Below are 124428 nucleotides of genomic sequence, written 5' to 3'. Positions count from 1 at the left end.
TTCAGATATATTAATTTCAGGCTTACTTAATGATGATTATCTGCGAAAATTTCATGTTGATCAAAGTAGAAATCGATTCAGTAGCTCCCTATTATTGTATCTAAATCACATGTGAGATCTATGAATGCCAAATTGTACCGAATAATACGTGATGGTGTTACAAAGTTAACTTTTTTTTATTTTGAAACATAAGTATTTTTAATCCTTCATATTGAAGATCGAAACAGATTCGTCTTTTCATGACAATGAAACATGGACTAAAAATACACACGCACAACGAGGAGCAGCACTCAAGGAAGCCCGAAGTGCGCATGTCCGCGCGTGGCAGGAATAACAGATTCCGCCCCAGATCCGTACTGGAACGGCTGCCGTTTGTCGACATTCAACGACGACACCAACGAACGGACACGACTGTTATTTCAATCATCGTGCAGGTACACCCTCGCACTCCTTGGATGGATGAATTAAAAGATGGAGGAACTGTTGCTGATGCTGTTGGGGGATCCAGAAATGATTTCACAGCTGGTTTGTGTAAGTGGCCGCCGATTACCGACGGTGGATTTACCACCATCAAAATATAGTGCACACTGAATGGAGGAGGATGGCCCGTGGAGATGATTCTCTCTGATGGACTGAACTCAACCAACGCACTGCGGCTCCAAAATACGCAGCCTGGCGAAAATATCTTGTCGGGATTTCGGATACGCGAGATGAGGACTTATTCAAAAAAAAAACAAAAAGCTGGCGTGGGTTCAGGCCAAGGAATGGAAGAAGATGGTTAACTCATTGTCAAGTGCGTAGGTGATTTTTTAGGTAGGAAATATGCTCAAGTATGCTTGGAAGCTTGAATGGCGTGAGATTCGAATTTATACGTTATTCAGTTTTGAGAGTTCATCGCGAAATATTTTTATTAAGAGATGAAAAGCTTTAAATTCCTGATTTTTAATTAGGAAGTGAAGCTATTTTTTTTTTCTAATCTATTTCTAGATCTTCCATTTAACTTCTTGCCCAACTTGTTTACAATAAAATAAAAGCAATTGCCCTCATGCAACACTTTCTGTTCTGTCTGATAAAAAGGGAAATGGCATTTCCCAAAAGGCTCAATGACAATCCACTGATGTGTGAACAGTTAATTTCTATAAAAGTAGAGTGGCAAGGTATGGTGGCATTGAAGCTACCGTGAAGTGTCTGGCTGTAACAGTAGAGAGGTCTAGAAACGGCCATTCGGCTTCGCTGCTGGAGCTGGAGCTGGAACTGGAAGTGAGCAAACCGGGGGCCATCAGCCTGGTGGTGCGGTTTGTCGATGATGATGAGCACGCGGACCTACTACAGACAGACATGAAAAAAGTCAACCAACCGGCGAGTGCTCTTTGCTGGTGTACAATTTCCCGTTATCAGCAGTTTTGTTGTCCTAGTTTTATACGGACATGTTTTGCCACATTGGCCTGGCGAGGGCCCTGTGGGTTGTTCCTAGAGGTGTATCGTCGGGTGGTTTGTTTTTCTGCTTCTTCTCTTTTAAGTTTGCTGTTGCCCTTTTCGGTATAAAAATTGTCACTTCTTATCCGAGGCCGGGTACGACCGAACGATGAGGGTTGGTTTTTCCTTTTGGATGTTTTTCCTCCGATAGAAAGCCAGCTGGAAAATTTCCATAAAAGTGCAGCAGTTTTTTTTTTTGCTGAGGGTAGGCGTCAACGGGATATGGTTACATACGTGCTGTTATCAGTTCCAGTGGGCGTATGGTTTTGGGGCACTCCAGGATATGAAATGTTGACATTATCTAGGCGAATGGTTTATCGGAAAATGCTAGACAGGTCTTAATTTGAAAACAGACATATAGGTACAGGATATTTGAGGGTGGATTTTTTTTGATGCTTTTTTGTCGTTTTCGCTCGAGTCTTCATTTTCAGTTCAAAAAAATAATCTTCCATAATAATTGTAAATTATTGGCTCCAGAAAGGTGTTTCAAAATAAGTACTGACAAACATGTTAAAAAATTTGCCAGCCAAGACATTTAATTCAACAATTAAAGATTATGTTGAGTACAATAACCAACTTTGATTGGTAAATATGAATTGAAATTTCATTAAAATATTGAATCAAACACACTCCGCCTTTAAAAGGTGGCAGTTCAAAAATTATAATCAGACAACCCACTGTCGTCTAACACGCATTGCATACAAAGCATAAGATGACGTTTAAGAATTTTATGGAAACTTTTAAATGCAAAAACTTTCTTTTTACAACTCCAAGCATGATGCGGACTTCTGATGACTATTTGTCTTGATTGGTGCTTTATGAAAATCGAGCAGTATAGAAGAAAGTTATGAATGAAAATCCAATACGGTATGGATTTTTGAAAAGGGCCAATACTTAAAGACCTCTGTTTTGAGAAAAATGCATTTGAAGTTCTAGAAAATATAATCAATTGCCTATTTCGCTGTATCTAATCATATTCCTGACTGAGTACCTAAACTCCTTAAAAATAAGCATAATTTCATTCCACGATAGGTAAATACAAGTTTTCCTTTATTTTTACGTGAAAAATGGATAAATTGGATTTCGGCCCGTTACAATTGGCGAGTAGGCTCTTTTTATAAATCGATACCGAATATTTTTTCCTTCTTTTGAGCGAAATATCACAAAATGCCTCCATTGAAGCAAGCATTATTGTTACAGTTAAAAATCATAACTTCTACAAGTTTCAACCGATTTCGATAAATGACCTCTCTAAGGAACCTCCATAGAATTTAAAATTCAAAAAACTAGTCTCAATCGGTCGATTAAATTAATTTTTTCCTAAAAAAATGCTTTTGTTATTGTTTTCTCGATCACAAATTGACAAATATCAGCAATGCTGTTTGCACTCGCCAGCAGAGATGCGTAAACTCGCCTCGGAAAGAATCATTCGGCTGATTTCTTCCGAGTTTAACTTGCTATTTGCAGATTGATTTCATCTTCGTTCCAATCATCACATCAATGTGCACAAAACGAAGAAAACAGTTTTGCATTGATGTTTTCCATGCCTCGCAGGAATAAAATCACAACAACGAAACAACAGAACGAAGCTGACCGTACACGAATGCACACGAGCGATCGTTGCCCGACGGACCGACTTAACATTCCTCGCACCCTTCTCTCGCTCGTTTCCCGTTCCCTTGTATCTATCACTTTTAGCCACGCCCCTATGCGTTGTCCGATTGATGTGTTCGGCTGCCGAACGAAAACGATTTTTTCAGAACTGTACGTTCGTTTCGCTGATGTTTCCCCCGCCCGATTGCTGTTTACTCCTGCCGAGTTTACCCGAAGCTTCCTTCCTGATGCTTTCCGAATTGAACTATCGATAGCATCATTGCAGTTTGAGTTTAACGAAATAAAATCGTTCTGCAAAGAAGGGCAAAGTGCGAGTATGAAGACTCGCGATTTTAACATCTCTGTTCGCCAGTTGCATAGAAGTTGCTCTGCAGTTTCTTCTTCGAACCCGCAGAACTGACAGTCATCGTTTTGAATTATGTTTATCCTTTTGAGATGCTTATTGTACAGTACATTTTACTCATTGTGTTTCATATGAAAATTTGCGACCAAAACGCATATTTTGAACCGCCATAACTTTTTTGTTTAAAGTCCAATCGAGTTGCAGTCGTCAGATGAAATGTTAATCTTGGTTGAAATTTTTATAAAATCAACATAAATAAGCAATCGATTGGTAATAAAAGTATTTGATGAAAACCCAGTATTTTATGCTTTTTTAGAACACAATGTCTCAGAAACCCTTTCATTCTTGAGATTCATCAGATTCAGCTCAAATTTTGACTATGGCCTTCATATAACTCCCTTAAAACATCTAAGTCTTTTCTTTGTAAGTAGTGTGATTTTCAAAAAGGTATTTATTGAGACGATTTTGATAAATTAAAAATAAAATATCCTCAAATGTGATTTTTAATAAGGGTTGAACCGTAAATATCTCTTCACACAATGATACAGACAACATACTTTGTTCAGTAAAGTTTAAGTGCACAAAAATCCGCATCTTCATGGCAATTGATTTATAAAAAAAATTACGCTAGGTACACATTTTGTTCAGTTGAATACAAAAATTTTTGACAAAAAAAATTTGGTTCTGGAAAATAGATTGCTGATTTCAAATTTTGATGCAAATTTGGTTAATTTTTTATTTTTTACGTGTAGTATTTAATCCAAACAAAATTTATAACATATAAAATATATAAATTTTGTGAGAAGTCTTAGACTTTTTTCAAAGATCGCGTTTGCGGAATCTCTAAACATGTTTTTTTTTTAGTTGGCCTCATACAAAAGTTCGTTCTCCTCACCCTTATCTACCATTTGGGGGGTGAGCCCCCAGATTTCCAGATATTATGCAATTTTGGGACACCCTACTGCCACAGCCTGATAACACTATTGAGGAGGTATTTATTGCTTTGAGTAAGCTCGATCCGTCGAAAGGACCCGTTCCTAATGGGATTCCATCTTCGTTGGTATAAAAAATCGCAGCATCTTTTGCCGTGCCGCTACTTATAATTTTCAACAGATCGATTTCTGAATGTGCTTTTTCCAGCCACTGGAAATCTACTTCAGTATCTCCAATTCTTAAATCTGGAAACTCTCACCGTGTAGAGAACTACCGGCCCACATCAATCCTGTGCTGGTTTTGCAAAGTGCTCGAGTCTCTGATATACGAAAAACTGTATTCAGCAGCTAAACCGATCCTCACCGAATACCAGCACGGATTTTGAAGAAAAAAAATCGACGCTGGCCAACCTGATTTGCTATGTAAATGAATTGCACACCGAAACAAATAAAAAAATGCAAGTGGATTCAATATATATCGATTTTGCCATAGCAATAACAATGCTCTAACGCTACAGTTTTCCTTCATTGATAATAAAATGGCTGCATTCCTACCTGGTAGAACGCCAAAGTTACATAAACATCCGAGGAACACACTCTATAGAAATCGACATGCCAGCTGGTGTTCCACAAGGTAGTAACCTAGGGCCGCTTAACTTTGTACTATTCATATACGACATAACTACCTACCACAACTCGACTAAACTACCGTACGCCGATGACCTTAAAATTTACAGAGTCATTGACTCGATAGTGGACTGCATTGCGCTTCAAGAGGATATGCACAAATTATTCTTATGGTGTGGTACGCATGGGATGGAAGTGAACGTTGGAAAGTGTAAATGCAAAGTTTTTTTGGGACTAGAGCATCAATTGTATTCGACTATTCGCTCAGGGGCTCCACCTTAGAAAGAGTTTCAACGATAAAAGATCTCGGACTTACTTTCGATCAAAAGCTCTCGTTCGCACAGCATATCTCGACAACCACAACAAAAGCGTTTGCCTTATTCGGATTTCTTCGTCGAGTTTTGAAGATCCCCAGGCCCTTAACCCTCATCCGCATTAGATTTCATTACCCTAATCAGCACTAGGAGTGTCAATTTGACACTCCAAGCTAAAATCGTCATAACTCTTTTTATATCTAACCGATTACAATAAAACTTATATCACTAAAAACCGTGTAATGTCAGTAAAATATGTTTAGAACATTATATATAGCTAAAGCTTCTAGTTTTCTCGTTATTCGGCATGAAAGAAAAAAAATCCGAAAAAACATGCCTCAGGAAAACTGCTGTAGTTCGTATATTACACGTCCAAAAAAATATTTGTCTGATACATATGAAAGCTGAAGTTAATGTCTACATCATGGAACAAAGAAATTTTTTTTTAATTTTTTTTGATGAAATGTTCACAAAAAGTTCAAAAAAGTGGCTGAAAAACCTACTTTTCATTCGATTGCTAGTAAACACTGTTTAAGCGATGGTAGAGTTTTTTAAAAAATATGACTACAAACTTTATTAAAATTCTAACATTTTGCTGTCTTTAGATTTTCGATGCAACAAAAATTGAATTTACTGGAATTTTTCAAAGTTGACTCCTTTGCGCGATTTTTTCACTAATTGAAATTTTATCTGTTTTTGTGGTCCACCGTCAGGTTGTACCCGAATTTTAAGTGCTTTCTCGCCGTTTGAAGCAATCAAAACTATATCCATTGAAAAGGGAATTTAATCTACACAGTAAACGAAAATTACCGAGTTCGGTAATTTTTTTACCGAAATCCTAACATGTGTAAATCGTTAAACTGTTCGGTAATTTTTTCGGTAAAAAATAAACGAACTTCGGTAAATCGATTCTTTATTTTGTGAAATCTCACAGCGTAAATTGTTGCACCTCACTAGAATGTAGATTAAATTCCCTTTTCAATGGATATAGTTTTGATTGCTTCAAACCGCGAGAAAGCGCTGAAAATCCGGGTACAACCTGACGGAGGACCACAAAAACAGATAAAATTTCAATTAGTGAAAAAATCGCGCAAAATAGTCAACTTTGAAAAATTCCAGTAAATTCAATTTTTGTTGCATCGAAAATCTAAAGACAGCAAAACGTTAGATTTTTGATAAAGTTTGTAGTCATATTTTTTAAAAGACTCTACCATCGCTCAATCAGTATTTACTAGCAATCGAATGAAAAGTAGGTTTTTCAGACCACTTTTTTGAACTTTTTGTGACCATTTCATCAAAAAAAATTAAAAAAAATATTTCTTTGTTCCATGATGTAAACATTAACTTCAGCTTTCATATGTATCAGGCAAATATTTTTTTGGACGTGTAATATATGAACTACAACAGTTTTCCTGAGACATGTTTTTTCGGATTTTTTTTCTTTCATGCTGAATAACGAGAAAGCTAGAAGCTGTAGCTATATATAATGTTCTAAACATATTTTACTGACATTACAAGGTTTTTAGTGATATAAGTTTTATATGAAGTTCATAATAATTCAAACGACTTAAATGGATTTTACTTTTGGAGTGTCAAATTGACACTCTAAGTCGGAAAAGGGAGTTTTTTTGTCCAGGCTTCCAGGGTTCGTCCATAAATAAAGTAAAGATGCAAAATTAAAGAACTTTTGAATTCATTTAGGGTCCCCGAAGAAATTTTTGTTTTTTGAAGCTTCTGAAAAAAGTTACAAGCATTCAAACTTGAAATAGTGTCAAAATGACACTCTAATGCGGATGAGGGTTAAAACAGTATTTTGCTCGTTAGTACGAAGTGTACTGGAATAAGCTGCACCTGTTTGTGCCCCTTACCAATCCTTTCACATCGAAAAGATGGAGAGGGTCCTGAAAAAATTCCTCCGCTATGCATTACGAAAATTGCCCTGGCGAGGTTCTGTACGTTTACCACCTTATTCCGAGAGCTGTGGTCTTTTGTCACTGACGTTTTTGAGTCAAAGGAGTACGTACTTGCAACGGATATTCGTGTATGACATCTCAACAAACGTTATTGATTGCCCGCAATTGCTGCATTCTCTCAATCTGCACGCTCCAGCTCGACAACTGCGCAATCAAAATTTCCTCTGGCTATAAAGAAGCAGAACGAGTTTTGGCCAAAATCATCCACTACATCGATGCTTTCATGCTTTCAACGAGGTTCCCCGCCTTTTCAACTTTAACGTATCAAATTCAATGTTTAAACGTTCGATCCGTGATTTAACTGTATTTGAAAATGATACATTGTTTGTTACTTAGGTTAATTTTTAATTGTAAGATTTTAAGTCTGTATGACTTCAACACACACACATTCTAGAATTGCTTGAATTTTAGCTTGGAATACTGTTAGCCAGTTTCCCATAGGAATTCAGATCCTGAGTTCAGGTCCAAAAATCCCTGCCCCAGTTCTATTATCCATTTGATCGATCTGGGAGGAACCGCTGGTCCACCTGACTCCCACACGTCCCAATCATTTATAGTTACATTGTATGGTATGTTTAGGTTAAAAATGAGCTCCATCCAGTCTTCATTTTTCACAATAAGTGAGTTTAATTTAAATTTCTTTAGGATTTTGAGGTGCCCTGTAAGATCTCCTTCATAGAGAGTTTTGTGTTTGGAGAGTCTCAAGGCACTACGTTCCGCCTCTAACTCAATGAATTGATTTAGAGGCAGAATATTTAGTAGTGCATTTAGAGCCTTATTCGGTGTGCTTCGCTTTGCGTCAGTTATAGCGCAGACACCAGATACCCAGACTGATCAGTGGCGCTTGAATCCATACAACTACAAGTCGCCCAGAATCATACGCCATCTATCGGGGCATCGTGAAACTACTTTGCTTCATCAAGAAAAAAAAACTAAACTTGATAATTAACAAGCCAAATGAAAACCGTCTTGATTGAATCACCCATTAGTATTTGAAATTCTATCTCAAATATTTTCATTATCGTTTTTGTCTTCAATGTTAATTGTTTACTTCAACTTACTGTATCATAATTAGAGATGAATGTTATACAAACAATGACTATTGATCGATTGAGATGAAAAAAAAAATACAAACTCAGCGGTGTTATAGCGGTCCTTTGTTCAGAGCCAATTAATTTTGAGATTCAGTTTTGATTTCAAAATTAATTCATCCGGCTGAGTAACAGTATGAAAATTATAATGCCTGTTATAAAATTATTCATTGAGTTCGGAATTGTTCGTCCTAATCTGAAAGGTTGACTGCGACCAAAAAGACAAACTATATATAACTCTTTTAAAAACTTGAATTTTAATTTATCTTAACTGTTTCTTGGCACGTACCTAGATAGGTTTGAGGAGTGAAATAAGTTATTGACATATATTGAATAATATTTAAATGTGATGAATGTTTTGATAAGATTTTTAATCCTATTTGCCGCTGGAAGTGTTCGTGATATAATGCTGGTAGTTTCACTAAAGCTTATAAATTTTGGAAAAATAAACTCAGAAACGACCGTGTTTGTCGACCGGGTATTTTTCCTTGCTCAAATGTGCGTGAGAAATGTCAAAAAACAACTGTAATGACCATCTCGCGTGAGCTTTCATTACATCGTATGAAACATCTTGAAAATTCACAGAAAATTGCTTCAAAAGATATCAAAACAACTTTAAAATTTGTATTTCACATATAGAATATGTTGTCTAGGCTATAAATATTCTAAATGGAAAGAAGTTGCTACTAGTTTAAGTCAATTTTTGTTTTTTTTTCGCAATAAAACTGTTTGTTTAAATTTTGTTTCATATAACGTAATGAAAGCTCACGCGAGATTCTGGAATAATTCTGAACTGTAATGGAAAATTAACCTTAAAAACGACCATGTTTTAAGACTTTTTTCTCCTTCTTAATCCGTACACGAGAGCAAGTGCGCGTGAGAAATGTCAACTTAAAAATCTTTCATTCGAAAAAAATTGTTGAAAAACTGCACTGAATTTGGAATATTTCAAAATGTATGTTTCAAATCCATTTCTCTTAGCTTCCGAATTTTTTTTCCCTTTGATATTCAACCCAATTCTTTGATTCAAAGTTTTGTTAAAACCATATTTCGAAAGTAATTAGTTTACTAAATGAAACCATTCTTCAAAAAACTATAATTATGAATAAGGGTGATTTCAATGTTTTTTAACCGATGCCCAGTAAATAAAAAAAAAATTTCGCTGTAACCAAACTAATATATCGATTTCAATGCTTTTTCACACCACCAAAACGAATTTTGAATGGTAAAAGAACAGTAGCATCTTGATGCAAACAAAAGTAATTTTTATTTTCTTGTCTTTTTATGGAATGTCAAATATCGTATGTCTGTGTGAGTGAATTCATTTAATGTTTTGATTTTGTTGGTACGAATTCACGTTTGTTTTATTTTACCCATGGATAAAATCAATTACACGTGCGATGTTCAAAAAATGATTCGAATTTTTACCAACAAAATAATAATGAAAAATAACTTAACAACAGAACAGGAAAAGCTTAGCTATTCTTACTAAACAGACTCGGATAATTGAGATTATTTGTCAAGAATCATCATTATGTCAACCAACGCACTTTGTTAGAAATTGTACTAAATTTGCAGAAAAATGCATCATCTCGAAGCCAAAAATATTTTTTTCACAACTGCCGCTTTCAGTGGGCGGTAAAAGGGCTAGTTTGATATCCAAGTTTAGTTAGATATATTGAAAAGAAGACATTTCTCGAATGTGACTAATTTTTTCATAGAAAAGGAAGTTTTAAGATTTTTTGGAGAAAAACGTAAATAAAAATCTGACACCGGTTTTTTGTTGTAGATGGTGACTTAATGGTATATTTCGTTGTTGAAATTTTCATTAAGCTTCTTCTGTTACATTGCTTTACAAATTTTGTAAATATCACCTTTACTTTTGTTTTATTCAGTTTTTGTAAACCTCTATAAATGCGACTATTTGGTTAGGTGAAGGGTTTGGAGAAACTTTAACTGGAACAGATTGTTCAACAAATTTTTTTTAGAATCTCGTCCATTCAACTGATTTAACAGTTCTAAACAGTAATATAATTTAAAGCCACATTCAATATACTGTAGTTTTACAATATACAATCAGTGGAATGTTTTTACGATGTTATTTGTTGTTTTCTCAACAAGTCCAAGATCGTTTTATAACTATTTACAAATAATTTGGTTCATCACAATATTTTTCAATACGGGAAACTTGAACTTACCCTTGACGGAGGTTTCGGGGTTAACGAAATCTTGCAGTTGAAAGTGATTTTCACAAATGAAGCCAAGGATGTCATGAAATGGTTATTTTTCAACCACAACGCAGTAAGGAAGTTGTGCAGAAAATCTCAAGTTTTCATTCAATTTTCATTTCTGTTGAAGTCGATGAATTTTTTATAAGCTTTATGGTTGAATTCTAATCACATTTGGTTAATGCGCTCCAATTCAAAAACGGTTCTTTAGTGGCTTTCGAAATAAATCGTGTTATTTTTTTCTATCAAAAGTAGGTTATCAAAAACGACCGTGTTCATCGCTAGATGTAAAAAATCAAATAGCACAATGCAAGTGTGTGTGTGATATATCGAGAATTTTCCTTTTGTGTATGTGGCTGTTAGTTTCACGATAACCCGTAGATAGCGCTGCGGAACAAGCGCCAAAATCAGCCTTCAGTGGTCAGTCTGGGTATCTGGTGTCTGCGGTTATAGCTAGCGTTGCTAGTCTTTAGAGCTTCGCTAGTTTTTTCTGGACCGTAATTTCCATAGTTTTGGTCCACCATACTAAGGAGGCATAAGAGATTTTGAGTCTTATAATAGCTGTAAATATCCAGTAGATAATTTTCGGCAGTAGTCCCCATTTTTTCCCTACTCCTTTGAGGCAGACCCATAGAGCTGTTATAGCCTTAGCGATTACATGCTCTATCTGTGAGTTTCATGATAGTTTTGAGTCTAGTAGTATGCCTAAATGTTTCTCTTGTGATTCGAGGTTTAACACTTCCCCATCTAATGTTAGAGGTTTTAGTGTAATTTTTCGTCTCATAGTGAAGGAAAATAACTTGCTAGAACGTAATACAATTAAAGAAAAAAATATTAAAAATCATCCTGGTGTTTAGGTTGATTTTGGCTGATCCTATGGTAAAATATTGAAGTTGAAAAACATTAGACAAACTCATTCCTGAAGGGTAGCAAAAGATTCACAAGCTTCTTACGACAGTTGATGTTGATGACTTTCCCGGAAACAATTCTCTTCCACGATCGTGGTGCATTTTTCCTCCCATCATATACATTTTGACATCGCACTACAAACATCCCCTTTGGCCTCATAATCAAAAACTGCTCCAGCGCGGATTGTTTTTCCCCTGCCGAGCCGCATGTGAAAAACTGTACATCCATAATACTCTCCTCGTTCGTACACACAAGGCAAGCACGCAGGGAGGCGAAAGTCCAACGAATCCATTTTTCCTTCAACTTTAACTAAAGGCCCAGTACGACGACTACGGACGTCAGCTATATGAAAAACGCTACAACAACAACAACAATCGATACTAACAAAAGGCATGTTATCCGTGGGGTATCGCGTGAGAAAACCTTTTTTCAAAATCACCACCAACTCACACATACTTCTGCATAGGACTTGACGATGCCTTCACACAGTCACTTGACGATCGCGCGCACTTGATCTGGAGCGGACCTTTTTCCATGGAACCCCCCTAACTCGACTTCTCCTTCCAGTTATTGTTGCAGGCAGTCAGTGTCTGAATCTCCCAGCCATGCGATTGCGATGCTAATTTATTCCCCCTTTTCGGATTGTTATTGCTGGTGCTGCTGTTAGTGTGGTTTCCCAGTTTTATATTCCTAGTGCGCTTATAGGAGGTATCTAGGTGTACCCCCACGTTTTTGGTGGCGTGTCGATCGCCCCAATCGGACTGGGACCGGGTATAGGGATTTCTATTCTACGAAGTGAATCCCGAGGGAGAACCTGTTCGTCAGATCCAAAGTGATGCAATGGTGTGTGATCCTCGCTATCTGTTCGTTCATTTTTATATTGGTACCTACCTATATACAGATTGGGTGGCTTCCTATCATTTCTAGTTGCCTTGTGATAGGTGCATTTCATAACAGGCAATCGAAATTACATGACTTTAGGCTCCCCACCTGGAAAGGTTTAATATCTACAGAGGAAATTAGGTATATTACAATTATAGTATCGTTACTTTCGCAATCACGTTTTGGAACCATATGTAAAAAATATTATGGACAACTAGCTGATCCTGCAAACTTTGTTGAGCCTTTTTTTTAATTTCATTATTTGAAACGGTCCATACCTTGTGGCTTTAAGGAGCCAAACTTCAGCATTTCAGCCAGCTTCCGATTTTTGACTTTAATGAATTTTGATTTTCTAAGTGGTAGGAGCTAAATAATTAGGTAAAATTTATCCTGAATATAGAAAAAACTCCAATATTACGATATACCAATAAACAGTACACTGAGGTTTTTTTTACGCGTTTTTTTTTACACGCTATTTTTTACGCGGCTTTTTTTACGCGGCTTTTTTTACGCGGATTTTCGAATTAACGCGGTTTGTGAGAGAAAATATTCTAAGACTTTTTCAAAGAAAAACACTTAGAATCTTTTTGTAATTGAGAAAATCTTAGCTCTGAGACTAAGAACGTGATACATGAGATCTGAGACCTGAGACCTGAGACTTGAGACCTGAGACCTGAGACATGAGACCTGAGATTTGAGACCTGAAATATGAGACTCGAGATCTGAGACACGAGACATGAGACATGAGACCTGAGACTTGAGACCTGAAACATGAGACATGAGGCATGAGAACGGAGACATGAGTCCTTAGACATGAGACATAAGACCTAAGACATGAGACATGAGACCTGAGACATGAGACATGAGACATGAGACATGAGACCTGAGACATGAGACATGAGACATGAGGCATGAGACCTGAGATATGAGACCAGAGACATGAGACATGAGACCTGAAACATGAGACATTAGACATGAGACCTGCGACCTGAGACATGAGACATGAGACCTGAGACAAAAGCTTTCGTCCTATTAGTCTAAGTTCATTTCATTAACTCTTCTGCACAACGTAGTACATAATATTGAAAATAGTTTTTCACAGAAAGATCATGTCTAGGAGCATTTCTAGACATAGAAGGAGCATTTGATAATGTCTCGTTTACATCAATAATGGACGGGGCACTACTTCATGGAGTGCCTATTGTTATAACTAATTGGATTAGCGCTATGCTAAGTAACAGGAATCTTCATTCGTCTTTAAGACAGGCTTCAATTACAAAAGTTAGCACACGTGGTTGCCCACAGGGAGTTGTACTATCACCTCTTTTGTGGAACCTAGTTGCAGACGGCTCGTTGAGAAAACTCAATGACCGTGGAATACCAACCTATGGATTCGCAGATGATTATCTTCTGCTGGTAAGAGGTTTGTGCATAAGCACATTATTTGATATAATGCAACAAGCTCTGCGCTCTGTTGAACGATGGTGTTCTCATGTAGAACTGTCAAAACTAATATTGTATTATTTACTAAAAAACGTATCACCCGCGGGGTGCGCCCTCTGCTGTTTTATGGTTCCGAAATCACCGTGTCTGATCAAGTTAAATATTTGGGTGTCATTCTTGACTCCAAATTAAACTGGTCAGATCACATCGAATTCAGAATCAAAAAAGCATGCATGGCCTTCGGACAATGCCGACGTGCAATCGGGAAAAACTGGGGACTCAAACCCAAACATATTCACTGGATTTACTCCACAATAGTAAAACCAATTCTGGCATATGGGTGTCTAGTGTGGTGGCAGAATGGAGAAGTTGCAACAGTTCGGACCAAACTAAATCACCTTCAAAGAATGTGTCTCTTAGGGATGTCCGGATCGTTCACAACAACTCCTACTGCTTCACTAGAAGCTCTGTTTTCTATCAAACCTCTACACTTGTTCCTAAAACAGGAAGCCTTCTCATGTGCTTTTCGTCTACAGGCAGTTGGTCTCTGGCTGTCAGGAAATATCGAGAGATCATCGAGTCATGCAAATGTGTGGCCTGAATTAGTTAGATTAAACAAGTTTAATTAAGCGCCAAACGATTTAACACTCTCGAGTAGTTTTCCCTATATGAGGTTTAAAGTCAAATTTCCTTCTCCTCAAGAATGGTTATCAGGTTTCGTAGAGGACCAAATGTCCTCTCATATTGTATTCTATACTGACGGTTCATTATCAAACGGCCGTGCAGGTGCAGGAATTTACTGTCACGAGTTGAACATAGAACATCAACCTTTAGGAAAATACAGTCTTTCAGGCTGAGCTGTTATGTATGGAGTGCAAATTGCACTTCAAAGAAAATGATGTTCAGAACAATTTATTTCTGTTCAGATAGCCAAGCAGCTATCAAATCACTTAGTGCTTCCAGTTCTAGATCAAAACTGGTAATCGCATGCCGGAAAGCAATCGAAGAACTTGCTGAAAGCAATGGATTAAACCTTCTATGGGTACCCGGACATAAGGGAATTTTTGGGAACGAATCCGCCGACGAACTCGCTAGAGCTGGATCGGAAAAGGAATTTTACGGACCAGAGCCGGCTGTCCCAATATCGCCATGGTGGTTCGAAACCAAATTCAAATTTGGTACTCTAACCAGCATAAACACTTGTCGCCAAACTAAATTATTTTTAGAAAAACCATCTCCAATCATATCGAGTTACTAGTTAACTTTAAGTAAATCTCAATGCAGCATCCTGACCAGAGCACTCTCCGGTCATTGTAAACTCAACTATCACATGCACAACATTCAGCGTGCTGAATCTCCAGTATGTGGTAGTTGTTAATCAGATGTGGAAGATCCCTTCCATCTTATATGTAACTGTCCCTCATTTGCCAGTCTACGTTTTCGTACTCTGGGATCTTACGCTATTAGCGAATCTGAGTTTAAGAAATTAAACTTAAAAGACATTCTATCATTCCTTACCGAATGTAGAAAAGAGCTTTAATGCTAATAATCCGTGGTGGATAGGCTTTATGCCATCTTAAATAGATTGAATTTATTTCTTCCTTTTATAGGTTTTTCAGGTTTCTCAGGTAAATGATGAAATATTGGATAAAAAAAAAAGGCTAGGCACAATTTTCTCGTATGTTTGGATAACGTGCCGCTATTAAGCCTACCGCCATTCTGATACCTGATGATATTGTTTTTTAAACTATCATTGTACGCAAATTTTTAAATAATCATGGTTCTTACGCGTTTTTTAAGTAACGTGCTTTTTTGCGCGAATTATTTTTAATTAAAATGGATTTTTACGTGGATTTTCGAACTTCGGGGTTTTTTTTACGCGGATTTTCGTATTAACGAGTTTTTTTTTACACGGATTTTCGAATTAACGCGGTATTTTTTACGAGGATTTTCGAATTAAGGCTGTTTTTTTACGCGGATTTTCGAATTAACGCGGTTTTTTTTTACGCGGATTATTTTTACGTGGTACGAAATACCGCGTTAAAAAACCTCAGTGTATAACAATTTTTTCTTACGTCATATACGATGATTGTTGTCGACATACAGTTGCGTTCAAAAAAGAATGAAATCGTGTGAAGCTGCGCACTCTCTTTCAACTTTGACAAGCTGCCATTTTTCTCTCGATTGATATTTTTCCAATGATCTTTACAATGATCGGAAACAAAGATACTGCTTTTCCCGTAAAAAAGGGAACTTTGGAATTGCTTTACTAAATTTGCTGTATCTTTAAAAAATTTCATTGAAAAATATTGAAATTTGGTCCAAATATGTAAAAATGTTTTATCTTGTAACAGGCCAAGTTTCATCAAAATCGATGATGGTTATCAAAATGGTGCCGGATTGAAAATGAGGTTCATTTCCGCCCAACAGACGATTTCATTCTTATTTGGACGGATGTTTTTATGGAAAACATCGTAATAAACCGATGTTTTCTTGGATTTTTTTTTCACAAAATCAATATCTATCACAAGAATCTTGTTAATTGATACGAACTTCATTCTTGCTTTGTTTAGAAATAGATTTTTTTCCCATAGAGCTGGTATTTAAACACAAAAGCGAATATATTACTCGCTTTAACTGTGTATCAAATTTGATTATCAGTATATTTAGCAGGTCGTTTCTGAAACTCTGTTCTTCTTGTTTTGAACTCTGATGAAACACTTTTGTTTCCTCAACAAAGCACGTGTGAAGTTTTTATCAATTTACATCATTCTTTGTGATAAATTTTGATTTTTTTAATGAAAAAAAACCAAGAAAACATTGATTACGATGCTTTCCATACAAACTTCCGTCCAAAAAAGAATGAAATGTCTGTTGGGCGATAATGAACCTATTTCTATCCGGCACCATTTTTGATCACGTTCATCGATTTTGACGAAACTTGGTCGGGTACTAGATCAAACATTTTCACATCTTTGGACCAATTTTCAAGATTTTGCAATAAAAATTGTCAAAGATACAGCCAATTTAGTGAAGCAATACCAAATTTCCCTTTTTTACGGGAATAGCTGTACCTTTGTTTCCAGTCATTGTAAAGACTTAGAATTTTGTAGAGCGTTAGTTGGATAATTGAACTAGATCGTGTGAAAATTTCATGAAACAATATGAACTGAGAGAGAAATGACAGCTTGTCAAAGTTGAAAGTGGGTGCGCAGCTTCACGTGATTCCATTCTTTTTTGAACGCAACTGTAGATGTGCGTATATCTTTTGATATACCTACCAAATTGTTGGAGACAATTGTCTCTTCCTATATTCCCGATCGAAGAATGGAGGAGTCTCAATCATACACTGTTGGCCATAAATTTGGAATCAGCCCCCCCCCCCCCCCCCCTCCCTAACTTTAAATCATATAAAGTGAACATATGCATTTTACCGAATGCATCCGAGGAAGGTTCAGCTCACGATCATTCGAATGAGATCAAAAGATATGCAATATGTCATATGATGATTGAGATATGGCCGATTAAAATTTGCATGATTTTAAGGGGGTGATCCCAAACTTATGGCCGGCAGTGTTCAACCATTTTTTGTAACATATTTGGTTCCATTTACTTGATAAGCTCTCAAAAGATGGAAAAAAAATTATAAGAGAGCCTCCTCCATTTTGCTATATCGCTACAGAAAAGATAGAACGGTACCAAATATCAATAGATTTTTTTTTTTTCTTACTCAAAACCTCTCACGCCAAATTTTGTTCCATTTACTTGAATAGTTCTCGAGTGTTGCAATATAAAATTGAATGGGAGCCGCATTTCTCACTTTCTTTCTTCCCAATAGAAGAAGGGCGGGGTCTCAAATAATCATGGAAAAATTGCTCGGATTAAAATGCCCTTCCATGCCAAATTTGTTTCCATTTGCTTGAACAGTTTACGAATTATGTAAAAAATTGTGAAGGCTCAGTCACACTCCCCTCATTCTTCTTATGACCCCACTGAAAGAAGGGATGGCTAACAAAGATTCATAAAAACATTTATCGTGTCTAATGCCCTCCGAAGCCAATTTTCTGATTTTTCTGATTTCCCCTTTGGATGAAGATAAATAATCATGAAAACTTTTTTCATATCCTAATACCTTCCTATGTTAAATTTGATTCGTTTTGCTCGATTAGTTTTTCAGCTATGCAAAACAAAATGTGAGAGAGGGTGCCTTCCCACTTCCTATCCCCCCACTGGAAGAAAAGAGTAGTGCCAAATATTTATTAAAACCTTTTTTGTATCCTAATACTATCCCATGCCAAATTTATTCCATTTGCTTGATTAGCTCTTGGGTTATGTGAAAAATTGTAAAGAAGCCATCTTCCTCCCTTTCAATTTTCCTAATTAAAGAAGGGTTTGGGGTTTCAAATACTCATAGACATTCCTCGTACCCAAATTCCCTCCCATGCCAAATGTTCCGGCGAACCTGGCAACCTGGCCAACTAAATAATAAATCAGGCACACCCCTCGTTGTCATCGATGGTGACAGCCACTCCAGTCGCAGGGATTCGAACAGCTAGCCCGAGGCCGGCATCCACGCGGCCGGAAAGCACATTTTTGCCTGGTCATCGCTGCGGAAAGTTGGATTGGAGAAGATAGCTAGAGTTTATTGAAAGAAGTTTAACGAGTGAAAGATTGAAGAATTAGGTGAAAGAAGTAGAGAAAGCTGGAGTATTTGAAAGAAAGTTAAATAGTATATTGATTGAAGTGAAAGTAGAAATTATCAAGGTATGAATTATATGAGAAAATTACATTACCGTAAAATTAACATTATAACCTCAAATAGGTACTTACCTGAATCCCATACTTACCTGAACCAGATACTCACCTGCTCCGGATACTTACCTGACCCACTTGGGTAGCGAAACACGTTCCTGAAAAGAGAAAAGTAACCTAAAAGTAAGCAGTGATAGAATTAGAAAGAAACAATTAACTGATCATTATCATTAGGTTGCAGACAACGAAACTATAGGTCCACAAAACCGGAAGCTAATTGGGTGTTGAAGAGAGAGTGTCAGACTATTAAGTATGTTAAATTTAATTCAAATTATAATTAAAACTAATAAAATTTTCTCCAGTTTTGAAGCTGGTTCTATTGTAGACTTGCTGATCAAAATCGTTCTGTTCACTACCCCGAAAATTAGCGACAATCTTCAAAATTAATATCATGACTGGACGAAATGTTGCTGCTCAGATTGAAGAACCGGAAGATGTGAACTGTGTTTCGTGCCCAAGACCCGATTCTGAGGAAGATATGGTACAATGCGATTCCTGCGACCAATGGCAACACTACACCTGCGCCGGCGTAGACGAGGCTATTGCGAGTGTACCATGGCTATGCGGAAAGTGCTCGGCCAAACGAAATGATGACGCGGTATCGGTGCGGAGCCAAGCAAGCTCAACATTTTCGGTGAGCCTGAGCCAAATGGTGGAGCGACAAAAAATTGAAAGGGAGAGAGCTGATTTGGAAATCCAAAGGGGTCATCTGGAGGAACAACAGCGATTGCTAGCCAACGCGGTTGCTCAATTTGATAGTGTGAGCGGTCCCACCGCAGCAGGGCCGAGAAATTCTGCGTATTCAATTTCTCCACAACGTTCTGCGGAAACGAGCGTACCCGTTGCCACCGGTAATGCCCCGCCTCTTTTACAATTGCCAATTCCAGCCGGTGGGGTTGAAAATCTGATATCTCCGGCCCTTCAAGAAGCGCCTCGTCTCGTTCCTATCCCCCTCACACTGCTGAGCCCTGTCATACCGCCGACGTCCACAGCAACCACATCGCGAGGAACGGATCAACATCATCGAGCACTAATCGCGCTGAAACGATGTGTGGAACAATGCGAAGCTGAGAAGGATCTAACACAAGAACAACTCGAAGCTCTTCAGATCCAGTTAGAAAATTGTCGCCGCCTGTTTGAAAGGAAAAAAGCAGTAACAGAAACTATTCCTCCGAAGCCTCGGAAACCAACCGGTACAATCCCAAAAGTGTCCTATATCCCGACGGTCGTACCCCAAACACGTGATGCTGGTCCACCAGTCGCACGTAATGACGATGCTTTCTTTGTACCACACCAGAGACATAAGCAATTGGTAGGTCAAACTGATCCACCGCGGGTAAGTGACCAATCACAGGAGCTGTTATCAGGTAAGCGTCACGCCACCAAAAACAATAACCATATTCGTACCGACGCAACATATCCAACGATGAACGCCTCCAAAAATGACAATACCTCCACTATCAATTTGAACCGTCAGCAGCAGCGAAATTACGCGCGCTCGACAGAAAATTCAAATCTCCGCGAGCAGGTGCAAGAATTTTACGCACGCCCGGAAGAATCTAATGACAAGAGCCTGAACCAACAAATCTCCTACAACAATCATTCGCGAAATTTTACCACACCTACGAATGAGTTCCCTTCCCATCCCCTCAGTCAGCCTTCAAACGCTCTTCAAAATCAAGTGTCTCCATCCTCGGTGTTCAGTCACCCTACGCAGCAGCAACTTGTAGCGCGACAGTCCCTGGCAAAGGATCTTCCTAGCTTTTCCGGAGATCCCATGGAATGGCCGATATTTATATCCCACTACGAATACACGACGGAGGCGTGCGGTTTTTCCGATGGAGAAAACATGCTCCGCCTACAGCGTTGCCTCGTTGGATCGGCACTAGAAGCGGTACGAAGTCAACTGATATTTCCTGCTGCAGTCCCAGACGTTATCGACATACTGAAAAGAAGATATGGACGACCGGCATTGCTGATAAACGGATTGCTTCGAAAGGTTCGTGAAATCCCTGCCCCGAAATCTGAGCGTTTGGAAACTTTGATAAATTTCGGAATGGCAGTGCAGGCCCTGTGTAACCATATCAAAGCAGCGAACGAACATCTTGCAAATCCTTCGTTGCTTCGGGAACTAGTTTCCAAGCTACCTACGAATCATCAAATGATGTGGGCCGGTTATAAGCGAGGCTTCCATGCTAGAGAAGTAGATCTAAAGATGTTCAACGATTATATGACTACAGTTGTGGAGGACGCCTCCAGCATAGAATGCTTAGAGCCATCTCCAACCATGCGGAGCAGTGGCCGTGAGCATGTTAAGGGAAGAGGTTTCATCAATACGCACACAGCAGAGTACACAGATTCGGAGAGTTCAACAACTCACAGGACTTCAGTGAAAGAATACACCTGTTCACATTGTGATCAATCGGGTCATAAAATAGCGGAATGCAACGCGTTCAGGGAGCTGAGTGTAGATGATAGGTGGCGTAGAATTCGGGAGATAGCTTTATGTCAAAACTGCCTATACAATCATGGTCGTAGATCCTGCCGTATACGACGGACGTGTGACATCGATAACTGCCAGTACCGGCATCATCGTCTTCTACACTCCTCGAAAATTTCCTCACACAGTGGTGGCAGAACATCACACCCATCGGGAACCGTCGGGTTCAGCTCTGTTCAGGATAATTCCCGTGATATTGTACGGAAGTTCCGGTTTTATTGAAACCTTCGCATTTCTGGACGAAGGCTCGGATCTGACACTAATCGAGTGTGAACTTGCAAAGGAGCTAGGCGTGAAAGGCAGTCATCAGCCTCTATGTCTCAAATGGACCGGCAACACGTCACGATTAGAAAAAAAATCACAGCGTTTCTCCATACAAATCTCTGGTATCGATCAAAAGAAACAATACACTTTGAATAATGCACGGACGGTCGATTGTCTCGGTCTGCCTAGCCAATCATTCAATCTTGATGAAGCCACCAAGAAGTACGTTCATCTGAAAGGAGCACCAATACCAAGCTACACGGAAGCCAAACCAAGGGTCCTTATTGGGATCGATAACTTGAAGCTAGCCCTACCATTGAAAGTGAAAGAAGGAGACGGGACGGGACTAGTAGCAACAAAGACTAGGCTTGGATGGTGTGTCTATGGACCCCGGAAAAATAACATTGAGGAATCACATAACTTCCAAATGTGCGAATGTTCCTGCGATGAAGATTTGCAGGAATCAGTGAAGAACTTTTTTAATTTAGAATTAACAGGATCGATACCGACTAATGGAAAGGAGCTGTCAGAAGATGAAAAGCGTGCTTTAACACTACTGGAGGTGACCACAAAACGAGTAGGGAAGCAGTTCGAAACGGGATTACTCTTTCGGAAGCAGTACGTAGAGTTTCCAAATAGTTATCCGATGGCTGTAAGCCGTCTCAAATGTCTGGAACGCCGTATGGATCGTGATCCTGCTCTTAAAGAGAATCTTCACCGACAGATCGCTGAATATGAAAATAAAGGCTACGCCCACAAGGCTACAAAGATGGAGCTGGAGGCATCAGATCCCAAACGAGTTTGGTATCTTCCTGTAGGAGCAGTCACGAACCCGAAAAAGCCGGGAGAGGTACGGATCATATGGGATGCAGCTGCGAAGGTTGATGGCATTTCACTGAACAGCGAACTTCTCAAAGGCCCTGACCAACTGGTTTCGCTTCCGGGAGTACTTTTTCGTTTCCGCCAATACACTGTGGCAGTCACGTCTGATATAAAGGAGATGTTTCATCAAATCCTGATACGAGATCAGGACAAACAATCACAGCGTTTTCTGTGGCGGGAAAACCCTTCTGAAGCTCCAACCATCTACGTGATGGACGTGGCTACCTTCGGTAGCACATGCTCACCTGCCTCGGCACAGTTTACCAAGAACCGTAACGCAGAACAGCACCAAGAACTGTATCCCGAGGCATCCAAAGCCATTATCCATGACACGTATGTTGACGACTATCTAGCAAGCTTCGGAACAGAAAAGGAAGCAGCAAAAGTAGTGTGTGACATCCGAAAAGTAAACGAAAACGGAGGTTTCAAACTCCACAACTGGCGTTCGAACAGTGTATCGGTATTGAAAAAATTGGGCGAAGAACCAACTGAATCACTAAAATCACTCAAACTAGTAGAAGGAAACAAAACCGAACGAGTGCTGGGCATGCTGTGGGATCCTTCGAACGACGTACTAAGCTTCTCCACCCAGATGAGCGACGAGGTTGAAATGCTTATGCAAACTTCGACACGACCTACAAAAAGACAAGTTCTTCGTTGCGTAATGACGCTGTTCGACCCATTAGGCCTATTATCCCCTTTTATTATACATGGAAAGGTTTTGATTCAGGATCTCTGGCGTGAGGGCACCGAATGGGACGAACAAATCAGCGACCAAGCAAACGTTAAGTGGCAGAGATGGATCAAGATGGTCGAATTCGTGTCCGTCGTCCGCATATCACGATGTTATTTCTCACAGGCTACGCAGGAGACGTATCGCAATGCACAAATACACGTCTTTGTTGTGTTACCGATTCAATCGTTGTTTGCATTCGGTACAAATGCAATGGTGTAATGTTTGTTTTGCGCGTATTTCATAATTTAATTTTTGTTAGTTTGATTATTGTTAGTTTTGGCTCATTATATGTTTGAATTTAAATTAGCTATAAAACCAGTTTGCCTAATATGCTTTAAGCGAGGTTGACCGTCAAATGACAGGTGTCAAATAACACATCTGACACCGGATCCAGAATAAGCCCAAAAGGAAAGAGCGGGAACCCTGGGCTTATGCGTGAACGGAAGCCATCTGCTCGTTCACTTAATTTGGAACACGGAAACAAGTAAGACGTACTCAAAAAAAACCCTCACCGTAAACGCTGTGAAGTTTAGTTCGGAGTGGTGTGCGGAGTGTCCGGCCAAGTGTGCCGAAGCAAAGGGAGCAACCGTGGCCAGGAAAAAGTGAGGGCCGTTTTACACTTCCGTCAACTGGTGTAACTCGGTAGGTGCCCGGTGAAATCCCCAACCGTCCTGGAAAGCGTTACGCTGTTTCCAAACGCTTTGCCAGGTTACATCGTGTTCCGTCCGCAGTGCTATTATCACCAATAGCAGCTCCGAGCGACGCCCCTGTTGGGCGGTGTAATATTCCGGGTAAGACCCGTCAACTCTATCGGACCCGCGGCCAACATCTCTATTGCCGGGGTGCCGATTTATCGGTCTGGTGATCGGTAAACAAACCACCTACAATCCCGATCCAGCCACCGATATCAACCGAATTTTAGCCAGATATACCCACGATTCTGGCCGACTGATAGAAGGCAACGTCGACGAGCTCCTGATTGCAGGGATGGCCATCCCAGGTTCGGACGAGATTCCCCGCTGAAGGCAGAAAATGGCAAGTCTTAAATAAATGTAAAAACGTATTTCCCACTTCTCTTATAATTAGATTTTGGTTAATGAGCCCTAGAGAATTTATCTTGTTCTATTGTGTTTGTCCGCTTTGTTGGCAGCGATTGGTCGTTTCCGTCCTCCCTGAGAACGTGCGCCGACCCTGAGAGTAAGTATATTCGAGTTGAGCTGGCCGGAAGTGGATGATCAAGTCATCAGCTTTCAATTGGCGATCCTTCGGAAAAGAAAAAATACTCTAGTTTTCACTAGAATATTTTTTTTACGTACCTCAGGGAGACTCAAAACCTCCTGTCGCTTGTCTTGATCGTCTGATGGAGTTCTCGCTTTTCTCCGGAGTTTGCCAAGATTCTGTTTGACCACCGCTTAAAAACAAAATAATCTAAGCGGAAAGGGGGGCGGGGAAATTTCGGTTTAGCTATTTCATCAATCCAAATATCAGCATTTTCGTCCGATTGTTTCTCTGCGCCACCTTGTTATTTCTGCATTTCAGGTTTATCATATCTTAACTTCTTTATTCATAACTATTTTGCTACAAACTTATCTGTTTTGCTACACTTTTTAATATTTGTGTTCCAAAAATGGAAACAAATTCTAAAGAGTTACGGCAGAGATTCGTAGATAGATATCTAGAATTGCGCCCAGAGTTACTTGATGGAAGTGACTTAGATATGGAATTGAGTATGAGAGAAATAGAAATCACCGGTGACCGATCTCTGTCCAGACTCCGACGTATTTTGCGTGACTTACTCAGAAAAGAAAAAGATCGGGGTCTTCCGGAAATGGTGATACCTGGAACAGTAGAAGACGAATTAGCCTTGTGTAGGGAAAGAGTGAACAATTTGGAACTATCAGTTATGACATCCTCAAGAGTGCAACCAAAGTACAAGCACATTTTTCTTCATTTAGCAAACAGACTGTCAGTTTTAGGTAATACTTCCGATACCGAGATAAAAGAGGAAGCAATCGATCTTTTGACTAGAGTATGTGATCATTTGGACACGTACTTTCCAACAAACATCCCTGAACCTACTCCAATGCAAGAAATTGTTGATAACTTGTTCGAAAAAGCAAATGAGGGGGAGAAGGAGAATTCAGCTCCGGAACAGGAAGCCATCGAGTGCCTCAAGCGCATGGGAGTGTTATCCAAAGAACTGGATAAGCCTGATGTTAACATTTTCCGTGATGCTCTTATCGCCTTAGAAAAAGAATTGATTCAATTACGAACTAGATCCATTCCAAACGAACAGAGTGAATCCGCGATAACAACAGTTATTCCATCCGCGAATGTACCGTCAATTGCTAAAACTAATACGGGAGCAATACCGAAATCAACGGACTTTACTAACGGTTGCACTGCTGTTACTGGTCAATATTCTCAACCGATTACCACCCCTATGATAGCATCTTCAGTTTTTTCATCCAGTTCAATTTTGCCACGCCCGACAGTAAATCCAACAAGAACCCAGAACCCTTATTCATCCGATTACCAAGTTTACGATCGTTCTAACAATTACACATCTTTTGCTAATAATGAACCGTGGATACAATCATTGACTAACGGTTATTCGCGACAACAAATACCTCAAATGGCGCCCACAACCCTTAATTCTCATATCCCAGCAACAGTTTCTAGTGTCTCTAGTTGTTGGCCACAGTTACCGTATACCAGTAAACCTTATGTTTCCGCACAATTGCCTTCAACTTTATATAGCCAACCATTACCAGGCGCATACGCCTCGATGCCGTACGCTTCACACAACCCGATGGCTACGCCTCAACCCTCGTTTCCGTTGGCTCCGCCACTGGCCACTTTTTCGAATCCTTACCCGTTCAATTACGCATCTCCAATGGGATATCCGTTAGATAGAAACGTAGCTTCTTCCCACAGAACCCTTCCGGTTTCAATGTGGAAAATAGAGAAATATTCCGGTACTGACCGAGGAGCAAAACTTAATGAATTTCTAGCCCTGGTAGATCAGTTAGCTCTTTCGGAACGAATATCTGAACAGGAGCTATTCGATTCGGCATTCCATTTATTCGAAGGACCAGCCAAAAGTTGGTACATGTCCATGCGGCATCCTTATCCTGGACGATTAATAAATTGGCCACATTTGGTTTGGGAATTGAAGCGCAATTTCGCTCATCCGGAGTTAGATGTTCTTTTGCGTTGTCAAATCTATCAGCGACGTCAACAGCGTAGTGAAACTTTCCAGGAATATTATTTCGCTATGGACAAAATGTTCCGTAGTATGATGTCCCCGATGGACGACCGAGAAAAATTGGACATACTAAAACGGAACTTACGCAACGATTATAAGAAGTCCTTACTCTGGCAACCGGTGATAGACCTATCTCAGCTTCTCGCGGCGGGTCACGCTATCGATTCCACAAATGTTTCCCTTTTCAATCAAATGTTTGGTCAAGAACGAACCGTAAACGTAGTCACTCAAAATAATAACCCACCCCCAAGAGCAGCTAACTCGCGCCAAACATTTTCAAATAATAATTATTCTGAAAATTGGAAAAATAAGAATAGAAACCCATCTTATGAAAACCAACGATCTTTAGCGAACCTCGGCGAGACTAGAAAAGCTTCCGAGCCAAAACCCTCATCGTCGGGAGAACCCAAAGCAGCTCAGCTTCGCCGCACGCTTGAATTTCTAGTTTCCGGTTTCGAACCCCCGCCACCGCATGTATGTTTAAATTGTCGTCAACCAGATCACCAGGTGCAGCAGTGTCGCACACTGAAAGGGCTGATTTGTTACGTCTGCGGGTTCAAAGGCTACGATGCTCAGCACTGCCCGTACTGCCAAAAAAACGGCAGGCCGACGATCGAAAAACGCCGAGAGTCGAAAGAAACCGCGTAGAACATTCCCTCGTTGATCCGCGCTCAATCAACTGTGAGCCGGTTCAATCGGATTGGTATTTAGCAGAGCCTTCCGAAGTCCTTCAAATTACTCTTCCAACCAATAATGATAATCGACCTTACGCCTGGGTATTTATCCACAATCTTCGAGTTAAAGGTTTGTTAGATTCAGGTAGTAATAAAACACTGATAAGTGATAAATTGTTCCAGCGTATGCGCAATATCAAACTTAGACCGTTGTCAAATTTATTAGAGCTTAAGTCCGCTGATGGCGGAAAATTGTTAATTTTGGGTGAAATTTTTGTTCCATACTGCTTGGAGAACCGAACGAAAATTGTCCCCACATTAGTTGTTAAGGACCTTCTAGTAGACTGCTTGTTAGGAATGACCTTTTGGTCTAAATTCAAAATATATCCGCAGATTCAACAATGTACGTTGCTGCAGGAAGAAAGTGATTGTGAATCAATCATGCCTGATTGTGTACTTACGCCTCAGGAAACTGAGCAGTTAGAGAAAGTAAAACTCTTATTCCAGGCTGCCCAGCCCGGATTCTTACCAACAACACCTCTCACCGAACATACGATAGAGATCTCTGATGAGTGGAAAACCAAACCGCCAGTGAGGCAATATCCTTACGCTATGTCCCCGAAAATACGCGAGAAGGTAGTAGAAGAGCTTGACCGCATGTTGAAGGTGGGCATTATTGAGCGCTGTCAATCGGACTGGTCGCTACCAGTCGTGCCCGTTATCAAGCCTTCCGGTAAAGTGAGACTCTGTCTCGATGCGCGTAAGCTTAACGAGCGCACGGTTCGAGACGCTTATCCTCTTCCTCATCCGGGGCGCATTCTAGGACACTTACCAAGAGCTCGTTATTTGAGCACCATCGATTTGTCGGAAGCCTTCCTTCAAATCCCGCTAGAAGAACGATCTAGAAACTATACCGCATTCAGCATACCTGGAAAAGGGATGTATAGATTTACTAGATGCCCATACGGACTAGCTAACAGTCCAAGTCGATTGGCTAGGACGATGGATTTAGTCCTAGGGAATGGAGAGTTGGAACCATATGTCTTCGTCTATCTAGACGATATAGTGGTTGTAAGTGAGTCTTTTCAGCATCACTTGCAACTCCTTATCGACATAGCGACAAGACTTAAGGCCGCCAATCTCTCCATCAACCTAGACAAATCGCATTTTGGGGTGAACGAATTAGCCTTCCTAGGATATCTCTTATCAACCGAAGGCTTACGCGCAAATCCAGACAAGATACGTCCCATAGTAGAATATGAGCGACCAACAACCGTTACAAAGCTACGAAGATTCCTAGGAATGGCTAATTATTATCGCCGTTTCATAGAGGACTTTAGCGGGGCGACAGCGCCTCTTAGTGACCTGCTAAAAACGAAAGCCAAAACCATCACGTGGACTGATCAGGCAGAAGAAGCTTTCTGCGTAATTAAAGAAAAGCTTATCAGTTCACCCATTTTAGTAAGTCCAGACTTTTCTAAGGAGTTCACAATACAAACGGACGCTAGTGATGTGGCAGTTGCAGGAGTACTCACGCAAATCCAAGATAACCAGGAAAGAGTCATTGCTTACTTCTCACATAAGCTAAGTACTCCGCAAAGGAACTACCATGCTTGTGAGAAGGAAACACTGGCAGCTCTCCTGGCTATCGAGGCTTTCCGTGGGTACGTAGAGGGTTCCCACTTCACCTTAGTTACGGACTCGTCTGCTCTGACCCATATTCTCCGAACTAAGTGGAAGACCTCCTCCCGCTGCAGCCGGTGGAGCCTTGCACTACAGCAATACCACATGACAATTCGGCACCGAAAAGGAAAAGACAACGTGGTAGCGGATGCCTTGTCACGTTGCGTTGCTGTGGTCTCGGCCGAACCAGCTTCTGCGTGGTATGAGAATCTTAGATCGAAGATTATGGATCAGCCAGACGATTACGTCGACTTTCAGGTGAAGAACGGGAATATCTACAAATTCGTCTCCATTCCGAATCAGCCGTATGATCACCGATTCGAGTGGAAGCTCGTTGTTCCTCCTGAAAACCGAGAACCGTTAATCAAGGAATGCCACGACGGGTCCATGCATATAGGCACCGATAAAACTTTGGCAAAACTGAAACTCAAGTACTATTGGCCAAAAATGGCTAAAGAGGTCAGAGAATATGTTCAAGCATGTACAAGTTGTAAGGAGTGCAAACCAGCTACTGTTCCCGTGGTTCCGGCTATGGGAGAACAGAGAATCACTACTCACCCATGGCAAATGATAGCAGTAGACTACATAGGTCCTTTACCCCGCAGTAAAAAGGGCAACCAACATCTCCTTGTCGTCACCGACCTTTTCAGCAAATGGTGCATGCTGATACCCGTAAGAAAAATCGATAGTATATCATTGTGTACTTACCTTCGCGACCAGTGGTTCTTCCGCTTCTCCACACCTGAAACACTCATATCGGATAATGCTTCCGTTTTCCTGTCCCGGGAGTTCAAAAATTTTCTCGAACTGTTCGGAGTGCGGCATTGGTTGAATTCGAAATACCACTCACAGGCCAATCCTGTTGAGAGGGTAAATCGAACGATCAACGCCGCCATCCGAACCTACGTTCGAGAAGATCAAAGGCTCTGGGACAGCAAAATATCGGAAATCGAAACGGTTTTAAACACGACGCAACACTCCGCGACGGAATTGACACCGTTTTTTGTCATTCACGGCCACGAGGCCTTCGCAAAAGGATCCGATCATCGTTGGTTCGAATCCCAAAGCGAGACAGAAACCGAAGAACGACTACAAAACCAAAAGATACTCTTTAAAAGGATATATGATCTTGTCAGGGCCAATCTGGAAAAATCCCATGAAGCAGGAAGACATCGGTATAACCTTAGGCACCGACAGTACGCCAAACCGTTCGAGGTAGGACAGTGGGTGTACCGACGCAACACCAAGCAATCAAATGCTGCCGAGCGGTACAACGCGAAATATGGCCCGGTCTACCTGAAAGCGAAAATAAAACGACGAATCGGTACCTCCTCGTACGAGTTGGAGGGCACCGATGGCAAATCCCTGGGAGTGTGGCCTGCCGCCCACCTCAAGCCAGGGTAATATATTCACTTATTCTTAATTCTACACTAGCACTTTCCATCGAGCGTATCGGTTCAAGAAAAAATGCAAAAAAAAAAAATCCACTTTAACACTTCGGTACAGCAGCTAATTATCAATGCAGGACTTCCTATATGCTTCCTGTTCCGGGTGCCTACAACCCCTCCGACTGACCTCTTCATTCGGATCCGATCCCATACACCTGTTGGGAAAATTGGTTTTAGCCTCATCAGCCCCTGAAAATAAACAAAAACAAGAACTATAAATCCAGAAAACAATCTGATTGAAATGATTCCTTACCGAGGCCACCCAAGCATACTTGAAGCTTCCGTTCATCCTTCGGGGCACTTCCTCTGCGGCTTGAGACTGTTTCGGAAAAAACATAAGAAATTCGCAATTTTATATAGAAAAATAAGCTAAAATTGATAAAAATTGATATTACTCAAAAACATTCGTCTTCAACTCGAGCGATTCTGAAATAAATATTTGTTTACCATCTACAAAAGTGACAGTCCAAAATTCTTGTCAGTTCGTTTCATTTAGACGTGGCCAAAAGACCACTCACATCTTCAACTAATCGCAGAAAGGTGCGTTTAGAAGTTCGCTCTTTCGTTGCAAGAAATCACAACGGACAGAGGCGTGTTAGGAGTTGTAGTTATATAAGTTAATAAATTTTTCATTGAAATATAGTTTTTCCAAATGTTAAGTTTAGACACTGATTGATTGGTAGGTCCACAGTGTGCCAGTTGATCGACCGGGCGTGTTTGTAACCAAGGGCGACCGCGCTGGAGACCGGAGTCAGATTGACGCTGATGGTCAGTACCTGGTGGTTCGATTCTGAGCCAACCTCGAAATTTGAGCGGAGTTGTTTACAATGTTGATGCCCTATGACCCCGCAACAGCCCTTGTTGCAGATTACGTTTCGGTCACCTTCTTCGCAAGGCAACGGCGCCTTTAACTTGTGGTTTATGTCTAAATGACAGTATTCGTTTTCGTCATTTACATTAGTTAGTTAGGTTATGAATTAGAATGTATGTTACGGGTGAATGAATAAGTGTGAATGAAATGGAGGACGCGTCCACTGAATGAGAATTTGTATGAATGAGTCGAGTGAAAAGGTTATAAAAGTTAGGTGTTTCTCTGTATTAAATAGAGGAGTGAATAGTAATTAGTTATGTTCAGGGAAGTGAAGAAATATTTTCCTAATTAAAGTTATGACGCGAAGGGGGTTATCCTGATAAAATGGAAGCCTATGGAAGCACATTGGGGGGATCGACGGAAATGCTGAATTTGGATTGAAAAAATGGTTCAACTGAGATAAAAAAAAAAAAAAAATTACAAAACAACAAAAAAAAATGTGTTGGGTCCGGTTTGGAGGCAAACAAAGGGGTTAGGCGAAAATGAAATTGGGCGATCTTGTACTTGCACGAAAAATTTCAACGCAACTTGAAATTTTTCAGGTCGATCTAGGGGAGGATTGTTACCGATTCAATCGTTGTTTGCATTCGGTACAAATGCAATGGTGTAATGTTTGTTTTGCGCGTATTTCATAATTTAATTTTTGTTAGTTTGATTATTGTTAGTTTTGGCTCATTATATGTTTGAATTTAAATTAGCTATAAAACCAGTTTGCCTAATATGCTTTAAGCGAGGTTGACCGTCAAATGACAGGTGTCAAATAACACATCTGACACCGGATCCAGAATAAGCCCAAAAGGAAAGAGCGGGAACCCTGGGCTTATGCGTGAACGGAAGCCATCTGCTCGTTCACTTAATTTGGAACACGGAAACAAGTAAGACGTACTCAAAAAAAACCCTCACCGTAAACGCTGTGAAGTTTAGTTCGGAGTGGTGTGCGGAGTGTCCGGCCAAGTGTGCCGAAGCAAAGGGAGCAACCGTGGCCAGGAAAAAGTGAGGGCCGTTTTACACTTCCGTCAACTGGTGTAACTCGGTAGGTGCCCGGTGAAATCCCCAACCGTCCTGGAAAGCGTTACGCTGTTTCCAAACGCTTTGCCAGGTTACATCGTGTTCCGTCCGCAGTGCTATTATCACCAATAGCAGCTCCGAGCGACGCCCCTGTTGGGCGGTGTAATATTCCGGGTAAGACCCGTCAACTCTATCGGACCCGCGGCCAACATCTCTATTGCCGGGGTGCCGATTTATCGGTCTGGTGATCGGTAAACAAACCACCTACAATCCCGATCCAGCCACCGATATCAACCGAATTTTAGCCAGATATACCCACGATTCTGGCCGACTGATAGAAGGCAACGTCGACGAGCTCCTGATTGCAGGGATGGCCATCCCAGGTTCGGACGAGATTCCCCGCTGAAGGCAGAAAATGGCAAGTCTTAAATAAATGTAAAAACGTATTTCCCACTTCTCTTATAATTAGATTTTGGTTAATGAGCCCTAGAGAATTTATCTTGTTCTATTGTGTTTGTCCGCTTTGTTGGCAGCGATTGGTCGTTTCCGTCCTCCCTGAGAACGTGCGCCGACCCTGAGAGTAAGTATATTCGAGTTGAGCTGGCCGGAAGTGGATGACCAAGTCATCAGCTTTCAGTTGACGCCAGCGAAGTTGCTTATTCATGTGCTATCTATATTCGCGTACAAGCTGGGGAAGATGAACCAAGATGTTGTCTTATCGCAGCCAAGGCTAAAGTGGCACCCGTAAAACCATGGTCCATTCCGAGGATGGAACTCCAAGGATGCGTACTCGGAGTCCGCTGGTCTAAATTTGTCCGGGAGAATCACAGTGTCCCCATCTCTAGAGTATACTACTGGACAGATTCAAGAACGGCATTAGCATGGATCAAGGGAGATCCTCGAAATTACCGGCAGTTCATTTCATTCCGAATTGGTGAAATTTTAGAAAACACAATGGTCAGCGATTGGAGATGGGTGCCGACGAAGATAAACCCCGCAGATGAAGCAACCAAGTGGGGAAGTGGTCCATATTTTGATCAGGAAAGCAAATGGTTCTCTGGACCTGACTTCCTGCGACGTTCAGAGGTACAGTGGCCTCGTCCCGACGAACCCATCACCACTACTACTGAAGAAATTCGTACATCGGTCCTACATCACTGTTCTACAGAACCGGTTATCGACTTCACTCGATTCTCCACTTGGAACAAGCTACTACGTTCAACTGCTTACGTAATGCGATTTGTATGCAACACTTCAAAGAAATCTTTAAAGTTTCATGGTCACCTGCAGCAGGAAGAATTGCTTCTGGCAGAGAACGTAATCATCAAGCTCGTTCAACGCGAAACCTATCCCGACGAAGTGGCAGCGCTTCAGAACAAAGCCCCTGGAGAAAACGGGCAGAAAGCCATTGGGAAACGTAGTAGCATATACAAATTACTGCCGATGATGGATGACGAAGGACTTTTACGCGAGCAAGGTCGAATTGGAGCAGCAACCAACGTTCCATACGAGAGACTCCACCCTATCATTCTTCCCCGAAACCATTACGTTACTGAACTAATAGTTTCCCGATATCACCGGCTCTATAGACATGGAAATCACGAGACAGTAGTGAATGAACTACGCCAACTGTATAACATTCCCAGAATGCGAATGGTCGTTAAAAGAATATGCAAAGATTACCCGATATGCAAAATTCGAAATGCCCGCCCAAAAGTTCCGCCTATGGCTCCATTGCCAGTCGCGCGCCTAGCACATCATGAACGCGCCTTTACTTACACCGGGTTGGATTATTTTGGACCGCTCTCAGTTAAACAGGGAAGATCAAACGTCAAACGATGGTTCGCCTTATTCACCTGTCTAACAATAAGGGCTGTTCATCTCGAAATCGCGTACACACTGACAACCGCATCCTGCATATCCTGTGTTCGCAGATTCGTCGGCCGACGAGGACCACCTGTGGAAATTTTCACCGACAACGGAACGAACTTCCAAGGAGCTGATCGGGTTCTCCGTAGTCAAATAAGTCAGGGACTGTCCGCTACATTCACCGACACGAAAACAAAATGGAATTTCAATCCGCCTGGGGCGCCACACATGGGGGGAGCTTGGGAAAGGCTCGTGAAGTCTGTAAAGTGCGCCATGGAGGGTGCGTACTCGGAAGGAAAGCTCGATGACGAGGGTTTACAAACATTGATCGTGGAGGTAGAGAATATGGTAAACACTAGGCCTCTGACATATCTACCACTTGAGTCCGAAGAAGCAGAGGCTTTAACGCCGAATCACTTTCTACTGCTAAGCTCGAATGACACGAAATTACCAAGAAGGGATACTGCACATCAAGGTAGATGCGGAGACGGAAACGACCGACACATGCTGGGAAATGCATGGGAACTGATCCAACATCAACTTGATGTATTCTGGCAACGATGGCTCACCGAATACCTTCCTGTGATTCGCAGACAATCTAAGTGGTTCGAGGTAAGTGAACCGCTAAAGGAAGGAGACTTAGTGATGGTTGCAGAGCCAACGAAACGAGGAGGATGGGAAAGAGGTCGTATAGCAGCAATTCTGCCGCACTCCGACGGTCACCTGCGACGAGCAGTTGTACAAATCGGATCAGCAAAAGTTACAAGGCCAGTTACCCGTTTAGCCTTGTTGGACGTGAGATGTAGTGAAGATCTGACTGACGGCAGACTCCACCTGGGGGAGGATGTTCCGGCGAACCTGGCAACCTGGCCAACTAAATAATAAATCAGGCACACCCCTCGTTGTCATCGATGGTGACAGCCACTCCAGTCGCAGGGATTCGAACAGCTAGCCCGAGGCCGGCATCCACGCGGCCAAACGTCAATCGGAAAGCACATTTTTGCCTGGTCATCGCTGCGGAAAGTTGGATTGGAGAAGATAGCTAGAGTTTATTGAAAGAAGTTTAACGAGTGAAAGATTGAAGAATTAGGTGAAAGAAGTAGAGAAAGCTGGAGTATTTGAAAGAAAGTTAAATAGTATATTGATTGAAGTGAAAGTAGAAATTATCAAGGTATGAATTATATGAGAAAATTACATTACCGTAAAATTAACATTATAACCTCAAATAGGTACTTACCTGAATCCCATACTTACCTGAACCAGATACTCACCTGCTCCGGATACTTACCTGACCCACTTGGGTAGCGAAACACGTTCCTGAAAAGAGAAAAGTAACCTAAAAGTAAGCAGTGATAGAATTAGAAAGAAACAATTAACTGATCATTATCATTAGGTTGCAGACAACGAAACTATAGGTCCACAAAACCGGAAGCTAATTGGGTGTTGAAGAGAGAGTGTCAGACTATTAAGTATGTTAAATTTAATTCAAATTATAATTAAAACTAATAAAATTTTCTCCAGTTTTGAAGCTGGTTCTATTGTAGACTTGCTGATCAAAATCGTTCTGTTCACTACCCCGAAAATTAGCGACACCAAATTTGGTACCATTTGCTTGATTGTTTTGCGAGTTATGCAAACAAGTGTCTTCTGCTAGAGAGGCATCTCCCCTATTTCTATGAAGGATCTTAAACCGTAATAGGAACCTTCGCTGACATCTAATACCCCACCCTGCCAAATTTCACGCGCATCGGTTGAGTAGTTTCCAAGTCTATAGGGAACAGACAGACATAGTGAAAATAAAGTTTCCGTACTTTCTAAAAATACTCACAACATTCTTATATTTTATGAAATCGAATCAACCAAACAACTTACTCGTTACAGTCCCTGGAGTGTCAACTTGACTAAAATCGCTATATCTCTCTTGTTTCCCACCGATTTTACTAAACTTACAGTTTTGAAAACCTCGTAATGTAACTCATTCCACTAATGTAATATTTTTCAGACATTATTCGCATACAACAGTTCCTTTTTCCGATATTCAAAGTCTAAGAAAAATATATCCTAAAAACCGTGCTTCGAAAAAAGACTATAAAAATTGGTTGAGAAGCGAGAGAGGAATAGCGGTTTTAAGCGAGGAGTATCAAATTAACACTAAAGGTCTGATTAGGGTGTTTTTTCTCCTGAGCTTTCAGTGTGCGTCCATGAAAAAAAAAATAATGATGCAAAATTAAAGATTTTAAGAATTCATTGAGGGTCCCGTAAAAAATTGTATTTTGAATGCAACCGAATAAAGTTACAAGCCGCCAAACTTCCAATAGTATTGAAATTGTAATGCCAAAAAAAAATTCTAGAAAAAAAAATTCGGATTTTTTAATGAAATTCCGAACCTGTGTCCCTGGAAGGACCTCTGTGGAGTTTTCTAAGTGTAACTTCAAGACAAATGCTTCAAACCACTCTTGACTGGATCTTCCGTGACCGAATTTGATACTGGTCATAATCCTGATTGTGATTGAGTTCCTAATCCTGAATCTGATCCTTACCCTAATCTTTATCAAACTTTTTATCCTGATTTGACCCTGATCCTTATTTTAATCCTTATTCCAACCCTGATGCTGATGCTGATCCTTTTGCTAATTCTTATCCCTATTCCAATTATGACTTTTATGGTCGAAAATAATCCTTGACATTATTTTTATACTTTAGCAAATTCAGTTGAAGTGAAAGTTGAGAAAGCTTAGTATAAAATGCAATATGTAGTATAAAGTATAATAGTATAAGTATAAAATGCGTAGAATCAATAATGAAATTCGTCGCAACAGCTCTAAAAGTTGTTCAAGCTCTATAGAGTGTATCTTACACGTGTTTCTTATAAATCCTTATATTTTTTTTATTGTTTTAGAGGAAAGGTTTTCATAGACCTAATTGATTTTTTTCAATCAACTGTTCAATAATATTTCAACAAAAAAATAGATAGATACATGGAAATAGACGCCAAATTTTGTTTAATAGTAAAACCTTTTTTTAATGAATTATTAAAGGATCATTACATGGATCTTCGCTTCAGAGCTTTTAAATGCCGCACCAAAACCTTCGGCCCACACCCTGTTATTTTGTGGAAGAGATGAACAATCGAATCGTGTATCGTCATGTACATAGAACCCCTATATGAACACCCACGCACATACACCCACACGCACACCAACAACACACCCACATCCAACCGCATCAATTAACTTTAGGAATAACGATTCGACTTAGCTATATGATCCTATAACTAGATTGAATTCAATTCCTTTGCGTCAGAAAAAACGGGTAGACGACGTATTCTCGTGTATACAACCAAAGCCTATCCGAGTTGAATGAAAATTCGACTCTCCTTCTCCTTTAAACGCCTTTTGAATAAAATGTTGAAAGAGAAAATTCTCTCACAAAATTTCTTGAATAGCGATACGTACGTACGGTACATACACGAAACAGAACGAACAAAGTCTACAAAAGTTTCCGTTCCACGTCCACGTGTGTATTGTGTAGTTGGTTTTCTGGAGATTCATTCCATTACGCGAGAGAACAGCGCTGAGTTACCGTTGGAGAATTCATTGAAGATATCCCATTCGAATTCCAACACAAAAGCAAAGCAACCCGACCGAATACGAGCAAGCGAACCGAAAGGAATCCTAATCAATGAACACGAAGCGCTTTGGCAAATGTGTGTGTGTGAGTATCTCACACGATTAGAAATGAATGAATTTCAAACGGTTTGTGTATTACACACGACACGACCGACGATGAGTTCCGTTCCGAAGTTTTCTCACTCTCTCCTTCGCTTTGGATCGTGTCGTAAAGTTATCTCATTGTGGAAAAAGGCTACGCTACGGGGAATGCGTATGTATGCGAGAGGCGAATCCTGAAAACGCGATTCCTGATTGGGCCCAGCTGGAGCTGTGTGTTTGTGTCCTGTTCGCTCGCCGAGGCTCGCTCAATGCGCTGCGCAACGCTACGCTACGATCTTTTTTTATGTATTGCCTCGTTCGTTGGTTTTGACTTGTTGAGTTGAGTGTCGAATCGGCCGAATCCCCGTTTTAGTTTAGGGGGTTGTTTGCTCGCGTGAACGGAGCAAGGGAAGTCAAAAAGTTAAATCCAAAGTAAGGTTTAGTTGGGTTTGTGCCGCGGTTTGAGTAACAACGTTTTCCGCATTAGCTCCCGGTCTTCGTTGTTCCGGTTTCCTGAAAAAGGACTTTTATTGCATTTACTTGACTGCTTTGATTGCACAAGAAAAAAGTGAACCCACGATTTTGTTATCGGTTTTTTTTTCCTGGTGATAAAAAGAGTAATAAAACGGGAAGTTTTGTGTCGAGTGCGGACAGATCCTTTGGAGACTGAGCGTGATTTTATTGTTCGCGTTGTAGAGAATCTCTTTTGCCGTTCTGTGCCAGATTGGAGAAAAGAGAAGATTAGCATATCGGTTAATTTTTTTTTTCGGTGATCTCAATAATCGCAAACAACAGTTAAGCCAAGGATTGGAGTGAGTGAGAATCGTTGTAAAAGCAAGCAGTGATTCATAGCAAAAGTTTTGACAAACCAACCAAGAGTAAAGTGCCTAATTTTACCGTCAAAGTTAGCATATCAAAATCGACCAAGTGTAAAGTGCTAATTTGTCGCTTCAGGCGAAAAAGGGGCAAGAAAGGCCTACTAATTGCAAGTCCACACACTGCTCAAGTACTGGTGTTGTCGAGAGCAAAAGTCGTTGCGGAAGGGGCCAGGGAAATGTTTTTATCGCCTAACGCCGTCTGAGGAAGTTAGCCAGCCAGCCGGCCAAGGAATGTACAACCACAGCACTTATACCCAGACGCTGCTGTGCTAGAGCAATTGCCGTGAAGAAACACATTGCCGTTAAAAGTATTGTTATAAACCAACAGCAGTAACAACAACAAAACCAGGGGGCGAAAATCAGTGTGTCCTCTGTGAGTGAGAGTGTTATTTTCCTTCTACCCTTGCGCCCCCGTCGTATTTAGTTGTGCGCGGACTGTGCGGTGAAAAATATACTAAGTCCAAGTTAAGTGTGAACGACTACTACCAGTACTAGTGCCCACGCATACAGCTGAATCGCGAGCTACTAATAACAACAACACCAACAAATAACAGTGACGAACGGGCCAAATCCCCAAGTAGGCGACACCAAACGACACGATAGCACACAGGAGGAGGCCAAAAAGGAAGAAACCTCCTGCGCGACTCGTGGTGAGTTAGCAGAACACTTCTACCGCGAGTGGAGCTCGGCTCGCCTGAAAAAAAAAATCTGGTTAAATTTGAATCCCTCAACAAACTTGTGGCTGGAATGGAGAGGCAACAGCACCAGCAAAATGTAAAATAGAGGTACGTGGCACACGATTTTTGCTTTCATTAAAATAAATAACGATACTAGTGAGCTAGGAAAGGAAGGAGGCGTTCGGCGTAGTCGACGTCGCTCGTCGTCGTCGTTCTGCGCAGGAGACTGGAGAGTAGTAGATTCGTTAGCGTTTTCCATCACACATTTTTACCGATGATTATGTCGATGATGATGATGATGATGGCAGCACACCGCAAGGAAGGATTTGCATATGTTTTCAATTTGCATAGCTTCCTAGATTGAGGAAGAAGTTTTGTTGCCGTTCGTGGTTGCGAAGAAAAATGCAACCTCAGACAACAAAAATGGATGTCCCTCCTGAAAATGAGCAACGAAAGTGCTTTGTAATTTGAATGTTATTTTTTTTTGGATTTATTCAAATTATGAAAATCCTTGCAATTGTTATCGTTCGAAACTAAAATTGGTAGTTACCGTACAACCGTACCAAAAAAACCGTCTCAATTTCTTCTGTTTCCATATTGAAAATTTGAAAAATATAATTTTTCAACTTTCTAAACTTTCCTGACGGATTCAAAGGAGCTTTGAGAATTTTCCACGGAGGAAAAGGGATGAATAACACGAGAGTGTTCAAATCCTAGCAAAACAAACAAAAAAATGAGAATTTTCAAACTTAAATTTGAATTTTTGGTATGTTTTTTTTAAATTGTTAATTCCGGTTGAAACAGTCATACCTATTTCTTTTTTGTGTTGTTATTTTATTCGTCCTTTGTCATTTTGGTTCATTCTACTTTTGACGATTTCATGTTTTTTGTTTCTTTACTTTTGAGTCTTCTTAAAGACAATTTAGGACATTCTTTCTTTTTTTCTAATGTACAAATTCTATTTATTTATTTTTTGTCACTCATGTCAACTTTCATGTTGTTTTTGTGATGTTGCTGGAAAAACAGCAAACGTTAATGCAGGTTTCCAGCAATTCAAATTGCTGGAAAATCAGCAATCCAGATTGCTGGAAGCCAGCAATTTCTTTCAAAACAACCGGCTGTATTTAGTACCAAATTTATATTCCAATTCAAATTAAATATTGATTACTGCCTGAGCGTATAATGAGCAATGAAAAAGAATTTATTTCTTTCATTTTAAAATTATGTTTGCATATATTTCTAAGAACTTATTTTTTTTTAATTTTCCAACACCGGCTCTGGGGTGGCAGCTTTGTGCCAAAGTGTTGATCATTCGCCACCTGAGAAAAGAGTTCTGATTAGTATCTTTTATGAAATCTGTCCAATAAAAACTCACCCTTGACTTATGTCTGGTTGCTAGAATATAGAGGAAAATAAAAATAATTATATTAATCTAACCAAAATTCGTAAAATAGAGTCTCACCTTGCTTCAGCGTACGAAAACAAACAAACTCCAATGTGACAACTTGATTGCTGATTATCCAGCAAACTAGATCAATTGCTGGGAAGGCCAGCAATTCGAAAACCGATTGCTGATTTTCAGCAAAAATGACAAGAACACAACCGATTGCTGAAAAATTCAGCAATTCGGAAACCGATTGCTGGTTTCCAGCAAACATTTGGATTGCTGAACGTTTCCAGCATTTTTTTTGCTGGTAACCGAGGCAAAAATTTACTGTGTATATAAGTTGTATTCTAAATTAAGGCTATTTTTGATTATGATTTCTTTTTTCTGAAGCATGACCTTCAAAAATACTCAAAGTTTTGTATTTGCTCGAATTCATGACAAGTTAAGCGAATTGTCCTCCTTAGGCACAAAACAACACATTTTACTTTACACTCCATCACAATTTTGGCGTAATGATACAATTCTAGGTTTAACAAAAACAGAGTTTAAACTTTGCGGGACCTATTGAAGTGCTATGAAGGGAAAACGTTCGCATTTGGACCCTTTTATCAAGGGTCAATAACTTTTCTCCATGTAAAGATTATAGGAACCAACTTTCCGGAAATCGATCACAATCAGCAAAGTAGCAAGATAAGTCTTACCACGATCGATCGAGTTCTAAATCATAGAAAACCAATTGTGTATTGCTGCTAGCTCCATCCCCATACGTAGGTACATTTCTCCTCGGTCCGGAACCAATCAACCCAAAACTTCAATCAAAGAGTTTAATGACTCGAAAAAACCGCAACGTGAAGCAAAATCGAAAACTCCCAACCGACCTCCACTCAGTGCCGATCGAGGAACCCCCTTACCCCTCAGGGGGAGTCTCTAGTGTAGTTAAAATAGTTCATTGAGAGTAGCTAGGTACTCGACACAGTCTGTTTTTTCTTTCCTCTACATTTTTTTTTTGGTTTCGTTTGGTTTTGGTTTTCTGTTGAAGCCAAACACACAACAGCACCAGACCCTGGTTTTGCTGCTCTCTAGGATTGGAAAGATTGAAAAAACTATCCAAAGTCCGACAGCAGGAGGAGGAGCGATCGGAGAAGCAGAAGCAGTGGAGGCAAAAATAGAAAATTGCATGCTTTATCACCGACCGTCTTTTCCGATCCGAGTCGAGTTTGTTTCCCGGAGGTTTTTCTGCTTTCCATTCGATTCCTTTTTTGCTTTTCTGTTGCTGCTGCTGGTTGCCTGATCGACCAACCATCAGACCTCAGAGGGTGGCAAAAGGCAAGCGGGTCGGGTCTATGGCCGGGGCACACCGAGAAATGGAGTTTCTCCTTTTTTCCTGTGAGACCTCCTCCTTCTAGTGGCTCTATGGCTTGGCTTTGCTAGGCTAGGAGGTTTGCGGTGGCCAATTCAGTTGGAGCTGGCCGAGATTGTCTGCTGCTGCTCGGTTGTTTGTTGGAGTGTGGAGTACTGACTCCATGTTGAGTGAGCTACACTCCGCTGTAAGCGGTGATTGACCTCCATTGCCGGTTGCCTTTTTCTCTCTCCTTCTTCTTTTCCCACACACAGACACAAACATACACTCCTTTTCCTGTGTCTAGCTAGCTCGTCCGACTTCGAGTCCATCCATCGTAACAACTTCTTCAGCTACTTGCTACGGCATTGCTATCCACTGCTTGCTAGGTTCTTCTATGCTTCTTTCCTCGCCACAAACACCGAACGTCCGTGTTGCGCTCCCCCGCTTGCTTGGCTATTATCTATTTTCTGCTTCAACGATTTCGTCACAGTGTTGTTGTTTTTGCTGCTGCTCCTGCCTTTCTCCTTCTCTAGGTTTCCCAATCCTAGTAGTCCGTGGAACCGCGGAACCAATGTTGAGGAATTCGGATACCAACTTCACGATTTAGGACGCGGGTAGAGGGAGCAGCAATTGTTCGGATGTGAACTGTCTGAAAAAATCCACGTTCACTGTCCTATAGAATTGGTCGCCCCAATAATAAGTGTCGTCGTCGTCCAAACAGTATCGATCCGGGCATCTCTCTTGATCATAATTGAATGGACACGCATTTTTCAATGTGCCAGAGTTGACCGACTGTTGCCGATGCTGATACCGATCATCGTCATCCGACAAAAAAAAACCGACGAAAAATGATCGACATAATAGCAGTTGGAGTTGGAGCCAACGAGCAGCAGATTGAAAGTGGAAAATCGAATTAATCTAACTGTATAATTGACCAAGTTAGGCCACTTTATTGCGCACGGCGGCAGCAGCACCGGATCGCTTGCGGTTGATTGGGTAAAAAGCCAGAGTCGACGTTTCTTTATGGTTCGGTTGCCCGGTTGATTCACACAGAGCATTCGGGGGTATTGTCTCCTGCCCCGAAACCGAACGGATTTTTCCAAAGCTGTTCTAATTTTTATTTATGGGTTTATATATATTTTTTTCTCGGTCTCTCTCGAGTTGTTGTTGGTCACATTACTTTACTTTCGGTCGCTGGTGACGGTATGAGAAACCAGCTGATTATCCACCCCGATGTCTAATGGGTTGGTTTGATTTGGAACTTGATTAAGGCTTTTGTTTCGGGGCTTGAGGCTAACTCGATAGACGGAGTGTGAGCAGCAATCCTGCTGCCACCGAAAGAAACAATTGGACTGTCTATTGACCAACGTTCCACGCCGTTTGAATGGCGTTACGATTGGTTGTTTTTTTTTCTTCTGTTGTCGAAATCGGATCAATCGCTGTACAGTTACAGTTACAAGCTATGAAAGTCCTACCAATCAATTTGTTTCTGGAGACATCATATTATCTGGGAATCAAATACTTTAAACTTTTAAGACACTATAACATTTGAAAAAAAAAATATTTATGAAGATATACCAAGTATCTTCCTAAGAAACCCATAATTCAATCAGATCATCATGGATTCTATAATCACGTTACCAGAAATTTATCCCACACATATTCTTTAACTCTCGCTAAGTCATTTGTCAAGTTCTAGTATATGAACAATTCAAAAAAAATCTATGATTTTTTTATGAAACCTTCTGTAAGAGGCAGAGACAAGCTTTGGTCTTTTAACTAGTTTATCATTGATTCTTTCATTTTTTTTTTCCCGGTATGACACCTTAGTGCATTTTTCTGGGTTGAAGTCTAGGTTCTGATTTTTTAAATATTTAGTCTAGGTTCGTGTCTAAGATAAAAAAAATCTGGAAGTCTCTCACGCCTTAAATAAAATCTGGAAGATCAATGTCAAATCCAGGAAGTTGAAATCACTGCTTAGTGGCAGCTTGATATTAGATTATAAAGCCAGTAGCAATATGCATCACTTGCCGAAAAAGCGATGCTGATGGATCAAGTTTTTGACATCATTGCTGCCGTTATACGTTGTCTGCAGGAGTAAAGATTTATACTTTGTTATATGAAAGTTGGGGTGAATATTCAAGTAGTTCTGAATTTCATAAAAAAAACCCAGTCTTCTAATCCTGTCTATAAGGCAAGGAGGTAAAAAGAAATCTAGAATTTTTAACCCATATTTCAACGCAATCAAGACAAGCGAAGGTAGCAGCAACAAGGTTGCCGAAATAACAGAAAAATCTATAATTTCAAAGCATTTTGAACAAATTTTCATCACAAATTCTGAGTTACAGAACACAGAATTTTGGAATGATACACAGATTTCACAGATTTTTTTTTAAATTTTTTACGTATTTTCAAAATTCATGATTATTATCTCAACATAAGTTAAGAATTTTTAACTTTGTTTTGAAAAAACATGATAAAATTGGTAATGTTGATTGATTTTTCTCAAGTTAAAAGTAAAAAAAAAACAATTTTTCATGACTTTACAAAGAAATTTACACTATTTCCATCACAGAATTTTTTGGTAAAATCACAGAACATCAGAATTTTTGTTTTTGCAACCTTGCAGTTTTTTTTCGGCAACCTTGAGCAGCAACCCCAAGCAGCAAAAGTTTCATAGGCCGACCTCGAAAACGTAATTCTATTATGAGCGTTCCAGAATTTTTCGGCACATAACTGAGCTGGGCGATTTTGGGCAATTTTTTGTTTTTGAAAAATACCTGGCTAAAACTGGGCAAAATTTTCTTATCCAAAAACACGGTAATTATTCGCTAAGAAAAAAATGACAAAATTTAAAAGATTACGAGTCATCCCGAGATCTTCTAAACTCGTTACAGGCATTTCATTTCCTTACAATCTCAATCTTCCGATACTCTATCTGAATCTATAAAAATAACAAATGGAACCCCAGAGGTGTAAAACAGGAATAAGAAGGATTTTAGATTTTAGAAAATCCTCCAAATTTTTTTTCGGTTGGAAAATAGGTTTTTTTAATTCTTTAAATATTATCGCAAAAGTTTAGGTTCTGGTACTAACAAGCAGTCTGGCCTTATTGATTTTTTTTTTCATTTAACTTGGTTTATATAATTTATTTAAGTCAAGTTAAATTAAAAAAAAATATCCATGATGGCCAGCGAACCGGGAAAACCGGATATGAAAATGGTACCGAAATAACCGAATGATTTTCAAAACTCCATTAGATGGTCTTTTTTTTCTGAAAAATCATGTTATTTTGAATCGAAACTTGAAAAACGAGCAAAAATTAAACGAAAATATTTAGAATATACGCGGAATAATTTTTAAGAGTCAAACAAAAAAATCGAATAAATTTGTGAACAAATATTACAGCACACATGTAGTTCAACTTATTCTAATGGAAAAGTTTTACAAAGGTCTCATTTTAAAAGGTTTAAAGAAAAATTGAATAAATGATTGCAAATAAATTCTTTTACGTAAATTTACTCGTTTTCGGCGGTTTTGAGTAAAGTTTACGAAAGGCATCATAGCTTCTTTAAAAATTTCAAATTCGAATAAAATCAAAACTTCTTGGTTTGTGTTATATGTACATATGTACTATTCACAATGAAATTCATTGAAAACTATTGAAGAAAATAGTTAATAAATCATATTACTGACAAGTAGCAACACCTTATATGGTTTCGAAAATTTCCTATTTACTCAATATTTAATTCTTGAGAATCTAGAATTCATAAGGCCAAGCGGGGGAAAATGCCGGAAACAAAAATTTTAATTGGGTGGCTACCATGTTGTTCATTGATAAATGTACAAAATTTGGAAAAGGATACCAATCTTCTGTGGGATTCTATAATAACAGATCATAAGTGTATGAGTGACAGGGATGCCAGGTGGTTTGTCAAAAATCAGGACACTTTGAAGAAAAAAATCAGGATTTTTCAGGACACCACAAATTCTGCTTGAATTGCATAAATAAAGGCGAAATAATGATACTGTAGACGCCTTAAATTATGCAACAGAGGCAAGAAGTGCCTCCTAGCCTGGCCTGCAGTTTATATGAAAACACACCTTTGAAATATCATTTGAACCGAAGATTATTATCGGTTAAGCTATTTTCTTACAGATTTGTTCGATATCCTGATGATTTTACTATACATTCAATTACAATTTCGATATTTTTGGAAAATTAGGACATTTCAGTACATTTTAAAATGTACTGAATTGTCCTGATCATTTAAAAAAATCAAGACAGTTCAAGACAAATTAAAAAATAAGGACGGTCTCTCGAAAATCAGGACAAATCCTGATTACCCAGAACACCTGGCACCTCTGATGAGTGACGGAATCACGTTTGATATTTGGCTAAGAATTTATAAAAAAAATCAGAATTTGAAAACTAAAAATTCCTTCTGAAGGTTCAAAAGTTTTCAAAATTTCGATTTATATTTTATATTTAGAGTTCGGATAAAGATATACATTTTCGAGTTCGGATTGAAAATTCAGATTCAGAATTTAGCCAGAATATATGCTAAATCCAGCACTCAGAACCTAGGCTCTAAAATCACATCAGTATTATAGACGAGAATCTAAATATAATTTCAGAATACATACTTCATAAGTATAAGATTCGACGCAATCAGTAGTTTGAACTAAAATCAAAATTCGAATCCAAAAATCAAATACAAAATTAATTTCTGATTTATGAATCAGTAATTCAATACCAAATTCATCGATCGTTGAGCTTAAACCTGAAATTTTCCATGTATCCCAATCCCCATTTTTTGCTCAGTGAAATGTGTGCTTTGCGTTTGCATCTGCTAATACTTTATTTTCTTTAAAAATTTCAACAAATACCACCGTAATCTGAATAAGTTTCAAGTCTTTTCGTACTTTCGAAGCCCGATAAACATTATTATTAGTGTATTTTCAAACCGGAAAAACTACAAAATCTCAATCGAGAAAACCGGGAATTTGAAAATGAAAACTCGCTAGCCACCCTGTATAACTCACCTTTGGAGAAGTTATGTTGCACTCTGTTTTCCTAGCATTTGACTCTATTCCGAAACTTATTAAGAGCTTAAATCAGCTAGATCTGTGGATTCAACTACGGGAAAACGTTCTTAAAAGTCGGACATGCAGGAATCCCGCAAAATGAGACTTAGTATCCTCAAGTTCTTGATGAAATTTAAGGATTCTTCAAATAAATTCGGGCAAAATCCGGGCTGTTTTCCACAAAATTTGGGCATCTGGACCGTGTCGGACTTGTCTCAAATTTGTAATTGAATATCCGGACAAGCTCAGATAAATCCGAGTAATCTGAAATGTTTTCCTTAGGCACAATTTTCCCGTATGTTTGGATAACGTTCCGCTATTGATCAATCCCCCACTATCTGAGGTTGCCAGATTGGCCGGTTTTATCCGGGTTTGCCCGTATATTTAATACGAAAATTGGGAAAAGTCCGGTTCCCTTGATTCAATCGAAAAAGCCAGGATAAAGCCCGATTTTATTCACTTTATTTGTCAAATCAAACTAAAAATAAACAAATTGTTTTGTAATTTTTTTTTTTTGAATCTATGCGCCCAAAACGAGTTTTTTTTAGAATTTTTTTTTTAAATAATCATGAAAAGTTTTTTGGAAGCTTGAAATAGGATTTAAAATCTGCTGACGTTTAACCTGCTGGGTTTTAACCAAATTTGCCTGGATATTTCCCGGATTTTTAGTCAATTTTGAAATTAATTGCTCGGGTTTTGCTCGGTTTTAAGATAAAATAGCCCGGTTTTTTTCCCTCCCGGATACGTGCTGAAAAAAAAACCTGGCAAACTAAGCTCAATGAGCGTAAGTGCCAATATACAGTCAGATCTAAACTAGTCAAGCTTTAGTTTTATAATTCATATGACATGACTTCATCGAGTTGAATTCACTGCTAGATTCAACGGCAGAAAATGCTCATCGTGCCCCAATCGATGGTGCTCTGTTCGCCCCGAATCAACAAGTTAAAGTAAAAACGCGTTTTAAAACTGATTATAGTGAAAAATTAAAAATTAAATGATGGCTAACATTGAGGATGCTCTGTTCGCCCCGAATCAACAAGTTAAAGTAAAAACGCGTTTTAAAACTGATTATAGTGAAAAATTAAAAATTAAATGATGGCTAACATTGAGGAACAATGGAACATCATGCTGCAGTGCGTAAATTATAGATCAATTTCTGCAAAGGTAATAAAGAAATTTCTTTTTTGCTGAAATATTAATACTATAAGGACTACAAAACTGTTCTTCGTGAAAATTTATTCGAGAAAAAAACGCATTTCCTTAGAAAAGAGTGGGACTCAGTTCGTCCCGAGTGCTCGTTATGCCCTTATCTCCCCTACAAGAGCTTTTCACCGGAAGCACAATTTAAATTCACACATTTGAAATTATATGAATTACATATTCATAAACGATCAAAATTTCTATAAAAAAAAAAAGGTGAAAAACTCCTGAAAAACGTCCTTTATCCAGTGTTTTTTGGTCTAAAAATATCAGTTTAACTCAGAGGAGCCCACTCCCTGGAAAAATCTAGGAATTAATGACGACCCGGGGGGCGAAAAAACACTCGATCCTCGCGTGATCACGGACGAAATCGTCCTCATCGGTCGCGGTCGCTACCCCTAGTAGCACGAACGAACAGAAATATAATTCCTGGAGCTTTTTATCCATCAATTCTACGAATGTTACTCCAGTCGCAGTCCTATACTCATCGTCGAAGCAAACAGTCGGCCACAATCGGTTTCCCCGCATCTAACCGATTTTATGACTTCTACCGCGCGGCCAACACCCTAACCTCAACGCCAGCTCCACATCTCCCCATTCATTGCTAGTGGGTAGGACAGAAACACCGAAACAGAGATTATTGCTGACGTAACCGCGTTCATCGCTAAGTAAGAACGCGAACCGCTCTTTGAACACATACACAAGCTCCACTCGCGTCGCGAGACTCGCGAGGAGCAGCGCCGTGATTCCAAAAAAAAAACAGCCGATCCCTTTCCAAGCACGGAGTGCTTGAAAAGAGCTGAGCGTACTCCCGAATAGCCTCGCGCGCGACGTCGCGGACGCGTTTCTCTCGCGTTGCGCTATGCTAGCTGTTTGTATGGGTGTGGATCCCATTTCTTTGCTTTGAAAGAAGTAGATAGAAGGAAAAAAAATCGGTGATCCTCCTCGGCCTGACTTATTGACTCCGGCTTTCTTACGGATTTGTGTGTGCGAGAGTTCCTTGATTCCTCTCGCGATCCGAAGGAAGAGGCATAATTGGCGACGAGGTCGGTCGGAAACGATGGAGTGGTGGAGTAGTGTTTAGGAATTCTTTCACAATCTCGGCCTGGCTGGCTTGCGGCCGCTCTACCGCCAGACCCCATCCACAGTGAAGTGCGGAACGGCGGAACGGAATGATGTGAGTCCGCGTTCGTCTGCGTCGCGATCTGCTGCTGTGAAAATACAGAGGAACCGAAGGAAGAATTTCAGTAGTATTCAGAAGGATTCAGAAGAAGTGCGCAAATAGAATCGACCAAACGGTCTCCAAGTTTTAAGTCGGGGAAACGCGATATCCGGCCGGCCATTTCGTCGTAGAAACATCGATTGGTGAAAATCTTTGTGTGGTGCTCTGTGCTATGTCGTATTGCAACTCGAACAGGGACTAAACGCGGATTCGATTCTAAAATAAGCACACGAAACGGAACGGACGAACGGCGATTTCACGTTCTTTTTGTTCCTACTGTGAGTGTGTTAGTGGTTCTGAGAAGGTGCTTCCAAGGACAAAAAAAGGACATCCACAAGGATTGAATATCGTCAGAGTGGCTTTTTTTTTGTTGGATGATATCGATTGGAGCCGAACCGGTCCCGGCGATGTGCTGAAACCCGTCAAGTGAGTTTCGTTTGTTGGGTGGGGATTTTCGCAGAATCGTAAATCGGCGAGGACTCTGCACATAAGGATTCAATCCAATTAAGGAGTGTGGAGCAGTGGACAGAACAGGAAAAATTTCAAGGATATCAGCTTTTAGGCTTGCCTGTTGGTGGACACGTTTTCGAGTCACACCGTTGTTGTTTGTTTACCCAAAGGGTATTTTATTTTCCCATAATTCTTCTGAGTCAGTGGAGAACGGATTAAAATTTACAACATTCCTTCGTCCTACTCGGACTAATGTCTCTCCTCTAAAATTAACATCCTGATTCGAACCGAGCTTGGTCGTAAAAAAAGGCGAAGACTCTGAACAAGTTGAAGGCGATGCGAGGAAAAACGCGAGGATAAATAAATAAAGTCGAAATTAAACTTCTTAGCGTCAGCTTCTTCGTTGAGTCTGCTCCAATGAACATCTCGCTTCTCGATGTCGTCCTCCTTCATTCCCAGTCTATTCTTACTGCTAAGGCGACTTCTCAATTGAGCTGAGAATTTTATTCCTCTTGCCTGTTTGCTGTCTTCATAAAGATGTGAATTTATTCTCAAGGACTTTGTGTGGTTTGACTTTACGTGGGTTTGCGGTTTGGCTGCAGCATTTCGGAGGTTTTTTTTTCGGTTTCGTAAATATTTAGCAACGACCATCAGTCGTTCTCTGATAAGGATACCCACAATTCAAATTATTCGTCAATGCTAGATTCCATTGACCACACTTGGTATAAGCAAACTTTTTTCGATGGATTCCGGATACCGAAATTTAGGAAATAGGACGCAGTGCCACGCTTTGATTGCAAACTCTCCTCCCAAATAATAAAAGCCCATCTAATGAAGCTCGGAGGGGCAATTACCGATTTCCGAGACACCGAAAACCGTTACATCCGAATTTTGTTCGTTCATAGACCCTGTGAGACCCTGTGGCTGGGATTCGACATGATGATGGCCGGCGACGACGTGAGGAATAGCGAAGGAAATCAAACCAAAAAAAAAATAACAGCTCTACGCTGCTTGCAGCAGCAAAACGCTAAAGGAAAACTTCCGAATTACAGTTATCCACCACAACCTTCCGAGCTGAGTTGAGCCGAGCCGAGTCGAGGCAGCTTCCTAATTCCCCGCGCACGCTTTTTTTTTCTGTTGCTCCGGCTCCATAACCCCACTTTTTCCCCTTTCTTCTATTGCGCGCTTGAAGTGTCTGTGAGCCAAGCTCTAGTTTATAAGAAGCGATAGTTTCTCAACCATTTGGCCGTAACGCCCCACGGGGCGAAAGGATGATGGCGTACCAACTTCAACCAACGATCCAAACAGCAGTGCTGAGAAGAGATCATAGAGCAAAAGTGATGGTCGTGTTCCGATTTACTGCTGCTGCCTTTCATTGGTGGAACAGGAGAGGGGGGGGGGGGCTCCTCCGTACCGGAATGGGGCAAAGCAGACAGGAAAAACTCCTAGCTTCATCACCGCCAGAAGAAGTGAACTGAAGTGAAGTGGAGCAACTGAGCGAGGGAAGGAAAACACAATCCTCCCAACCAAACCGACAACAACCCCTTCGGAAGAAGCTAGTGTAGCGATTTGCTGCTGGGAACCAGCAGCACAAGAAACGCGACTCGACAAAATGAGATTATTATTTTCTCATGATTTTTCCCCCTTCTCTCCTTTTGGCTTTTGCCTTTATTCTACGGATGGGGTGATCTTCCTCCTTTCGCGGCTAGGCGAACATCGTGGATGGATCACACGCTCTCCCCTCGCGTAATCTACTTGTTTCGTCCCGTTCGTCTTGACACCAAAATGAGTCCAAAGAAAGAAAAATTGTAGTGGAACCGTTTGTGGTGGATGGGGGAAAAGTTCCTCCACAGAAAGAAGCCTGCTGCTTCTTTTTCCTTTCATCTAGTCGGTGAGATTTCCTCTCAAGCTCAAGGAAGAGATCGTTTCCTATTGAGTTCGGAATTGCTGGTACGCCTTTCGATGTTTGCGTGTCTGATGCTTTGGCTTCGGCAGTCTGGAGGTAATTATACGTAAGTTGTTCTTGGAGCACTTTGGAGCTTCAACACCTTAAAAAGAGGAAACAGCCCTACTCTCAAAATATGGAAACACAGAATCAATTTTTGAAAATTCGCCCTGTGGAAAAGCTATAGGGGGAAGTTGTCTAGGGCGGGACAGCAGTGATATCCAAGGAAAATTTAAAAAAGGTAGTGTCATGGCAGCCCTGCTCTAATATTGGTACAGATTGCGACGTCACAATCACGAAAAATTTGCTAATGTACTAGGAAACTTGTCTTTTTCGATAATAATTCGAGGAATCTGCTGGAAATTTTCCACTTTGAAGGCACATTATTCGAGGAAGATTCTTGTTCTTCAAGATCGGTACTAAAAAACTTGGATTTTCATGAAATTTTTCTATAAAATAGACTATCGAAAATCGAAAAATGGTGTATTTTCCTATCTTTAATTTGCAAAACTTTAGAATGAGTTTAAAACCTACCATGAAAATGTTCAGTTTGAGCTTCTTGTTACAATAAAGTGATCAAACACATTTTTTAACAAAACCACAAACTTTTACTGTCATTTTAACCGAGCTAACAATCATTTATTGATGTTAATTACTCTGGTAAACCGGTTGGATAAAAATCATGACAAACGGTTGAACACTATTACTACCGGCTAGATCTTTTTAAGGCTGATTTTATTTAATTTTTGCACGTTTTAGTTTCAAGATAACACTGCATTCAATTATAAAATAGGAAAATATAGCTAATACAATCTAGACAATCTTAAAAAAAGGGATGAATCATCCTGAAGGATGAAAATCCCGAAAAAAACAATCGTCTCAGGACCAACACACATCAAAGCATAATCAAATAGAGGCCATACAACACAATTAAACTGCATTTGGAATTCATTTTCGTTCTAAAACGTGTTTTCCTTTGAAATTTTTGTCACTTTCGTATAAAAAAAAACCAATATGGCTCTCTAAACTACTGTGTTTAAATATTCCTTGAGTTATACCTGAAAACCAACAAATTCCAATAATATTTTAACATCATTTAAAAAAAGCTAATGACACATTCCACGCGCTTGTACCGCTCAAAAGTGATTTTCATCCGTTCGCGTATCAAAAAATCTCAAAATTGTCTATAATTTTGATAATTCAAATAACACGAAACCAACGAAAAAAGAGAAAAAAGTTTTTTTTCACATGTGTTAGATGATTTTGAAAATCAGTTTTTTTGTTGAAAAAAGTGGTGTTTTTGACAACTTTTACAAAATCATTAATTTTAATATATGGATGATTTTTTTCCGGAAATATTTTTAGTATGTTCAGAAGCCAAAAAACACGGCTTCATTTTGTAGAAAAAAGAATTTGTTTATATCCAATATAGCTGGTTTGAAAAGCGAACAAAAACAGTCGCAAATGAGTGAATTCACGTCACAAAAAAAGGGAAGTTTTTAATTTTACGAGAAAACTCTGACTTTTTTTTAAATAAAAAAATGAGATTTTCTTCAAAAATTATAAGACGATTCTGAAACACTCAAGTTTATAGAAATCGGTTGGAATCTAGCTGAGTTACAACAGCGCGAATGAGTGAATTCACGTCACAAAATTTGATTTTTCGTTAAATTTTATATGAAAATGTGCTCTGAAAGCTGTTTTGACCCTCCAGATGGTCGGATTTTGACAAATCGAGCATAATTTAGTTGATTTTTTAATAAGTTCATTATTTTCAAATAAAATTGCAAAAAAATTGAAAAAAAAATAAAAAAATTTTTTTTGGTGAATCTTTAAATAAAGACAGTAGTTATTTTAACATATGATCCCTCAATATGTTGCTATTCAAGTGCCAATCAAAATAAGGAAAAAGTTAGGTGCAGATACTAAAAATTTATGATTGTAAAAGTCGGAACAACAAAATATTGTTTTTGAAAGTCTACATAAAATTTGAAGACTTCAAAGAATGGTTCAGTATAGCCACAGTATAACTTTATATTTCGTGACGTGAATTCAGTCAACTACCCTGTTCTGTTTGAACTGAGTGAATTCACGTCACAACTTCAAATCAGCATAACTTCGTTCGTTAATGTTCAATCGAGAAGCTCTGTACATCAAATTGTGGGTAACTATTTTCTTTACAACTCATTCGAAGACACCGATATTCTATTTCCACAGAGAGAACAGGAATTCAAGGATGTATGTACTAAAGTCCGAAATGGTTAATTCTAGCGTGAATTCACGTCACAAAAGTAATTAGTCACAACAAAAACAACTTAAATTTTAAAATGACCAAATTGTATTCATTTTGAAGGAAATTCAATTTGCGACCGTTTGCTACAATTTTTTTCATTTCAAGTAAATTGGTTGACTTCTAGAACGATAACAGTGCAGAAAAGTCCGGAAAAGCGATTTCACGTCACGGTGGAATGTGTCTAATGGCAACCCCAGATGGCGTTTAATTTTTGGCAACCCTGTCTTTAAAGACAAATAAACAATAGGTCATGTTGGGGAACATGCGCCACCTAAGCGAATCGCTGATTTGCGATTTATTTCACATACAATTTGTGTAAAAAACAAGTGTAATCGATGAAGAAAAGTGTTTTCTACAAATGCCTATGATTATTTATTACTTAAATTCCTTTAGTTGCTTCAAAAACTAGATTTTTTAAAACCATATTCCAAACCACAGAACAAAACTGTGTTGCAAATACGCGCCGCTGTGTATTCAATACGCGCCTAGCCGACAAATACACCAGCAGACAATACACCAGACACTTTGACTGAAAAGAAAATAAATTTAATTGCGAGGTTATGGTTGAGGTCAATTTGCCTCTGAAAGAAGCTTGCCAGTTTGCCCGGTTTTATCCGGGTTTGCCCGAATATTTAATACAAAATTTGGAAAAAAAAGTCCGGTCAGGCCCGGTTGCCCGAATTTAATTGAAAAAGCCCGGATTTTGCTCGGATTGATTCACTTTTTTTGCAAATCGAGCAATAACAAAAAACAAATTGTATTGTATTTTTTTATTTATGCGTGCAAAACAAAGATTTCTGAGCAAGTTCTATAAAAAAAATCATAGAAAGTTTTTTGGAAGCCTAAAACACGATTTGAAATCTGCTGATAAGTTTTGACGACAAAGATTTATTTTTATGTTTTTTTTTTTAGATTTTTGATGAGTAATTTCTGGGTTTTGACCATATTTGCCTGGTTTCTTGGTCGACAATTTTAAAATCAAAAGCCTGTATTTTGCCAGGTTTTTAGATAAAATTGCATAAATTTATCCGGCCAGGATACAAGCTGAAAAAATTCTGGCAACCTTACACAAAAATTAACGTCCGTATATACTCTGGGAAGGCTACTTATCTATTGGATTGCATTAAAAGTCTGAACCTGAAATTAATCTACGAAAATATCTAAACAGATGAAATTTAAGACAACAACCTAGTTCATATTTTAAGACTGTTTGTCAATTTTTACAAAACTTGATAATGTATTTTTTTCCGTAGATGAGTTTATAGACATATTTCGTCTACGTCCTGTGGGTTGAACCAAGTTATCTGATCTCAAACCTACCCATCTATATGGAAAAACTACTCTACACAGCTCTTAGTATTAACTTGGATGAACTCCTACAAATGTGAGTCTTGTTATAGTTCCCCAATAAAGTTGCTAATTGTAATATCCATTTGAGCTATCTTTATCATTTTGACGAAAAATAGAAAATGAAAAGATATTGTTTATCAATAAAAAAAATCCAGCTGGATAACCGGTGATTTCACCGAAATTGACATTTCGCTTCTGTATAGCGAACTATCGGTATTTTTTTTTTATTTTAATGCCGGTAATATAACTGCGCCACTGCGAATTTCAACAATAAATTGTCATTCTCACATTCAAACTGCTTAAGTTAACGCGTAATTTGAGCCACAGTTTTGGTAGTTTTTTTACCAAAATATTGGTAGATGTCACTGTTAATGAAGTTATTTTGATTTGTGAAGGTATCAGTATCCCAGCAAACATATAATCGCATAATATTAGAAATGATAGCTGAAGTCGTTAATAACGTTACTGCGAGCCGCAATTCCTAGCAAACAAGTATAATGTCGTCAAAACTGTAAATTGAAGTCGGTTTCAATCGGATATCATAAAAAGTCCGCCATGTTTGCAGATTCTGAAGTCGATTTCGCTAATTTTGTTCCCAATGTAGTAGGGTTGCCAATGTGCCTAATTTTTCAAGATTTTCCTGATTGTTGGAGGACTAACCTCCGTTTATTCCTGATTTTCGGAAATAATCCTGCTGCCGATGCCGATTTGCCGATGATTTGAAAATGTTTTTGCCTATTCGTCACCCGAAGGATTGCGTGACTCTGCAAAACGCCTTGCACAGATTCACAGAGTGTTGCAGTAGATTCGGCCTAAAGATCAATTCCTCTAAATGCAACGTGATGACATTTTCCCGGAAAATAAGCAATATCACTTATGAATACCGCTTAGAAAACGATTTCATCATTGCTCGGCAAAGCTCAGTAAAAGACTTAGGAGTGGAGTTGGACGCGGAGTTAACTTTTTCAAAACACATCGAAAAAGTTTTAGCAAAGGCCAATTCTATGTTCGGAATGGTTAGTAGAATCTGTCACGAGCTGGATAATCCCTACACGATTGTTTCTATCTACACTGGATTAGTTAGGACCGTCATTGAATATGCCGGCATTGTGTGGCGACCGTACTACAACATACACAACAACAGACTAGAGAGAGTTCAGAAGAAGTTCTTGAAATACGCTTTGAGAAACTTTGGGTGGCAAGCAGAAATGCCGGAGTATCGAGTCTGGTGCATGCTGGTAGGGTTGGACACGCTAGAAACCCGAAGAAAATCGATCGACGCACTGTTTCTAAAGGACTTAATCTGTGGAAGATATTACTCGCCGTATTTATTATCTTTTATATCTCCGTACGAAGGCCGCAGCAGTTTACAAAGCGTAAGGCCGTTTCAACTAGTTAATCGCATCCAGAACTACGCCAGATACGAACCAATGTACCGAATGATGGCATTTTACACCACAAACGTCGATATTATTCAACTAAGCATGTCCAGAGAACAAATCAAAAGTAGAATTGTGCAGTGCTCTTTTATAAATTAACAATTACTGTAGTTATTAAGTGTCATTTATATTATAGAATAAGATAAAGGGCTGAAGCCTAGGATCTAATCAATAAAACTAAAACTAAATCCTGATTTTTCCTGATTTTTGTTAATATGATGAAAAATGGGTTGTACGGAACTGTATAAAGGCATTGGTGGAGGTTAAAATGAGGATTGACGACCAAAAAAGGGTCCTCACTTCAACCTATTTCTGTTAAACAATGCATCCTGATTTTTATTTCTCATATCCCTGAATTTTCAAAAATAATGTTGGCAACCCTGGCTACAGCATAAACAACCGCAGCGAGACCGACCGGATGAATGAATGCCTGAACGGATGAAAAATGTATAGTAAGGAACTGCATTAGATACTGTTTTTTCTGGATATATTTCGGATGGAAAATGGACAAGACACCTTCACTTGTCGACGACTTAAACTTAAGAGAATATTTTATTGTCTTTTCATAACGCTTACAATTTTTACCGCGCAAATCTTAGCAAATGAACAATATGCATTGATTGCTGGAAACATTATGTACGAATAAGGTGTCGAATCAATAATGTCAACTTTCCAGATTTTGTCTGGATTTTCCAAATTTTTTGGACTTTCGCCAGACATTTTTTCAGATTTCTAGACTCCCAGACAATTCCAGACTTTTGGATTTAGACATGAATTGCGAAGGTATATGCTGTTTTCGTGATTTTTATAGGTCAGTCTGTAATGTATATGGAACGTATAACAAAGTTGTTGAGATTTTTATTTACAATCTTTTTGGGGGGATTGCTTTGGACACACAAAGTGCTGTTCAGCTTCCTTGCAGAGATGCTAGCACGACTTCACTTTTGATAGGTTTGAGTAATTCAGGTTCTATCCGAGGGACTGAGATGGAGAGAGAAGATACGCCAATGATCACGCAAGTTGTGCAGCCTATGATTGAAATTGTGGTAAACGTGGCTGATTTGGGGGATTTCAATAGGGAGAAAATTCTTGGCATTTAGAATGGTAGTGATCAAAATTCCACAACTGCTTCACAATTGGTCACAATTGGCAAATTTTTAACCCAAATTTACTCTTTTTCAAGCACCATTGGCCACAATTTTATCACAATTTCAATCATTTGCTGCACAATTTGTGTGATCAATGATATATTTTCTCTCTTTATCTCAGTCCCCGGGCTAACTGTGCGGGAACATGAGTAAATTTCTGTTAAAATGAGAGAAACCAGTGCTCAGACAGAAAGAATGGTGCGACTTGTTGCCAAATGTGCAGTAATTGTGGATTTTTTTTATCATTACCATTCCAAATACAAAGAATTCCCTCTCCAACTAATTCCCCCGGTTCTATAGGCAAATTTTTTAACCATATTTCGTTAAAACAAGTAAAATGAGATTTGTAAGGAAGAAATGGATTAGAGCGGTCTGTAGCGTTAACAGGATGGAAATCCAATTTGAACTGAATAATAACATAATTTAAAAAATGAAGACTGCAAATGAAGAATCGAAATACAAGAATTAGAATGTAAAAAATCAATGGCCAAAAATGTACAATCCCAATCATTAGTGGAAAACGGATCAATGATGTCGATATTCCACGGCCAAAACCCACAAGTTGATGATGTTGAAGCCGATAAGCCAAAGCGCCAAACGTTTGTCATCGACAATCTGCTGCAAGCAAGTGCCGACTGCCGCATCAAGCGCCATCGGAATTAATGACGTAATTTGAATAACTAGTGCATCGCGCCGCGCCGCCTCGCGGTGTAGCTTCGGAAACAAGGCGGTGATGATGATGGTGGGCACTCCAGTTTTATGCCATTCCGGAGGTAACATCTCCCTCTACTCGTGCTCTCTCGGTTTCGTGTTCACCTTTGCCATCATGTGAGTGGAGATGAGATGATGATGGCGATGATAATGTGATGCTGATGCTGAGTTCTGGTTCCGTCCACCCGGGTTACATCACTGCGGGGCGTTGTAGTTGTTGTAGGTCGCTCGCTCACTCGATTCAGGCCTTTTAACGCTTACGCTTGGTTTGGAACGAAAGAGAAGTTTGTGATCAAGTTGTTCGCATGTAGCGATGATGGATTGCTAGGTGGATTGATCCAAGGCTCTTCCATCAGTGGCAGTATCAGCTTATGTGGGTGGTTCGCTCCCCTGCTCGTTTGTTGAGATCTTCAACGAGATGTGAGTCGACGATTGTTCCGGGGTTCGCTCTGACTCCTGCCTGCTTAGTAGGTAAATACAACAAGCTGCGTGCTCGAAGAGGAACTTCGTCAAACGTCTCGAGCTTTCAGCTCTACAACACAACTAGTGACGGACAGGAGAATCATTTCCATGTGTAATTTTTTTTTCTGCCGTTCAATTGTTAGTTCGCTACCGTAGGTATGAGTTTGTACTTTTTCTGCTTCACTCCTGGGAAGTTACTATACATACATGTATACATACATATGTGTAGAATAGCAGTAATTACTATTCATAAGTAGAGGAAAGATATTTTTTCCTCCCTATACTGATTGTTCAGCTTCTGTGTGGTTTCCAATAATTTCGGATATCAGCGGCTATAAGGGGTTGCGTGGGCTGGAGCAATTTTCTAATCCCACGGGAATTTCCTAGGAAAATGTCCCGAGCCGAGCGACCGCTCATAGGCTATTGGCGGTGATTGCGAAATGATGCTGATTGGTGTGACAGCTGGGTAGTTTACGGCAATATTTGATACATTGGAGAAAAATCTGGACTTTGCATTGAGGAACAGAAGTTGAGTTAAATGATTTCAGGTCAACATAATGTTTCTGAGTTAAATTTAAGGTTCACAGATTTTGTATAATTTTTTTCTGAGTTCAGGATTGTTCTATTCTTCTTTATTCTTAACTCCTGTAACTTGTACTGTAACCACTTTTTGACGACCTTAGCAGTATGTTTCGGATCGTTATCCTGCATGAATGCATGAATGAGGTACTCCATGATCTTATCCACCCAATACAGGGGGCCAACTTCGTACCAGGAGAAGCATCCCCACACGATAATATTCCCTCCTCCATGTTTGAATGTCTTCTTGGTATACTGTGGCATGTAAGCGCAGCCTATTAGATGATGAACCCAAGTTTTTCCGTCCGAGCCGATAAGGTTGACCTTCGTCTAATCCGACCACAGTATATTTCGACACTGCTACTCCTTCTCCGGACCCATCCAATCGAAATGGTCTTGTGCGAACTTCATCCGCGCCTTCAGATGTTTCGGCGTCAACATCGGGACCTTCCGGGGGGTTTTATCACCTAGCCGTTGCTCCACCAGCCGCCGCTGAACTGTCCGGGAACTCACGGACAAGTTCAGTTCGTCCCAGACCTTTTTCGAGGCCTTGAAAGGTTCTTTCATTATGACAGATCATCTTTCGAGGTTGTTTTTCTTAGGCGTCCAGTCGTTTCGGATTTTTGCGGTCGTGGAGGGCATTAAACAGGAAAGTTTTAGATCGTCCTAAGTACTCTGCGATTTTGCGTTTGCTGCTGCCTGTCTTGGCCATTTTGCGGATAACCATCCGCTGTGTTTCCGTGCAATTAGGTGCGCGACCCATTTTTCGTTGACTGCAATTAGAATTAAAACCTTACATTATTACTTCTTGTTTACATGATAAACACTTTCTAGGATCCGAAAAACACAAAATGCCACCGAGAAACAATCAATTTTCTTCAAAAATCGGTCGAAGCAACACTTGGTAGCCGAAACGAGGAACTAGTCCTATATTTTTTCGCATCGGTTTTCAACTTTTGACAGCTATCGGTGCGTTTAGCTAAAATGGGTTGCTTTGATTGCGTTAAGCTCGCGGTTTTCATACTAGTATGTGCTCGTCGCTTGGTTTCACATGAACCATATTTGACCATTTCTTTGCATAAGAGTGCTCTTAACGTTTTGTCCGACACTGTAAATTGTAGTGTGGCCCAAACCGTGTATATTGTATGAGATCTCATGAGTCCTCTAGTTACTAGTTTTAACACCCCTTTCTTATTGTTATGAAGCTAAACTAAATGCTGCCAGCTTCGACGGTTTCAATTGATCGTAACGTCCATTTTGACAACTATCATCTCCCAAACGTTTCTAGGACCAATAAAACCATCTCCTAAGTTTGGAACATCTTTAAACAAAAATGTCAACCCACGAGGCATAAGTTAGATATGATAGTTTTTGTCACGAGACCCCGTGGTGCCACACCCAATCCTCCTTCTAATGGCGGCACACACAACACACGAACGAGTGCACGCGTCCGAATGAGTCCATGTTTGCGTGACTTTTTCCCTTGCTTCTTCTTCTTCCTTCTTTACGGAGCATGGAGCCAATGCTGCTACTACGCCCCATCGTGAGGTTGGTATTGTAATACTGCAGTTGATACTAGATGCATCGCCGAGCCAGCCAGCTAGCAGCAGGTTCATAGAACAACAACCAATACATTGTCAACTGGCTCAAAGGCCTTTTATAGCACGGCACTGTGTAATTATAGGCCTACACAGGCTGCTGATTCGGAAAAGCCAAACGTGGCACGGATCGGGCGACCGGTCTCCGGAGGGAAATGGGACGAAGTGGCCGCGGAAAAGGGCCCGGTTCGCCTACATACCAGCCAGGCGGCCTGCATCGGAATGAGCTAGGGAGAGAAAAAAAAACACAGTCATAAAAGCGCGCAACAGTTAGCTTTTGGATCCGGTCGCCCCGCGCCACCGCTTCAGCGGAGTTTGTTTTGTGTTCTTCTGCTGACTCCCAGGTCCCCCCTTAACCATCAGTTTTTCTATGTAAGCTAGTACAGCTACTTCTAGTATTCCGCGCACCACGCCTGACGGGCGTGGATTCCTTCCCACCGAATTTGTGAACCTAGCAGCAGCAGCGATAGGACACTCAACCATAACTTTATTCGTCACAGCTAGAGCCAGAGGCCAGGCCAGCGGAAACGCATTTTGTTTCGCTTATTGTTGTTATAACAAAAAGGTTTTTTTTACGCTTTTGCTGTTAGCACAATTCTAGGCATGGGAGCGTGTGTTTTGTGCGAAATCGTAGCACAATTTTTTACCGTTTGTTTTAAGTTGCTGCTCGAAGGAGTGTCGTCAGTCTGAAAGTGACCCCTTTCAAGTTGGTGGATTGATGTCCTCGTGTTATAGCGGAATTCGAATCTAATCACGCGACTCATCACAGAGTCGATTACGCAACAGCAACTCCGTAAACTGTCAATTGTCGACATCCATTTGCTGTGCGTGTACCCGTACCTACATATCTGCGCTCTAAGGGGACCATCGCCGCGTTTGCTCCCTCCTTTCCTTTTTAACAAACACAGCATCAATCCTCGGCATTAGTCGTGTTGGCGTTGATATTGTCGATGTGTGCTATAGCTAGCAGACTCTTCTGAGTTTTTTTTTTTTTGTCTGTTGTAGAGAGCACTCCTCGTCGTTTCCCCGAGATAGGATAGAATGTTATTTTTCCACATTTTTATCGTTTCTGTGTAGCAGTCAGCCAGGCATTCGCTTTTTTTCCTCTAGCTCTGGCAGCGCGGCACCACTCCTGCATGGCAGCCCCAATCGTTCGTCCCACTTTGGGAGTTCGGGGGGACTCCAGCTAGCAGCCTAGCAGTTGGGAATAGCATCAGCAGCAGCAAAGCTGTAAATAGTATAGACGCGGCAGCAGCAGCAGCAATATAGATAGGATGATGATGGCGATGGCGACGCGACCAAATGGATGTTTTTTTTTTGGTCCCCATAAGCTCCTCATCATTCGGAAAGATCTCGTGCATGGGGAATGCGGGACAAGAGGAAGGATTGGGGATGATGGCCCCGGGAACTTAGAAAGGACGTGCGGTACGACGACGGCGCGGAAACACTAGGAGAGAAGGTTTTTATGATGATACTCGGTTTTTTTTCGTTCCACTCCAGGCAACAGCAGCTCGGTCCTGGCAGCAATGCGGAGACTTTAGCGGGTTTAGGGTTACCATGCTAAAAACAAAAAAAGTAATTTTAGAAAATTGTAAAAAAATGAATGAAAAAACCCCACCTCTATTGAAAAGTACTGAAACAGCAACTACATATTACCGAATTTTGAACGATTGGAAATCGATAAAACAATTATAACCGAAAACATGCAATAATTACAAGTGACAGCTGTCAATATTGCGGACAATTTTCAGTAAGAATACCAAAAACTTGGCTGTCCAAAATCTCAGCATGACGACAAATCGTTGTATTCGCCGAACAAACTGTAAAAGGTTGTTTGGATTAATGAGAACTCGTTAATTTTCAACCGAACAAACTGTCAAAATTTGTTAATATTTGCCGGTTCGGCTGTAATTTTAACGAACTTCTTGTAACTTTAACTTAGAACTCTAAATACGGCGAATGCGCCAAGACCTTTGTTTTGAGAAAAACGCATTCCATGTTTCAGAAAATAAAATCAATTTCCTATTTAGCTGCGTACTATCATTTTCCTAAATAAGTCGCTAAAACGCTTTCAAATTGATTTAATTTCATCACCCGATCGATCAATAAAGCTTTTCCGTACTAATTACTTCAAAAAACTAATAAATATAACTGTGGGCCCTTTTACCACAGACTGGTGCTCTCATTTTGTTCATTCACCAAATTGGAGCGCCCTTCTGAATTGCAGAATGACTGTTCGCCTTTTGGATCACTCATTAAAGAAGCAATATTCAAGCAAATATCGGTTTGAAAGCGGGTCCAAATGATCACATTAACACATAAGCACATTCAACGATCTTATAAATGCTGATTTGTGCTTCTTCTCGTCCTGGGAAAACAAATTTCAAAAACTTCAATGCCCTTTTTCCATCTCGAAATAACTATTGGCCCTTTTGTTCGCAACGAAATTTTGAGGGGAAATGGGCGAATGAACTGTGGGACTACACACTCATAAAAAAGCTATTCGCCTTATTTAAAAAACTAAATTTAACTTCACTAAAATAAGAAAAATCAAAAGGAGATCATATTTTCGGATGTTAAATAAAGAGTTTAACGTATTTATGTGATTATCTGGATTTGTTTACAGTTGGCGCATTCGTCGTATTCAAAATTCGATACCGATATTTACCAAAATATGTATTTTTGTCACTAAAAACGGAGATTTAAAAAAAAAATAAAAATGTTTGGTTATTTTAACCAGACTACCAACAATATTGTTCGAAGCACGGATTGATTCATCCCTTAATGATAGTGATAATTACACAGTAACTGGAAACCTTCCAAATCGCTGTTTCCGAATTTTTATCATGCAGAGTAAATAAATCAAATCGAAAAAATTGATCGATTTGACTTGTGAAATGCCCGGTTATTTTTTGCTGACTTTTCAATAGCTTTAATCGATTAACCGGTAATTTTTATCTAAAAATCTATGAAATTTAATTAAACATCAATCAACATCAAACTTCTATTTAAACGAAGAAACCGATAATTTTTACCGGATTGTAAACGAATGAATTTAGTTTGTGTTTTTCTAATGATCAAGTATACTGTTATTATGATAAGTGACAGTGACAATACACACTATTAATTTTTTGGTGTAAATTTATGTCAAAAAAGATGCACAAAAAAGAAGCATCACTTTTGACATAAAATTACTCTGGAAAATACAGAAACGCTTGAAGACATAAAATTTTCGGCTTTAATAAAACGACACATTCGCCATAATATTATATCATCAATGATGTAAATTTATGTCAAGTTTGACGCACAAAAGCGTAGCATCTTTTTTGACATAAATTTAGATTATTTATGATATAATATTACATTGTACATTCTAATATGTAAAAAATTCTACTGATTCAAAGCAATCGAAAAATTCCTTTTAATTCAACCACGATATAAGAAAGATCAGATCAGATACAGAATTTCGATAGCAAATTACTATCTTCTTCAGTGAGCGCTTTCGATCGAAAATGCTCACTGATGAAGAGAGTAAGTTGCTATCCCAATACCGGTATCTGAACTTATCCTATAGCTTGGTTGAATTAAAAAAAAAACCTTTCGATTGCTTTGATTCAGCATGGTATACTTATATTTTTGATCAAAGGAGCTTTCGGAGACACAAAGTTTAGAAGCATACATTTCATTTTATTATTCATATTTTTATTTTTTTATACAGCCTATTCTATAAAATACTAAAATTTAATTTAAAATTTTCACGGGCAATGTTTAAAAAAAACTTTAACTATTCTTAAACTTTATAATTTGTAAAACATTCTACAGACTGATATAAATAATTTTCTAGAAAAAACAGTTAATATGCCAAAGTAGTAACGTTCTACAACTTCAAACATTCCTCCCGACACTCAGAAAACCGTTTTTTTATTTGGTCGTTTCGCTGTCAACGTACAGTATGTCGCTTATCGAAGTTGAACCGATAGGACTCTAATGGTCAATTCGGTCTAATTTGTCAATAGTACCAAATAGTCTGCAAAAAAACAATATTGGAGAGACTTTTCTGACCGACAAAACTTAAATTATCCACTTGTAGTACCTATCGTTTCTGCTTCCAATATTTCGTGTAATTTTTGTTTGTGCAATCGAACTACCATCTCGTTGTAGCATTTGTAAAATTTCATGAGACATCCTCGTTAACAATTCAGTTATTAGAACAAGAATTCTAGGTACAGCCTTTAAATTCAATATGATTTTCAAAACAGCATCACTCCGCTGCTGAGGTTAATTAAAAAATAATTCTGCACTACACATCTTCATCCGTTTCTATACATTGAGACGTTTTAATGAGCGATATAAGTGAACGTATTTTCATAGCTAGGTCTACTTGGCATGTGTACATAGCGATGATTGCTTAGATACTACACCTACAACTTCATGCATACCATTTCAATAAAATATATCGCCTACAGATATGCAACAATATGTTTTATTACACTGCTATAAAAAGGTTAGGGTTATCGGCCACCGAGCACTTTTTATTATCAACAACTTCAAAACTATTTTTTGTGTATATTGATTCCTCTACTGATTCAAAAAGCGACAACATTATGATCAAAACTGTACTGGGGAAAAAATACTTTTCCAACATGTTCGTATGAACGGAATCATTTAATTTTAGTTTTACTTAAATACAAAATTGATGTTTGGAGGTCTTGTGAGTACGGGTTTTCGAATACTGAACATTCTATTAAGTATTTAGCATCCGTTTATTTGAAAAAAAATTGGGGTGAGTTTTGGAAAAATCGAATTTGTTCAGCCATAGCCAACTTCACCCCACATACTTGCAAACATCATTGCATACATAGAGGCGATTTTAATTAAGCTTTGGCATTCATCGTACATTATAGCGTCTTCATTTATTCATTCTATGACATCAACTTGTTATCAGTAGTGAGTTTAGGTTTTAAGCTATTCCCGCATATTTGAATGCATTTCAAATAGAAATTGAAGTGTGTGGACTTATTTAAAAAATGAATAATTGGAAATTGCTTACCGGTGACATTTGTCGTTTCCATTGTTGAAATGTCCTTGGGCGTTTTAATGGTGGTCTAACGAGCGGCTTGATAAGTCGGTTGTCGACAGTTTTCGTCTGAGGAGCAGAATGACTAACAAATGACTAACAAATGTAGTTTTATGAAGCAACTTCAAATCCTGAAATGTAATGAGATTTTTTCTTGCAAATCATTCAATTTTTTTCAATAATTAAGTAGGTAGGTAAAGCAAAAAAAAATGCAACGTAGTGGATTGCTAGGCTGCTACCTGCTGAAAACTATTTTAAAATCAATGGAATATTGCTGCCTGTTACCTGTGATATCTTATTAGATTCAAGAACTATTTTCCTTACAAAGTCTACTGGTTTACCAATTTGCTCCCAAGATCAACTTCTCCCAAGAACAGTTGAATTTTCTCAGCGTACTGTTAATGCCTTGGGCCATTTCGTATAAATCTTGACCGCCTCAGTGAAGCATCCACAATTTTATATTTCAATCCGATATCGAGAAAGCCGTTGCAATTGACTTTTTCTGTGACTGCAGTCTCGAATCTGAAAAGAATGTTTTGGACATGTTTAAAAACTGATTTAGGCTAGCAGCGGATTATTTACCGTCTAATTTTCCCGAACGGCGTCACTGTCAAACAAGGCTCAGTACAGGAGAAATATTCTTCCTACGTGTGGGAACCCTCTACCGTATCTGTGGAGCACATCGCTATCGATGTTCATCGGATTCAATATCGAGCAGATTTGGCCGTAGCTGCGGCTGAGGATGCAACGAAGAACGAAAGAAATAGAATAAAGTATCAGTTTAAAGGGAAGTTCTAATGTTTAAAAACTTACCCCTTTAACCGCATTCCATTCGGAAGTGGTGATCGCTCGTGTTGATGTCAGGACTTAATGCTGGATCTCTTGGGACAGAAACGGTCGCGGAACCACCGAACGAGTACAGACTATCGGATACTGGATGAAGATTGACATCATAGATTGTTCCGGCTGTTTCTCAATCTGCGAATTTTTGTCGGCAGTGCCGACTCGGCACGAAACACTGCAATCCACATTCCTGACCACACCACACCGTTCACCGGATTTTCATCACAGAATAAAGAACCAAAACAAACATAAATAAAAATTTTAGCTTTTCGCTTTTTTTGACGTTTTCTTTTCGATGCCTGATTGGGATGCCAATTCCTCGGTTTTCGAGATTTACATCACTGTGATGTTTTTAAAATTCGATCAATTGAAAATTTTAATGGGACGAAAAATTAAATACCTGCTGAATAAGGTAACTGCAAAAATATATCTTTCGAACTTTATGGTTGGTGTCATTCGTTGAATTGGTGGTGTGTGTGGTATTTAAATTAAAATTGATGTAAAATTAGATCTTTTCAAGATTAGATCAAAATAATTTAGGTCTTGAAGCGTTTCTGGCACGTGTAAATTTAAAAAATTTTTGGTGTGTACTACGGACATTATTCGGTAAAAAAGCCAAAATTTGCCAAGCCAATCAAGTATACTGTTATTATGATAAGTGACAGTGACAATACTACGGACATTATTCGGTAAAAAAGCCAAAATTTGCCAAAGCCAAAATCACTCAAAATTGAATAGGTCGAACTAAAGTCTTAAATTGCTTGATCGAATCAGCGTTTAGATTAGCTACATTTTTCTACCGAAAAAACTGTGAAACTTATTTCAATAACGTGTTTGAATTGGCAGTAAATTTTATCACATTGCTTGTTAATATGACCAAAAATCCGGTAGTTTTCACCGGAAAGCAGTGAAAGTTTGGTAATTTTTTTCCTTAAAATGGTGAACAGCGTTAATTTGTGATTTTATACGGTTGAGTTTTATTTTTGTTAACGAGGAGATTTTCTCGCTTAACCCGTTTTTTATTTGATTCACTTTTATTCGATTCACTTTCCAGTTATAAAAAAAAATCATTTGTTTGGGAATACAATTAATGTAATTTAAGTTAATCCAACCATCAATTCATAGTTATGAAATAACCTGCCATTAAAATATAAACAAGGCGCAACGCAAATAAAAGAAAGTTGAAACCTTGTACTTTTTTTGGTCAAGAATAGCCCGAATTATTGTAACACATTCAAATGTTCTACAATATATTTAAGGAATTTTACAAAGAACTATGTAAGAAATTAGGTTAAAAGGTTGCACATTCAGATCCATACACTTCAAAGGTGTTTCCAGATCATATCCATCTGAATCCACACTACCAAACCAATTTTTTTGCTAGGATACAGAGTTGACCTCGGTCCTAATGCACAACTTTATGTCTTTCATCCATTTCTCTAATTCTTCTACCCATCTATTGACTAATAGGACGTAGCCGGCGCCGTTATTGACATTTCAAAGAGAAATCATCAGTTTTGCCCATTGAGAATGAGCTACTACAGGGTGGCCAGCGAACCGGGAAAACCGGGAAAATTATTTTTTTCCCATATATAAACCTATTCAATCCTAAAATTCATTCATTTCATCATGACGAAACTTTTTCTCAGAAATTTTACAATCCATAGTTCTAGTTTATTTTAGTTTATTTTAGGGTTGTAAACCATTCGGGAAGAGCGAAAAAATGTCGGAATATCATATCAGGGTGGCCAGCAAACCGGGAAAACCGGGAATTGAAAATGGAACCGAGAAAACCGGGAAAAAACCTGGAATCTGAAATCAAAACCGGGAAAATTCTTTTTTCTCATATATAAACCTTTTGAATTCTAAAGTTCATTCATTTCACCCAGACTAAATTTTCTTTCTTAAATTATTCTCAGAAGCTTTACATTTCCCTGTCCTTTATTTTAGGTTAGCCAACGATTCGAGAAAAACTAGAAAGCGTCGGAATTAAAATTACATAAGGAACTTTTTGAGAAATCGGGATTTTTTAAATAAATCTCGAATCTTTGTGCTCAGCATATACATTTCCATTGTTCCGGTTTCTTTAAAAAAATATTTTTTACGTGTTCTAAATAACGAAACATAGCAGAAAAATTTTCTTAAATAAATTAATTCCTAGCTCATGGATATTGGTCAGTGAATAGTAAAAAGTGTGTTTCAAATGAAAAAAAAAACCTTAAAATCGGTGAGCTCAGATGTTTATTTTTGTTATTTTTAAAGCATCTTCAATAGTGGTATTTAATGTGAGAATTTCAAATTTTATACCCTAGTGCGCCTTCTTTACAAATCTCATGAAAAAACCTGACAATCTGGATTAAGAAATAAGTAAAAAGAATTAAAAGTTTTGACAAAATTTCGACTTCCAAGAAGCGATGTGAATTTATTTTTTGTTTTAATAATTGGAACACATGGTAGTTGCAAATATGATTTTTTTGAGCAAGTTTTTCTTATTTTCGGCTATTTTGAAAAGGGTTTACTAGAGTACACGTTTTTATAAAAACCATACTTCAAGGTTCATTTCATTAAAAATAAAAATAAAAAAATTAAATTCTTAGTTTTTGTTTTTGTAAACTTTGCGATTTAACTCCATTTGATAAGAAATTAAAATAGTTACGTATCAAATGTGTACAAGTTTTGTAATCATATTGATAAATATTTTATTTAAAAAAAATCAGACTTTAAAAAGCTAATTTCACACTAACATGGGTTCAAAAATTTGGATGAAGATTTAAATTTAGAGTTTACATTAATACCTTTATATATTTTTTTAACACTGGACTGAAATTCTCAAAATTTAGATTAATACAGCAAACATCATTCAGGTTCTGAAAACACATTATAAAAATAATTTAAATGAAACCCAACATTTATTTTATTTTTTTATTTACATAGTATTCCGTCTTACGACATAACTTGACGAACATAATTCCTAAAATTCACTCGGTTCATAGCAACCGTTCTCCAATTTCTCGGGCCCCATGAAACCCAACAATAAAACCTTATTCAGTATTCAAGATGAGAATCGACATAAAATTTCAGAATGCTTAGGAACGATATGATTTAGAGAAATCTGTTCTCTAAACTGCGTAGGAAAAAAATCAATTAAAATATCAATCAGTAGCAACGAGTATCGATCTTGAGTATTCCAAAAAAATCTAATTTCAATTTGAAATCGAATTATGAATCCCAATTTTAAATTAAGTTTTGATTTATGGATCAGTAATTCAATTTTAGGAGATGTCGACAATTTTTCACCAAATTTTGCAGGATACAGTTAAGGCTGTATTAGAATTTTTTTGTTTTTTTGCAGCTCGACTTTTCAACCTGCTAATATTTTATTTTACTAAAAAAATCCCAATAAACTTTTATATGATTTTTTTTTTGGTAAAAAAACACTGTTAAAATCTTTATTTATGTCGTTTTCAACAGTGGAAATCAAAATTTTCAATCGTAGAAACCGGAAAAAAACGGGAATTTTAAAATGGAAACTCGCTGGCCACCCTGTCTAAGCAAAACGCTTTTTTATTTGATTGTTTGTTTTGACAGAGAAGCAGGTCACTAGATCATTTTTCTCGTTTTTTTTTTTTATCAAATTTTGATGTAGCTCTAGACAGAAAAATACGAATTTATGAAATTTAAACACAAATAAAAGAAGTTCGATAAAAATTAGGTTCTAATTATGTATTTTAAAAGTTTGATAATAAAAAAATACATGGTTTCAAATTGGAATGTCACCGAAAAATTTGTCAAGTTCGTTAATGTTTACCGAACATGAGGTAATTTTACACTGGCAACATGTGTGTAATTTCTGCCGTAAATTGTAACTTTTTGCCAAACTTCCTGTAATTTTACCGAAAATACAATATAAGGATTGAACTAAAGAAGAATTTTATGTTTTTTTCTTCTGATATGTATGGTATCCCTAACAATCTACCTCATAGATACACCGATTTGGGAGGTGGGGGGTGATGCTGAAGCGGAATCGGGCAAGCGAGAAAGGAGGAATCAAACACAACTCGAAAAATGGCATCCAGGCTGAACCCCGACACACAGCAGGAGCAGCACAGCCAGATCGGGATTCGACGAACGGAATACGGAATAAAATCAGGGACGACGCGTACTGAAAAAAAGCTAGGAAATGAAAGAAGGCGGGCATACAGCAGCAGCAGGCGGTGAGGAGAGCACTCTGTGAAGTGGTCCAGCAAGCAGCGCTCAGAAAGAGCAAGAGGATACCCACAGAGAGGAGGAAAGTAGGAAAATAAATATGGCGAATTACTGCCTGGTTGCCTGAATGCGCACATAGAACAGAACACACTTCCCACATTTGCTCATTTGCTAGGGGGATTATTATTGGGTTCGAGGATGTGTGTGTGTGCGGATGGCCATGAGATGCTATCTGGTTGGCTGGCTGGCGGTAGATGTGGCCAACGACAGGATAGGCCAGGAGCAGATCCTAGAGTGTGATGGGCAACAAAAACGACGCAAATCCCCCTTCAAGCTGCCAACCAACAACATCCTAGCGCCTAGTGCGCAGGTCTCGGAACCAGCAGATCCGCTATTCTCTGCTGACGTCGCGTTCGACATCGTCGGCGGACGTCGAGATTGTCCGTGTTCTCGTTTCCACCCAACGGCAAATGCTGCTGCTTTTGCTGTTATTCTTGTTATTATTCTTGGGGGGCGCTGTTGGATGATTATTATTCGAGAAGAAAACAATGGAAAACCCACGTCTCGTAACATTATGGCATAACAGCAACAAAAGAGAGGGTCGCCTCGGTCGATCTCAGGGTGCAAATCGGGGGTGCATATTTTCCCATCATCCGTTTCGATCTCTGAAACCGAGCGGCGATACCACCCTCGCCCAATTCCCACCGTTTGGCGTTCCTAGGCCATCACCAATCTAAAACATGGCATCGCCCCACCGCCATTTGTATCCCAGCAGCAGCATCAGCCTAGAAACTCTCGACGCAGCAGCATCGACCGACCCGGATAAAGGGAGGACGAACAAGCGAACGACGACGACGTGGCATCGCTTGGATGCGCAATTGACGCGGCGACCTGACTCCGTGTTTTTTATGGGGCCCCCGCTTCGTTCATGTACTCTGTACCACACCAAATCCGAGAGAGGAGCGCACATCAGCTTCTTCCTGTCTTTTGTGTATTTTTCCTCCGCGTCGCGTCACGTCCTATCGCGTCCACCGCATAGAAAAGCGTATCTATTCACGCGAGGCGGTGGTGGGCGGGCGGTCGTCCCCCCGAGAGTAGGTGAAAAACGATGGAAGGCTGAACGAATACAGTTGGGTCGCTCAATGGTGTTGGTTTAGCCAATATCCGCCACGGCACACATGTACATTGGTATCGTCGCGGCAGCAGCACAGGGAAATCGCCTTCTAATATCATGACAAAGCGTCGTCGGTCGGACGAAGGAAAAAAATATGCCGGGCCAGATAGGAAAAGGGCACCCCACGGGAACTGCCCCTGGGAGGATGCGTGGCTGCGAGCTAATCTAAGCTAGTGCCGAACGAACAAACCTCTGCCTGCTGGAAATAATGAGGAGGATGATTCTGCTTCAACCAAGCGCGGCGACAGCCATACGAGGGCGGGAATCAGCCAGGAGAACTCGGGGAACGACGACCGCGACTACTATAATTAAACGTAGCACTTCCGGAAGTCATCTCATCATCATCAGCAGCAGCAATAGCAGTTTCTCTTCTGTCATTCTACTTCCCTGCGGATAGATTTAGCTAGCTGTACATATGTATGTACGAATATAAATACATAGTCAGCCGGATTGATGAGAAATCCGTGGGGATATGTATCTTTTCGCCTCTCGGATTAGCCGACCACTGCTGCTGGAATTAGGTGCGCCGGATTTTGTTTGAATAGAATTTTGCTTCAATGGCTCGTAACATCTGCCATGAACATTATTTGTGCCTGTTTCATTTGCGCTGGTTGAAAACCTTAAATTTTGAAATTTGTTGATTCAATGTCTTCTTTGAACGCCTTTTTTTATAGAAATGGAAAGGTTAATTTCAATTGAAAAATGGTCCTGATTTCGGTGATGCTTAGTTTCTTTCTGTTCTTTCCATCCAGAATTGCTTTTCTAGATTAATTTACGATTCCATGAAGAAAATATGACACATTTGTCAAAAGATGGCAATTTTTTACCGCTCCTAGAAGGGTACTTCACAAGTTTTACCTTCTACCAGGGTTGCCAACATTTATTTTAAAAAATCAGGGAACTTGCGACATAAAAATCAGGCAAAATCAGGCTACGTAAAAGTAACGGAAATTTCGCTCAAAGTGATGATCTTTTTTTTTTTGGTCATCTCTCCACATTTTCACTCCAATATGTGTTGTGAGCCTACTTAGTTGAACAATTCTGCTGCATCAAAGCAATACCTTCAATTCTCTTTTTCAATAACTTCACTTTTTCACTTCAGCTATGGCACCTACTCCAGTTCCTTACTACCCATTTTTCATGACATTCGCAAAAATCAGGCAAAATCAGGCATATTTTCAAAAATCAGGGAAAATCAATGGCTTATCAGGTTGTCAGGCAGAGCCTCGAAAAATCAGGCAACGCCTGAAAAATCAGGCACATTGGCATCTCTGCCTTCTACTGTTGTAAAAACGATCATCTCGCGTGAGCTTTCATTACGTCGTATCTTAAGAATTCAAAGAAAACTGCTGCAAAAGTTATCAAAACAACTTAAAAATTAGTATTTCAAATATAGAATTTGTTGTCCAGGCTACAAATAATCTACATGGAAAGAAGTTGCGACTTGTTTATATCAGATTTTGTATATTTTTCGGAACAAAACTGTTTGTTTACATTTTGTTTCATACGACGTAAGAACTGTGATGCCACATTTAAATCGGTATTTTCGAACTAAAAAAAATCTTTTTTCGGTAAGGAAATTCAAAAAAGTGGTTGATTCTGAATTTTTTTTTCAATGAATGCCTTACAGTATCTTGTATGCTTGCTTTTTTCTGTTGCTAATACATTTTTGATTTGTTTTTAAGAGTTCTTAGAAGGTTCATACTAAATTTTTCTGGTCTCTAATTTTTTTTCACGAAAGTTTTTGCAACTTTGGACTTTGGATTTTCATTATTAAGCAATTTGATCCCAAAAAGGGGGTATAAGCACTGACCATACTGACTGGACACTCGATTTCGTTTTCTGGATAATTTTTCCAACAGTACGCAATGTCGATTCCAGAGTGCGCATCGATCGATTTGAAGAAATGCTATCCCAGTTAGGAAAGGCCACCCAACTTTAAAAATAAAACACGCAATTTCTACGATAGAATCGGGCCAAACAGGACCATTTTTCCTACAGGGCATTTTTTGTGAAATTTTTCAGGTTCGCCACCTGCCGTCGGTATTGCGAACCTGCAAAAAATTAGACAGAAAATGGTTGAATTTTTGTTCTAAGTGTCATGTCAGTGTGGTCAGTGGTATAAGTTCATGAAAGCAAATTTCGAGAAAACACGCTTTTAAGTTGTTGTGTTTGGCCATTTTCCATACGTTTTTCAAAAGCTTGTATTTCTCTACCTAATATAGAGGTATGTAAATAAAGGTCTAAAAATCTGAAGAATTCACCAAATATAGTGTGAAACATGAAAAATCATTCCGTATTATAAACTCAAAATCAATCATTTTTGCACTTATACGTTATACCCATTTGACTCTGAGGGTCTTAATTGTAAAAAATAAAAATAAAAGTTTTTGCGGATTTCTCAAATATGAAAAAAACTCCTGATGCTTTCTTGTAATATTCTCAATCAATAAATTTCTTCCAGTTATCGATTAACTAATGATTCCTTATAGGTGTGATCCCTATTGAATGTTCTTTACATTTTTTTGTGTTTGCGAAATTCTGAAAACTCATACATTTTTAATCTCATTAGATTAACTTCTGCTGGCTATCTTGGTTCAATTTTGAATATTATAGAATAATAAGAACAGTTTTCCAAAATTCCAACAGATAGTTAATTAAACATTCGTATATCTAAAATAAAATATTTCTTTTCCTTAAAATTTGAGTTATTCGATTGAAATATTGAAACACGTTCACTTATCATAAAAGCTTCAAATTTTTCTTACTTAGCTAACCAAACATTTTCTGGTCGACTTCAGAAAACCCAATATTTTTGATAGTCTTGCGTAGATTGAAATATATCTTATACTAATAAAAAAAAACATCTGAATTTTGATTGTTATTTTATGATGTTTTCTCTGCAATACTAAAATTAATTTAACTTGAAAAAAAAATGTTTATTTAATCTTTTAAATTCAAGTTTTTATTGTTTTTTCTATGATTTCGTCTAAAATATATACTTAAGAGAGTCGTGCTTTAAAAACAAATGAAAAATAAAGGGTTCATTCTTAATGTTTCATTTATTTTGTGTTTGTTTTTCTACTACATACCAATGTTGCCGAAAATAATTCTGTGTTTTTGCGAAAAAAAATTCTGTCTTCCTGTGATATTATAAAAAAAATCTGTGATGGGTTTCTATGATGATATTTCCATCAATTTCAATCCAATTCAAGTCATGAAGAATTGGTTTTTTTTATAATTTTACTTTAGAAAAAAAAACAATTAACATTAGCAATGTTATCATAATTCTTCAATTCAAAAAAAGAAATTCAAAATTCATATCGAAATAAAACTATTATTTTGGAAAAACACGGAGAAAAAAGTAGAGAGTGAATTAAATCATATTGCTGATTGATTCTCGACCAACTATATTTATTGAATATTCAATTATATTTTAATGATTAGTTTAATAAATCCAACTATATTTATATTCTGATCGATGTTGGGCATTCAAGTAAATATATTGTAGATTCAACCATACAGCTATGGATGATTTAATTATAAATATGATTAAATCAATTATACTTCTAGTGTTCAACTATATTTGGCCGGCCTTCGACCAGACCGAACTGAGCGCCATAAGAAATAAAAAAAAGAGAAATTAGATCTCGTGTAATTCCTATTCTTGATCGAAAAAGCGAAAATTATTAACTGAATTTATTTCTTTAGATTAAAAACCATCGATCCTGGTTCAACATCAAGCTTGAGTGTCTTGAAAAAATGCTGATGGCGTTCAGTTCGGTCTGGTTGAATCCCGACCCTTTTATGATTGTTTTTTTTGTAGTTTATCTGCATTAATTTTTATTTTCAATTTAGTTTTATAGATATTTTGTTTATTTGTAAGCACAAAAAAAGTTATGTTTACTACAAATAATATAATAATGGTTTGTTCGGGTTAGCCGTCAGCACATCAATGGTTTTCGCATTGTCCAGCCATTTCTGCTTCCCGATGAAACGAAAATCGGTGCCAGCCAAACAGGATGCCGCATCTGGCTAGAATTAACCTGAAAGAGGAAAATTTTTGTCACAATTTTATTTAAACAAGCTAATGCGCTATCCAATTATACCTCCTTTGCCTATTATCTCATGTTCTGCCATTGGTAAACACGAGCTGCCTGCTGCTAAAGGCACACTAGCTACACTTATGGACTTGTAGTGTATTCTTATTATTCTAGTCTTGTAGTATTATTCTAGTATCACACAATCAATCATAACAATATAGTTGGAATTACTATATTTATAGTTCAATGCCTAAAATCAATCAAACATTTGTAGTTGAATCTAATTTATTTACAGTTCAATCATTTATACCATTACAGTTGAATCTATCATAGTTGAATGTGAGAGGTGAACCAGGAATGTATAGTTGAATCTATAATATTTATAGTTGAAGGCATAAAATCAATCATACAATTGTAGTTGAATGTATCATATTTACAATTGAATCAATTATACCATTATAGTTGAATCAATTATATTCATAGTTGATTGCGTAAGGTCAATCATCAGTTTGTAGTAAAGTCTATTATATTAATAGTTTGATGCAGAAAATCAACTACGCTTTGATGATTGGTATAACCAGCTGAAATCATTAGAACAACAGTCGTCTTTTTCTTTGTGTACCTACGAAATTTTAAAAAGTCTATGAAATCTGTGAATATTTTTATTTGTGTTCTGTGACACAGATTCTGTGATGAAAATTCGCCTAAAATTCTGTGAAATTCAAGATTTGTCTGTGATTTCGGCAACCACTTTTTTATTTTTAAAAGATTTTTATTGAGTTTTTTTTTTCAAAATTATTTTAGTGTTTGAAGTTTCTTCTGGTTTTCGATTGATATGTCTAACATTATGTATGTCAAAATTGAAAAAAATAAAAAATTCATACTTCATACATGAACTTTGTTTATTTTTTTAAAATTTTCTTGTTTATTATCAATTTTTTGGTTTCATTATTCTTTTGTCATGTTGTCATTGAACCATTTAGATTTTTTGAAATTGTTTTTATATTTTTTTTCAATATTTTATTTTTTTCATGTTTTTCTTTTTGTATTTTATATTTTTTGAATAACCTTTTTTTTATTCCTTTCTCAATGTTTTGAGGGGAAAGAGGTGACAAATATTTGTTCAACCTATTTTTTTTATTTTTCTTTGAGAACTGTCAGCTTTAAACATAAAAATAGTCATTTGGTTTTATACTTTTTTATTATTATTTCATATTTTTCCATTTCGTAATGAAGTTTTCTATCATTGTTTTTTTAGTTTTTAAGTTCTTATATTTTTTCCTGAACATTTTTATTGTGATAGTACAAGTTTATTTAAATAGAAAAAGTTGTCTTTTCTCTTGTTTGATTTTTCAATGTTTTAATTATTTTCAAGCAGTCTTTTTATTGTGGTTACTCAAATTCCAATTCGTGTCAGCCTAAAAATAATTTCATTTTAAAAGTTCTGATTTTTTCCCAATTTTTTGAGACCGGAAGCCGAATTTTTCATTATTTTCAATCACAGATTTCTCGTATGTTTTGCCGAAATATCAGCAAAATAGTTTGACAAAAAAAGATAATTGCGCGTATTTACTAAACGTGATAAACCAAGATTTTTTTTCCTCGATAAAATTATGTAAAATTATAAAAGTCCAGATTCCAGGACAATCGAGGAGCAATTTATTAATGTTACCTCGTTTGAGGCTTACTTATCATAAGGAAAGGCAGATGATTTGTTTGTCCCACATTAGAAACATAAAAATTAAGTCTCTTACTGTGTCAAAAAAGGCTTATACGCTAAGAAACAACTCAAAAGCGAGAAAATCCTTACTTGAAGGTGTAGATTAGTGTCGAAGAAACTACCGAGTGAAGCATGCAGTTAACGAAAAAAAAGAAAATAAAAACATGCCTAATTGATACCTCCGGACAACGCCGACTATGACGAAGACCAGATGAGACCGACGACGTTAAGGGTCGCCGTCGCGCGCATAGAGGGAAATTATTTTGCATATTATGTTTTCTTCATGCTTTTTCAATCAAGCTGCTGGGGTTCGGAGCAGGGCTTCTCGCGTAAGCGAAGATGTGGAACCTCGTGTGAACGAGATAAATATTCATTCATTCCAACCGTTGACGCCGCACCGCCTGACAGATTACCAACTCAGTGGCCAAGGTCACGAAAGCGGAATGGTCCAAGCCATCGTCGGTACCGTTGAGATTGATATCCGGTTTTTTGTTAGCTTCAACTTGTTCCAGGTTGGGTCAGGTGCGAACGTTGTGATACAACAACAACCCTCCCTAATAGGATGCTGTCAGTTTGAATTATACCAATTTCGCGCAACCGGGCAGGTATCAAACAAATCAGTTGAGCAAACAAAACTGACAGAATTCGTTCGATGATCCGATGAATTCGTTAGCGATTGTTGTTGTTGTTGTTTTTGCTCATTTCATTTCGATGAGGTTGACATACCAAACATGAAGTAATCCTCTTCGATTTTTTCAACAATCGGACTCTCGATAGATCTCATCTCCTAGAGCCACAGGCTCACAAACCGATGCTTTACGGTCCTGTCGCTCTTGTTGATTTGTTTGATTAGTTACGTGGACGTCTCGGTGAAGATGATGCCTGGTATTTGGTCATCTTTTCTTTTGCGTTGCCGTCACGGACACTATTTATCACCTTTTGCTTATAGTTAGCTTTATTTTTCGAGTGCTGTGTCATCCTCTCGGTTGCGGTCGTTGTCGTCCTCCTATGATGATGATCGACGAAAATCTTCCAGCGTCTGAGTTTAAAAGCTCGATTCCTTCGGGGTTGATTTTACTTATATAAGCGAACAACAATTGTTTGTTTAGTTAGCAGCTCCCAGTTTCTCGGCAGTGGTTTACCAAATTGAGGTGTAAATCCAACGGTGGGGGTAACATCTATTTGAATTTGCAATTCAAACCTTCAAGGATTCCCCATCTTAGGGCTGGCGCGCACCAATTATTGAAGCCGCACCTTGCAGCAGTTAGTTGCGTCTTACGAAAAATTCCTCCCAATAGCTTGAGTCACATTTTTTTACATATCATTAGCATAAAACATGGAAGAATCCTACGACGAGGCAGCGACGACGCGTTCTGCAGAACGCTACAAATTAGGCAGTCGCTCGCGCTTAACATTCTAGATAACAAGTGGGTGTATGTAGAATTCTCGCGACGCTTCCAATCCCAATTCGTTGCTTGGTTGGTCGTCCCAAGACTGGTTTTTCCATGAAAGGGACTTTCAGCGTCGTTGTATTTAGTTGCCGTCGTCGTCGGATGGCTTCCAATCCGCGGAACGTGTGTGTTCGAAATTGCGCAACAATTCTAATTCTTTTCTTCTCTATCTATTTCACAGGAGCAGAGCCCAAACGTTCTGAATCGCGTGACAACAAACACACTTCATCAACGGCTGTGGTAGCCACCAGGAACGAAAACGAAACAAACGCGTACCTGGATCCGGTTCCGGAAAACAGTTGACAGTTAGCCTTTAGCATAAACCAACCAGAACACAGCAACCATGTCATCCCAAAGATTTTGCCTCCGGTGGAACAACCACCAAACCAACATGCTGTCGGTGTTCGACCAGCTGCTGCACGCGGAAACCTTCACCGACGTGACGCTGGCCGTCGAGGGGCAGTACCTGAAAGCACACAAGGTAAGTTTTTTTTAGTTTAAAATTCAATTGCGTTAATTAAGTTCAGAAACAAGTTAAAATACATAATCGGAATAAAATTACACGTGAAGCTAGATATCTAGAGCCAAAAATACCCCTTAAGGTGGCAGTGAAACGGAGCGTTGTTTCCGGAGACTTCAACGTGAGAGTCAGGCAGAAACTAATAGTTCTTTGCTAGTATAACTTCAGGGGTATTCTTGGCTCTGATTCGTTTTGGGATTTTAAATTTTAATCAACTTACTTGAGATTTTTTTTTTTATCGAGGTATGTACTAAATACAGCCTCTTAAGTAAGGAAAAATTTGAAATAATTTAAACAGAATCAACCTTCAGACATACGCTATTTATGTCCCATTACAGCCAGTTTTTGTGTCGTCCTGTGGACACAATTCCGTCTTATCTAAGTTTGTACCGCGCTAGGCTGTGCTCTTATCTCATCGAGCCGAGAGTTGAAAGTAAAACGCTAACCACAGGCAGGCAGTTATATGTGCATTTGTCGTTATCATATTGTTCCTAAGTACACATACAGCTCAACGACCTGTTTCGATAGATGGTCGGTCAACAAAGTCCTTTTTCCAGAGCCATCCCTGGACAAATCGCACCGAACCGACGACAACGACACACCCAAAATCGATTGAACTTTCACAAAACAACCGCAACAGTTAGCCAACCATCACCAATGCGCTTGCTTATCTGCTGCGTCGCGGTGCGACGCAGCCTGTTTTTTCTTCCTTACTTGTTTTGTTAGCCATCGACGGCGCTCCTTATCAGGAGAATTGATTTTCTCCTGTTACGGTGACGGGTTTCTTTTTCTGTTGGCTTTCCGTACCTCCCTTAAGTTTCAACCGGACCAACCATCGATTTGCTGTATCAGAAAACGTGCTATCAGCAACAGGGATTCGTTGTCGTCGTCGTCGTCCCGAGGGCGCCCAGGTCCAATTTTTTAAACCGATAGGATCTTCGAATTGTATACCCGGTGATAATTTGTGATAAGATGTGTTCCAGAAAAAAAACACAATTTTCAACTGGTTCGAACCAGCTTTGGAAATGGTCATGAGAAGTTAAAAGTTACAGAGAATTTGAAATTATAAAAATTTTCAACTGATCTAATTTTTAGTAATTCTCTTTTGAACTGGAAAACAAGTTATGGTAGCACTTCGTCAAGCACTTAATCTTGAAGTTGAATTAAACCTAACATGAAGATTAACGTTGGCTACAAAATGGTTCAAGTATTCACCGATAGTGGGACATTCTACTACGATTTGCCAACACTGAGAAGACTTGAGCGCTACCCTCTGAGCCACGGTCGGTGGCCGGAACGTAGTAACGCTCGATTCGTTGCTTCAGACGAGCATAAAACTCGATGTTCCACTTATCGTAACTTTCAATAGTTATTTGGCCCAGTTTCTTTGAGCATTCAGATATCACATATTCTTTAGCTTGAAGTATTTGCAGTACGTTACAAATCTTCCGAATATTGCCGACTTCCTGGTTTAGCAGCTGGGCGTTCCCTGCGAATCGTTAACCCTTCTACTCTGCGTTTTCAATCCTTAAAAATATCGGGACCTTTCCCGAAACTTCGTCACCCACTCGCCTTCTAAGCTCCATATAAGCACTTTCGCTTCCACTTCTACCGCAATCAGTGCACTTGAGTGGTGTCTCTACTTTTTTTTAGTTTGAAACAAGGTGAGCACCACTGACTTTCAGTGTGTTCTGCACGGCTAACTTTAACCCATGACACACACACACTTTAAACCCAAAACTTCGTAGAAACAATCACAATTTACTTTTACGACATATTAAAAACCTAAGCCAGCTCAACATTATTACTCACGGGCCCGTTTCCTACCAAAATTTACAAAAAAAAAAAACATCCAAAATGCACAAACATTTGTATCACAGCTCGGTTTCCTGAGGTATCACATAATCTGGCAATGACCCGGAGCACCTCCGACATCTGCTTCCGGCTTAGCCATGCGACGGCTGATCGGCTTCCAAAAAAAAAAAATCCAGATCTTAAACAACGGTTGTTTCTCAAGAATTTCTGCAGCGCTAATTCTTCACTCGCCCTGTGAGAGCCGTCGGTATTGGTAAGCTGGTTCTACCTTCCGCTTCGTTCGGTTTAGCCATGACCCGTCGTGGCCGAATATTGTCACCTTCAACTCTACCGTTTCCTGGGAGTTGGGAAGAATTAAGGTCCGATTCGTGCTTACCGACATTTATTCGCTCACCTGCAATCAGCTGAGGCCGGGTTGGTCCGGTCCTTTACGGGCAACAGCTTTTGGATGAACGGATGACACGAAACGGGAAAATTAGCGCCTTTTCCGGCCACGATGTTGTTTTGTTTTTGTTTACTTTTCTGTTTGCGTGTTTAACATTCCACACTCTTAATTCGTAACACTTCATTTTGGTTCGAATTAAACCCAATGACTACACGCTCAGAATTAAACGAGCACAAATACTTAATTATAACGCTAAAAGCTTTCTCATCCTGACTAGAGTGCCTATAAGTAGAGTGACGCCAACTGTAAAAATTGGAATAGCGATGAACTGTCAGTGTCATTCCAAACGAACAAATGACCTGTCAAATTCGGTCAAATTCAGCCTGAGAAGGCTGAATTTGACAGGTCATTTGTTCGTTTGGAATGACACTGACAGTTCGTAGCTATTCCAATTTTGACAGTTGGCGTCACTTTTCTTATAGGCACTCTAATCCTGACTATATATTCCCAACTCATGGGAAAGAGTTTGCCTTCCGAATATACGGTCACTTTTTATGGTTCTCAGGCTATTTTGAGGGACCGACACAGATTTGACTAGGCCCTTTACAAGGCCCGGAAGCGGGCATAGACCACACCAAAAGATTTATCAGGTTGTTTCTAGGAACGGCAGACAGTCTCTCCCTAAACGACTGACCGTTTTGAAACAGATATCATGCCTCTAACTAAAGCAGTAGAAGGATGACGCAACGAGAGTATCAAGTTCATTTGCCAAGCCGTCCTTGTGAGTTTCTAGCAGTGATCCCTATTGACTAGCGCAAAACTGACTATTGGACAGATTAGACTAGACCAGAAGAGTGAGTTTTGAGGGCTATCGTGGGCTTTTTTTCCTCTTGGAGGCTATCGAATACCTCTTTACTACGGGGCTATCTTCTAGACTTTTGCCACCTACAGGGCTATGCGATACCTCTTTAGTCTCTCTGAAGCTATCGAAAAGCTCTTTGTCTTCTTCAGGGCTCTATGTAAAATACCTCTTTAGCGTAGGTTTGTATGGAATACTTCTTAACCATTTCATGATTCATTGAATAGTCTTTACTCTCTTCCGGGCTATCGAATAACTTTTTGCTATCTATCTATGTTGTCGAAAAGTTTTTTGCTCTCTTTGAGACTATCGAATGATTCTTAGCCTTCCTCGGAGCTATCGAATACATACGTTTACCCTTTTCAAGACTTCTGAGTATATCATTTCAAATGGTTATCTAATAGTTCTTTACGCTTTCTGTGATTAGCGATAAGATTCTGCACACCCTGTGAATCAACCGTTTTTTTGCATGTAAACCCATACTGTCTGCAGTTTCTCGACTGTCTTCACTACCTTAGGTCTTTTAAGAAGGTGCTGCTTCATAATCGCCCAGTACTTCTCGATGGGGCGGAGCTCCGAAGTGTTGGGAGGGTTGAACATTTTCGGCACGAAATCGACCTTATTGTCCGCATACCACTTCAGCACGTCCTTGGAGTAGTGGAATGAGGCCAAATCCGGCCATAAGAATGTTGGGACGTAGTGGGCCTTCAGAAGAGGAAGCAGCCGCTTCTGGAGGCACTCTTTCACCTGTCCGTTCATCGTGTCCTGGGTCATGAAAGGTGCACTCCGCTTCTCACACGTGCAGATGGCTTGCCAAACCAGGAATTTATTCGCACATTTGGACATCTTCTGAGTACGGATATGCTCCGGAACGCTTAACTTATCCTTGGCCGTGAAAAACAGGTTTCTGGAGATCTGTTTGAAGTCGGCCTTCACATATGTTTCGTCGTCCATGATGCAGCATTCAACTTTCGTCAGCATGTTGATGGTTTTGGCGGACTTTCTCTGGGGCCTTTTGTACCTTGAACCTTCGAAGCCCAGCCTTAGTTTTGGCCTTCTGGACAAAACTTCGGCTTAGGTGCAGCTTCTTAGCCACATTTCGAACAGAGGCATTCGGGTTTCGGTTGAAGGCCCCAACTACGCGGTTGTGATTTTTGGTGTTGTACGGAATATTTTTTCCTTCCCTTCTGGGCTTCCGATCGGTGGCCAATCCTTTCTTGAACCGTTCAATGACTTGCGACACCGTGGAATTCGCAATTCCCAACGTTTTAGCGATGGAACGATGCGAAAGATCCTTGTTTTCGTGATGAATGCGCAAGATTTTATCACGCATGAGCTGTTCTTTCGACTCCATTTCGATCACAGTCTTTAAAACTTGCAGGATGTAAACAATGCACTATGAACTAAATCCACCCAAATTTTATTAAATTTTACCCAACGGTTGAAAGTCAGAGCAATTTCATGGTGTAGCAATTCCATCGTACACACCCTTTATAAGGTTATCGAATTGCTCTTTGCCCTCTTCGATACATTTTGACCCTTTCTTGCCCTTTTTTGCCATCCACAGGGCAGCTATTTATCCTCTTAAGTGTTATCGAAAAGCTCTTTGCCATCTTCGGGGCTATCTAATAGCTCCTCGGGACGATTACATCTGTACCCTCTTCGAGGTTATCGAATATCTCCTTGCTCTCTTTTGGGCTATCGAATAGTTCCTTGCCTTCTTCAGGCCTATCTAACGGAAAGCTATTAACTAAACAACTACATTTTGAAAGTGCACTTCTCAAATGAAGGCGCCTTGACTTATTTACAGGGCGATTCTACTGAAGTTAATTTTGAGAAATATTTCGATTATACTTAGTGTAAAAAGAGGACATTTCCCAAAAAAAAATCTCACCCTTTTTTTATTTCCTCTATTCCAGATGGTCCTATCGGCCTGCAGTCCGTACTTCCAGGCGATCTTCGTCGGGCACCAGGAAAAGGACCCGATCGTGATCCTCAAAGATGTACCCTACAAAGACATGAAATGTCTGCTGGACTTCATGTACCGGGGCGAGGTGTCCGTCGATCAGGACCGGCTGGCCGCGTTCCTGCGGGTGGCGGAAAGCCTCCGGATAAAGGGTCTCACCGAGGTGAACGACGACAAACCCCCGCCAGCGGCCGTCAATGCCGCCGGAACAAACCAAAACCAATCACAGCAGCAACAGAATCAACAGTTGCAGCAACAGTTAGCGGCGGCCGCCAGTCGGAACACCCAGCTGACGACGACGTCCACTAGGGGAGGGGAGCAACAGCAGGGCCAATCGAAGCAGAAATCCGCTGCCGGTCAGAGTATGCTGCTCACGAATCCGGTCTTGGGAAATGCCCTTTCGCAACAGAGAAGGAAGCGGGTTAGACCGCGAAAGCTGTCCGGAAGCGATACAGGAGATGGGGAATACGATGGGTATGAAAGTGATGGACCCCAGGATTCCCCGGAGCTGGTCATGGACGTCAAAATGGGTGGCTCGGACGATGAAAATGTTATCAGCCGTTCCGAGGAAAACGACCACGAGGACTCGATGGATGCCTCCGGTAGCCCCCCGATGGTTAACAACAATAACAACAGCGTTAACAACAAATCAGCCAGCAGCAAAGCCCCCGCCTCTTCTTCGATCTCGGCCACCGGTGCCACCAACAACAACAACAGTCACGCAATGAACAATGCCAAGAGTTCGGCCAGTAGTCTACGGAACGAAAACAGCATGTCAGGTATGTGTAGCAGTGGGTCGTTGCCCACTCGTTGCTTCTTTCCGTCTTCCGCGTGTTGGGTTCGGAGTCTTCTTCCTTTCACCACAAAAATATTCAATCCCATTCACCACTCTGTGTACATACAACAATCTTGTTCCTTTTGCACCCATTCTTTCACACCTATCCGCAATCTTTCGGAATTCACCGTTATCCGATTGTAATCTGCTGTGCTGTTGTATGCATAGAGCGCTGCTCGGAACGCTCGCGCAGGAAAGGAGAAATAGTTTTTCCCCGCTCATTAACCCTAGCACCACAATCATCATCATCATCATCAGCACCATTTTCTTCTTTCTCTTCGCTCGAACTCTCTCGAGGTGCACCTCCCTCCTGCTGGTGGTGTACCCCTGTCTGTCTATTCTATTATAATTCCTACCGCCATTGTGATCCCCCCGTTGTGACTTCCATGTGAACCCATAGTATAATTCTAATTCCGGGCCTTCTCCCCCGGCATGGAAAAAGGAAATCTGTCTTACCTAACAACACGATAATTTAAACCCCCCTCACCTCACTATAACTCTCTATGTATAACAACTGTTACAGTCCCCCCCATGTATATTTATAACAAAAACAATAAAAAAAAAACTACCCAACTCGGAACACTTCTCTCATCCTCCTCCTCCTGCAGGGGTGGTAATCTTTACTCTTCTACAACTGTGATATAAATATTATTTTTTTACTTTATTTTATTAACTCCGGAAAAGCTAAAAGGGATTGTTTCTCGTGTGGAAGAAAAAAAAGTCGCGCGTGGTACCGTATAACTGAACCGCGGGGTTTCAAAAAAGAAACAAAATCAATCAAAAGGCCCCTCCCTAGCCCGGTCTCCCTTCGCGTGCTGAATCGAATCGAGGGAAAGATGGGAGGGGCCACGCGTCACCGTCACCTTTTTTGTCCCTCTTAGTCACTAAGTCTTTGATTCAAACTTCAAAATTCGAGTGAGACCCAGGAGTCGAAATCCAAAAGTGCACCGGAAATGCAAATGTATATCCGAGCCAGAAACAAAGACACACAGACACACACGCAAACAAGAAGAGAAGTAACAAGAGAAGTGCCGGAAACAGAAAGCAATCTCTCGTCGAGCCGAGGTGAGTTTCCGGCTTCCCAGGCGCCGCAGCCCAGTCGAAAATTAATGAGAAACCGAAGAAAGCAATCACCATTAATATACCCTAGCAGTAGTAGTACCGTACCCCGTACCCTACCTCAAAAGCTCAATCTCAACCTCAACCCACCGACCTTCTAGTAGCAGACACACAAACTCAGTCAGTTTCTTTGTAAGCTCTTTATAATCACGAAACGGGAAGGCTGAAATCTCGATCGGTTCGTCCGGAGAAAGGCGGGGGGAACTGGAGTGTATTTTTTCCTTTATTTTATTTTGACTTGTCAAAACTAATATTTCTTTCTTGATTTTTCGAAAGGAGGAAGTAATAAACTTTGTTAGTTTTTGTTGTTTTGGTTGATTATTACCGAAAAAAAAACGGGGGGAAGCTTAATCTGGTTGATGGGGGTTTTCTTTTGTCGGATGCATTCTCTCTAGTTTTCACCGCACCTGTACATTTATTCGGTTGATGCTAACACCCTTCTGAAATTTGGCGAAAACTAGAAGAAACGGTTTTTACTCGATGTGCTCCGAAAAAAAAGCTTCGTCAACCACGTGCAGCTTGAACCCCTAAGCGATCGAATGTTTAGTAACCATTTGATGTGTTCAAAGTCCCATATTAGCTGAATAAAAGTTCGCAAAAGAAATTTCAGTTAAAGTTCCTTAAGTGCGATTCAATAATGGACACGATATAATGAGAAACAAACATATACAACATGATAAAATAGAAAAGGAAATTCCAAGTGTGTTTTACGTGACTTCTAAAAACTATAAAATGGGATAAAAAAAATTTAAAAAAAAAATCTGAACAAAAGAAAAATGGGATAAAAAAAAATGAAAAGAAATTCTGAACAATTACAAAATTCAAAAAAAAAGTTAACCAAAAAATTTTTAAAATGTTTTAAAAATAAAAAAATTTATCAAAAATTCAAAATAATTGAATAAATTCAAAAATATTGATACAAAAGGACTTTTAACATGCATCTCGTGTAATGAGCCACTGACAGTGGCCCATATAATCGGACAATGTAGGCGTTATTCGAAGCAAAGGCAAAGCAGTGGTATAGGTCATGACATCGCAACAGCATTGAACACTGCAAATGAAGATAAACTTATAAAGTTTTTAAAATGTGCAAACATACTAAGTAAGATTTAAATTTAAAAATAACTATGTAACCTTCTTTTTCCAAGAGGAAGAATGACCAAGATGGTTAAAATCCTCTATAAATAAACAAAATCCAATCCAATCCAAAAATATTGAACAAATTTTATTTTTTTAAATTTTTGTACTATGTGTGCCGTGACCGGGATTCGATCTCATGGCCGTTGGCTTAGAAAATTTGAAGGCTATCCTCTGAGCCACGGCCTGCGGCTTATTGAATAAAAGCTTACAGAAAAAAAAAACAAAATGTTTAGAAAGGGACATATAAATGATTTAATAAAACAGGAGAATTTCAAGAGCGTTTCACGTGACTTCTGAAAAACAAAAAAAATGAATAAATACAAAAAATATTCTGGACAAAATGTAGAAGACAATGTAGAAAAAATATAAATATAAAAACAAAACTCACACATAAAAAATAGAAAGATACTAGGTAATTGAAAAAAATAAAAAAAAACTAGATAAAAAAATTAAAAAATGTTTTTAAAATTAAAAAATAATCAAAAATTTAAAAATAATGAAACAAATTGAAAAATATTGAACGAATTTTAACTCTTGATCTTAAACGATTAGAAAAGTTCGAATTTGGGACCGCCATTAAAACTAAAAAAAAAAACAATTTTTAAGCTTTTGCGATTTCAACCGTTTTCTCGACATTTATTTGGATTTTTTTCTCATGGTGTATTAAAAAAACTCCTTGTACCTTTTCTGGATTCAAAACAATCCTTTTTCCTGAACTGCCTTGGACTCATAAACTTATTTCTATAGAAAGAACACGTCGCGAGTTAAAATGAAAAATATCAGCATTTTTTCCACCCAAACTTTATGGAAGTTCCAAATTGGTGCCAATGTGACATCCAATCAACTTTAAATGTCCTATCAAATTTGTAATTATGTACTTGAGATGACACTAGAGTTCCCCAAATGACCCGACATTTGAAAAAGTTATGCGCTGCAGGCTTAAATTGATCCTAGGCCTAGTACAAGGTCTCATGCCAAATTTGATTTGGGCCATATCGGATCACGGGAAAGGGTCGCTCAACCAGCCTGAAATTTGTATGGGATTTTGAGACATTTTGTTCGGCAGGAACACGAAAATCCAGTTCTTCATGAATAACTTTGGTCCCCTTCGGCCGATTTCTTTTGAAAAAGGTTTTTCTTAAAGCCTAAACTATGAAAAATATTTCATCCGAAGACTGCATTTCGATTCAAGTTAAGACACAATAGTTATTAAGCTTCAAATAATAGTTACCTTTTTAAGGGTGATGTTCATCACTATTAATGAGATACACCGCTTTGAACATTTTGACGCAGCATTAACAGTGATGAATATCACCCTGAACAAATGTACCCCGTTTTTGAAGTTTAATAACTTTTTTATCATAAGTCGAATCGAAATGCAGTCTTGGGATAAAATATTTTCCATAGTTTAGGCTTTAAGAAAAACTTTTTTTTTAAAGAAATCGGCCGAAGGGGACCAAAGTTATTCATGAAAAACTGGATTTTCATGTTCCTCTTGAACAAAATGTCTCAAAGTCCCTTACAAACTTTAGGCTCGTTAAGCGACCCCTTCCCGTGATCCGATCTGGCCCAAATTTGGCATGTGATCTTGTACCAGGCCTAGGATCAATTTTAGCCTGCAGCGCAAAACAATTTCCCACACAAATTTGGGGCGATCTAGTAGACACATACATAAATTCTCATATTTTATTAATTTGGTCATTAGAACTTTTGAAGTTCGTTTGAGGGCCAAAAATAAGCCCACAGGAGAACCTGTGTTAACTCAGCCAAATTTCAACTTTGAACGCTTCTAATTAAGTTCTATTTGCTTTTTGTCAATTGAGTACCTACTTTCACGAATTCATCACCATGATCATCAGATAAAGTAGAAAGAATGAAAGCAACATAATATAATTTGAAGGGACTTCAAAAATGAACACAATAAAATTAGAAAAAAATCCAGATCATTTGTTTCAATCACTCAGTTCTTCACCCCTCCTGCAATGAAACGAAACCGATCGATGCCATCTCCATCGTACGTAATGAGCAGTCTAATAGGAACACCATACAAAAATCGTCTCCAATCAAAAAAAAAAAGGAAGTGATCCCTTTTAGCTTTTCCCCGATGATCGTTAATCTGCTCTATGGCGCGCGGCAAAAACAAGTAAGCAACAGCAGCAAAACAAAACCACACAGGATGTCGTTGACAATTTATGTTAAAAAATAAAACAACTTTCGAAAATCATCGTCTAATAGTTTTTAAGCTCACACTCGCAAAAAAAAAACCTGTACAGAACAAACGAAAAAAAAAACATCCGTGTCTAATTATTACTGTTGGTGTTGGCAAAAACATACTCTTGTACCTACTCTCAGATCGGAACCATTTTTGATATTAAAACCACACACAAAAAAACCGGAACCATTAATTTTTTGCTGAAATGCGGCCTGGGAATTTGGAATTATTGATATATTTTCTACCGATACCGATACCGACCTCTTGGACTACTAATTGGAGTTGGATTTTTCCCTTTTTTCTCTTGTGTCTTTGTAGATTCCAAAGATTCATTCAACGACGAGGACGCCCCGATGGACGACGAGGACGAGGAAAATATGAACTCGGACGAGGAACGGGAACTGAATTCGAGCTTGATGGAACCGCAGCTACTGTTGGACGAGTACGACGAACCGGTGGAGTTCAAGTATGATCCGAAGAACAGTGAGGGTAGTGGTGGGGTAGATTCGACCAGCAATAGTAGCTTCCCGCCGCCACTGCATGCCAAGCCGGGAAGTCAGGCGGCGACCGGCCGGATGCCGTTGATAAATGTTGTGCCCACCATGTCCCTGTTGAACACCCAGTTGCCCAAGTTGGCACCGTTGACGGCGAGCCAGGCCGTTGCCGCAGCCGCAGCCAGTATTTTGACCTCAAAGTCTCTACCAAAGCTCCAGAAGCGACCACGATTGATGGGCAACAAGCTGCAGAATGGGATCACGGCGACGCAGACCATTTTGAACAACTTGAACAACAATCGGCAGGAAAGCTTGATCTCGACATCCGGCCCGACTGCTATGAACAGTGGTGCCTCGGGGTTGCACATCTCGAGTGTACTGTCTGGGCTGAACTCGTCCGATATGTTCGACATGTTTTCGAACAGTGTGCTCGGATCGCCCAACGCTCGATCGAACTCAAACTCACCCTCGACGAAGGGTTCCGGGGCCGGGGGCGAGGGCAGCCGGACGCACAAATACACTGTGATCGACGATACCGAGGGAAGTGTGCGGGATTTCTGTACCAAAGAGGGCGACCACGTGTATCGATGCAAGGTTTGCTCGAGAGTCTACACCCACATCAGCAACTTCTGCCGGCACTATGTGACATCACATCGGCGGAATGTTAAAGTCTACCCGTGTCCGTACTGCTTCAAGGAGTTCACTAGGAAAGATAATATGACCGCTCATGTGAAGATTATCCACAAGCAGGAATTCACACAGCATTCGAATACTAGCGAAGGAACTCCCATGAACGTGAACACCAACAGCAATAGTAGTACGAATGGGTCAACGACACCGGTTCCACCCGCTACTCCCGTTACGCCAGTGTCCGCCGGATCTGGAGCCTTTCCATGTGCAGCTATCATAAATGCCGTCGCAAATGCAGTCGGTCTGCAACCAAAGAATCCTAGCGCATCTGCCAGCCTCCGAGTTCTGTTCCCTCCGAACAGCAACGGCTCACCTGCCCCAACCTCCAACAGCAGTAGCAACACAACCACGACTACTCCGACAACCGCCGGAACCATTACCATAAAGAAAGAATTCCAAGAGAAGCCTAGTAGCCCCTCACCACCACCCCCCACTTCGGACGGATCTCCGGTTTCATCCAGCACCCCGGTCACTTCACCTAGCTCCACGACCACTAGCAGCAGCAGCGGCACAACGACTGCTTCCCCGGTCGTATCCTCCGTCGTATCGGCACCGACGGCCACCGTCGGGAGTCAATGATATGACGCTCGGAGCGAAGGACGTCGAACTTCGCTGCGACTTTCGCTCCGAGGGCACGAGGATTCCAACAGTAAAGCGAAGCAACTGACCACGAAACATGAAGAGGCTAGCAACACTAAAGCAACAACAGTAAAGTCCGGCACTGGCCGGACCGCACAAAAGCCCATCAACTCCACTTCGTCGTCGACTGCGACGAAGGGAACAACCGGGCACTGAGACAGACACAGAGAGAGCTGCAATAATTGTTTTACTATTATTATTTTTATTTTTTAACTGTACACTTTTTTACATGTTCTGTTGTTTAATTATTCTATTGCTTGGCGAGCCCGCGTGTGGGCCAAAGCACACAAACGCAACCACACACATGCATACTAACGTACGACACACGGAAAAGAAAGATCGTTATCATTCCTTCTAAAGGGTATTTGTAATTTTAAGCATTGGAATTGTACAGAGCAACTGCAAGAGGAAAAAAAACAAACGGTCGCGTATCTATCCCAAACTCTTAGGATAGAAGTTGAATCAATCAGCTGGATAGGAGAGAAACATTAAAAAAATGAAAATTTGTCCCCTAAATTCTAATCTCATTAATTAATGCACACATACTACAAATCATCCTTCTAAAACATGTGTCAAGTTCGATCGGTTAACCTTTTACAAAAGTAAACTTTATTTTATTATTTAAAATAAACCACTTTCAAGTCACTTGTCATCATCAAAAGAAATTTAGTTAGCTAACTAGACAAAAATTCACCGATTTCCCCTCACAGACACATACGGATTCCTTTCAAGGCAGGATTGAGACCATGGATTGTTTCAGGTTTAAAAGCTAAGTTGGAAAATTCGTTATTTTAAGAATTTAAGTTTTCATGTCCATTTTTTACCAATTTTCGAATCGTTTTTGAGACTGCATAAGAGCAAGTCCACTCGTGTTGCGAAAAAGTGGTAGAAAATTTGACACATGTAGTACATTTTGAAAGTTTTACCATGCAGAAATATTTTCAAGATCTGTGGCCTTCAAGTTTTTTTAACAACACGTGTTGCAGTTTCGCATGCTGTGATGAAAAAATAGCAATATTTCTATCACATACGGCTGAAATAAAAACAGTACTGTAAAAAAATACAACGCCCAAAGATCTTGAAAACATTTTTGCTTGGTAAAATTTTCAAAATGTCAAAATTTCTACCAATTGGTGTTGAATTTTTTTACAACACTGTTTCTATTTCAGCCGTAATCGAACTAAACTGGCATCACAGAATGCGAAAATAGAACACGTGTTGTGTTAAAAAATCTTGAAGGTCGCAAATCTTGAAAATGTTTTTACATGGTAAAGTTTTAAAAATGTGCTAGTGTCAAAATTTCTATCACTTTTTACCAACACGAGTGAACTCGCTCGAAGTGAAATCCAAATAAAACAGGAGACCAGCACAGTAAATGGAAAATCTACCAAATTCTTAACATGCGAATAACTGGCCAGTTCAGAACGTTTTGCTTTTTTTTTTACATAGCATTCGGTAATTTTTACCGTAGAATCGGTTATTTTTCAACGAAAGACTAGCTATTTTTAACGAGCAACTGGAAATTCCCACCGAAGTTTCGGTAAACAACCAGTCGGTAAAACAGAGAAAAATTGATTCGTAGTTTTGCGGTTACTCTGTAGCACTGATTCTAAAAGAATTAACTTTTTTTTTGTTTATTTGTGACACTTTACCAACGCTTTGGCATTCGTGTCAAAAAAGAATTAACGTTTAAGGCAAACAGTATTCGAAAATGTCGGTCATTGATTTAAATTCACATGATATTTTCATAACATTATGCAGTGTTGCCAGAATTACTAAGAAGTTTTGATAATCGATTTCTATCAGAAGCTGATAGGAAAAAATAGTTACATTTTTTCCAAGATAACTTTCTAAGCACCTAGAAAAAAGTTTTTGAAGATCTCTGTTATAAATTTTAGAAAAACTAGGTAATTACATTATATTTTCTCCTGAAACATCCTGGTCACAATTCTTTCACCCACATATCCCTCTTTAAGTTAGAGCGCGTTGCCCATACGCAAAGCAATGTTGAAATATGAAAAAAATATAACATACACAACAACCACTTCACGCAAGTCTTCCCATACAATCAATGCCGAGATAGTTCGGGGCAGGTCCTTCTTTGCTCAAGATTTCATTCCCAATGGGAGTGAATTTCTCGGCAAGACGAGATCCCCCACTTCCGGATTGAGACGTTTATTTTTAGTTATACACTTACATAGTAGATGAAAAAGTTCCCCATCAAAAGAACAACCAAATAACCAAATGAATCGAAGAAAAGGAACAACAACAACAACCAGACAGCCAGCATATTTAATTAGTGTATGTGTACAAAGAAGCATCTTAAGTCTAAAGTTTCCCATTTCTTAGGTTCGAGCACCGTATTTATGTTTTTTTTTAACGAGCGACGTCCTTTAAGATAAAAAAAAATCAAACCGCAAAAGAAGTTGTTAATTATTTTTATCGCGTCTCATTCGCCGTTTTTTTTTTTTTCGTCAAAGGTAGAGTGACGCAGATCGTTACTCTCATTTAAATGTTTTTCTGTTTTAGTTTGTTTTCCATTAAAATTGGCAAGCTGCTACCGGGAACATCCTTTCGCTCCTTAATTTATTATTACGGGAAGTCACCGTTAAGAAGGTTTCTCTCGGTTTTTTTTTCGAACACAAATCAAATCTCCATTCCAGGAGCATGTTGCAAAAAGCTTGCTTGCATCCGTACTCAAAGCTTTTAAGTTGATTTATGTAACTAGCAATTGGAGAAAATATTTAAAAAAAAACCTTAAAGGTTTATACACATCCTCATTGTCAAATCGTACTACTATTGGAAACAGAAATTTCAACTAAATTTTCGTTGCTTAACCGTAAAAAAGATAAATTAGTTAAAATTAGCAATTCAATCCAAACAATCCCTATTGATAGTAGATGTAGAATAAAACGGCAGAAGCACACCTTTCTGTGATTGTACTTTACGTTTTATGTTATAATTTTTTTATATCTTGGTCAAAATTTTTCTGTACTTTAAAATTTAACTAGCTCATTTCTTTTATGTTTGTTTATTTTGTTGATTATCTCCTCCTTAGGTTATTTGCTTCAAAGTTATTTCTGGTTTCGGATTGATAATTTTTTGTTTCCCCAATCAACAACCATAGAAGTGTAACATTTAAAAGTCTGAGATACTAGTAGTTTTTATCATCTTCGTCTCTCAACTTCCTTTAAACCCATCTTCCTCACCCTGATGTTTCAAAAATTGAAATTGGTTGATGAAAATTTATAAAACAAAATAAACCAACTACTAACAAAGTGTTTGGCATTTTAGGTAGGATACCAAGAGTCTATTATTATACATACATATATTTTAAACAAAATTTTAATCCTAGAGAAAAAAGAAAAAATACGGTTTAACTATGTAAGCACACTAACTAGTACTAGTAAAGGTTGAAAAAAACACACAATGTTTGTTTTGTGCGAAGAAAGGATTAGCGTTTAAGGACAATCAGAGGAGAAAAATGTGTAAAGCGGGAAGTAGTCTAGAGATAATATTTATACCAACAATTACAAACGATGGAGAAATGAAACCCCTTTGAAAACGAAATAAAAGTGCTGAGCCCATGCGGCTAAACACTTGCTTTTAGTGAGCTTATAATCAAATATTTAAACTGGCTTTGCACCGTGCTTTTTATCGGCATTGTGCGAATAACCAGAATTCTAAAAAAAACACCTCACATGTGTTGTTGTTTTTTTTATAAATGTACCTACCTGTTGTATTTTTCTTCTATTGTTTAACTGTGTACTACTTTCCTCACCCCACAATTTAAAATGTCCCACTGTACATATTTAATAGTTTGATTTAGAATGGAGAACTAGTACTGCAATACATATTAAAAAAAAATATTATTATTATTTGTTATGGACAAACGCAACTATTTTTAACTTATGTACATGTAACATTACTAAAGCTCTTTTTTTTGCGAGCACCGATCCTCACACCTCCGCACTAATCAGATAGGAACACAACAACTAGGCTATTATAATATATTGAAGAAAAAACCCACAAATAAAAAAAAAAACAAAAAAAATCATGCAAAGGTAGATAGTGCAATTTTACGTTTTAAGGCTTTCACACCCACACACACACGTTCGCACACTAGGTAGTTGCAATTTTGAAATGCAAATCCTAATATTTTATTCCAAACCTTAATTTTGGAGGCACCCTAGGACCAATTCGATCACAAAACTACTAGCAAAACACCCACCATACACACTTTTTGGCACGCGTTATTCATTTATACTATGTAGTTGATAATTTTGCAACTAGCGCTCAGTAAAAGCAAAAAAAAGGGATGAAAATTGTTTCTCGAAACAACCGAAAAAAACACAAGTATACCTACCCGACGTTTTACTGAAGAACAACAGAAAAAGTTTTATAAAAAAACAAAAATTTATAAAAGAAAAACCTAAAAAAGCAAAAACAAATTATCAGTGGTGAGCTCGAAAGCCGTGAATGAAAGTACATAATTACTATGTTTTAATCGTATTAGGAGCGTGTGGAAAAAGTGAGTGAGCGAGAAAGTGGGGAGATTGATTATATTTTTTTTAAATAACAAGCTGTGTATTCTTTATCGAATAATAATAAATGGTGAACGAGAGAGCGCAAAAAAGCGAAAGTTTGGAAGGGTGCGAATGTGTGCAAGATAAAAAGGGAATAATTATGAGAAAAATTATATATATTTTATTGCAATTAATATATGAAAATAATAACACTTACACAAAAACCACACACACCCTATGGAAGTTCACCCCATACACATACAAAACAAAAAAGAAGGTACAGAAACAACCTTTATATATTTAAACTGAAAAATGGCATACAAAAAGCAAATGGAATAAAGAAAAATTTAAAACAAAAAAAAATCGTTTTTGAATTACTAAAGTATGTGGATAAATAAATAACAATTACTTGTTACATTTCTTTCAGATTTTCAGGTTGAATTTTTGGCAGAAACACAAGCTGTTTGCTTGTCTGATAACTGAGGCTCTACCTTAGCCTTACTGTCCTGCTATGCATATGAGTCCCATGTGTAAAAGATGCAAACTGAGAAAAACGCATCCTAAGTTTTGTCATGCGAATTCATTGAAACAAACGTTTCCCATTGATAACGTAAAAATGATAATAATGCACATCGTACACATGTACGTAGAAGGGCAGCTTAGTCGGAAGTATCTTTTCATCATGAACTTGAAGCAACCAACAACACAATGGGAGCACTTGGAAACTCAAAGTAAGAAACTACAAGAAATTGGTTGACTTGTGCATGGGACAAACCTTCCTCAAATTTAGAGATTTGCACCAATGGAAAATCCTCTGTCCCCATTCTTGTGTGAATTGTTTATGGCTCATTTGGAAGAGACTCTTGAAGATCAAGATTTTATTGAAGATCTTCTAACATCCATAAAAGGTTTGCATAAGAATATCAAATTCACTTGCGAAATAGAAGAAGACAGGAAATTACCTTTCCTGATGTCCTGGTAAGAAGAGATGATGGCCTATTCCAATTCGAAATCTATAGAAAGCCGACAAATACCATGAGGGTAATACCGAGCACCACCAACCACTCGTTCCAGCATAAGACGGCGGCGTTTCACCACATGATCCATCGGATGAACTCCATTCCTCTATCAACTCCAGGAAGAGAAAAGTAACTTCAATATATTTTCCAAACGGCTTATAAAAATGGATACCAAAGTAGATCGTAGATCCATCATTCAACAGTGACAACGCAGTTGAATTGCGATAAAAGTTGACAAAGTTTAATCACTTTTAATATTGAACTAGTGTTTACTAGCTCAAATAATCAACTGAAATCCATCTTAGGATCGACTAAAGAACCAGTGGATCTCATTCATAGATCTGGCGTGTACAAAATCAGTTGTGCCGACTGTGATAAGGTGTACATTGGACAACCCAAAAGAAAATTAATTGATAGATTCGAAAAACACATGGCTATAGCTAGATCTGACTCAAAAAAGAAAATCCTTTCTTCACATAATCCTAGATCTGCAGAAGAATTACACATGTGTGAATCTATTGATCGAGGAAATGTCTCGCTGATTCGGTCTTAGAATATTAATTCGCTTTAAATGGATGTTGCTGAAAGTATTGAAATTTCCAATTAAAAATCAGTTCACCTCTTAAACTGGGACACCTGATCAGGTCACACTTGGATGTTCAAATTCTTAGGTAAAAAGAAATACAACAATTTACCTGACAATGCCCACAATCGGGTAGAAAATAATAAAGCACTACCAGAAAGCACCCAAAACATAGGGTAGGTAGACCCAAAAAACAGACAACTGCCAAGCATTCCGAGGTTTTTGCTACCTATCAGCTTACCTAACTCGGATAATACAAGGGAGGGAAACGATATCCATCCATCAATCGAAAACGCTCACTGAAGAAGATAGTTAGTTGCTATCGAAATACCGGTATCTGAACTTTTCATTTACCGTGGTTGAATTAAAAGGAATCTTGCGATTGCTTTGATTCAGTTGAATGATTCAACCAAGTAGGCTCACAACACAAAAGGGCTTACTCAGGTTTTTTAAGAACGCATAGCATGCTAGAAAGCTGAAAATTGAAGTTTTTATCGACATTTTCAAGTCTCATTATTAAACAGAAACTATCTGTGGAACTGAAAAATTAAAATTTATCAAATGATCCCTTTCACTTACCCTGACGAAAAATTACCTGTAGATTTATGCAACTTTGAGGTTCATTGAAACTCACGTTGACTTCCAATGAGGAACAAATTTGGCTTAACTGTCTGTTTTGAACGGAGTATCCCTAGGAGTAGCCTAGCCGCCGAAGTTCGGATTTCGGCGGCTAGGCTTCGCCGCCAAGAGTTTCTGGTTCTGTTTTTCCTTCGATGTCCTGCTGGATTCCACTCAAGCGGCTCTCTGCAAATCTCGTTCACAGTTTTTCACTGCGTATGTCCAATCCATCTTCACTTACGTTCGCGAATCTCGATTTCTAGCGCCTTTTGATGAAATCGGCAAAGTAGCTCCACGTTTGAGATCCCCTGGCCACCAGACACGGATGATATTCCGCAGACAGCGACTTACAAAGGCCTTTATTCTGCGCCGCGCGTGATGTGACGCTAGTCGAGTCATCTTAGTCACTGAATTCAAATTGTCACTTCTGTCGAGAATCGTCACTTCGGATGAACTTTTGAGTTCTCACCCTATTCTATAAGTCACCGTGGGTGAGAAATGTCGCATTCGGGTGACCATTTTAGGTTAGAATTGTCGGTACCTTTTGAGGTAGTGACGAGAAAGAAGTTTGATGGAAAATTGATGTAAAGCGGAATTATCGGCAAAACTGGAAAGATTAGATGTTCCGATGTTGAATCTGCCTTACATAGCATCCGTTGATGGAACAGCACATTGAACCTTCCGCTTTTGTTGGATATTTTTCCGATCCAGTCTAAGCACCCCACACGGCTGATCCAAATTTGTCCACATTCGCTAAGCTCTGCAACACAATGTTCAGTTCCAGTTTGCTTACGTCCTGCGATAATCAGGTGACCAATTATCAAATTTTGAAGCGCAAACAAATAAAAACAAACCGAGTAACTTTGACACTTAAGTTCATTCAGTCGCTCACCAGAAATTCCATCGATTCCGGGAATAAGGTGACAAAACTCACGATGACTCCGAGGTGACTTGACTATCGTCACCTCACGCGAACGTAGATTTTTTTATTTTCGTAGTATTCCGTCTCACGACATAACTTGACGAACATAATTCCTTAAACTCACTCGGTCTATGGCAACCGTTCTCCAATTTCTCGGACATCCCACATTGGCCACATCACGCTCCACTTGGTCTAACCACCTCGCTCGTTGCGCCCCCGCTCGTCTTGTTCCTACCGGATTCGTAGCGAATATCTGTTTTGCAGGACAGTCGTCCAGAATTCTCGCAACATGTCCTGCCAGCCTTCACCACCTTCTGGATACTGGGTTCGCCGTAGAGTTGCGCGAGTTCTTCGCCTCCACACTCCCTTCTCCTGCACGCCGCCAAAGATGGTTCTTATACTCGTCGTTCGAATACTTCGAGTGTACGCAGGTCCTCCTTGAGCAATATCCATGTCTTGTGACCGAAGAGAACAACCTGTCTGATGAGCGACATATACAGGTTACACTTCGTGCGAGGGCCAAGTCTTCTCGATCGCAGTTGCTTGTGGAGTCCATAGTAGGCACGACTTCCGCTGATCATTTGCCGCCGAGTCTCACGGCGCACGTAGAATAATGGGCACCAAGTTTCGCACCCGTTCAGCAATACGTATTTGACGTTTGAGTTGAAGATTCGGAATTTAGGTCGTAGAGATATCTGGCGTGAGCGGTGCAATACTTTACACAAATATCATAAATATAAAACTAAAAGTAAATCCAGAAAATTAACGCGGACGCTTGAGTTTTCGCTCGCCCTTCGGTATCAAAATTAGACAAAGTTAAATAGGTTCAACATTTTTTTTGCGCAGATAGAAAGGAGTGTAGGCAATGTTCAACGTTAAGAAAGTATGTCACATTTTTTATTTATCATATTTTTGTAAAGTATCGCAACGCTAAAGTAATTACACCACTAGATTTTGTATGAAATTACCTTTCTGTTAAATATAAATGTAATCTAGGAAATCTCGCGTTGTTATACTAAAACCCAATGCATAGTTGAATTTAAGTCTTAGAAAATCTGAGAAATTGGAAATTGACAGAAGGTTCGAAAAACAGCTACCTTTCAAAATTCGTCAAAAAAAAAATCGTTTAAAAATCTAAAAATGTAAAAATGTGCCAAATTACGTCAACTTTTCAAAATTTATCCAGTGCGACTTAAACAATTTTGACGATTAATTGATAAAAAAATACGATTTTTAAACCACTTTTTGACATTTGTGGTCATAATCTTTAAAAAAATTCAAAAAAATATATCCTTATATGCTACGTATAGCGTTTATAGTTTATTGTCGATGCATCGAAGCAGTATCATCACCTCTGGCTCGAATTTTTAACCGGTCTTTCCAGCAGCGGAAATTTCCAGAGATGTGGAAAACTTCGTTTATGTTCCCGATTTTCAAAACTGGCGACCGTCGGAACGTTAAACAATACCGAGGAATCACTAGCTTGTCCGCAGGTTCCAAGCTGTTCGAGATAATAGTTAGTCAAGCCTTACTACAGGCTTCATTGCAATATATTGCTTTGGAACAACATGGGTTTATGCCTGGAAGATCGGTATGTACGAATCTTGTAGAATACACTTCGTTATGTTTGAATCAGCTTGAGAATAAGAAGCAAGTTGATGCCATATACACCGACATCAAGGCTGCATTCGATGCCATTGATCATCAAATTCTTCTTGCTAAGCTTGGAATTCATAATAATATGATCGATTGGCTCAAGTCATTTTTAACTGAAAGGTGCATAAGAATTAAAATTGACGATAGCATCTCCTTGCCTTTTATAAACCGATCTGGTGTCCCTCAGGGTAGTAACTTGGGGCCTTTGTTATTTGCATTATTTTTCAACGATTTGATAACCAGTTTAGACGATGGAACAAAAATTGGATATGCTGATGATCTGAAAATATTCGTTCCAATAGAATGCGCTGCGGACTGTGAATATCTTCAATCGTTGTTAGACCACTTTGATGGATGGTGTAGACGTAACAAATTATCTGTTAGTGTCTCAAAGTGTTCTGTGATAACCTTTCACCGGAAAAAATCGCCTGTTCTATTTGACTACTACATCGGCAATGAGCACATAAAAAGAGTCTTCGAAGTTAATGATCTTGGTGTTATCCTTGATGATCACCTCACCTTCAACAATCAACGCTCTTCGGTAATTAATAAGGCCAATCGACAACTCGGCTTCATCTCTAAAATATCGCAAGAATTTAAAGACCCGTATTGCTTGAAGTCACTTTACTGTGCACTCGTCCGATCAATTGTTGAGCACGCTGCAATCGTTTGGGCTCCGTATCAGCTCAGCTGGATTTTACGAATCGAACGTGTACAAAAACGGTTTATTAGATTCGCTTTACGCCATTTGCCTTGGAGCCATCCCGAAGATCTGCCGCCTTATTCTCATCGATGCCAGCTCTTGGGCCTAGATACTCTTGAACGTCGCCGAAAAACTCAACAGGCCACGTTCGTCGCAAAAATGTTGAACGGAGAAGTGCAATCACCAAACCTGCTAAGGATGATCAGCTTTAGAGCTCCGTCGAGAACGTCACGATCTCATTCGCTGTTGTCGAATCGAAATCATAGGACATCTTACGGCTACAATGAACCAATCAGCGCAATGATGCGCACATTCCAGGATGCTGAGCACTTACATCAGTTCGGAAAAACATCAAACCGTTTTGTTCGTCGTTTACACCAATCAAGATTGTTTAATTCTTTGTGATCGTGTACTTATTCATTTAAACACATTTGTTCGATGAATTAATAATAATAAATAATAATAATAAATGTTTGAGAATCATATTTGGGTTACATTAAGAAGTTTCCAAAACAATAATTTTTTTTTAAATCGGTTGGAAAACAAGAGAGATATATTGGTTTTAGTCAAATTGATTCTGCAGGGACTGTAACGGGTAAAAATTTCAAGGACGGATGAGGGTTAATGGTCCTGCTCGTTTCTTAGATGAATGTCGATGTTTGTGGAAGGCTTTTGATTTTTTAATGGTTATCCAGAAGACTTTGGTGTATAGAAAGTTTGTTTTACCACGAATCAATTTTAGATTATCGTACGCTCAATACCCAAGTAACAATTTTAGCTTCATTATGGTCAGCACAACTTCGTTAGAGCTATTGTATAAATTTTCCTTAAAAGCTAAAGCGCATTTCAAACAATAATGTTAAAATAGATACGTCACATGACCTTCTTTTTAATCTTCGATAAAATCATTAGGCTTTTATAAAATATGTTAGCAATTTGCTAATGTGCTACTCTTACACTCAGGCAAATTCTTATTATAATTTTCATAAGATGCATCTTATGAACCGCATTTTAGAGTGTAAAACAATTTTTCATAAGAGTCTTATGAAATTCTTTCAATTTTCATACGATGTTCTTATTAAAAATAGAAGAAACGGCATTGTGTAAAAATAATGAACACATTCATTGATTCCATCAGCTTTTCCATCATCTAATAGTACGGAGAAATCGCTGGTTCATAGTTACTAGTTTTTCTTCAAAGTTAAATGTTATTGTCATCTCCGAAATGGTAAGTTCGATTTGATGTTTTTGATGTGAACGTTCAATATATTAGTAAACTAAAATACATTTTTTGTTTACTTTTCAGCTAGCTGATCGGCAAAAAACGCAAGTTCGAAGATTGGGATGCGGCAAAGATAACCTTGATGGAAGCGTCTGTTGATGCGCTGCTGATGGTCACCATTAATGATTTAATATCAAACAAACTTGGCAAACAATAAAGTGAATGTTTTCAGCATGAAATATCTGAAGTTTTTCTTATTAGAAAGTGATTTACTGTTTCCATAAGAACCTCTTATGAAAAGCAACAACCTTTCATTGCAGCAGGCGTTCATCTTCAGAATTTATTCGCTTCATAAGACAATCTTATAAATTTCAATGATTTTTCTTATGGCGCCACTTCATAAGAGAATCTTATGGCATACATAATAGTATTTTTCTGAGTGTAGAAGTATAACTCAAATGTTATAAATGTGTGTGTTTAATGTTATGTTAATGGTAAATGTTATAAATTGAATAATGCAACTTTGTTCTATAATATTGTACCCAACACTTTCGGTAACTCAGAGTTACCAAATTTTTAAAAATTGGGCCCATTTGTCAAATCTTTAGAATAAGGAAATTTTAATGAGTTATTTATTTTTATGGGAAAAATAAAATTAAAAACATTTCGCGAAAAAAAGATTTCATTGTAAAACATTGAATGAAAATAAGCCTGAAAAAATATTTAGAAATACAGACCCCGTTCGATTTTAGATACAAGCCCGAACAATTTGTGTTGCCAAAATCGAATGTCACTATTTACAAAAACTATTGTTAATACCATTAACATAAGTTTTATCAATATTTGACCTTTTTTTATAATTTTTTTACCTTTAATCATGTTTCTTTTATTAATTTAGCACTTTTCTTGTTTTGTTTGAATTTTTGGTTTTTTGTTGGCATATTTGCTATTTTTATCGTTCTCTTTAAGTTTTTAATTATTTTTTATCATTTTTAGTCATAAATATGAATTTGTTTTTTAATTTTTTGAAATTTCATCAGTTTTGTCAATTTTGAGTACCTACTTTATAATTAAAAAAAAAATTTTTTTGTTATTGTATTTAATCACCATTTAATAACTAAAACGTATTTAAGGTGTTTGTCTAAATTATATTGGTCCAGTTATAGCGGAAACTAGAAGGTAATGTCCTAAAAGAGTTGAAGTAAAATTTCGCGCAATTTTCAGTGATAAACAGCAGTTAAGTGGAAGCCGCCATCTTGGATTTCAAGATGGCGTCAGAAAGCGAAATTCGACTTCTTCTATGTAGTTCCGCCATTTTACTCAATACCCATATTGTGGGGGTTTTAGTCAATATTCAGGGATTTACAGCAATTTGAAGTTAAGCGGAAGCCGCCATATTGGATTTCAAGAAGGCGTCAGATAGGAAAATTCGACTTCTGCTCGTTGAGCCCATTCACCTAATACCCATATTGTGGATGAAACATGAGATTTTCAGTTCAGCGAATAATGTAAATAAACGATCTTCAGCCAGGGAAGCAAATCGGGAAGAACTGATAATGATAACTGGTTTATCACTTGTTTAACACTTGGCGATAAATATGAGAACGCGATGACTTCTTATCCGTTTCCAATGACGATCAAGATAACTCGTCCGAAAATATTTCCTCTCTGTCAGTTCTAGTTCTGAGAATATTTTACGACAAAACTGGAAGCGAGCAAGAGAACAGATGTACAAAGAATGCTTTTTCGAGCTTTTTGCGTCCATTCTGTCTGACTCTGCATGCCCTTAACTTCATGCAAAATAGTAAAACTTATGCTTAACGTTAAAAGAGACGATTCGACAAATTCAATCGAAGGATAAAGAATTTTTGATTCCCTGCCTTCATCACGATCTACAGTGAAAGATACAAGAATGTTTTACGAAAGACTCAAGTTTATGGAGATTGTACAGCTTTTTCAACATTTTTCTAGTATATTTTTAATTTTTTTTTATTTTTTTTAATTTTTTTAATATATATATTTTTTTTTGAAAATGGGCAAGTCTGTTATCGTTTGAATGGGAGAAATAAATATTCGGTCTATTCGGCCGAATCACTTAGCTATCCGATTAGCCGAATATTCGGCTTAACGATTCTTGGGTGGTATTCGGCGCCAAATATTCAGCCGGCCGAAAATTTTCGCAAGGGTCGAAAATGGTTTTCACTATTATAGACTTCCTTCTATAGTACTTCTCAGTGCTGGACTTAAGAGTTATTGTCTTATCATATGTACTTCGAATATTCAAAAAATATATTGGCTGGTTTAAATATCGGTTGGTTTTTCTGAACCAACCTTGTTTTGGATTTTGGAAAATGGTACCAAATAATGGTATCTCAGGTAATAATTATGAAAAGGCATGGGGCCACGCTGAGATATGGTGCCTTCTTGGCTTGTAACGCAGATTTACCTACATTGCTTTAATTTTTCAAAACCCCAAGACTTCAGACATCCAGAGCTCATGAAAATTCCTTACCTTTCTTTTTCAGCTCTCGCTGACAAGCCGGAAATCACCGTCATCCCACAGCCACCGAAACCTCTACCACCGACACCGAACGCTAATGCTAACGAACAACAACAACCGGACCAGCAACAGAGCATCTCCCTGATGGAAACCACCGAAGAAGCTATCACTACTCCAGGAAACGATTCGGCAGACGACGAGGATCAAGCGGACAGCGATAGCGATCTTGAGTTCATTGTGCCACCCAAAAGTGTCGGATCCGATGATTGTACCATCGTTGAAAATCGGCAACCCTTGGAACGGGAAAAACTTAACGGCTATCAACCTCAACACGAATCTATTACTCGAGGACCTGACCAACAGCAACAGCAACTGTTTCTGCAACAGTTACAGCAGCAACATCTGCAGAATCTACACCTACAAAATCGCTCTCTGGAGAAGATGAGAATGAGTCAAAGCGGCGGAGACAACACAAGCGATGCTAGTTTGGTTCTGGGTAGCGATCCCGAGGATCAAGAGATGGGTTCACCTCAGGGTGGTTTGCAGGACTCGTACGACGAGATGAACGGTCACAACAGCAGTGGCTACGCGCAGTCTCGGCAGGCTCCGAAACGTCGTGTAAGAAGGAAGAACATTTCACCGGACGACCAGGCGGAAGCACTGACAGAAATGTCCGTCCGGGGACTGAATCTATTCCGCTACGCCAGTGTTAGCGACGGCGTCTATCAGTGTATGGAGTGTGCCAAGGAAAACGTTCAAAAGACATTTAAAAATAAGTATAGCTTCCAACGGCACGCTTTCCTGTATCACGAGGGAGCCCAGCGTAAGGTTTTCCCGTGCCCGGTTTGTAACAAGGAATTCTCGCGGCCGGATAAGATGAAGAACCACCTCAAAACGACACACGAATCATACATGGGCAAGTCAGCCGACATGGGCTATCCAATGAGCTATCTGGTAGGAGCAGCAACCGGGGCTCAGGAAGTTCCAGTAGGCCAAATCCCACCACCAACTCACGCTACGGCCAAAATCGAATCGGTCCTCAATGCCATCCAGCTGCAGCAACATCTACAAATGCAGAAGGAACTACACAACCAACAGCAGCAGCAGGTCAACCGGTTCCAGCAAATGATCTCACCAAAACTAGTGGAAAACGGAACGCCGGCCATCCCAGTCGTTTCGAATGCAGGTTCTCATTAGCAAGAAACAAACCTCAAACCATTAGATTTCCTCAGCATTTAATTTAAAGAGTGTCGACTTTTAAAAACGTAACATTTAATCAACCAATAGAACAGAAGCACTAGTCTTCCGCACAAAAAACAAACGCAATACACAATTTCGTTGCGTCGAACAATTTCTCGCGCCTCCAAAAGCGCACAATAAGTTAAAGTAACATGCATTTATCCTCGAATCAGAACCATCTATTTTGGTACTAACTGATCGGGAGCGCCATTTTTGTTTTTATTTGATCTTATTTTAAAGCGTAATATTCACAGCGGTGCTGTTGATGAACACTGAACTGCTATTACACCACGTGTGCCTTAATCTCTAATAATAACACAAATAACTTTTTTTTCTTCTGCATAATCATGAGCAACATAAGACTGTTGATAGAATTTGAGAAAACTTTAAACAAGCGAACAAAAAAAGTAGAAAAAACTTGATTTTTGTTTCATCAAATAAACTTTTTCTCTCTCAATGAAAAAAAAAACCCTCCAATCAACACCAAAAATCGAAGGACATTTTTCGCATTAAGGGAGACCATTTTCCGATCTCGTCATACACTAGCAAGTAAGTTTTACCCAGTAAGAGAAGCGCTACAAGCTAGCTCACGGACCTAGTTGATCCCATTCGTAGTTTTTTTTTCTCCTTAGTTTTGTGATACCACGTAGTCGTCGAAGATTTTCAACAACAACATAAACAGTGCATTTTCTGCGTAATTTCTAATCAAATATAGAGTAAAATCTAATCTTACCTAATTGTAGATAAAAAAAATTAAAAGAACTGTAAATCGCGAAGCTAGTGTTAGAAAGCAAAGATGATCAAAAAGCCCTCTTTAAGAAAGAGCGTACCCAACAGTCTTCATAAGAACTGATGAAACAAACTAAAGTTAAACGGTTTGGGAGCAACAACCTCCCTCAATCTGTACACAATGAAAATAAAACGTACTAAAATTCAAAATGAATCGAGTACCAGCGATTAGGATTTTAATCATTGCATTTATTAGAATGCTTTCGTTCGTAGTCTTAACTGAACAGAATACAATAAACTTTTGTAAGCATTTAACAAAAAAAATCAAATGACCCGTCATTTCGACAGACGAACGTACTACCTACTACTTTTTCAAGGTGTGAATTTTGCACCTTTTCTCGTTTATAAAATATTGAAACAAAAAGCACAAACAACTACACAAATGGCCATCATTTTTTTTAGTTTTAATTACTACCAAGCACAAGACAAATAATCGTAACTGTTTTTACACTCGTAATAAGACTCGCAAATGTTTGAGGTACTGTGAAAGATAAAACAAAATTATTAAATTTATTCTAAGAAATTCACACTGACCATAAAGTTTTGGTGGATTTTTCCTGGCTAATAAAACTGTTACGATTGTCATTGAATTTTACTTCTTCAGAAATACATTACGTGCATAATTGATTGAAAGAGGTAGACCGATTATTAACTCAATATCCGAATTCCTTTTAGTTTCGACCAGCTTTTTATAGTCGACAAACCTTCTCTATCATTACTTTGCCTTGCCTATCACAAAACAACGCAAAACCAAAAATCCTTAAAACGAAAATAAACACTAATAAAAACGCATCCTAAGTAAAATTTGCGAGTTTGATGTGGTCTAGCGGATACCAGAATACCTGTCAGTAAACTAGCCCAACTGATTGATCCGTTCTTCCAAAATAAACTTACATCAACACAAAACATTCATCCATAACAGTTCATACGAAGCCATGGGGTCCCGGTTTGCTGTACACGTTGCATTGGAGATTTGTCGAGCCTAATAATCTAAGAATGCATGTGAGCACATACTTAGCCCGAAACTGCGGTGATGCCGTGCAACTCATGGTGGATAGCCAACACACACATAATATTTCTTGATTTTTAAATTTTGTTTTTTTGTTATTTTTATCGTTTTAGTCGTTTTTATTTTCAAATATGTTGGATTTGTCATTTAGAAAAATCAAGCCTTTAATTATTTTTGAGGACCACCCCAGAGGAAAATTATGTTTAAGATATCACATAAGCATTCAAATGCGTAGTAGGGGAAATTAGGGCAAGATGAGCGCCTTTTGCTAACGCGTGGTTTATGAATAGAAACTGAGTAAAAACCTGAGACTTAACTAATAGATGGTCACAGTGGGATGTGGGACACTTGAAAAACATGACACTTGAAAACAATTACGTACACTAAGCACTAACAAATCTGATGGTTTTCCGATCTACGGGGGGAGATGAGCTCTTAGTTGTTGTTCTTCGTTTGATTAATTTATTTTTTTTCAATCAAAGGTTTGTTTATTAAGACATTTCACTTATAATGTTTCATTTCTTTCATGTATTACTTTATTAAATTATGTTAGTAGAAGGGAAAGCCGTAATAGTCACGGCGACTCAACTGTTAGCTTTTATATTAATTTGGGTGAGGGAAGGGTGAGGGACCATTTAGGGTTTACTATCGAAAACGGTTTGTCTTCATTGGTTATAAAAACCAGACTAAGTTGTTCGAGTTGTGTCCAAGGTTGCCGAAAAAATTCTGTGTTTTGAGAAAAATGATTCAGACTTTCTGCGATTTTACCCAACAATTCTGTGACAGATTTCTGTGATGCGATTTCCTTGAATTTCATAGAAAACTCATGATAAATTGGGTCTTTTTCCAATTTTAGTTGTGCAAAATCAATAACCATGACCAATTTTATCATACTTTCTAATTCAAAGTAAGAAATCTAAATTTGATACTGTCCAAAAAAAAAAGATTTCGGAAATCCATTCAAAGTTTGAAAATTCTGTGAAATCTGTGATAATTTCAAAATTCTGTGTTCTGTGACACAGATTCTGTGATGAAAATTTTCTCAAAATTCTGTGAAATTACAGATTTTTCTGTGATTTCGGCAACCTTGGTTGTGTCCCATTTTTAGTTGATTTTGTTTGGGATACCTAATTTCACTTCATTCCGACCGTCCGTTTATACGTGATGATGTTACAAAGAAACCGCCTCCATTTTTATATATAAAGTTTATAGTGTCTATATGTAACTCTGCTCAAAAACGTCTCACTCTACCGAAATATTTGGCTTTTTGCATAAGATTATTTTAAAAAACCTGTATCAAAATCTTTCCTATAACATTTTTGCTCTAACTATATATGCATATAGAGAAGAAAGAAAAAAAGGTTATTTCTAATTATTCAGGTACAAGTAATTTCACATTAAAAGTTATTTATTTGAAATCTTAACTTTCAACAATAATTCTTAAAATAAGCATGCCAGATTGCACGGTTTTATCCGGGTTTGCTCGGATATTTTTATCAAAATTTGGGAAAAGTCCGGTCTGACCCGGTTGCCCAGATTTTATTGAAAAAACCCGAATTTTGCCCGGATTTATTCACTGTAATTGACAAATCAAACAAAAAAAACTGATTGTGTTTTTTTGCGTCAAACGAAATTTTTTGAGCAAGTTTTACAAAAAAATCATGAAAGGTTTTTTTTAAGCATGAAACACGATCAAAAAATTGCTGATGAATGAAATGAGTTTTGATGAACATTTTTTTTTTCAAGTTTTATGTCATGGTATTTGTTGAGTTACTCCTCGGTTTTGTCCAAATATTTATGCCCGAATATTGTCCATATTTTGGTCGACAATTTGGAAATTAAATGCCAGGATTTTTCCAGGTTTCTAGATAAACAAGACCGGATTGACCTTATCCTAGAAGCTACCCATTTTTTTATGACTTTTAGCTTAGCTTGGTTGACTACTACCTTAAACCATTGAATTCGAAATGCTGTGAAGATATGTTTATTAGACTAGTTCACTTTTCGGCTTTTTTCGCTGATCACAACGCCACTTACAGGGTTTGATCCTCATTCATTTTCAAGTACTCTGGCCGAATTTGAGCTCATTTGAGTAAGTTTCCAGCGTGCGCTAGGAGTTTTATTGAAAAAAGTCCATTTTTCTGGAAAATTTCCGTAGATGTGTTCTAGCAAGCTGTTGTTAATATAAAATGATAATTTTATAGTACTCGGTGATTGGTATGACAAGCATTCGTATGGAACTGTTTTAGATAATCGACTAAATCAAACCGAAAAAAATTAAAAATTCATAAACTACCAACTTTTACAGAAAATTTACTTACAAGTTGAGAGTTTAAAATCAGTAGTAAATTGGAAAAAAATATTTTCGATATAAACTTTTCATAAAATGATAGCCTTATTTATAACCTTTAATTTGATGTATAACACTTAATTATCGCAACAGTACAAGCAAAGATATTCAAACATTCACATCACATTCTTTGAATCATAATGTTGTCTCCATTCAAGTTTTAGCATCATGCAACCTGCAAAACGTGGCATCAAGAGGACTTGCTTACAACTTGATCAAAGCGCGCGCTTTTTTTAACTCCTGGCCCCGTCATGGGGTACTTGATTGAATAAAATATCCTTTCTTGTGCACAAGTTGGTGTGGAGCAAACTTGAATGAAAAATATTTTATCAAATCAAATTTGTTGCATATATATTTGAATAACTTTGCTAGTATTCTTGCGATCATTAAGTGTTATACATCAAATTAAAGGTTATAAATAAGGCTATCTTTTTATGAAAAGTTTATATCGAAAATATTTTTTTTTCTATTTACTACTGATTTTAAGCTCTCAACTTGTAAGTAAATTTTCTGTAAAAGTTGGTAGTTTATGAATTTTTAATTTTTTTCGGTTTGATTTAGTCAATTATCTAAAACAGGTCCATGCGAATGCTTGTCATACCAATCACCGAGCACTATAAAATTATCATTTTATATTAACAACAGCTTGCTAGAACACATCTACGGAAATTTTCCAGAAAAATGGACTTTTTTTCAATAAAACTCCTAGCGCACGCTGGAAACTTACTCAAATGAGCTCAAATTCGGTCAGAGTACTTGAAAATGAATGAGGATCAAACCCTGTAAGTGGCGTTGTGATCAGCGAAAAAAGCCGAAAAGTGAACTAGTCTAATGTTTATACACCAACCAACAATCAAAAAGTGTTCAGAAAATGAACTAAATAAAAAAAAACATATATTATCGCTGGCGTGGCTAAGCAGAACAAGTTCTGCTTTGCCAATGGGTGCTACTCCGTGATTGATCGAGGCCATCAATTTTGTGCAAGGGCCAACATAATGGTGCTTGGGATTAGCATTTCATTCACAATGCACAACACTCATTCATGCTCTCCATTTGAAAAAGATTAATAAACGGCGCCGGCCACGTCCTAGTAGTCAATGGGGAAAAAGGGAGGAATGTTAGTATCCATTTTTTTTTTACTTTTAAAAAATAAATAAGGGATTTTGAAGGCTTCAGTAAAAAGATTTTTCTTTGTATTTCATTAAAATAGCAGATTACAATCTAATTATTTTTAACCACACGCATTACCATTTTAAGTGGTGAAAATGTACCGAATAAGTTTTTCAATAGGTGTTCGCCAACTGCATCGTTGATATAATTCGCGAATGCTATACAGATGGTAAAGCGATATGATCGAAAAAAAAATGTAACTACAAATCACTAAAATATATTTTCAGCTGAATTTTCACTTGAAGAATTAAGTACAAGTGCTTTGACCAACAAAAATTTTTCATTTCCAACCTTTCCAAGCCGTCCACAAAATTTTAAACAAATTACCTATCTTCCGATCATTCAACTAAGCGAATAGAAGATATGGGCAGGTGACATCTTTTTCGGGATTTTTTTTCGTTCGGAGAACAAACCAGACGTTCGGATAAGATGCATCGACTGAAATTTTATTGGTTCAGAAACTGGAATAAATTTCCTAAACAATGAATCTTAAATCTTCAAAATTGGCTAATATATGTCATCAGAGGAACGCGCGAACACTCTCTGGTCATATTGACTCGAACGGCAATTGTGTAAGTTTTCTTTCGACATGCCAGTAGGGGCACTTCCGGTGGTCACCGCAAGTTACTTTTTCTACAGATTATGTATCTTGTTTCTCTTCTTGTATCTCATGATTTTAGTAATATGTTCCAAATTTCATATTTTCCGATTTTTTCTAAGAGTAATTACAATGACGATTTTAAATATCGCTTCGGGTCATATTGACCCAAATGGCGTGGAAAGGTTAATTTAGATCATAATTAGAATCCTGAGAGAATAACTTTTTTAAGTTTACATCTAGATTTATTCATAGAACGAAATCCTCAAAATAAATCCAAATTTTATTCTATATTTGTGATTTCTTCTTTTTTTTGTTGGCATTAACTCTGAGAGAGTATGAAATTTTAATTTATAATAAATAATCAAAATTACGGAACAGCAATCTCCTACACGAACATAAAACTATATGAGTTGTTTTTAGAGTTCGCATGGTTGGCTCTTCCATATCCCAGATTTTTGTTTGAACCCGTAATCATCGATATCGACTAACAAATTGACGTTAATTCGCCTGTACAGGATTACTCATCTGCTTTTCTAATGCCATTGATGCTTGACTAGAACTCGAATATTTTCAGCTTACTTAGATATCCGAGACGAACGAGCAATATCTATATTTGTTTAGGAAATTAAAAAAAAGTTGAAGAATAAGGAGATGTTTGAGTTTTTTTCTGGAAAAGATGACGGTCCCCAAGTAGCGGAAAGGTAAAACTAATTTTTTTCAAGTTGCTTTTTTGTAAAAAATTGTCACTTCGTTTCAGAAACACCTATTTTGGGCAATGATGTCGCGTAGGTTATTCCAATATTTACATTATACTCTCGGTCAGACTTTTAAGGGGACCTATTTTTCTTTCAGGGCCATGGTGGCTAACTACTACCAGCTTAACTCGAAATTTCCATGTAAGACCTCAAAAATCGAATTAATATATGCGTTTCATAAAAAAGGAAGATTTTTGCCTAAATTAATCCCTTTCATATTTAAGATTCACGATTTTCTTCATTCAGGGGAAATATCTGTTACGGCTAAAACAGCCATTCTATTGGATTAAGTATTGCTAGTTCAGACATATGTATGTCTGTTCGTGGCATCGCATAATCTGATGGTTGGTTTAATCGAATTTTCGGGTTAGAGCCCAACAATCATATTTATGTTCCTGTAGACGCGTAATCTAGCGCAAATATTTTTCTCCGTGTATTAATTGAAATTCTCACATTGTTATTTTAACCTATAACAAAACTTAACTATGAACCAAAAAGCTCAATTTGTATCAGAGCCCTCACCCGGAAATCTCTTATTCTCTTATTCTAATTACGAGTTTTTGGTTTTCAATATATTTACTTTTCTTCAATAACGAATGAATGCGTAATTCAACTCATAAATCTAAAAGAAAATGGCGAAGGATGGAACTTAAGTGATTCCAATTCTTAATATGAATTAAAATCATAAATTTCAAATCCAAATTTAAAAATGGTTTGTAATTTATTTTCTTTTCATATTCCGAAACGATGAGTTCAAATATGGAAATTGCATCTTATTTAAGTTTGAAATACAAAACCGAGATTTGTCCCAACCGGACAAAATCCGAGACTTTTATTTAAAAAATTTCCTGAAAATCCGGTCTATATTCTAGAAAATTTGAAAAAAATTCAATGAAATTCTTGCAGGAAAACACTTGAAAAATTGTTTTTAAAATTTATAATTATAAAGACTCCATAGAAATTTCCGTTTCATTATACAAATAAAGTGAAAGAACTTGGACAAAATCTTATTGGATTTAGATATTGAAGACTAAATTTTTATCAACAAGTGAGAAATTTTTTGAAAAAGTGAAGTAGAATTGATACCCGGGAAAAGATTACGAGGGATTCGCTTTAGTCCTGTTTTTTACTTAGGAAATTGAAATTATGAGTTTAGAAAAACATTCCGCTTGGCAGTTTTCTATCTTAAGAGGAGAGGGGTTTAACCCCAAGCCCCCCCCCATCGTTTTCTACGGCCATGTGTTTATTAAACAATGCATCATTTGACGTCAATAACGAAGCGATTCGAACTTCGTTTGTTTACTAATGAATAAAAATAAGTGTTAATGAAGTGATTCAATACTGTCGAAAACTATTCTTACATTTAGAAATAATATCTTTTTTTCATCTAAATTTGTTGTAGTATTTTTTACACCTAAATGTATGCAGCAACGTTCTGCTTTTCCTTATTCAAGCATTGTTGATAGAAAAAAGTAATATAAATTCGAACAAAAATAAAAATTACTGCAATTGGTTTTTTATGCATTATGGCATCACAAATTTATCAAAAACTTTTTCTGAATAAAGTGAAAGCCTCGTGTTATTAGAAAATTTAAAATAACTGAAGAAATCAATATTTTTTCTGACTGCGTCAATTTGATGTTCTATCAACCTACCACTGACCAAAACCTTTTCATGCATAAGCGGTATGATTATCTGTGAATATAATTTTTTTTAAGAAAGGATTGAAGATGAAAAGTGTTTGATGTTACTCCAGTTGACGGTACTGAATTTATTTTTGATTGAGTTCTAGATATTGTGACGTATCTGCCTTTTTCTTTTTTCTTTTTCACTCTTCAGATTTGAATCCACCTACCAGGTAGAATCGGTCGGCTCAGGTAATTTCTTTGGCTACCGTGTCCTTGCTCAAACACGCATCCGATTTTGGCCCGGCTCTTTGCACTGCGGGTGCAGCCGGCGACCATCCGCCCATTATTTGGTTTTGTTTTTCCTTCCTTTAACTTTGAAATTATATCAACGATAGCTGATTCCGATCCGGCCCCCAATTTCGACTAGGGAAAGCAAGCAAAAAGCAAGAGAAAAGGATATAATACTCAAATTTGCCCTGAATTGAAGGAATTTGCTCAGCGCATAGCGCTGGCCCTAGACCTAGGATCAGAAGGTCTCTCGAAAAAGGCAGCACAGAAAAACGGAACATCTGGGAATTTCCCTGAATAAAATTTTCGAAACCTTTTCGGTTCGGGTCCATAGTCGTTGGCACAATGAGGGCTCACTAGACGACAACAACGAAAATAGGACTCAAAACCAAAGACCGACATCGGATCAAGTTGCTCCAACGGTCCGGGGATTTCCCGAAGCCCTTCGGACGGTTGAGGGTTTGTCAGCTTCCCAATTCTATAGTATTAGCATGGAACAGGGACCTGCTCTCTAGGTTTTAGGACTTTGAATTGCGGGAAATTCCACGGCATATCCTAGTTGATTGCCCTCAAAGCTGCACTTGGCAGGATAAACCAATTACCTAAGCCTTTCGAGACTTACGATGACGGTAGAATGAGGGACTGTTTTGGGAACCCGCTCTAGAGTTACGGGAACACTCGAATTTCGAGATCATTGGTTGGTTTAGTAGGTACATGATCCCGAGGATTGTTTCTTAAAGTGACCAAATAAAAAATGCAAATAAGACTGTTACGTACTTGCTAACCTTGAAGACAAAGGATCTAAGAAATTTGCCTGCAGAATGCTTATGTCGTTTTGGTGAGATCTATCAAAGAAATTTTGAAGTCGTCCTTGTAAATCGTAAAAATTTTATTACATTAAACAAGTGTTTTGCTCTTGGTATCAACAAAGCACGAGTTCTGAAAGTGTCAACCTGCTGTCGTCGTTTTCAATTAGGGTGATCCAAAATTTTGAAATCGAACGTTTTATTATCTTTTATTTTGAGTTCAAACTCTTAATCCCAATGAATATTAAATTGTAATCTGAATTCTGCACCTGAATCCTGAAAAAAGTTTAACTGTGTGGTCTTATTTTGAATTGTGATTCAAAATTCGAGATTCTAGATGATGACTTGCACTCTGAACGATAATTTGATTTATCCTATTTCTTGGCTGGATATAAAAAAAAATGATTGTCTAGTTCTAAAATGGGATTCTGGTTGCTTATATTGCTTTTCGTTCTGTTCTAGTTTTCTCTGTTTAATTGTCTCATTTGTTTTTTATAGCAGTTAATATTCTTTGGTTGTATTCAATCGTAAATTTATTATAGAACTCAGCAACGGGAATTTAAGCTTTTCTAGTAGAATCAAATTTAAGTTAATGAATTCCTGTAATGAAATTTCTACAATTTTTTCATTTATTTTTCCGTTAATCTATCGTAATTTTACTGTCATTAAATACCTTCATTCGATATTATTTAAAGTTTTAATGGAATTAGAAAACGCGTAAACAAAAAAACCAATGGCTTTCTCTTTGAAGAGTTAAAATACATGCTGGAATCCAATGTTCAAAAAAGCTATAAATTCCATAGAAAAATCATAAAGTAAACAAAATAAAAATATAAATTAAACTGTTAATGATTCGAGGAAATGTTAAATTCGTCATAGCCAGAGTTGTTGCGTATAAATATTAATCGGTTTAATCCTCAAGAAACAGATAAATGAAGATAAAGAAAAAATGCATAATTTAAGTAATTGCCATATTTACCTAATGATGTATGAACATTAGACCGCTGCAAGCTTTGTATGAGAATTTCAAGTTTATACATTTTTACACCTCCCATACCTTTTTTTTGTTGTTTTTACTACTACAAAAAACAACAGTTTTTTTAAGCGATTCATTCAGTCCTGAATTAGCACAAGAACATGAAAACAAATCTTAAACCTAACTTTTACCCCATAAAAGATATTCAATTTCGTCAAAATAAATCAAAACATATATTTTTAAAAGTTAACGTTTTTGACTGCCCTTTTTTTTAAAAACGAACACACACATATAGAATCTCAGTGAAACTTCATGTTTCTTTGAAGAGATCTAAATTCTATTTAAGACTAAGCGTACATCTTTCAAGGATATAATGGCAAGCATTTTACTAATGCTAACACCACCAACCACAGAAAGAGTACTGTGTTTGCCGTGACCAAGACTTGATCTCATGACCTCTGGCTTAGAAGACTTGAACGCTATCCTCTAGGCCACGGACGGCGGCTAGAGCTAAGGGCTAAAAGCTGTTTCACCGTAGGATGAAAATAAAAACCGCAAAAAACTGCTTTGCATAGCAAATGAATTTGTTGACTTATTGAATCTTGACAAAAACATTTTTTGAAATTTGTGAAAGCTCTAGCCTGCAAAACCAACCATTTTTAAATAATTTTCATTGAATTCAGATTTTTTTTTATTTTGAAATTTTTATAACATTTACATTGAAAAACTTAGCCTGTTCTCATGTTAGCAAAAAATTAAACATAAGAATAGGCAAAACCAATAATTAAAGAAAAAAATCATTTCAAACCTTTTTGAATTTTCTGGATGATTTATTACGAAAAAAAAGTCTTCTTCGATACAAATTTCCACACAAAATTGAAACGCGTTGCGCTAATTCAGTATCAACCAAATCATCTCCAATTTAACACTGATTTGCACTAATACAAAAGACATCGAAAAAACATATGGGGACAAAAAGTCTTTTTTTGCAACTGTCTAATGAACATTCTTGTTCTCACTCTTCACGCCAATATTTCCCAATACCTATTTGATGAGGAACTGCTAATATTTCTTAACTCACGTTAGTTTTAGCATTTCACGAATAACTAAGAAGCAAATTAACAAGAAAAAATCACAGAGGGGGGCACCCTCTCGTATTCAAATTGGATTTTTTTTAACCTAAAATTTGGCTAACACCTTACAGAGAATATGGATTCAAACAAATGGATTTTAACGTATTCAAATGACATACCTACAGATTACATTTGAATTGACCAATAGTAACAGACAGTTATCAATGCAATGGTATTTTTATTTTGATTAGAATGCGGAATGTTTGATTCATATACATTTTTGTAGAAGTCTTGAATAAGCACTCCAGAATTTGTGTCGTACCCATAATCAAAACTTGTCATAGCTTAATTTGGGTATTTTGTTTAATTGTGAAAAATGTCAAAATATCCGGGCAAAATCCGAACAATTTTCTACAAAATTCTGACATACGAATTTTTTTATGAATATAAGAGTAAGCTCGGATTATTCCGGGCAATCTAGAATACTAAGTCTAGAATTCTGTTTAGATAAAGAGCCTGATTCGCCTCTATTTAGTTCTGCAATTTGAAAATTCATATTAAAGAACATTTAATCCTGTGAATCGACTACAATTTGCAATTATCATTATGATTACGTGAAAATATGGGAAACACATCATAATAATAATGTTGCACGATCTTATACATATTGCCTAAAGAAGAATAGAGGAGAATGAGGATACTTGATCCCTGGGGATACTTGATTCTTTAGCTATATCTCGTAACGGGATTCTATGTTAGACAGATCAAATGTTCTAGAAAAATTTGCCAAATAGAACAAAACAACAAAAAAATTATCTTTTGAGTTATAAATAGCACTTTGTTTGAAAACTTGAACAAAATGTGACTAATCACTTAAAAATGTTTCCCAAACGAGAAAAAAATTATGATTTTTTTTTTCCATTATGTCAATCGTTAGAGTATAATATGAACCTTTTAACGCCAAAGCAATAGTAAACTCTTGGAAACATGGAAGATGAACTTATGGAATTCTTTTTGTCTAACACTTATAAACTGTGAAACTTATATGGCAAAATAAGTCAATGGAACATGTATCTTTAGATTTTACAAGATTTTTGCCAAAGCTTAAGGCATCTTGATTAAAGGATCAAGTCTCCTTTAACTTTGAAAATATAACTTTTTTAAGTTCAACAAAAACGCTTCTAGTTCATTTACGGGTTCATGTATCGATCTAACTTTTGCAGCATATAAATTCGAAACTACACGCTGTCAGAAAATGCGAAAGACAGCGATCTGCAAAATTTTTACAAAAAAATATGGAGGAAAATAAGAAAAAAGAGATCAAGTATCCCCATTCTCCCCTATTAATGATTAAGCGAAAGTCTGTTAATATTAGGGGAGAATAGGAAGACTTGATCCCATTTTCTTGTGTTCTTTTTTTCTTTTTGATAAACCAAATTAGCAACTCTCCGTCCTTTGCATTTTCTGACAGCATGATACCAATTTAATATACTCCAAAGTTAGAACGATACTTAATGCTGAAAACGTACCAGAAGCATTTGAACTCGATCATGAATGGTGAATGAAAAAAAATCACCTCGACCAGGAATCGAAATCCAGTCTTCTGATAACTTCTCCGACACCTAACGAATAGGCCAAATCGTCAGATTGAACAAGTCAAGCTGTAGCACAGAGAACAGACGTTCAAGCTCGAACAAAAAATCTCCAGAAAAGTGAGTAAAAATTTTAATCTCTCTTCAGAAAAATACGTTAAAAATTGACTGGAAACAGTGCAATCTGTTGCGCCGTTCAAAAGTTACAAATCAACTCTAGAAGCGCTCGTTTTCGAAACGGCGTAATGGTATATGAAATCTTGAATAAATTAACCAATATCTCAGTAACACGAACGGCTTAATTTTTTTTTTTCAAATTAGAATTACTTTTAAATTGGAGATTTTTTACTTTTTTTATTTTAGTACTACTGCGGCAGAGAATAACTGACAAGTTTTGGATCAAGCTTTCGCATTTTTTGAACGGTTATCCAAGTCAGAGGAAGCATCAACTATGTCCAGTCAAATAAGAACATTCTTGACGATCATTTTCACCCAGCAATACTGGTTCTAGGCATCTCAAAGCGGGTTTCATTCACGTATCTCATTTGCATCCCATTGTTTAAAATTTAGTGTTTCTTGCTAGTTTGAAGAAAATAGCGGCAAAATTTTAGGACACATTTGTTATGCAACGTGATGAATGTGAAACGAAACTCCAACAGCGAATTTCTGACATGCCAAGTTGCTCATACGATGTTTAAAACTGACTTAAGTTTTGTTATTTTTTTCTCAGTTTTGTTTTGACATCTCTCTTTGGTGTGTTTGGAGACATCTGGTGGCCCAGCCAAAAAACAAATATTGGTTCAAAAAGGGTGTTGGAGTTTTTACACAAGTTTCGTGGGCTAGCTTGTACGTCTGTTCTCTAAGGCAGTATCTCTATTTTTCAGTTGACTTCATCGAGTTGAATTCGCTGCTAGATTTTATGGCAGAAAATGCTCATCGTGCCCTGATTAATGGTGCTTAAAATGCCCCAGTGGGAGTTCTCATTATGCCCCTACAGTGACTAATTTTCAGCTTTTGGAAAAAAATTATAAAATGCATTTTTAACGTTTTTATATGCTTTTTCAAGTTTTAGCCAGCTAGGAAATAGACTGTTTGAGTGTTTGAAGACGAAACAATGAAGTAACTCACAAATTAAAGCTGTTTTCTATGGTTTTTATTAATTAGCGCTCTTCTTAAGGTGGCCAGTATCCCCTTATATCCCCTACTTAGAAGCGCTTTTTTTCTATTTTTTAGATTAACCCTTCATTTCATGATTTTTTATTTTTTCTTGAAAAAATTCTCAATACTGCGCAATGATGAGTACATGAGGGGAAAAATAATGAAAAAATATAATTTTTACACATTTCGAGTATTTAGCCAAAATATTAATTGTTGCAAATTTGCAACAACATGAAATGGTTATACCTTTTTTTTCCTCACACAAGACAGCTAGATATAAATGTTTACTCTTAGTTTATCTTGCACTAACCATAGTTTTAGCTCAACAACTTCGTAAACCTAGTGTCTGGATACCATTTAGCTGGGGGTAGAACCTAAGTATGCTGGTTATCCACCATGGGTGCATGGATTCACCGCAGTTCTCACCTAAGTATGTGCTTACATCTATTATTGAGATTATCTAATTAGATCGACAAATTTCCAGTTCTTTTTCAGTAACTTCATTTTTTGTGAAAGATTTTATGTGGTTTTATGATTTTCGTGTTCATGGTTTTTAAGCGCAATATACAACAATCTAAAGAAAAGTTCATTCTCGGCTGACAACAACGAATTATAACCATTATAACAGAAAAAGTGATTATTGTACATAGTATACTTATTTTCAAAGAACCAAGTAACTTGAAAATCAGGAAATACAAATTGTTGAAGAAACAATTTGCATTGCTTATTGAAACACCAAAAATAAAAAAACAAAAAAAACAATATTTTCAATATTTCTTAATAAAAAAACACCGATGGATAAAATACCTTCAAAATGCAACTCATATAACTTTTGTTGATTTTTTTTAATCATAGGTTTTTTTTAAGGCAATTTACTTATAATTTTCATTTTGCCGAGTGGATCATTATTTAATCCATGTTAGTAGAGGAAGGAGCCGTAATAGTTGCGGTGACTCAACTGTTGGCTTTGATTCTAATTTGGAAGAGGGAAGGGGAACGTTTAAGGTTCAATATCGAAAACGATTTTCCGATGGTACACATTCAGAATAGTTAACGGAATTATAAGTAGGACTAAAATGAAACTGCTATTTCACCATCATGCACCGTTTCCTTATCACATTCGTTCTAAAAACATTAATACTGAAAACATTAATACTGTTTAAATGATAAAAAGTAATTGAAGCACATTATGGAACTCATGTTACAAACTGTGTACTACATTGTATAATGTTAAGAATATATAATGCATTTGGCATATCTGTTTGGAATAGTCTTCCGAACAGTTTAAAAATCTGCAATAATCTTAAAGTCTTTCGAAGAGAGTGTCATAGCTTTTTCAACGGGGGGACCAGTAAGTAAATAAATAAAACAAACACAAAGAGAAAATTAGTTTAAGTATGATCTTTTTTGTAACTTTGATGCACGAAGTGTACTAACAAAACAAGGAATTGAATTACCTTAAACTACATGTAAAATAAATGAATAAATTAATAAATAAATTCGCATTTAAAAATTCAATGTACTTGTATGAAAAAAAGTATGTTAATAATTAATTTTCTAAAAATGCGAAAATAATTATTTCGAACCCAGAAAATCTTTCCTGGGGATCACAATATCAAATTTAAAATCATAGAAACACAGCGCTCGTTGTATTTGAAAAATTATAGATTCAAACTATTACTACAAAAACTTCAACTACTCAAAAGTCACAAATTTGTACTAAATGTGACCCTTTGGAAATATATTATCGAACTTAATAATCTGAGAATACATTAGAAAACATACTTAGGTAGAAACTGCGGTGAATCCGTGCACCCATGGTGGATAACCAACATACAACATACATACATATGTGACCCTTTAGAAATACAATTTTTCAACCTTTATGCAGGATTTCTAACGAGGTTTCGTAAATAATGCCATTTTTTTTACTTTGTGATACGAATGGTTGATGATCTATTCAAAAGGATTTTTAACTGATTTTTCCCATATTTCTACAGTTGGTGGCCATTTTGTTCAGTTAGAGGATAATGGATCTGCATTATTTTCAAAAATGTCTTGATAACATGATAATATAAAGTTAAAATAATAATACTTTCATCGGAAAACATATACACTGTTTAAACGATGAAACTTTCGGAAACACACTTTGTAGCCCATATACGTAACTAAAGGTGCTACCGTTGCATGATGTTGCAAATTTGCAACAATTAATAAATGGCCATTATATCAGACAAAAATTAAAAAAAAAATCCAAATTGTATTCAATTGTGTTAATTGCATTACTGAAAATGCGAAAATATTGTTTCCAGTCAAATTTTGTTTTGCTCGGTGCGAATTGGACTAGGTCAAAATTCTGAAAAATAAGCCTTTTTTAACATTTCATATTTTTCAGATTGAAGTTGGTCTAGTTTGTACATGTATACTCGAAAAGTAATTTTTTAAATTAAACCGTATCTAGAAGTTAGAAATATGATTGCCATGAAGAAAAAAGTTGACTATTTGAATTTCTGCATAATTTACAACAGCTTTAAATAATTGTTGCAAATTTGTTACTTTATGAAACGAAGGGTTAAAGCATTCTTTTGAGCCCATTTTACCAGACAATTATTATGTAAATACTTGAAATTGATAAAATATTGGTAAACATTTTGTACTAATCGGTGATCACGAAAAATTCTGCTTCAAAAGTGGGGGTTCACCACTGCTTTGAAAAAACCACATTTTGAAG

General features: G+C 38.2%; 2 protein-coding genes and 1 long non-coding RNA gene across 6 annotated transcripts; 2 read left to right on the top strand and 1 right to left on the bottom strand.

Moving 5' to 3' along the window:
- Nucleotides 1–32625: 32625 nt before the first annotated feature.
- Nucleotides 32626–35303, top strand: LOC129757229 (uncharacterized). Of its 2 annotated transcripts, XM_055754379.1 has the most exons (3): nucleotides 32626–35018; nucleotides 35077–35189; nucleotides 35241–35286. In XM_055754379.1, the coding sequence occupies exon 1, from the start codon at nucleotides 32747–32749 to the stop codon at nucleotides 34727–34729; it is 1983 nt and encodes a 660-aa protein (XP_055610354.1). In that variant the 5' UTR covers nucleotides 32626–32746; the 3' UTR covers nucleotides 34730–35018; nucleotides 35077–35189; nucleotides 35241–35286. The 2 variants fall into 2 exon arrangements, with proteins under 2 accessions (XP_055610354.1, XP_055610353.1); XM_055754378.1 differs by having other exon boundaries at nucleotides 35077–35303.
- Nucleotides 35304–38014: 2711 nt separating this feature from the next.
- LOC129751291 (protein tramtrack, beta isoform-like) lies at nucleotides 38015–108903 on the top strand. 3 transcript variants are annotated; one of them, XM_055746713.1, is made up of 4 exons: nucleotides 38015–39220; nucleotides 80022–80321; nucleotides 85339–86164; nucleotides 106289–108903. In XM_055746713.1, exons 2-4 carry the CDS (start codon nucleotides 80184–80186, stop codon nucleotides 107458–107460), a joined length of 2136 nt encoding a protein of 711 aa, XP_055602688.1. In that variant the 5' UTR covers nucleotides 38015–39220; nucleotides 80022–80183; the 3' UTR covers nucleotides 107461–108903. The 3 variants fall into 3 exon arrangements, with proteins under 3 accessions (XP_055602688.1, XP_055602686.1, XP_055602687.1); XM_055746711.1 differs by lacking the exon at nucleotides 106289–108903 and adding an exon at nucleotides 91010–97408 and having other exon boundaries at nucleotides 38021–39220; XM_055746712.1 differs by lacking the exons at nucleotides 38015–39220; nucleotides 106289–108903 and adding exons at nucleotides 49326–49777; nucleotides 91010–97408.
- On the bottom strand, nucleotides 66223–67452 carry LOC129751292 (uncharacterized). Its single transcript, XR_008738665.1, has 3 exons — nucleotides 67217–67452; nucleotides 66986–67139; nucleotides 66223–66925 (listed from the first exon to the last, which is right to left on the bottom strand). It is a non-coding gene; the product is annotated as an uncharacterized LOC129751292 (long non-coding RNA).
- Nucleotides 108904–124428: the final 15525 nt, after the last annotated feature.

This window comes from Uranotaenia lowii, chromosome 3 (genome assembly GCF_029784155.1).
Source record: "Uranotaenia lowii strain MFRU-FL chromosome 3, ASM2978415v1, whole genome shotgun sequence".
In the NCBI taxonomy this organism is placed as follows: domain Eukaryota; kingdom Metazoa; phylum Arthropoda; class Insecta; order Diptera; family Culicidae; genus Uranotaenia; species Uranotaenia lowii.
This window is presented reverse-complemented; position numbering and strand designations above follow the sequence as displayed.

Coding starts and splice junctions, on each gene's coding strand:
- LOC129757229 (XM_055754378.1), top strand. CDS start 32,747: ATGGAACTCCAAGGATGCGTACTCGGAGTCCGCTGGTCTAAATTTGTC.
- LOC129751291 (XM_055746711.1), top strand. CDS start 80,184: ATGTCATCCCAAAGATTTTGCCTCCGGTGGAACAACCACCAAACCAAC. Junction 80,322..85,338: donor AGTACCTGAAAGCACACAAG/GTAAGTTTTTTT, acceptor CCTCTATTCCAG/ATGGTCCTATCGGCCTGCAG. Junction 86,165..91,009: donor GAACGAAAACAGCATGTCAG/GTATGTGTAGCA, acceptor GTGTCTTTGTAG/ATTCCAAAGATTCATTCAAC.